This window comes from Furipterus horrens, unplaced genomic scaffold (genome assembly GCF_987537825.1).
Source record: "Furipterus horrens unplaced genomic scaffold, mFurHor1.1.pri manual_scaffold_3, whole genome shotgun sequence".
Classification (NCBI taxonomy): domain Eukaryota; kingdom Metazoa; phylum Chordata; class Mammalia; order Chiroptera; family Furipteridae; genus Furipterus; species Furipterus horrens.
Genome location: NW_028327173.1, coordinates 42,382,426 through 42,490,854, shown reverse-complemented (window position 1 = coordinate 42,490,854; position 108,429 = coordinate 42,382,426). Strand labels below are relative to the sequence as shown.

At 36.8% G+C, this 108,429-nt stretch overlaps 2 protein-coding genes across 2 annotated transcripts; one reads left to right on the top strand and one right to left on the bottom strand.

Moving 5' to 3' along the window:
* The first annotated feature begins 17,801 nt into the window (after nt 1-17,801).
* CYP2J2 (cytochrome P450 family 2 subfamily J member 2) lies at nt 17,802-43,843 on the top strand. The gene is made up of 9 exons (XM_090269544.1): nt 17,802-18,097; nt 25,701-25,863; nt 28,954-29,103; nt 29,494-29,654; nt 31,245-31,421; nt 33,194-33,335; nt 36,038-36,225; nt 39,108-39,246; nt 43,414-43,843. Exons 1-9 carry the CDS (start codon nt 17,897-17,899, stop codon nt 43,590-43,592), a joined length of 1,500 nt encoding a protein of 499 aa, XP_090125670.1. The 5' UTR covers nt 17,802-17,896; the 3' UTR covers nt 43,593-43,843.
* A 3,601-nt stretch (nt 43,844-47,444) lies between these two features.
* Nucleotides 47,445-103,599, bottom strand: HOOK1 (hook microtubule tethering protein 1). The gene is made up of 22 exons (XM_090269543.1): nt 103,370-103,599; nt 94,166-94,251; nt 89,224-89,296; nt 86,584-86,634; nt 85,320-85,452; nt 81,555-81,622; nt 80,275-80,337; nt 79,171-79,254; nt 77,070-77,236; nt 72,233-72,373; nt 70,913-71,114; nt 70,224-70,334; nt 66,612-66,699; nt 66,469-66,529; nt 64,767-64,907; nt 62,367-62,460; nt 60,544-60,578; nt 59,924-60,006; nt 59,206-59,306; nt 57,155-57,256; nt 54,797-54,865; nt 47,445-51,061 (listed from the first exon to the last, which is right to left on the bottom strand). Exons 1-22 carry the CDS (start codon nt 103,430-103,432, stop codon nt 50,891-50,893), a joined length of 2,187 nt encoding a protein of 728 aa, XP_090125669.1. The 5' UTR covers nt 103,433-103,599; the 3' UTR covers nt 47,445-50,890.
* Nucleotides 103,600-108,429: the final 4,830 nt, after the last annotated feature.

Below are 108,429 nucleotides of genomic sequence, written 5' to 3'. Positions count from 1 at the left end.
TACTCTTCTTTATAACACAGCATTACTGAAATATAATTTACATGCCATGGAATTTACCCATTTAAAGTATACAATTCAGTGGGTTTTGATGTAGTTACAAAGTTGTGCATCATTTGCCATAATCTATACTTAGAACATTTCATCACCGCAGAAAAGAAACCCCTTGCTCATTAGAATCACTCCCTATTCTTCACCTCACCCCACCCCAATCTCTATGGATAACCCATTCTGGACACTATGCGGCCTTTTGTGTCTGGCTTCCTCCAGGGAGCAGAGAAATTTGGGGATATATCAATTTTGTAGCATGTGTCAGCATGCCATTTCCATTTTTTTGGTTATTACAAATAATGCCTATATGCATATTCATGTACAAGTTTTCATGTGAACATATGTTCTCATTTTTCATGGATAAACACCTAGTAGTGAAATGGCTGGATGGCAAGATAACTCTGTGTTTAAAATTTTGAGGAACTGCCAGACCATTTTCCACAATTGTTGCATCATTTTTAATTCCCACCAGCAATATATAGCATTTCATTTTGTCTACAATCTCACCAATACTTCAGTTTTATGTCTTTTTGATTATAGCCATTATAGTAGGTATGAAGTGGTATCTCATTGTGGTTTTGATTTACATTTCCCTAATAACTAATGGTGTTAAGTATCCTTTTGTGTGCTTATTGGCCATTCATATATCTTATTCAAAGAAATGATTATTTAAGTTCTTCGCTCATTTTTTATTGGATTATTTGCCTTTTTATTATTAAGCTGTAAAAGTTATTTAAGGATAGGAATCCATTATCAGGTATATGATCACAAATATCTTCGTCTTTCTGTAGGTTTTGTCACTTTCTTGATGGTTAAATTTGCAATGCAAAGTTTTTGAATGAAATCCCCTTGATCAAATTATTTTAGTATTGTTTGTACTTTAGGTGTTGTCTCTAAGAAATCATTGCTTAACCCAAGATCATGAAGATTTACTCCCATATTTTCCTTTAGTGGTTTTATAGCTTTAACACTGGATACGACCCTCTTTGAACTACTTTTTCCGAATGATGTCTGGTAAAGTTCCAAAATTCATCTTTCTGCCTACAGATATCCAATTGTTCCTGCCTCATTTGTTGAAAAGACTGTTATTTCCCCCATTGAACTGACTTGGCAGCTTTGTCAAATCTATTTTTCTTCTTAACTGGTAGTTTGGCTAGGTATTCATGCCAAAAATATTTATTGAGCCCTCGTTAATTTCCAGGCAGGTTCTAACCTCTGGATGAGCAGTGGTCAAAAGACTGAAGAAGTTCCTACCTATCAGACACAGTCAGTGTGTGGGACTTCTCGGAGTGCCCCAGAGCACTTCTCACTGCCGCTGTCTGCATCTGGAAAGTGCCAGGGAATCAACACCTTCTGGTAGTACCTTTTCCTCAACTGATGGCTGAGGGAAGCTGACTTGTGTAATTACGCCAGCTCCCTGGGACCTGCTGCACAAGTGGGCCCTCAACACATATTTGTTGAATGGAGGAATACGCAAATAAATGGTGGGTCCCGGCTTACATTTCCTGAATGTTGATTGTGTGCCTATATGCATAAGACACACTACTAGATAATGAGTACTCAGAAAAGAACTAGTCTCTATTCTGGAGTTGCTCCTGCATTCCATTGCCATTGTCTTCTCTGGCTCTGCCTGACTCCCTAAGCAGCAGCCTCCCCCTTCTGGGAAACTTTGTCCTGGTACCCCTCTCAGCTTTCCTCACTGCCTCCAAAACCAATTAGAAAATGCCTATTACTTCACCTGGCATTCTGCATGTTGGCATCTGGACTCCCCACCCCTAACAAGTCCCATGCCTCCTCTTGAATCTGCCATTGCTAAGCACCAGCTGATGATTGCCCAGACAGAAGCCATCTGCTGATTATTAAGGAAAGTTAAATTAGCAAAGGAGCTCCGGGGAAGTTCAGCAAAAAAGAGCACCATATGCATAGAGAATTGGCAACCAGTGGGCTCCTCTGACACGGGGTTCATTATGGCTTCACTGGAGATTACTCAGCTTATTGGCTCATGGGAAGCCGAACTTCTGATAAGACCTCCTGCTCCTTCTTAGAGCAAAGGCAGCCCCAGAGCACTCCATTACCTACCACTGTCATTCACTCTGTCTGAACCGCAGTCTCATTTGGGATGGAGGTGGGCCCGCCTAAGGGTACCAGTTAAATTCAATTCGTACAATACTTTTTGAACTTTGTATTGGGTAGCCAATGGTGAGCAGAACAGACACCATCCTTGTTCTCCTGGAGACTGGAGATTTATAATGGGTGATAAAAGCCGGGGTCAGGATGACAGATATAGGAAGCAAGGTAGTAGATCTGATTTATAGCGGTTCTCAGGGCAATAGGGTCAAAACCAAGAGTGTAAAAACTAACATTTAAAAATGGATCCAAAGCTATAATACTAAACCAGGGGCCAGACGTTATCTGGGCATGAAATGGAAAAAAGCTAAGTCAGGAGAGAAGCTAAGAGGGTCCTAAGTGACTAATAATGGGAAGGCTGAGGTTCTCAGAGCTCACTTTTAATGGCCACACATTTTCTGGTGCACGAAGAGGTCAAAATAATTTTTCAGAAACAAGGTGGGCTCATTCATATGTTCATTCATTCAGTATTTGTTAATTAACTATTATGCACTAGATCGTCTGCTATATGATCCAAGAGATGGAGTGATAAATAAGACCTAAACCAATAACAGGGTTCTTACAGACTTCTGTGAAAGATAAAGACCCCATACACTAACTTAAATATTAACACACTCAGAAAAGATTCTGAGTTAGGTATCTGAAATAGAGACAGGTTTGATTTTATTTTTTAAATGTGAAGGACTGTCAGGGAAATGCTATGAAAGGTTAAATTGGAAGGCTATTTATTTCAAGCTTAGTATTATAGTGAAGGTATCATTTTTTCCCCTGGGCCTCAAAAGCCATGTGGAAATTAGACATACAAACAAGTAGTCAGAAAAAGCTTTGGAGATAATTAAAATGGAAGTTGTAAGGCACTAGAGTATAGTGACAAGAACATGACCGTGGAAATCAATAACAGCAGTCCTAGGACAGAATGAAGGGTATGGAGCAGCACAAGCCCGGGTAACAGGGGCCATTGGGAAAAGCCCCTGGCAAGACATCTCCTATAAATGAAGAGTAAAAAAGGCTTCCAGTCACTGGAGATCAAGGTCTCCCACCACAGAGATTAGCACCTGTCCCTCTCATGATGGGGGGTGACTGGGGTTCATTCATAATGGAATTGTTTGAAGACATACACAGTCTATAGACTTAATGGTAGGTATTAACACTTATTTATTCACAACACAAACATTTTTGAACTCCTTCCATGAACTGGAAAGGTTGTCCAAGATAAACAGGTTTTTTCCTCAGAAAATGTGACAATAGATTAAAAATCTAAAATACATTTAGATAGATAGATATAGATATAGATGTAAATAGATATAGACATAGATATAGATATAGTTGGGGACCAAATGAGGAAGCAATTAATTCTAGGGGCCTGGGGTGGGATTTCTAAAAGCTCAAAGACAAATAGCTTCTATATACATACTTTTAAAAAATGACTACAAATTCATAGCTGACAAAGAAGATAAAAGACATTCCATTCACATGCAAAGGCACAAACATGTGAAAGCATATGGTGCAGCCATAAACCCATAAGTTGTCCAGTAGGTCTGAGGTCAAGTGTGTCAGGTGTAGAGGAGACAATGCTCAGAGACCAGGTAGAAAGGTAAATTTGGTCAGTCTTTAAATATATCAAATGCAATTTTGTAGAGTTTGGATCCTGTTCTAATAGTTTCCAAAGTGGATTTCATTTGCACCAAGGGTTGCACAAGACTTTGTTAGCATGCTGAGAAATTTTTTAGCTTCTATTATTGCTACAACAATCATTAAAATGAAATATCCAAATAGACTGCAACACTGTCAAACAGACTTTCAAAAATAACCAAGTACATCCAATCCCATTACTCTCACCACAGAATATGATTTAGTGCAAAAAGACTTTTCACATTGGTAATAAAAATATTGTAAATGTTCTCATTTTTAATTTTTTAATTTTTAATTTTGTGTTCTATAACATCCACAATTTATGACTGTAGTGAAACATGTATATTATTTATAAACACCTAAATAAATCTATGCTGTGGGTGCATGCTAAAAAGTATTTACTAACAGATGTGCATAATCAGAATATTTGAAGGCCGCTCCACAAGTAAGGGAAAGCGATCACTTATTTCATATAAAATAGTGGCTTATTAATGCCTGACTTTGAACATATCACTCTGGCAACTGTTTGGAGAGTGATTTAAAGACAAAAATAATTGAGTCAGGGTAACCAGTTAAGAGGATGTTTCAGTAGTCATGGTTGGATATAAGTGTGCCTGAACTAGTTGTTTTCTGTTGTTTGAAACTCCTGGGATAAAATGCATTTAAGAACATGTATTTAATCCCTGCCTGGTATGGCTTTGCTGGTTGGTCGTGGTCCTGCAAAGTGAAAGGTCACCAGTTAAATCCCATGTAAAGGCACAAGCCTAAGTTGTGGGTTCAGTGCCAGGTCAGGGACAAAAACAAGAGGCAACTGATTGATATTTCTCTCTCACATCAATGTTTCTCTCCCTCTCTTTCTCCCACCCTTCTCCTCTCTCTTAAAAAAAAAAAATAAAAGGAAAGCAAAGGGGACCAGGTCATCAGTGGGTTGCACAGTGCAAGAGTCTGAGGATGTAAGGCCAAAAGAAGCTCTCCTTTTCTCCCCAAAGTAACTCATGCTTTTAGTGACAGGGACAGAGGTCAACACAAAATTTTAACTGGGAACAAAATTTTTAACTACGTTTGCAAAGATTATGGCGATTCCTTCTGGAAGAAAGGGAGGTGGGGGCATTCCAGGCCATGCGATCATACCCGCAAAAGCCCAGAGTAAGGAGTGTGCCTGGCATGGGCACGGAAGAGATGGAAAAGTAAGCTGGCCCCGTATCACAAAGAGCTAAGAATACCATACTCCATAGGAATTTTTATCTTGCGATCAGTTTAAGCAATGGATGCTCTCTAGAGAAATACTGGCATAGCAAGTCTTATCAGTGGCCTTCGGTCGGGGGATATAGTGGTTGGAGGGAAAAAATGATACAGCCGAGTTCAGGCAACGAAGAGCGGGCTTGCTACCGTCATTTTACCTTGTGACCACTTGGGGGCGGTCTCAACCCATCACATCCCAAAGCTCTCTTAACTTCAATTAAAAAAAAGTTTTCAACTGAGCATTTCAAATAATTGCATGCTTAAGTTGCTTGTCTTTGGGAAAATGCACTTTTTAGAAATTAATAGTGTTTTATGGGTTGTCTCTGAATAGTATTTGGGATTCCTCAGGTCAAATTCTAATCTGTTCTTTTAGTTTTCAAACGACATCAGCAGTATTCCATAGGACCTGGCAATACAGTCCAAGCCAGATATTGTAAACATCAGTTACTTTACAAAATCCAGTACACCATGTAACCTAACTCTAACCCCTCCATTTTATAGGTTATAAAAATAAGTCTCAAGGAGGGGCATCACCAGAGGAAACAAAGTGCAATTGGGAAATTAAAATAGCGAGAGCACTAACAGGAGTGGTGAGAAGTACAGATCACCTGGATCCAAATCCTGCCTTCACCACTTAACAGAAGAATAACTTCAGGCAAGGGCCTTCACCTCTGTGCCTCAGTTTCTCATATCACCATCCTCAGGTTAAATTAGAGTCTAAAAATGTTTTTTAAATGTTCCAAATGTTGCCAATACTTAACAAGTACCACGTGCATTAAGGTGTTATGATTATAATTTCAAAGATTATATTTTTCATTTTTAGAAGTTCTATTGCACTAATGTAAATATTAACAGTTATTTTTTTCTGTGATCCTATTTTACCTTACAAAATACAATCTTTTCATTATCTTTTTGAATATATGATCTACTTCTTTTAATATCTCTTTCAGATTGCCTTATTTTCTGTACATCTTAGAATATGAATTCTTCTTCTCCTCTTCCTCCTCCTCCTCCCCCTCCAACTCCTCCTCCTCATCCTCCTTCTTCTTCAACTTCATCTCATCTGCTGACACAGTGAACAAATATTAACTGAGTATCTGTTATGTGCTAGTCATTGTTGATATCACATTGAACAAAACAAATTTTTAAAAAATCTCTTCCCTTGCAGAACCTACATTCTAGAGTGGGAGAAAGGTAGAGAAAATAAACAAAAATCAGAGCATGTATTGTGCTAAATGAGAATGTGTGCTATAAAGACAAATTAAGCGGGAAGGTGAGGAGTTCCAGTTAGACATAGTGTGGTCAGAGAACTCCTTCTTGAGGAGATCATTTCTGAGCAAACACAGAAGGTTAGGGAGAGAACTGCACAGGTATCCTGGTTGAGAGTTAGGGATGTGCCTGGCATGGCCAAGGATAGCAGCATGACTATAGGGGACTGACAGAGGGAGAGTCACAGATAAACTCACAAAGGTTATCAGAGCCAAAACATAAAGGAATTTAAAGAAACTGTGGGCAAATGATATTATTGCAGTAGGGATGGTTTTTCTAAGCATGATATGAAGCCATGTAGGCCTGGAAAAAAGATTAATAATTCTGACTATGTTAAAAACAAACATTTATATATGGCAAAAATGTTATAATCAAAGTCAGAAGGCCAGGAAAAAATGTGAGAATATCAGTGACCCAAATAATAGATAAAAGTCTAGTTCCATTAATATTTTATGGCACAAGTGAATCAATAAGGAAAGGACAGACTAACCAATAGGAAAAAACTGGGTGAAGGTAATGAATTCAGAAAAATTAAATGCAAATGGCTTTTACAAAAATATGCACAACATCACATTGAGCTTTAAAAATGATATAATTAAAAATAATAAATGATAATATCTAAATCAAATGCAATCATTTTTCATTAATTCAATTGGCAAATAATCACCAGCTCTGAGTTGATAAGCAAGTGGGAAAATCGGTACACTTGTAGATAGGCAGTAGACACTCTGTGTACAAAATTTGGTCATATTTATTAGTATTTAAATAAACATACCCTTTGTCCCATAGACATACTCACACAAGAATTTAAAATGCAAGTACAAACTCCCTTCCTGAAGCATTGTTTATAATATTAATATATGAAATCACTTTTTTAAACTGCACTGATCTATGTATACTTAAAATGATTGTTGAGACCTTTAATTAAGTGAAAATTGCAAAGTTTAGGATCATATTTATAGTAAGCAACAGTTTGTACATTAAAAGGATGACTAGGAATACAAATACATGTGCCCACGCAGCTACTTCCTGAATGCTGTCTCCGGTCCTTTCAGCACACCACGATCAAGCTTCTTTCCCACCACTCGGCGGGGATACTCTGAGATCAGTGATTTCCACACTGACAACTCTGAGCATCACGCTGCTGTTCTCATTCTACTCTATCGTCACAAATCCAGCACAATGACCATTTCCCCCTTCCTAAAAATCCTTTCTCTATCTTACGTCCTCTGAGATGCCAGATTCTCCTTCATCTCCTCCTACCTCTGTACAGGCTTATAATCCTTCTTGCAACACTTCTTCAAGCTCTTCCGAGCTTCTCTTGCTGAACCGGAAATTGTGGCATGTACTTGTGCAGACTTGCTGAAATTCTGTTTCCTTGCCAGACGTCAAGTTCTGACTGTACTTTCCTGGACTTGTTTATCCTTAGATCATCTACTGAGAAGTACCGGCTGATCTCTGCGTTGTTCCAACCTCATGTTTCTCGTCCTCCATACCTGTTTTCTTCTGACCAACCTATGTGCTTGTATAACACCTACTAACCACTGCTGCACTTTCAGACCCTCAGCCCTGCTGGCAGTTACCAAAGACTTTCTCTCTGTTTCTCCACTTGTCTGGTCTTTACTTAAGGACTCTTGTTGGCTTCTTTTCCCTTCTGCTCCTACATACTGGCATCTTTAATCTCTTCTGGGACCTGTTTCCGTCGTCGGCAGCCGTCCGTCTCGAGAGACGATGGTGTAGCTTCTTAAGAGTCTATCTGCACCGCCGAGAATGGCTGTGCAGTCCGACTCGGGAGTGACACGGTATCAGTCTCCTCCCCTGTTGAATCGACATCTTGCGATGACGCTGGAGTGTCCTCTCCAGTGAAGCTGAAGCTACAGAGCCTGGGCAGGGTGATATGGAGGGTCTGCTGTTGCCCATGCAGCAGACCCCCCCCCTCTCTTCGCAGCTGAAAGATCCAAGGGAAAGACGGAGTCAATACAGCTTGGCTTCAGGTGCGCCGCAGGAGTTGTCGGTGTTGACTACAACGTCAAACTGCCTTAGGGACTCCGGCTCTGGATTTTCTGTCGGGGTTTACTCCCTTAGCCTTTCCCCTGAAGAGGTATGCCGCAAGGCAGCGGAGGTTTTTTGGAGTCAGAGTTTTCCTTCTCTGATGTGCCCTGACTGGAAGATCGAACCAGCGACACTTAGCTCGCAGGCCGACGCTCAATCCACTGAGCCAAACCAGCCAGGGTTTGGGACCTGTTTACTCCTCCATATATAACTCTTCCTAATTGATATCATCCAATCCCATGATTTAAAAATACTTTTTTTCAGAACAGCACACAAGAAAATTCAGCTGTCTACCTGATATATCCACTTGGATATCTAATAAATGCATCAAATTTAACATGGCCAAAAGAGTCATATTTTCCTACTCAAACCTGTTCTTCCTTCTGTTTCCCACATCTCAGCACTGCTACCCACAATCAAAATATTGACATAGTTTTACTTAATTGTTAAAAATTAGATATTTTACCTTTCTTCATTTGTAAAACGGGGTTCATAACAGTATCTACTTTAGAGTGTGGCAATGAGGATTGAGCAAAAACCCCCAGAATATCATCATCACCATCATCATCATCATCATCATCATTTTCGTGACTCTCTTTCCATCAACAAGCTCATCTTATCAACTCAGCTGCCAAAAACACATCCTGAATTCCACATGATTTGCTCCATCTCCTCTACTGTCACCATTATTAGCCCTTATCCACCAACTTGTTCACTACTGTGCCCAGTATAACTCTTTAACCTATTTCCCTGCTTCTGCTGTTATAACTATAATACATTTTCTTCAAGAAATACGGGGTCATTTCACAGGAGAGAAATCAGATCCCATCACTTTTTGGTTAAAAAAAATAAAAAAAAACTGCAATGGCTTGTAATCAAACTTAAAATCTTAACTCCTTACCCTAGCTAACCGACCCCTTGCCCTGCACGATTTCCATCCTTCTACCTCTCAAACATTGCCCTACACTTCCCTCTCCGGCAGCCACTCTGCCCTAGCCACATGACTATACTGACATTTTCCCCACCATAGGGCCTTAAACTATGTATGTTTTATTTGCTCTACAGACTTTTTAGGTAGATGTACTCCTACTATTACATTTTTCTTGCTTTTGTAATCTGTGCTTTTGGTGTCATATCCAAGAAATCATTGCTAAGATCAATGTTATAAAGTTTATCCTTTTTGTTTTCTTCCAGAGTTTTATAGATTCCAGTCTTATGTTTAACTCTTTAACCCACTGTGAGTTGATTGTTGTATATAGTATAAGATAAGGTTACAATTTTGTTCTTTTGTATGCAAACATTTATTTATCCAAGCACCTTTTGTTGATCCCCATTTTTTAATGTCGGCACCCTTGTTGAAGATCATTTGACCATATAATGCATGGTCTTATTTCTGGACTCAATTCTGTTCCATCAGTCTGTATGTCTGTTTTTATGCCAGTACCATACTGGTTCAATTACTGTAGCTTTGTAATATGTTTTGAAGGTAGGAAGTGGGAGCCTTCCAGTTTTGCCCTTCTTTCTCAAGATTGTTTTGGTTATTCAGGATCTTTTCTGGTTCCATGAGAATTTTAGTATTATATTTTCTATTTCTGTAAAAAATGCCAATTGAATCTTGATAGAGATTATGTTGAATCATTTCAAGTACTATGTATGGTCACTTTAACAATATTAACTTTAAGTCCTCTAGTCCATGAACAGAAATTGTCTTTCCATTTATTTGTGTCTTTTTTAATTTCTTTCAACAATAGTTCATAGTTTTCAGTATATATTTCTTTTGCTTCCTTGGGTAAATTTATTCCTGAGTAATTTATTCTTTTTGATACTAAACTAAAATAATTTATTTTCACAGATGACATTATCTCATATGTAGAGAACTCTAAAGCTTTTACACACGCACAAACTGTTAGAACTAGTAAATGAATTCAGCAGAGTTTTAGGAAGACTATAAAGATCAACATAACAAAAATTAGTTGTATTTTTATACACTAACAATGAACAAACTGAAAGAGATCTTTGTATTCTTTTGTTGTTTGTTTTGTTTTTGTTTTGTACTTTTTTATCCATTCTGACAGACTTTGTATTTTATTTAGTATATTTAGACCATTGGTATTTAAAATAATTATTTGTACAGATTAATATCATATTCATTACTGTTTTATATTCATTTCTCTTGGTTTTTGTGTCTTTTTTCTTTCCCTTTTTCTACCTTGATTGAGCATTTTATATCATTTTATTTTCTCTTTTGATTTAGCATATAAATTATATTTCTTTTTATAAACTTGTTAACTGGTTGCCTTAGGGTTTACAATATATATTTTCAACTTAGTCAAATCTACTTTCAAATAACACTGCACTGTTTCCCCAGAAATGTCAGTAACCTGTAAATTTCCTAATTTCTCGGTCCCTTATAACATTGCATCAGTCCTATCACATATCTATAATTATAATCACTGGATAAATTGTTACTATTTTTATTTTGGACAAACTGCTATCTATCACATCAATTAAGAAAAGGAAAATAAAAGATTTATTTTTTTTTCTTCATTTATTTGTTCTCTAATGACCTTCCTTTCATTATAGATGTAAATTTCTTACCTATATCCTTTTTCTTCTTTCTGAAGAATTTCTATTAACATTTCTTGGCGTCGTCGTCGGCAGCCGTCCGTCTCGAGAGACAATGGTGTAGCTTCTTAAGAGTCTATCTTACATTTCTTGTAAGGCAGTATTATTGACAACAATTTCCCTCAATTTTTGTTTAAGAAAATCTTTACTCCTCCTTAACATTTTTAAAGCTTAGTAATTTAGGATTTACTTCTCTTTTCCCTCTAAATTCTGTTGTATTTGTCTATCATTTAACCTCTTATTCCTGCCTCATCCCCACCCCACTATCACCAACTTGTTATCCCTGTCCATGAGCCTTTTTTCCTTTTTCCTCAATTCCTCTCCTCCTAACCTCCCCCTAATACTGTCATCTGCTCTCCATCTATGAATCTGTCTCTATTTTCCTTGTTAGTTCAGTTTGTTTGTTAGATTCCGCATATGAGTAAAATCATATGGTATTTGTCTTTCTCTGACGGGCTTATTTCCCCTTAGCATAATGTTCTCTAGATGCATCCATGCTGCAACAAAGGGTAAAATTCTCTTCTTTTTTATGACAGAGTAGTATTCCATTGTTTAAATGTGCCATAGTTGTTTTATCCACTCTTCTACTGATGGACACTTGGGCTGCTTCCATATCTTGGCAATTGTAAATAATGCTGCAATGAGTATAGGGGTGCTTATGTTCTTTCAAATGAGTATTTTGGGTTCCTTTGGATATATTCCAAGAAGTGGTATCACTGGATCAAAGAGAAGATCCATTTTTAATTTTTTGAAGATCTTCATATTGCTGTCTGCAGTGGCTGCATCAGTCTACATTTCCACCAACAGTGTAAAAGGATTCCCCTTTCTCCACATTCTTACCAGCACTTATTTGTTGATTTGTTGATGATAGCCATTCTGATTATCATCATTGACATGATATCTCATTGTGGTTTTAATTTTATTTTCTCTGATGATTAGTGATTCTGAGCACCTTTTCATATGTGTATTGGCCAACTGAATGTCTTCTTTGGAGAAGTGTCTATTCAGGTCCTTTGCCCATTTTTTAATAGGTCTGTTTGTTTTTTTGGTGTTGAGTTTTATAAATTTTGGATATTAACTCCTTATCAGATGTATCAGCAAACATGTTCTCCCATTCCATGGGTCACCTTTTTATTTTGATGATTTTCTTTTGCTGTGAAAAAAATTTTTAATTTGATGTAGATGTAGAAAAAGTATTTGATGTAATTCCACACCCCCTTATGGTAAATCTCTCAGCAAAGTGGGAATAGAAGGAACATACCTAAACATAATAAAGGCCATGTATGACAAACGCACTGCCAGCATAATTAATACTCAACAGGCAAAATATCAGGAACATGACAGGGTGTCTGCTTTTACCTCTCTTATTCAACATAGTACTGGAAGTTCTAGCCACAGAAATCAGACAACAAGAAGAAATAAAAGGCATCCCAATTGGAAAGGAAGAAGTAAAACTGTCTTTTTTCATAGATGATATGATAGTGTACATAGTGAACCCCAAAGATTCCATTAAGAAACTACTAGAACTGATAAATGAATTCAGCAAAGTAGCAGGATACAAAATTAATACCCAGAAATCAGTTGTATTTTTGTATGCCAATAATGAACTATTAGAAAGGAAAATTAAGAAAACGTCCTGATTTATGATTTCTTCAAAAAGAATAAAGTACCTAGGAATAAATCTAACCAAGGATATAAAATAGCTCTACTTGGAAATTTATAAGATACTGAAGAAAGAAATTGAAGAAGATACAAATAAGTGGAAGTGCATACCATGTTCATGGATAGGAAGAATTAACATCATTAAAATGTCCATACTACCCAAAGTTAACCCTGGCTGGTTTAGCTCAGTGGATCGAGCGTCGGCCTGCGAGCTAAGTGTCGCTGGTTCGATCTTCCAGTCAGGGTACATCAGAGAAGGAAAACTCTGACTCCAAAAAACCTCCGCTGCCTTGCGGCATACCTCTTCTGGGGAAAGGCTAAGGGAGTAAACCCCGACAGAAAATCCGGAGCCGGAGTCCCTAAGGCGGTTTGACGTTGTAGTCAATACCGGCAACTCCTGCGGCGCACCTGAAGCCAAGCTGTATCGACTCCGTCTTTCCCTTGGACCCTTCAGCTGCGAAGAGAGGGGGGGTCTGCTGCATGGGCAACAGCGGACCCTCCATATCACCCTGCCCAGGCTCTGTAGCTTCAGCTCCACTGGAGAGGACACTCCAGCGTCATCGCAAGATGTCGATTCAACACGGGAGGAGACAGATGCCGTGTCACTCCCGAGTCGGACTGCACAGCCATTCTCGGCGGTGCAGATAGACACTTAAGAAGCTATACCATCGTCTCTCGAGACGGACGGCTGCCGACGACGACTACCCAAAGTAATCTATAGATTCGATGCAATTCCTATCAAGATTCTAATGATGTATTTCACAGAACTAGAACAAATATTTCAAAAAATTATATGGAACCACCCCTGCATAGCAACAGCAATCCTGAGAAATAAGAACAGAGTTGGAGGAATTATGCTACCTAATATCAAGCTATAGTATAGGGCCATAGTAATCAAAATAGCATAATACTGGCATAGAAACAGACACATAGATCTTGGAACAGAATAAAGAGCCCAGAAATAAACCCACACCTTTGTAGTCAATTAATATTTGACAAAGGAAGCAAGCACATATAATGGGCTAAAGATAGTTTATTCAATAAATGGTGTTGGGAAAACTGGAAAGATATGTGCAGAACAATGAAACTAGACCACTTTCTTATACCACACACAAAAACAAATTCAAAATGGATCAAAGACTTAAATGTTAGACCTGAAGCCATAAAAATCTTAGAAGGAAACATAGGAGACAAAATTTCAGACATTGCTCGTAACAATTTTTCAATGGATATATCTCCCCAGGCAAGAGAAAGAAAAGAAAAAAACAAAAAAACAAATGAACTACATCAAACTAAAAAGGGTTTGCACAGCAAAGGAAATCATCAGCAAAATAAAAAGACAACCCACAGAATGGGAGAACATATTATGCTGATAAATCTGATAAGGGGTTAATATCCAAAATATATAAAACACTTACAAAAGTCAATACCAAAAAAGCTAACAGACCAATTAAAAATGAGCTAAGGACCCAAATAGACACTTCTCCAAAGAGGACATACCAATGGCCAATAGACATATGACACGATGCTCAACATCACTAATCATCAGAGAAGTGCAAATTAAAACCGCAATGAAATATCATCTTACATCTGTCAGAATGGCCATCATCAATAAATCAACAAACTGCAAGTGCTGGTGAGAATGCAGACTGGTGCAGCCACTATGGAAAGCCATGTGGAGAAACCTCAAAAACTTAAAAATGGATCTTCCTTATGATCCAGTGATCTACTTCTGGGAATATATCTGAAGGAACCCAAAACACTAATATGAAAAAACATAAGCACCCCTATATTATTGCAGCATTATTTACAATCACCAAGATATGAAAGTAGCCCAAGTGTCCATCAATAGATGAGTGGATAAAACAACTATGGGACGTTTACACAATGCAATACTACTCTGTTATAAAAAAGAAGAAAGTTTTACCCATTGTTACAGTATAGATGGCCCTGGAGAACATTATGCTAAGGGGAAATAAGCCCGTCAGAGAAAGACAAATACCATATGATTTTACTCATGTGTGAAATCTAATGAACAAACTGAACTAACAAGCAAAATAGAGACAGACTCATAGATGGAGAGCAGATAACAACTAGTGCAGTTGAGTTTAGGGGGTGGAGGATTTGAACAAAAAGGAAAGAGGACTTATGGACATGGACAACAGCGTGGTGATTGCTGGGGGAGGAAGGCATAAGGGGACTAAAGGATAATGGAAAAAATACAATAAAGATTAAATTTAAAAAAGAAAAGAAAGAAAAAATGAACTAATGAGAATGAACATTGGAAGATGAGGCTTCATCTTTGTTTTCAAATAAGTGATTTTTCTTCTTATGGATGTTTTAATCAGTTTGTTACAAATCTACCCAAACAGTTCATTCTTGCAGCTTTCAGTTAAAGTCGTCGTCGTCGGCAGCCGTCCGTCTCGAGAGACGATGGTGTAGCTTCTTAAGAGTCTATCTGCACCGCCGAGAATGGCTGTGCAGTCCGACTCGGGAGTGACACGGTATCTGTCTCCTCCCGTGTTGAATCGACATCTTGCGATGACGCTGGAGTGTCCTCTCCAGTGAAGCTGAAGCTACAGAGCCTGGGCAGGGTGATATGGAGGGTCTGCTGTTGCCCATGCAGCAGACCCCCCCTCTCTTCGCAGCTGAAGGGTCCAAGGGAAAGACGGAGTCAATACAGCTTGGCTTCAGGTGCGCCGCAGGAGTTGCCGGTGTTGACTACAACGTCAAACCGCCTTAGGGACTCCGGCTCCGGATTTTCTGTCGGGGTTTACTCCCTTAGCCTTTCCCCTGAAGAGGTATGCCGCAAGGCAGCGGAGGTTTTTTGGAGTCAGAGTTTTCCTTCTCTGATGTGCCCTGACTGGAAGATCGAACCAGCGACACTTAGCTCGCAGGCCGACACTCAATCCACTGAGCCAAACCAGCCAGGGGGTCAGTTAAAGTACAGCACTTCATTTATACAAAGTCTATGAGAAGAAGTTAATAGGGAAAACCTAATCTTAAATGTGACATCATCCACTTAAGTTCTTGTCACAATCTCTCACCTGCAGTACTGTTTTAATTCTGTACTATTTTTTGAAAATTACAAAGGGAAGGAGGGAAATAAGTAACAAATTTTCATTGATATAGAAATTGGTAAAGAAATTATGGTGTGAAAAAGGAACTACCATATAATCCAGCAATTCCACTTCTGGGTATTTATCTGAAGAAAACAAAACACTAACTTGAAAAGACATATGCACTCCCTTGTTCTTCGCAGCATTATTTGCAATAGCCGAGATTTAGAATGATGGGTGAATGAATAAAGAACTATATCGTCGTCGTCGTCGTCGTCGGCAGCCGTCCATCTCGAGAGACGATGGTGTAGCTTCTTAAGAGTCTATCTGCACCGCCGAGAATGGCTGTGCAGTCCAACTCGGGAGTGACACGGTATCTGTCTCCTCCCGTGTTGAATCGACATCTTGTGATGACGCTGGAGTGTCCTCTCCAGTGAAGCTGAAGCTACAGAGCCTGGGCAGGGTGATATGGAGGGTCTGCTGTTGCCCATGCAGCAGACCCCCCCCCTCTCTTCGCAGCTGAAGGGTCCAAGGGAAAGACGGAGTCAATACAGCTTGGCTTCAGGTGCGCGGCAGGAGTTGCCGGTGTTGACTACAACTATATATATAATGGAATATTATATAAAGAACTATATATATAATGGAATATTATTCAGCCATTAAAAAAGAAATGAGATGTTGCCATTTGTGACAAATGGGTGTACCTCAAGGGCATTATGCTAAGTGAAATAAGTCAGACAAAAGAAGACAAATAACAAGATCTCACTTAAATGTGAAATCTTTAAACAAAACAAACAAACAAAAAAAAAACAAGCACATGGATACAAGGCAAAGATTGTTGGGTCCCAGAGGCAGGGGGTGGGAGGTTGGCAAAATGAGTAAAGGAAGTCAAAAGGCACAAACTTGCAGTTTTAAAATAAGTCCTAGGGGTGTAAAGCACAGCACAGTGACTGTAATTAATAATGCTGTATTTGCATATTTGAAAGCTGCTAAGAGAGTATATTTAAAAGTTCTCAACACAAGAAAAATTTTTGTAATTATGTATGGTGACAGATATTAGCTAGACTTACTGTGGCGGTCATTTTCCAAATGTATACAAATATCGAATTATTATGATGTGTACCTGAAACTATTATAATGTTATATGTCAATTACACCTCAATTTACAAAACTGTGGTATAAGGACAAAATACTACAGAGCTGTTAAAGTGATTGAACCAAAGTGACATGTATCAACCTGAAATGATCTCAAACACTTAATACTGAGGTTCTTTTTAAAAGCAGTTCTATAATAATTCTTTTAAAATAGTTATATTAATATTCACAACATAGTCTGGATGGGTAAGAACTGTAGTAAACAGGAAGATGTAGACTGGAGGGATAAAAGCAAAGCTCTGACCTGCATCTTCCTCTGGACATTGGAAAGACACTGCCCTTCAGTGTTAATCACCTATTAAGGACTAGGGTCAGTGCTAGGAGTTTGATGTAAGGCTCTTTAATCTTCAAAATAGTTAGAAATATAGAACCTCATTTAGATGTTTTGCAAACCAGTGGATTCATTTATTCAGCGGGGTTTTGGTACTTAACCTCTCTGTGTGCTCAATGCAAGAAGAGCATCACCTAATTTTGTGAGAATGAAATAATTTATATAAAGAGGCAGCTGCGCTGTCTGGCATATAATATGTGCCCAAGAAACGTCAGGCGCTTGTGTTGGCTAGACTGTTTACCAGGCATGGTTCAGATCCTTGAACCTTGTGTGAGACCAGGATTGAAAAACACGGAGCTCAAACGTCTGTGTCGCTCTCTGAGATGCATTGAAACCAGAAGCCCAAGAGCCACGACAGTCCCAGAGTAAGACTTCGAGACCAGCGCGCATTCTCCCTGGAACTCAGCGCCCGGCCTGCATCTGGCCTGCGGCAAGGGTGGCTGTGGGGAGGACGAGGGGCGGAGAGGGAATGAGGACGTTAGGGAGGGGTTCACCCCCGCCGCTGCGGCAGGGGCGGGGCCGGGCCAAGTTCAGGGACAAAGTTCGGTGGGGCGGGGCCTGGCGTGCCAGGGTAGGGCTGTGGGGAGAGGGCGTCAGGGAGGGGCGGTGCTGACGGGTTTGCACTGACAGCCAGGCGGGACGTCACCTGCTCAGACCGCAGAGAAGCAAGAAGTCCGAGCCACGTTCGGGGGAGATGGGCTCCCTACTGGCAGCCGTCTGGAGAGTGCTTCATCCCAGCACTCTCCTGCTCAGTGTCGTCATCTTTCTGGTCCTTGCTAATTTCTTCAAAAGACGGCGGCTCCCAAAGAACTACCCTCCAGGGCCCTGGAGTGTACCCTTCTTTGGGAACTTCTTCCTGATGGATTTTAAGCAGCCGCATCTGTCCATTCAGAAGGTAGGAGCAGGCTAAGGTGCTGGAACGAGTCCTGACTACCACCTGCAGGTCAAAAATCATCCCGGGGACCGAGGGCGGGAGCATGGGCGACTCTGATGCTAATGCCGGTCCGCCGGTAAACCCCACTTTGAGCTCCATTTTCCTCAGCTGGCATTATTCCCCTGCCCTTTCTAGGGGGTGAAATATTGTTAACTGTTTACCATTAAAGTATGCTGGGCACGTTACATTCTTCAACTCATTTAACTGTGTCTTGTTAAATATCATCAGAATATCTTACTGTAATATGATCACCTTGTCCTCTTTAATATTGTTATCCTTGGGGGGCGGGGTTGTACTTTCCCTCTTAGACGTTCCATTTCCTGTGTGTAAAATAAGACGACTACCGAAATCCTCACTTTTCAACTTAATTGCTCCGGCTACCATAGTGACTGAGCCCCTCATGTTCTGCAATCACCTTGTCTCAAAGTAATTATGCTAAAATGTCGTTCCTCAGCTCACATTTTCTTAGTGCTTCAGCGTGTTGTCTCCTTAGCAAGTTCAAACTCCATTGGGAGCCACTTGGAACCCATATGACCTTTTCCACTTCTTTATAATAATTTCCTATCAGGGTTCCCTAACTGGGGCCCCTCTGAAATCCTTAAAATTTTCTCCATCATCCAACACTTTCTCAACAATCCTCAACTGGTTGCCTGCTTCTCAGCACAGGTTCTTTGCTGAATAACAACACCAGGATAGGTGATTTTTGAAGATTAAATAGAACAGTGAATGGTCAATAGTAACATGATTCATAGTAGCTGTGCAAAAAGATTAGTTCTCCTAGAAACGCCTGGAGCACTTTAAACATATGCCTGTATACTCAAGTTCAGATGGAGAAGGTTTTATAACTTTCTGGAAGAACAACCACTTGGTAACACTAATAGGATTAGCCACAGAATTTTAAAACCAGGCTCCTAAATCTGTACCCTTGTTTAAGAAATGTATTGTTTAATTTCCAAGAATTGGGACGTTTTCCAGTTTTCTTTTGGTTAATGATTTCCATTTTGATTCCATTATGGTCAGAGGACATACTTTGTATAATTTCAAGCTAAAGAATATGTTAAGGTTGGCTTTGTGACCCAAGATATAGTCTCATGCATGCTTGAAAAAAAAAATGTGTGTTAGTTATATGTGGGTTTTCAACTGTGCAGTATGTCCAAGCGCCTAATCCTGGCATTGATCAAGGTCATCTGTATTCTGCTGTTGTTGGGCAGAGTGTTTTAATATGTCAGTTAGGTTTTTATTGCTTAGCCATGTTGTTTAATTCCTCTATACCCTTTCTGACATCTTATGTATTGGTTCTATCAATTAATAGGAGAGTCATGTTGAAATCTCCAACTATAATTACAGGTTTGTCTATTTCTCTATTCAATACTATTTTTTTTTTCTTTTATGAATTTGGCAGCTCTTTTACTTGGTGACTACAGGTTATCACTGTCACGCTATCTTGGTGAATTAACTCATAAATTATTATGTAACGTCTTTCTTCATCCCTGGTGCTTTTCTTTGCCTGGACTTTACTTTATCTGATATAATATAGTCATGCCAGCTCTTTTTTTTAATCAGTATTTGCATGGTATATGCTTCTCCATTTTTTCACTTTTCTCCTACTTATATCATTACATTTGAAATGAGTTTCTTATAGACAGTCTATATGTGGGTCATCTTTTTATTCTGCTAATCTCATTCAATTGCTAAATTTAGATCATTTATATTTAATGTAATTATTGCTATGTTAAAATGTAAGTCTGCCATTTTATTATTTTTCCTCTATTTTTCCTCTGCTTTTTATTCCTGCTTCTTCTTTCCTGTCTTCGTATGGGTCACTTGAACATTTTTTAAAGAATTTTCTTTTAATTTTGTGTTTTGAGTATATCTCTTTGTATTTTGTTTTAGGTGGTTGCTCTAAAGATTGCAGCTTGCATACTTAGCTTATTGCAGTGCCCTAGTCTCAACATTTTACTCCTTCAAGTGGAATATATATAACTTATGGCAGTTTAGGTGCCCTTAGCCTCCGTGTTTTATAATATGTCTTAAATATTACCTCTATAGACATTGAGAATCACATCAGACAATATTATAATTTTGCTTTTAACGGTGAAACACAATTTTTTTAATTCAAGAGGAAAAGAAGAGTTTATTATGTTTAGCCATTTATTTACCCTTTCTGTTACTCTTTCTCCATTCCCAGTGTTCAAAGTTTTCTACCATTACTATTCCTTATATCTAAAGAACTTTCTTTAATCAGTCTTTTACAGCTGGTCTGCTAGAAAAACATTTTCTTTCCTTTCACTCATCTAATAATGTCTTTATTTCAGCTTCATTTCTGCAGGACATTTTCAATGGATATAGAATTCTAGGTGACAGTTTCTTTCATTCAACATTTTTAAATGTTATACTACTTATTTCCAGGCTTCCATGTTTTCTGATGAGAAAACTGCTGTCATTTAAATTGCTGTATTCCATAAGCAATGAGTTGTTCTTCTCTGTCTGCTTTTAAGAATTTTTTTTTCTACTTTTACTTTTCAGAGATTTGATTGATATATCTTGGTGTTAAGTTCTTTGTGTTTATTGGGTTCATTGAGGTTCTTGAATCTGTAGGTTTGTTTATTATCAAAGATGAGAATTTTCAGCTATTATTTCTTCAAATATTTTGTTCACCTCCACATGCATTTTTCTCTATTTCTTGGACAGTGGTGGCATAAATGTTACATATTTTGTAATTCTAACATAGTTCCCTGAGTCTCAGTTTTCTTTTCTGTTTTTCCAAACTTTCTGTTGACCTGTGTTCAATTTTACTGATTCATCTGCCATCATCCCTAGGCAATTGAGTTATTCTATTGAGGTTTTTTGTCTTTTAATTTTTTAGATCATTGTATTTTTCACTTCTAAAATTTCTCTTTGGCTCTTATGTATATTTCCTATTTCTTTGTTAAGAATTTTTATTTAAAAAATTTTGAGGGTGTACATATTTGTTTATGAAAACATTTATAATAGCTGTTCTAAAATCTTTGTCCTATAATTCCAACATCTGTATCACCTTAGTATTAGTGTCCACCCACTAAAGTTGAGATTTTCTTTATTCTTGGGAAACTGAATAATTTTGGACTATATCCAGGACATTTTGTGTATTATGTTATATGACTCTGGATACTATGTAAATTTTTATTCTGGCAAGTAATCAATGGGTTTATGTTCAGAATTCTCACTTTTGTGGATTGTGGCTCAAATGTCAGTTTACCTTCTAAAGCCCCTGCATTGCTATTCTGGTCTCCCCCCAACACAGACACACAATGTGTTGCTTATAAAAACCCCCACAGAACTCCATCTTCCATTCTCATCAGTGAAGGCTAGAAAGAATGAGGATGGGGACAATGAGGATGGGTAAGGTAGCTTCTTCCTTACTGTGGGAGAAATCGAAATCAGAGATCTATCCATATCTGCTCCATGGAGAAGAGGTGCCTCCTTATTTCTGTAGCAGAAGAGTAGAAATCTCATGGACCCAGGGGACTGGTGAACACCTGAATCTGTACGCATCACTATTCATGCATACTTTACTGGAGAGCAAATCCACTACATACACTAAATTATCAAAGGATTCTATGATGAAAAAGTTAAGAAACACTAAGTTTTATTTCTTATTTAATTAAGTTTATTTCTTTTTATTTTGCTTTATTGGATAAGAATACTTTTTTATAAAAACAATAGACAGCTCTGGCTGATGTGGCTCAGTGGATTGAGTTCTGGTCTGCAACCAAAGGGTCACTGGTTCAATTCCCAGTCCGGGTACATGCTTGTGTTGTGGGCCAGGTCCCCCATTGAGGGCGTGTGAGAGGCAACCAAACATCAATGCTTCTCTCTTTCTCTTTCTCCCCCCCTCTCTAAAAATAAATAAATATTTTTTAAAAGAATGTTTACAACTCAACAAAACAAACAAACTACCTAACTAAAAAAAAAAAGCAATAGACATACTTTGAGACATTTTAAAATACAGTTTAGTGAGTGAGAAAGAATCTTACCCCTTCTTCACCCACAACTCCAACACACACACACTCACACATACGCACACGTACTCATGCTCTCGGCAATACCTACACAGGACTTTGGTCTATATCTTCTTATACTCCTCTGTAATAAAAATAAAATGATACCTGTTTGTAACATTTTGAGCTGCTACATATTAATAAATAAGAAAACTGAACTTTATTGATACAAAAATATTTAGAAAACACAAACAGAAAAGTGAAAAAATCCAACATATATATTGGTGGGAAGGTGTTAAATCTTAGTAAAATACATAAAAGACATGCTTTTTTCTTTTGCCTATTGTAATGATAGACACATGTGTGTGCATGTGTACACACATGCACACACACACTCACAGTGCTCAGTGCTAGTGAGATTCCAGAGGAACAGATCTTCCCACCTACAGCTGGTGGGATTAAGAATTAGTACACTCTCTTCCTTTTTTTCTTTCATTTCTTTGCATGTTTGTTCTGATGATTTAAGTACTTAGAGCAAGTGGAATCTCGCTCAACTCTTTTATCAATAACCCTCCACTTTTAATTGTTCTTTATTCTAAATATTTGTTTTTCTCTACATAATTATTTAATTCTACATTTGAAATTTTTATCCCTCATTTGAATTTCCTACCTCTTACTATGTTTGTTTGCCCCTTCTATAGCTCCTGTGTTAATGCTTTTCTCTTCATTTTTCTATTTTCTTTTCTGAATGTAAGCCCGTGTTAGCCTTCTGAACCATCTTATTTATAGCCACATTCATTTTTGTACTGTCTGTTTTTTCAATGACTTGTTTAATGTTGTACATTAAAAAGTATGGCCTCTCTTACAAAATCTTCTGAAATTCCCTATGAGTCATACATTTATTTCTGTGTACAGCAATTAAGACAGTGACTGGTACGGTGCATTTAACAATTGTTGGGTGTCACCATGGTTTCAGGAGGTACTTTGACCTATCCATGTTTACACAGTTCATCATACCATGAAAGTTCTTGATCCAGTAATCTTGGACTATTAATATGCATGGGCATAGAGCTTATAGAGATGGAACTCTGAAGAAATTCACTTCAGTAAATACTAATGGAGTGCTGAGTCCCTTCCAAGAATCTAGGTTGTCATTTAGCAATCATTTAGCTTAATCTGAGATTTTCAGCTATTCTAAAAATATCCTTATTGAATATTCTAAACTAGTCAAGAAATCCTTTCTGTAAAGCCTAAGAAGTTTATCCCAGCATTCAACAAGATACCCCTGTAGTTTCTTAGAAGCAAAGACCTTTACTTTAGAAGCACACCATCTTGAGATGGAATCTTGGTTCTGCTCTTTCTAGCAAGCAAAGTATACTGTCTAGATATGAACAAAGATTGATGGAAGACTCTGGGCCAAAAGAACAACGGAAAGGTTGAATCCAGGCTTGATTTTTTTTAATTTATTTTTTATTACATTTTTCCATTTCTATTTATCCTCCTTATGCCCTCTTCCACCTCCACGCATCCTCTCCCACCCCGCAATCACCACACTGTTGTTTATGTCCATGCATCCTTTTTCCTTTTTGCTCGATCCCTCCACCCCTTACCAACCCCCCCCCACAAAGCTGTCAGCCTGCTCTCTATCTATGAGTCTGTCTCTATTTTGCTTATTAATTCAGTTTGTTCATTAGATTCCCCATATGAGTGAAATCATATGGTACTTTTCTTTTTCTAATTAAGTTATTTCACTTAGATCCATCCATGCTATTGCAAAGGGTAAAGTTTTCCTTTTTTATGGCCAAGTAGTATTCCATTTTTTTTAATGTATTGTGGGAGAAGGGTGGTGGAATGTGACTGAATCCATTGTATTTGCTCCTGTGGGAGTGATGGGGTCCAGGGAAACAAGGGGCACATGGGGGAGCATAAGTGCATGGAGATCATGAAGGAGGGGCTCCAGACACCTGGAAGAAATGGAGCCCTTTTATTAGATCCACTGCCTGGAGCCAGACATGCCCAGCAGACCACAGGCAGGGGCAGGCTTCACCAAGAGTCCTCTCTTGAATAGCCAGGTCAGGAAAGCCTTTGACTGGTGACCATTCCCTGTCATTTAACCAGTTTTGCACCTCTGTGCGTACTTATGACACACCCACACAGTCTCCCATTCTCTCCCCACCCTCACCCCTCCCATTCTCACTTCCACTCTCTTGCTCCCACTAAACCCTAAGGTCCTGATGCCACCTCAGACTCATGTTCTTGTCCTTGACTCTTACACAACGCCTGGAAAATTCCTTCCACCACTCAATAGCTTTTTCACCTTGGCTACATCACTTTAGCTATGACTTCCTTTTCTGAAAGACAAGGGAAATCATTACTACCATAGAGTACTTGTGAGATTAAGATCGATAAAATGTGAAAGATGCTTAACATGGTACCCAGTGAGTGGGTCTGTCTGTGACAGGGAGTGCCTTCTTCCCACGCATCCCTAGGCTCTGTTTTCTCTGTCACCACAGAGCTCATTCAGTCCTCAAGAGACTCTAGTGCAGTGGTTCTCAACCTTCCTAATGCCATGACCCTTTAACACAGTTCCTCATGGTGTGGTGATCCCCAGCCATAACATTATTTTCGTTGCTACTTCATAACTCTAATTTTGCTACTGTTATGAATCGTAATGTAAATATCTGATATGCAGGATGTATTTTCATTGCTACAGATTGAACATAATTAAAGCATAGTGATTAATCACAAAAACAATATGTAATTATATGTGTGTTTTCTGATGGTCTTAGGTGACCCTTGTGAAAGGGTCATTCGACCCCAAAGGGGTCACGATCCACAGGTTGAGAACCACTGCTCTAGTGGCTGTGCACCACGTACCAGAAAACAAAGCACCTTCCACATCGCTGCTCTCATTCTTCCCCAAAGAACCATTTGAGGGAAGAATCATTTCCTGCCTTTTATAGCTGGGGAGCTGAGGCTCAAAAAAGTGAGGCAGTTTTCTCAAGAGCCCACAGCTAATGAACTGTAGAGCTAAGATTCACACAAGGCTTCAGAGCTAGAGTGCTTTTCTTCACACCCGGCCCCAGCCCTACAATGAATTTTCTGTCTTCTAACACACGTTGAGAAAGGGGACTTCTCTTTTGTTTAAACAGATATCATTTAGTAAGAAAACCACGCTTGCTATTCGAGACTTACACTACCCAGATGTCAGCCTTCTTTGGTGACTCACATGTGCTGAATTCTCCCTGTTCACCAGACTCTAAGATGCTTGATGTTAGAGACCTTGTTCATTTTATTATAGTTATACCTTCATAACTAATTTTCAAGACAATGGAAGATGCTCACTCAATTCATAAAGGTTGACTATATGAATAAATGTTGTATAAGGTATGTACATGTCCTATAGTGAATTAAATCCAAGTGTAATTGAGAAGAGGGGGAAAAAATAACGGAGAGAAACACTCCCATCAAAGTGAGCACACACTCATGCTCTCAATTCAAGACCTCCAGCTATACACACACACACACTTCTTTCTTGTACACACAGAGATGTTCATATTCAATTGTGACACTTTATTTTTCAGTATGTGAAGAAATATGGGAACATTTTAAGCATGGAATTTGGTATCTGGACTACAGTTTTGGTAACCGGATTTCCCTTAATCAAAGAAGCTCTTATCCACCAGGGCCACAACTTTGTGGACCGCCCCATAACCCCTATTCGAGAACGGATCTTTAAGAAAAATGGTAAGTTTCTTGACCAATGTCAGATATGTATATTTAATAATACTAAGGTCTGTTAAAGGTGCTTCTATGACTATACTTCTCCAGCACATCCCAGAGACCATGCCCATCATAAAATTCCTGCCTTTAATGGAAGCTTGATGCTGACATTTCCCTACAAAAGCTCCCTGTCAGAGTATTGGGCTAGGTCAGCCCTAATGTCAGAGATTTAGGATAAACTGCCATCTTCTGCGTGAACTCACTCTGCATGCTTTGATAAAAAGAAGTGACCGATCATTCCATGATGCATAGAAAGAGGCAATCCAGTCTCTCTTTCTGGTTTCCCACTGCAGATCGCTTCCCCTAGGAAAGTGGATGGGGGTCTGCTTCTTTCTGCTGTTTTTGCCATTTCTTCTTCCTGCCTCTAGGTCCTTATGCTCTATCACTAAGGCTGTGTTCACAGGGTATCTCAAGCCTCCCAGTCTGTGTTAGGACAGCTGGGCATGAATAGTTTAAGCTATCATTAAATAAACTTAAACCTTTAAAAGTCTAAATGAAAAACTCAAATTCATTACTCTACCAAAATGCCATTTTTTCAGGTGCTTCTCCATTCCTCTTTGTAATATTTTATCTATTAACTCTACATTCACTTAGTCTATTTATTATCTGCAATGCAAAGCACAATGCTAAGCACCAGTGACATAACAATGAGTAGAACAGATAAAATCCATGTTCTTAGGTAAGTCAAATTCTATTCGAAGAGAAAGACTGCCAACTAACTGTAATAATTTAAAGCCTTTTTGTATATAAGTGCAGGGTGCACTTACTAGGAATATCTAATCTAGTACTGGGATTCAGGAAAAACTAACGTAAGTAAATGACAATTAATTTAATAAAGCGAAGAAGCAATTAAGCAGAAGGAATAGAATATAAAAAGTCCCTGAGGTGAGAAGAAGAACAATGAACTTGAGGAAATGAAAAAGTGGCCAATGTGGCAAGCACTGAGAGAAAATGGAATAATTAAATGGCAATGAAGCGGCAGAGCTTAGCCAGGAATAGTTTATGCAAGTTCTTGATAAGGATCTTAGGTTTCATTCTAATAACAATGATACTCTTAAATGGTTTTCAGGAGGAATCATGACATTTACAATGTACGTTTTAAAAACTTATTTTGGTTGCAATGTAGGGACTGAAATAAAGGAAGCAAGGAAAGCAAGCAGCATTTCAGGTTAGAGAAGGTGGTAGCTTGGACTGGGAAAGTAGCAAGAAAGGACAGTACAGTGGGTTAAACTGGGACAGTGGCAGTGAAGATACATGGATTTACAATATTCAGGAGGCAAATCCAGTAAGACATGGTAACCTGGAAGAGGAGAATGGAGGGAGAATGCAGTGCTTAGGTAGACATCCAAATGGGCATACTGATGGAAGGCAAGGCAGGTCTGGCCTGGCTGGGGAGTTGTGGGGAGAACAACATCAACTTCCTCGTGGATATGCTGAGTTTGAAATGCCTTTGAAGTTGGCAAAGTCAGGCAGACAGCTGTATATCTGTGTCTGGAGCTCAGAGATAGAGTTGAAGGTCACTATCAATAGATGTTATTTAAGTTTTTAGGTGTTATGAAATTTTCCAGAAATGGGGTATAAAGTAAGAAGAAAAGACTTTATCTCAAACAACTCCATCATTTCTGAATTGGGTAGAAGAAGAAGAACTAGCCAGAAAGATTGAAGTTCTCTGCTTTCAAAGAATTAGGGAAAAAATCTGGAAACTGTTGTGTCCTGAGCACCTTTGGAAAAGAGTGTCTCCAGAAAAAAAGTGTCTCATGATGCTGAAAGGCCAAGTAGGATGAGGTTGGAAAGTAACCCTGGATCTGACAGCAAGGAGGGCCATTTCATTGGGATGGTAGAGCCACAGTGAGATACTAAAAGGAGTGGAAGAGTGCTCTGGAAGTGAAGGAAAGAAAGGAGTGTGGCTCCCCTGTGTTATAAAAGAAGTGATGATCTGTTGAACACACCAAGATGTTGTCTTTTCCTTTGTCTGCGTGGCTTATTCACTCCTCTTTCTTCAGTCGTTGTCTTCATCTCTGAAGATCCAGCTTAGATGGGACCTGTCCCATAAGGCTCATTAAAGCCTTGCCTCTTTACAAAGATGGATTTTCTTACCTATGGGTGCATTCTTAGTATGTCGTCGGCGGCGGCAGCCGTCCGTCTCGAGAGACGATGGTGTAGCTTCTTAAGAGTCTATCTGCACCGCCGAGAATGGTTGTGCAGTCCGACTCGGGAGTGACACGGTATCTGTCTCCTCCCGTGTTGAATCGACATCTTGCGATGACGCTGGAGTGTCCTCTCCAGTGAAGCTGAAGCTACAGAGCCTGGGCAGGGTGATATGGAGGGTCTGCTGCTGCCCATGCAGCAGACCCCCCCTCTCTTCGCAGCTGAAGGGTCCAAGGGAAAGACGGAGTCAATACAGCTTGGCTTCAGGTGCGCCGCAGGAGTTGCCGGTGTTGACTACAACGTCAAACCGCCTTAGGGACTCCGGCTCCGGATTTTCTGTCGGGGTTTACTCCCTTAGCCTTTCCCCTGAAGAGGTATGCTGCAAGGCAGCGGAGGTTTTTTGGAGTCAGAGTTTTCCTTCTCTGATGTGCCCTGACTGGAAGATCAAACCAGCGACACTTAGCTCGCAGGCCGACGCTCAATCCACTGAGCCAAACCAGCCAGGGACTCTTAGTATGTAGCACAACATAAATACTTAAATACAGCTATGTGACTAGCAATCAAAGCATGGGCTTTGCAGTCAGGTACACGTGAACTTGAATGCCTGTTCAGCTGCTTACTAACCATGCCTTGCAAACTTTATCCCTTGTGCCTCAGTTGTTTCATCAGCAAAGTTGGAAAGGGGGTGATAATGGTATTTACCTCATAGAGTTTCTGTGAGTACTAAATTACATAATGCATAAAAATACTAATGTGCATGTTATTGCCAACAATCAACACATGCTAGCAATTATATTCATTGCTCTGGGATGATTTCTTTGAATCGTTTTCAACTGCCTAATGACCTTATCCTTTCTACCATCTCATATAAATCCCCATGCCATTTGTTGGCTTTCTTTTCTTCAGGATTGGTCCTGTCCAATGGCCAGGTATGGAAGGAGCAAAGAAGGTTCACCCTGACAACACTAAGGAACTTTGGTTTAGGGAAGAGGAGCTTAGAGGAACGCATTCAGGAGGAGGTCTATCACCTCGTCCAGGCGATGGTGGAGGAGAACGGTGAGTGCGTCCTGGGGCAGGTGCAGGAGACTGTGGCTCTTTCATTCATTGAACAGATACTTAACTGCTTACTGACACACCTGCCCTGTGCCCAGCACTGTGCTGCGCACTGCGGATATAACTGAACAACTAACCATGGCCCTGCTTCCATGGAGCTCTAGAATTATGCACAAGAAGACGGGCATTGTAGATATTACTGATTTTAAACCCTGGTCATCAGTTTGACTTCCTAGCCATTGAGTGAGTACTTGCTTTATGTCTGACCCAGTCTAGGGAGCTGTGGTCAGAGCCTCAGATGTGTTTCTGTACTTGGTATATCATGTCATGTAGGCTCTCATTAAAAAACAAACCAACCAATCTGAAGGATCTACATTTTTCTTCCACTTCCAGGACAGCCTTTTAATCCCCACTTCAAGATCAACAAGGCAGTTTCCAATATTATTTGCTCCATCACCTTTGGGGAGCGTTTTGAGTACCATGATGATCGGTTTCAGGAAATGCTGAAGTTGCTGGATGAAGTCGTCTGCCTAGAGGTGTCGGTCTGGGCCCACGTAAGGGTTTCTCTTTTCATATCTTGGTTAGTTTTAGATAATATTATTAAATATTTACTGTATGCAAAGAAAATTTCTCACATTCATGCAAAGCAGTGAAATTTACATGCCCTACACCTGTGCACTTACATTGTTTTATTTAAAAAGAATAACAGTGCCATTACCTTTGAGTCCCCCCACCCATGTCCCTCCCTCTCTAACCCAGACACCTGGAAGTTACACCCTAGTGGGGACAAACAAATACATACATATATATTATATATATAGCTCACAAAATAACATTAATAGCCATGAAGAAAAATAAAACAAGATAAGGGAATGGAAAGAGGGTGACAGGGTTGCTGCAACTTATAGGATCATTAGGGGAGGCTACTCCAAGTAGATGACATTTGAGCAGCACTTTAATGAAGTGAGGGGTTGGAGTTCTAGGGAGTTCAGAGAAGAGCCTTCTAGCTGGAAGGAATAGCAAAGGCCTAGACAGGCCATCCCTGATGTCCTTACAGAGACCAATGAGGCTGGACTAGAGAAGGCAGGGTGGCAGGGAGCAATAGGTGTGTGCTCATGTAGAGTTTTGTTGCACAGAGAATGATGTGGAATCTTACATGCATGTCTTGGGAAGTCATTGAAGAATTGGTAAACAAAAAGTGAAATGATCCAATTAAACCAGCAGTTTTCAACATTTCCCATTTCATGGCACACGTAAACTAATTACTAAATTCTGACGTACACCAAAATATATATATTTGTTGCTGACCTGACAAAAAATAGGTATAATTTTGATTCATTCACACCAGGCAGCTAATGTGTTGGTTGTTGCCATTTTTTTATTTGATAATCTAAAGAAAAAGTGTTCATACCTCTGACTAAATAGTCAGGTATTACATGTTTTAAAAATTCTTGCAGGACACTGGTTGAAAATTGCTGGATTAAACTCTTAAATGATCACTCTGGCAGTTCTGTGGAAAAGACACTGGGAATAGGGTTAAAAATAGAATCAGAAAAACTACTAGAGCAGTGATTCTCAACCTTCCTAATGCCACGACCCTTTAATACAGTTTCTCATGTAGTGGTGACCCCCAACCATAAAATTATTTTCGTTGCTACTTCATAACTCTAATTTTGCTACTGTTATGAATTGTAATGTAAATGTCTGATATGCAGGATGTATTTTCATTGTTACAGATTGAACATAAATAAAGCAGAGTAATCACCAAAACAATATGTAATTATATATGTGTTTTCCGATGGTCTTAGGCGACCCCTGTGACAGGGTCGTTCGACCCCCAAAGGGTCATGACCCACAGGCTGAGAACTGCTGTAGTAGAGGCTGTTCCAGCACCCGGGTAAGAAATGGCAGTTTGTAGGAGGAGACAAAGCCGGTGGGGTGGCGAGAAGGCCTCTGAAACCACAGATTTGGATGGAGCCCTGAAATGCTTTGCTGGAGGAATAAGGGGAGGGGTGAGAGAGGTAAGAACAGTCCAGGTTTAAGCGTAAGCAACCAAGAGCTAGAAAGAGAACGTTTCTGTTGTCTTAAAAAGTGGGAACCTGGGGCCATGAGGTCTCTGTCCTTGTTCTGCTTTTCTCAATTAGCTCTATACCACCTTCCCACGGATAATGACATTCGTTCCTGGGCCCCACCAAGCCCTCTTCAGGAAATGGGAGAAATTGAAATTGTTTGTTGCTCGTGTGGTTGAAAAGCACAAGAGAGACTGGAATCCTGATGAAACAAGAGATTTTATTGATGCATACCTCAAGGAGGTGGAAAAGGTGAGGAAACCGCACTTGTTTCCTGTGCTTTGTTTTCGAAGAACAAATGGAGATGTACTGGTTTCCTATTGATGCTGTAACAGATTAACTTAGTGGCTTACAACAGCACAAGTTTACTCTCTTACAGCTCATAAGTCTGAAACCAACTGGACGGGGCTCAAGTCCAGGTGTTGGCAAGGCTGGCTCCTTTGAAGGTTCTAGGGGAGAATCCGTTTCCTTCACCCATCCAGCTTCTAGAGGTGGCCTGTATTGGTTAGCTCATGGCCCTGTCCTTTATCTTCAAAGCTGTCTGTGTAGCATCTTCTCTGCTACCATCTTTACATATATCTTCTCCTTAAAACACTCTTGCTTCTTGTGATTATATTGGGCCCACTGGGATTCTCCAGATTATCTTTCCATATCAAGACCCTTAACTTAATCATATCTATAAAGTCCCTTTTTTCACATAACATCCACATGTTCTAGAGATTAGACATGGGCACCTTTGTGAGTCATGATTGAATTTACCACAGGGGAGTAAAAATAGAGGCAGGATTTCCTAGAGTGTAAGAGTAGCATTAACTCTGGATGGATGAGGCAATGAGAAATAAAGATAGGGGTTCAATAATATTTGGCTTGAGGCCTTGATAATGCCCAAATCCTGCCTTTTCATCTTCTAGTCTCTACTCTCTACTCATATCTGATGGAGCTATATGAAAAAAGAAAAATAAAACTTGAGCTTCAAAGCTTTGTTTTATTATTACTTGGGCTTGTGCCTGGTTACCTAGTATGAAACACAAGGAAAGCTGAGTTGGATTCCAGAGTTTCTCCTCTAGGCTTGAATGCGTCCCCATATTGCCCACTTTCCAACATTATAGGAAAGAAATGGGAGGGGGGACAAATTGGATGTGTAGCATTTAATGCAGTACTCCTTCTGATTAATATACTTCACTGCATCAGTTTCGTAATTTTTGACTATCACACGATTTGTTCCTCCTGTGAAGCTGGCAAAATGGTGGCTTCCCCATCCCCTTTCTTATTTCACCTTATTGGCATCATATTAATAGAAACATTGGTTTCTGCTCAGAGGAGGAGACTTCACTTGCTCTATGGCGTGCAAGTATAGGACTTAACATTAAGAGGAGTGTTGACTAATTGCGGCTTTCAGAGGAAGGTGGTAATGATGATGAAATGCCCTAAGGAGTGATTGAGAGATTCAGAGTTTTCATCTACAAGAAGAAGATTAACTAAGAGATATAAAATTTGTTGTATCCAAAGGAATTAAATTATTCTTTCTAGTATCAATATAAATATTTGTTGAGTATTTGCTATGTACCTTTTGCCTCTCACAGGATTCATAATGTCATCTTCAGAGGTGTGTTTTGTTATTTCTTTTTTTATAAAACAGGAAACTAACTGAAGCACAGGCAGGTGAAGAAACTTGCCGTGTGTCATAGAAGTAGTGAATGCTGTGGCTAATACTGGAACGCAAGTCCATCTCTCCACTGTACTAATAGCTTCTCTTTCCACTATACTAATTGCTTCTCCCAAATTATAGGCATTAAAAATAGTTTTGATTTTCATTCACCCAGATTAACCAAAGCTTCCGGCGCTTGGGGAGAACTATGCTAACGATTTTGCTGTGATATGACTCTGCCTCCTGAGGAAACCAAAGGGGAAAGCCCCGTCCCCTAGGGCTTCCTCCTCCCACACGCTCTCCCTAGGATGAAGCCATTCTATATTGTGGCAACCAAGGGCCCTTTAAATCAACTAATAAACATGGTGCTTTCTAGCATATGGGCGATGCTACTTCCAGTTTCCACGAGGAAAACCTCGTCTTCACCACCCTGGACCTCTTTTTGGCTGGAACCGAGACAACCGCGACGACGCTGCGCTGGGCTCTGCTTTATATGGCCGTCTACCCAGAAATCCAAGGTAAGCATGTCAGTGAGTGTGCCTGGGCTGGGGCACAGCGGTGCCTCCTGGAACGCACTGCCCCAAAGGTGGTGGGCGGGGGGCAGAAGATAGCATGGGCGGCTGGAAAGATGAATAGGATGGTCACGGGGCCATGTGGACTTGAGAATGGGCATATTCTGCAATTTCTCTGTCATGATTATGATGGATCCATGTAATACAAATACAACAGAGTCCCTTCCCTCAAGAAACGCAAAATCTAGTGGGGAAAACAGTGATGTTAATTGACATTGTGGTAAGTTCCTGGAAAGAGTTCATTCTCACATGAAATCTGGTTCTAGGAGAGGTTAGATATCAGACAATACAAAAGAAAAAATAGGAAGGAAGGGAGGGAGGGAGGGAGGAAGGGAAGAAGGAAGAGAAAAGAAACCTGGTTCTAGCCTTCCCTCCTTTTATGTTATGTCTTCCATTGCCCAGTAGATAATGTTCAGACTTCTTAGTTTGAGACAGCATACCCTCTGAGGTGCTTCTTACTTCCTGTCCGGCCTCAACTCCATCCACCCTGCATGTGGCCTCATTAAGTCACATGTCATTTTCTTTGCACTGTCATTATTTATGCCTGTCGTCGCACCTGCTCTTCCCTGTGTAAGAAATATGTTTCCTTCATTTTCTGCATGGTAAACCACTAGATCTGCTTGAAGAATCAGCTAAACACTACCTATCATAGGATGACTTTCCAATCATATTGAGAATGACTAGCATCTTTTTCTCTACAGATGGTCCAATGCATCTCCATTACTGCGCTTCTTGCACATTATTTATGTATCTTCTCTACAAACTGTAGTTCATTCAATGACAGTGACTGTTACAATAACTTTTCTTTCTCCAGGTTCCAGAAGAGAGATCATATTTGTTACTATACAGGTTTTTAAACTGTGGGTAACAGTTTATTAAAGGGATATAACATGAATATAGTGGGTCAAAACCAATATTTTCCTAAAATAAAAATAAAATAGGAAAGATCAGAGTGCTTCCCATGTACTAAGGATAAGTTTGTTTATGCAAATATATAGATATATTTATATATCTATATCGTCGTCGGCAGCCGTCCGTCTCGAGAGACGATGGTGTAGCTTCCTAAGTGTCTATCTGCACCGCCGAGAATGGCTGTGCAGTCCAACTCGGGAGTGACACGGTATCTGTCTCCTCCCGTGTTGAATCGACATCTTGTGATGACGCTGGAGTGTCCTCTCCAGTGAAGCTGAAGCTACAGAGCCTGGGCAGGGTGATATGGAGGGTCTGCTGTTGCCCATGCAGCAGACCCCCCCTCTCTTCGCAGCTGAAGGGTCCAAGGGAAAGACGGAGTCAATACAGCTTGGCTTCAGGTGCGCCGCAGGAGTTGCCGGTGTTGACTACAACGTCAAACCGCCTTAGGGACTCCGGCTCCGGATTTTCTGTCGGGGTTTACTCCCTTAGCCTTTCCCCTGAAGAGGTATGCCGCAAGGCAGCGGAGGTTTTTTGGAGTCAGAGTTTTCCTTCTCTGAATATATCTATATATCTATATATTTATATATCTATATATCCTGAGTCATGATGCAAAATGTGGAGCATAATGGAATATCATTCAGCCTTATAAAGGAAGGGAACTCTGACACATGCTAAAACATGGGTAAACCTTGAGGACATTATGCCAAATAATCCAGTCACAAAAAGACAAATACTGTGTGATTCCACTTACATAAGGTATCAAAAGTAGTCAAATTCATAGGAACAGAAAGTAGAATGGTACTTGCCAGAGGCTGGGGAATTGGGGAAGAGGGGGTGTTGTTGTTTAAGGAACAAAGAATTTCAGTTCTGCATGTTAAATAAGTTCTGAAGATTGGTTGCATAATAATATGACTATACTTAACACTATGAGACTATACACTTAAAAAAGGTTAAAATGATAAATTTTATGTTATTTGTATTTTACCATTAAAATGTTTTTAAATGGACAGTAGAAGTATTAACAAAAATAGAAGTTTGTTGCTCTCGGGTATAAAATCTGAACAGCGCTCTGCAGAGCCCTTTGGTTCCAAGCTTTCCAGTGTGCTGTTGTTGTGCTGTGTCTGAAGTCACGCCTTCGCTGGCACTGTCAAAAATGGCTCCCCGCCAAGGCTGCTTTTCCACCATTAAAAAGGGAAAAAGAGGAACAGCATGTTCCAACTATTAAAATTCTTCCCACACACACTCTATTAGCCAGAACCTAGTCAGAAGATAACTCTTAGTCAAAAGGGAATCTGGGAAATGTAGTCTTTGCCCTGATAACCGGGTATCCTGCTAAAATCTCTATTATTGTAGAAAAAGAGAGAGAGAGGGAAAAAAAAGCATATTGGAGGACAATTAGCAGTTTCTATTATTTTTTGAGTTCTCACCTAAATCAGGTAATATAAATTTCAAAATATCGCTAAATGGAGGTAGATTTAGTCTCACTTAATAAGAAGAGGAAACTGAGGCTCAAAGAGTCTAAGCAACTTGCAGCAATAATTGGGTAGAGCAAAAATTTACAACCAGAATTGTTTTATACCATGGCCGGCTTTCCACGCTTTACCTACCACCTTGAGAAACAAGAGTCTATAGAGCCTACTATAGTGTTAGGCATTTTGATCCTAGTTATTCCATTCCTTAGCTTAACCAGGCTCAACAAAAGTTATAGAGTAATAGAACTTTCTTTTCTTTTCAAGAGAAAGTACAAGCTGAGATCGACAGAGTGATTGGCCGGTCACAGCAGCCCAGCACGGCTTCTCGGGAGTTCATGCCCTACACCAATGCTGTGATCCATGAGGTGCAGAGAATGGGAAATATCATCCCCCTGAATGTTCCCAGAGAAGTGACATTTGATACCACCCTGGCTGGATACCACCTACCCAAGGTAATTATGGACTCTTGCCTCAGATCTTCCAGCTCATCTTTTTAAATGATAGGAATCTGAACTTAAAAAGTGACATGGATTCTTGTCCTAGGAAATCACTTAAATGGAGAGAGAGATATATCATGTTTCAATACTAATTTGTTTCTTCTTGTATGGCCTGTAGAACATTAATTCAACTAGATATTAACAGTTATTATGGAGGGGAAGGTGGATTCCTAGGTCAAATATGTTTAGGCAAAGACTGGGTTTTATTTGCTGTGGGATTCCTCGGTGTTTTTACTATAAAATGTGCATTGTGAATCTTTGTGGAGATATAGCAGGCAGCCATTCCGAGTCAGATTTGGCCATCGAATTTTCTTCTTTGCCCTGGTAGAGCATTGTTGAGGACTAGGGACCCGCCATACTTACTATGGGAAATTCTGCTTCACAATCCTGGGGTTCTAGAATATGAAAATATGAAGGGACAGCTGAGACCACCTGGGCCAACATCTAACATAATATCACCACAGGTGTTATTTCAGCTTTTAGTTGCAGCCCCATGAAGGGTCTGTCCCATAAGAGAAACGAACACAAGTGTGTGCAATATTAAGTATTATAAACGGAGAGTAAGGAGCTAACTCTTATTAGTCAGTAATTATGTGCCATGGGCGATAGAGGTTCTTTCAGAATGCCTTAATCACTTTTCAGATTAAGTCTGTTATTTTTGTTACATAAACTGGGAACTCAGCGCTCATAGTGATTCAGGTTGTGTAAGATCGCTCAACCACAAAGCAACAAGAGTTGGGTTCAAGAACCAGATCGCTTCTGATTCCCAGGCTCATCTTTTTTATACGACATCATGTTCTCTACACAGGAGTTGTTTTACTTTGACCTTAAAGGAGTCTGCTTAGGATTACCCTCAGTTCCTCCCTGTTCAATTCTGTGTCCTCACAAAGGAAATTCTGATCTCACTCTGCCCACCAGGCTTCTGATCTCAGCAGACAGCTCTTCTGTGCCCCCTAGCATCCTCTCTCCACACCGCACATTTACAGCTCCCTTGCTTTCTCACCACCTTGGTCAGCATCTGGGGTCCATTCCAGCTGTCTCTGTCCCTCTGCATGTGTCCTACTTGGAGACAAGCTTAAGAGGCATACCCAGTGGGTGCTTACCCATTGTACACGTTCTGGTCATTGTCCCTGCAGGCTCAGGAAAAGCAGCTACACCTGCAGCTACTGCATTCACTGTTTCTTGCTGATTGACCATGTTGCAGGTGAAGGCTGAGGTCTAAATTACATCACAGGTGCTGCTTGCATTGTTATAGCAATTCATTTAAACTCCAGGGAACCATCCCAGACCTACCACTGATTTTTAATGCCAACTTTAATAACCATCCTGAGAAATGAGAGATCTAAGTTACTATGTTGTAGAGGCTAGGAGCGGCTTTGACGTCAGATAAACCTAGTTCAAATCATGGCTCTACCTCCTTTCATTATGTGACTCTGGGCACATAACTTCTCAGAGCTTCAATTTCTTTATTTGTAAAATGCATTAAAACCTTCCTCACAGGTCGAAGTAAAATGAGACCATGCATGTAGAACATTAAATCTAGTGCTTAGTATAGAAAGTACTTAAAATAGCAGTTATTCTTTGTTAAATCAACAAATGCTCATTAAGCACCTAAAATGCTCAGGTCTGGGAAAACGGCCCTGAGGAAAATAACCACGCAGGTACTTACTTAGAAACTATGTTAACTGGCCCACTGAAAACACTCACAGCTTTCTATAAAGATGAAGGCTGGCTGGAAAGGAGAGTGGAAGCAGGAGAGGTCAGAGGAGGCTCCCAAAGGAAGTGATGCTGGGCTGAGGATAGCAGAATGCTTAAATTAAGGGTTAGCTCTGTGACAAAGTAAGGAGGAACGACATCCAGACACTGCAAACAACATTTAAAAAGGTATAGAAATGAGTGGGAACAGAGCTGTTTGAGAAGCTGAAAGAGGCCAATACAATGGGAGTGCAGGCAGAGAGAGGCCCTGACAGTGGCCAGACAATGGATCTGTCACCTAAGGGCAACGGGAAGCTAACGAAGGATTCTCTCAAGTTCAGAGTATGGGTGGGTGGGTAGATGGGTATGACACAATTAGATCATATTCCACGCTCGCTCTGTTTCAGAGTGTGGAGCAGACTGAAAGGGGAGAGGACATGGGGAACAGTTAGCCAGCTATTACAGCTAACCAGCAAGATGGTCGCCTGGACTAAGACAGCAGACACAGAATGGAAGGGATAGAATCAAGAGGAATTTAGAATAAAATCAATCAGCCTCACTGAAGAATGACATACAGGCACAGTGAGGGAAAGGAAGGTATTAAGGAGGGCTCTTGGGTTCCTTGCCATGTACTTGCATGCAGAGTGGTTCCTTTTCCTGGGTGCCCTGTTGCTGTTATTAAACCTCCTGTGCAGTGTGGTAGACATCGGAAGGAAGAGAATGGGAGAAATAGGGATGAAGGAGACATCTTTTATCTTGCCGGCACTGCCATTGGTATCACTTTAGTGAGCAGCTGGGTTGATTTTGGTTCAGTACTGACTGGCAAAGCTCTTACTTTGCATATCCTCTCTCATGTCCTACTCTACTTTGTTCCTGTGGAGAAGATCCATACCCAGTCAAGGGTAGCCACACTTGCCTAGTAAATTCCCAGAAGGCATTTACTGTCCATCATTGCAAGCTGTACCATGGCACAGACTAGGGCTCTGGGTGGGTTGGAGAGGGTTGGTTGGGCTCAAAAGATGGTGGGATCGGGAGGGTGCGGATATGGTCAGGCCCTGGCTTGGGAGCAGGGAACTTCCACCTCGCTGCATAGGTGTGTTGCACAGGTCAAGACTGTCCTGAGTCTTTGCTGCCTTTTCTAGGGGACCATGCTCATGACAAATTTGACTGCACTGCACCGGGATCCCACCGAGTGGACTACCCCTGACACATTCAACCCAGAGCATTTTCTGGAGAATGGAAAGTTTAAGAAAAGGGAATCCTTTCTGCCCTTCTCAATAGGTGAGTTTGAAAAAAATAAGTGCGTAAATCTAGAGTTCCTCTATCAGCCCTCTCCTGCTTTAATACCCCTCATCCTTTGCTCTAGTAGGAATGTCTCCACATAACCCTGTCCAGTGTGACTCCCGGTTACTGTTGTTATACTCCAGCATTCCCAGAGCTGGCATTGCTCCAGGCTGCCCTCACTTCCTGAGCCCTGGTTTGCCTCTGACAGAGACTTCAGCTTCACTTTGTTCTGTCCCTCAGTCCTCCCCTCTTGCTCAAAAATAAGGTTGGACACTTACCATCTTATAGAGTTTTTAAATGTCTCAAGTTCTTTTTAAGGACTACTCACTCACATGGAACTAGAGCCAATTTATAATATAATAAGGGGATGGGGAGGGACAAGGAAAGGAGCTACTTCCTTATCATTATGGGCATCAGGATTGACTCTGAATGCAATGACTTGACTAGTTGGGATTCTACTATATAAGCACTCCCCTTTTGCCTCTTTAAATTGTAATTATTCTGTATAAATCTAGTTAATACATTTGCATGATAAACAACTTGAATGATGCAAAAAAGGGTGCTGTGTCAACTCGCTCATGTTTCTAAGCCAGCCAGTTCCAAAAAGGGTGTAACAACATTGTAAAATGGATGACAAAAATTCTTAAGTATATTTCTTAGTGTTGAGTTAGGTATGTTCCATGGATTATCTCAAATAATTTCCCAATTCCTTAGTTCCAAAAACACTTGCTGAGCTATCATGTACCAACAAGTTAGCCCTGAGGATATGACAATGGAGCGTATGTTCTAGTGTCACCTTACAAGGTTCAAGGTTCATGTTACCATCACCACTTTAGAGATAATAAAACTGAGGCTCAGAGGGGTGAATTATGGCATCTTTTTACACTTTTCTTTTCACACTTTCTTTTTCCTTTTTGCATTGACTATATATTACTTAGGAAAAAAAATAAATTATTACAAACACAAGAGAGATGGTGATAATGACTTCTGTGGGATGCTGTAGCCCCAGTAGGGTGAGGAGGGCATTTGCAAAAGGGAGGGAACAGCAGAATCCTGGATTGGGTGTCAGAACACGAGCAAGCTGAGATGGGGTCTGCACAGAATGGCTAAGGCAGTGATGGAAGATAAGTTATATACACAGGAAGGTAAGTTATATACAATATGAGTAAACATATTGAGGATAATGGGAAGAAGTTACAAATAGGGGAAGATAATAGAATGAACGCTGTGGTGTTGGCCTGAAATCAGACATTATCAATATGAACTCAGATTTTTGATAAATAGGTAGGTAGATATAAAAGTAAATATAGACATAAACATAGATGTATATAGATATATATCTAAATATATACTCACACTATATATGTACACATATTTCCCAGCTCTACCCACTGAGATGCCCTGGTAACAAAGCCACCTTGATACCAATGAGCTTGTCTAATACCTAGATCTTTGTTTCTATATAATATTATCCACTGAAAGAAACAAGGACTTCTGGTAAAAATTGCTGATTCCAGGCTGGGAGAAGGAAGGCATGAGTTGAACCTGAAAAATATTTTGTGCCCCAAATTAAGAAAATATAAGCTCCAATGTTCATTTACTAGCCAAATCCTAAGTATCTTGAGATCAAAATGTTACCAAACAGTAAGTTGGGGTGCCACTGCCCGCTGCCTCCTGCCCCCTCTAGACAAAATTCCAGAGGCAAAGGTTTGGTGATAAAGGAATAAAGGAAAGGAATTTTTATTCAAAAGCAGTCACTTAAGCCTATCAAGTCCCAGCTTTAATCACTTAAACCTATCAATTACACCTAAACACTAACACCTGGGCTCTCCTATCCTTTCTCATTAGTTTCTATAGGGATAGTTTACAAAGTAAAATGACATAATACACAAAAGCTACACAATTCCAGAAGAATGGCAGGCTTCTGCCTCAGAGCCTGTTCCCTCTAGGACACCCAAAGAGTAAACTTGCTACCCTCTGCCAGGCCTGCCCGATTCTAGGCTGTGCCTAGAGTTCCTTCCTATACAAAATACTGTCTGTTGGGAAATGCAGGCCTCTGCAGGCCAAGCATCTAGGCATCCTCGAGGAAGAAGAGAGCCTGAGAGCTAGAGAGAGCCCGAGCCAGAGCCACAGCCTAAGAGACAGCCAGCTCAGGAGCCAGAAAAGCTCATGAGCCCAAGAGTCAGCCCTCTTTTTATTTCCATTGGCTCTGGAGGCATCCAGCTTCTCAGCCAGTCCTGTCCTAGACTGCTTTCCATTGTCTCTGCAAACTCCTACGGCCTCTCCTCCTTCTCCCCAGTGATCTTAATCAGATCTCTCTGTATCAGAAACACTAATGACAAATTTTACCTTTCTGAGTAAAAATAGGAATTTGTGAATTCATAATATATAAATAAATGGGAGAAATAAATAAAATAGGGAAGGAGGAGAGGAAGCATTTCCTTTAGTACAATGCTAATAACGTAGAAGGAATGATGGAATTTAATAATTCCCAATCGGGCAACCATTAGAATAATTAATAATTTGACCAAGAAATAGCAATGAAAACTAGTTCATTGGGGAATGGTTTACTAACCTAGTCTCCAAGTAGTATTTATTAGTAGCAAAGAGAAAAAGAATAATTTTACAGGGGAGAATTGGTAGACACCACCATAATGGTCACCAATAATGGGACAAATCAAAATTGTGTCCCACCTGATAGGGTGAAATGAGAAGAACACAGCCTCACTTGGGTGATCTGGCCACCAGAAGTGCATGACCTCATAACCTGAACCTGATCATGAGGCAACAGGAGAGACATTTACCAAATAATGGTCTGTAATTTTCCTAAGTTCCAAAGCCATGGAAGTTGAGAAGTCACTTCCTGATGCTAAGATGGATCCTTTATTAAATAAAGGATATTATTGGGAGAATGGCGAAACTTGATTAGGACCTGAGGAGGAGATAGATGGTGATAATTTTCTGATTTGGTGATTATGTTGGAACATGTCCTCGTTTGAGGGAATTCATACTGAAGATTCATGGGTAATGTAGGCAATTTACTCTCAACTAACCCAGGAGAAACAAATGTGTTGTATTATTCCTACAAGTTTTCCATGTATTTCAAATTACTTCAGAATAAAGGGCACAATGTAGAAAGTACCACAGGAAAGAGTTGTGATACACAGAAAGCTATATTAGTAATGCTACCAACCAAATGATTTACTTAAAAGTAGTCTTTTAAATTGTATTCTTCTGAATTTTTTAAAATAACCAGATGAAATTACAGATAAGCTATTTTACAGCCAGAATGTTTATTATTATCCAGCAGGTGTATTAAAATATTTTGTTTTGCTCTCTGTATTATTAAACTGTTTGGATTCAGTGTGTAGCTCACACAATATTTAAAGTACAGTTCCCACGGTAAACACGTATTTCCACTGATGCCTAGAGAATTTAATTTGCCTTGAATCACATGCTTAAAAAGTGGGAGGAGTTTAACTGGATCTCTGACTTCTGCCTCCAGTTCTGGACACACACAGCTGGGCCTGGCATATGGCCGGACAAGGCCAGGTGTGAGTGTGGAGTAAAGGATCTGGCATAGGGCCCATGTTTGGAGCCAAGGCACTATTGGGGGAAGGGCCGTCAGGCATCAGGATTGTTCAAGGAGGGAGGCTGAAGCAATTCCAATTTAGAGGCCATGCATGTCAGTGAGGTCCCTGGATCATTAAGGAGAAAAACGTGACCTAGGGAAAGATGCCTTATACTTTAGAAACCCTGCTCTGATATTACTGGCTTATACTTTTGAATAGTATTCTTCTAAGGACTGAAATATATTAACTTTTTGTTTTTTGCTTTTGTCACTGTTGCTTAACTGATTTTTTACAACCTGTAGGCCGGATCTCCACTTTCTAAGTCAACCCAGGCCTCCCACTTTTATCATCGCCTACAGCCTGCACCTTCACCTGCCTAACTCCTGAAGGCATTGCAATGAATCCAGACGTACTTTTCTGTGTTTTGCTTAGGCCCAGTGGTTGTGAGATTAAATAAGCCTCTGTACAGAAAGCCCCAGGGCCTAGCAGGCCCTCCCTCTGTTCACATTTTGTAAGATGTTGTAGATTTCCATCCCTGCTGGGCACTGACATCAGTTGGAAAGATAACTCGTCTTATGTTCTTATCTTTCAGGAAAGCGGGCGTGCCTTGGAGAACAGTTGGCCAGGTCTGAGCTGTTTATTTTCTTCACCTACCTTTTGCAAAAATTTACCTTTAAGCCCCCAGACAATGAGGAGCTGAGCCTGGAGTTCAGAATGGGCCTCACCATCTCCCCAGTCGACTATCGGATCTGTGCTGTTGCTCGGACATGAAGGTGGCAGGGAAGGAGCGGGGAGAGGAAAGCCGGAAGAATGGACGCGTCTTCCGAAGGCTTGGCTGCTGGCTCGGAACTGAGGGAGCAGAGGAAGGGTCTCTGAGTGAAGAGTGTAGGAACTGGAATCAGAGGAAACTGAATTCCCATCCAGTTTTATCTCCTCCAATGTAGTCCTGAGCAAATCATTTATGTCCAGAAACCACCCTCAATGATGTTCCCAGAATAAAATCAATCACATCAGGCCTTCAATTTGCTAAATATCTTGAATCTTGTCTTACATTTCTTTGTTTTTTCAATGAGATCTCCTGAGTAGGAGACTCAGAAATTGGGCAAAATACTTCACATAATATCATCAGTTTCCTCAACTATAAAATGAGGGACTTGTTGAAAGCATCTCTGAGTTCTGTTCCTGCTCTGCTGTACATTTGTACTGATTCCAGGTAGGCAGGCATTCACACACTCCTTGTGGAATAAACATAAAGCCACCAGGCACTCATCCCAACCTAACAGATGGACTGGGACCCACAGCTAAGAGAGGACGACCATAATTAATGTGAAACTTTGAGGGATAGATGGAATAACTGAAGTTTCTGGCAACATAAAATGACTCCTTTTTTTCCTCAAAGGTCATTAGAGAGATTCTGATACGAAGTTTCATCCTGCCCAAGCATTACATAAAGACTTTATCTGACTTTTGTAACTCTTATTTCTCGCCTAGTTTGAAAGCTCCAGGCCTGCTTACCCTCTTCCTTTGCCTCAGTGTCTGAAAAATAATGTGCACGCATATGACATTTTCTGTGGCATCCTGGCCAAAGCACAGATTTTACCCCAAAGCAATCCAGGCTGTGAATCTTTTCTCTGCCACTGTCCTACAGAGACACAGACACACACACTGCACTGTAAATATAACACTTGGACTAGAGTCGGAGAATTTACAAGCAGAAAAGGAGCAGGACACACAGGATGAGCTAAATTCATATGAAAATGTGCCCAGGTCAGGCACAGCTGACCTGCGTGCAATAGGGGGAGGTTCCAGCAAAGGGAGGCAGCGCTGGTGGTTGACTAATCAGGACAGCTTCCTGGGTGAGGAAGCTGCTTTGTTAGAACAGGGAATTCAGAGCTCTAACTCTTGTCAACAGGTGCTCCTTGGTGCCAAATTCAACGCCAACAGGAATTCACAATTTGAGGTGTGGCAAAGGAAACCACATTCATTGCAAAACAGCTCAACGGTGATACAGCAAGGCTGTGAAAACAGCAGGGCTGTGAGGTAGCCTGGGGGCCAGGTTTCTCTTCAGCTGGGAGCTCTGCTCTGCTCCAGTCCACTCTGCAACAGTCCGCTCCTCTCTGCTCCTGCACAGGTCTGTTTTCCTCTGCTCCGGTGAGATGGCTCCAGTGTTTCAGCTCTAGCCAGGGAAACAGTCTTGTGTTTGGTGGAAAGGGAAAGTGTGCTCCGCAAGCCAGAGGCGGGATGGCTTATATAGACAGAAGTCTCCGCCCTGATCCCTGATTGGTCCATCTTCAAGTAAATGAGGACTCCAAATTCTTGCATTTTGACTGGTCCAAAAAGCATGGCCTATTGGTCAGAATAAAGCTGCTCTGATGGTTGGTGAAGATGGATGTTGATGGGGATAAAGCTGTACTGCCTTCTTGGATGGGGCAGCCTTAGTCCTATTAGTTGACACAACATTCCAGGAACTACTCAAGAATGAGCTCAAATGGTAGCAACAGTGTGGAAAAGCAGTTCAGTGCAGAGGCAGGCAGTTTAGTGCAGGCTTCTCCCTGAAGCGGTTTGCATGAGAGGCCACTGTGTACAAGTGGCCGCTAGGCCCTGTTTTGGTTTATTTTTTAATTTAATCCCAGTTAGGACACCAGGAGCCCTTCTTAATAAGGATCTTCATTCTCAGGTTCACACTCTTATGTCACTTAGGCTAACTGAGTCAGCCTGTTGCTAGGCTACCAGGAGGGAAGGAGGTAGGCACGTGGGGAGGGGGTGAGGACATTCCAGGGACTTGGGAGTTTCTTCTCTTCTTACCCTTAACTGTGACTTTGAACACAACATTTAACCCAGCAAGCCTCCGTTTTCTTCCTCTAAAACATGGTTATGAAGGTAAAAACTTCATTCAGTAGTAGTAGTAGAGAATGAAATGTACATAGCATGGACTCAATAGGGTGCAACGAAAATGTAGTTTTATTCTCATGCACCCCACCCCCAAACTCTGAGAACCACTCCTTTCTGCCTCTGAATGAAATTTCTGCAGGGTCCATCACTGTTCTGATTGCTCTTACATAACAAACATTCTGCTTGCCACATTCATTCCCAAGAAGTCTAATTTTGGTCATTACAATTTGCAGCCTAATAAGTATGCAATTTACATAACTCTATACATTAGCTCAATTAGCGTTCAGTTCAACCCAGTTTTAAAACTGAAAGGTTTCCAGGTGAGGTAGGTGGGGGTGTAGCCAATACTTCTCTGAGCACCGCATGCTTCCTCCTTCAAGCATTTACCAGTTACTGAGATAAAGGTGCTGCAGCCCAGCTGAGCAAGGGGATGGAGCGCTTCACCACCAGAACCACAGCCAGCTGAAGAATCCAATTGCAGCTCTATCCCTGAGCATGTCCCTGTTTGCAGGGTGATGTCCAAAAGCTTCACTTCATGATCCCATATCACATGGAATTTCAGAGAAATACAAAACATATACATTCACCCTTGACATCTAGAACAGAGCTGTCCGGTAAAATTTTCTGTGATGATAGAAATATTCTCTATCTGTACTGTACAATATCGTAGGCACATGCCATGTGTGGCTGTAAGGAGAAAATAAAATTTAATCAAAATGCATGATTAAATATCTAATGTGGTTAGCAGCCACTGCATTGGCCAGTTCAGGTCTAGAACCTTGCGTCACTCTTAGTGAATGTGATGATGTTGGGCCAGCATTTACTGTACAGGTCAGAAAGTTAAATTTAGAGTCATGGTCTTTTGGGATCTTCACTATTGTCTCCAGTTTTGCAATCTGGCACATTAACTTTATTCATGGGATTAAACAAATATCTATTGAGCCTCCATTAATAACAACAAAATTAAACCTTTCTAAAACATAATCCACAAACATGGAGAACCTGCACTTTTCTTAATATTTCACAACTTATTTTGACAAGCCTGTATAGATAGGGAAATAAAATTAAGATGCCAGAAGAAAGAAACCCCAAAATAAAGTAGAAATAAAAAAATTGCTTAAGCAAGAGAAATCTGGACTGTAGGCCCACAGTTGATATGGCTAAGTGATGACTTCAAGGATGCAAGTTCTTTCTTCTCTGTTGGCCCACGGTCCTTGACAGTTACCTTCAGGTCCATGGCATTCTAGAAGGGGAAAGGGCTGGGAAAGCACGCCCATTCTTTTAATAGGCACAGGTCACTACTATTCACGTCTCTCTGGCCAGAACTTAGTGAAATGACCCCACCTAGTGGCAAGGGAGTCTGGGAAGTACTTATTTTTCTCCTTGGATGTAAGGTAAATGTAACAAGCTAAAATATGGGATTTACTAATGGACAAAGGAGGGAACGGAAATTAAGAGATGAGTAGCAGTCTCTGCCAAAGAAAACACAGAAATGTTTTGAATTCCAAAATAATGCAAAATGCCTTCATTCCGATGGTGAAACTGGATAACTGGGAAAACCAAAAATCATTTTTACACATCTTCTCATTCACCAAAAAAGATGAATTAAATTAATGCAATTATTTTTTTCTTTACTGATCTAAATATTCTAAGTCCTGTATTTAAAGCAGCAAATAAACATGTGCTTGTATCTGCTAAAAAGCCATCATACTCATCACACAAAATCAGAAAGTTTATTTACTTGAAACACTTCACAACTATTATACTGTTATTGGACAATCATTTATTTAAAATATCCTAAATACAAAAATAAATCAAACATTGCTTCTATTTTTCAAATGTCAAAAGTCTTTTCCATAGAAAATAGAAAAAGAACTTTTATAAACTAAATATTACAATTAAGCTACATCAAATAGATTTTTCTATTTTTTTATTCTCGCCCAAGGACATTTTCATTTGCTTTTTTAGAGAGGGGGAGGGGGAGAGAAACATCAACGCGAGAGAAGCATCGATTGGTTGCATTCATACGCACCCAGACCAGAGATCCATGCCGGGACTGGGGATTGTACGTCCAGACCTGGGATGAACCCACAATTTAGGTATGTGCCCTGACCGGCAGTTGAACCCACAACCTTGGGCCACACTGGCCAGGGCAAGCTACATCAAGTTTAATAACTGCACACTATTTTCTTCTGTGTTTGTGCTTTAGTGGCTTACAAATTTCCAGACTACTTCTTTATAATGTACAGCTTCACAATAAGAACAAATGCATACAACCGCATACACACATTTTACATAGGAATGGTGCTTGTTAAATATACATAGAAAGAACCTAACGTGGTTGTATTGTACACTAAAAGCCACCCCATAGAGCCAGATGTGCTACTACACAGAAATAGGTATAGAGGTATAAGTATTATCTAACATTCCAATTAACACTCACTCCAGTTATCCAAGATGACATCTTAATGAGGGATGCCCAGTTTAATGTTTCTAGATAACACATTAATTCTTAATCTATACCAAATCATTAGTTCAACAGCCTTATTCATTGAAAAAATACAGTGAACTTAAAAGTATTTTTCAACACATTAAGTTCATCTCAGGATAAACATTACTGTCATATGTACACACACATTTTTTGTTTTAAAAAGAGAAAGAAACGTTAATTTTACAGCAAATGCTCAAAATTAAAGATCATTTTGAAATTTGTCCGTGGTTTTACTTTATTATCACTGGAACATTTAACAACTTACCACATAGACAAATGCTAAATTTCTTTTCCCTGGTATATGCACTTAAACATCACTGACAACACAGACATGTATAATTCATGGTTTATGAGAAACAGTCATAATTCTTTACCACCCACAGGGTGTCAATCTCACTCTATTAGCCAGATGTGGAAAAGAATCTCACTTCTGGTCAGTTCCTGAATTTCCATATGATTAATCACAATAATACAGAACTTTAAATTACATTAGTCTTGTAGAAATACATCAAGCAATTTAAATTCTACTTACCAACTAGAAAAGTAGTAAATCACAAAAATTGCTTTTTCATTATTAAGAGAAAAGAATCTAGCTTTAGGTCATTATTCAGAAATTGCATGAATTATTTAGAAATTCCACATATAATAATCTAAAATTTATGAGCAATTGAACTGTGAAAATACTAATTTATTGAAACTGATGTTTTACAATAAATTCCTTTAAAAGGAAGCTTGAAGAGCTTTTAAAATCTCAATTATTAGCAAGTAGTAAATACCAAAGGAGCTCATGTCTTACATTAACCAAAATATACCAAACTGCCATAATATTTAGAAAATTTTAATAAGCATGCTAAAATATTTTCAAAGGCTTATTTCATTTTCACAGGCAAGCAGAGACTACAAGAATATATGAAAATACAAACAACAATATATTTGCACTGAAAAGAGACATCAAAATCTAAGAGGTAGTCAACAGAAGTAACCCTGATAAAACAAAATATCCTGGCGGATGCACCCTAATCTCAGAACCTTAAATACACTATGAAATTCTTGTACAGTGTTTTCAGTAATTAAAAAAAATTGCTGGTAAAGAATTTAAAAAGCAAGACTCTAAATGAGTAACACTGTAAATGGAAACAATATCTATATTTTCAAGGAAAAGTTAAGAATAAACTCTAGACCCAAGGTGGTCTACAGCCTGCAGGCCAAATCTGACCTACCACCAGTTTTTGTAAAATAAAGTTCTACTGAAATACAACCACACCTAACTGGTCTACATATTGTGTACGGCTGCTGCTTGCATACGTACTTAGTAGCAGAGCTGAGTGCTTGCTACTGATCATACAGCCAACAATGCCTAAAGTAACTACCACGGTATTCAACATTAAGGAATGCAAGGATGCTAGTTATGTCACAATTCAACTCCTTTTTATACTGAAATAGTCTTGACATTTTTCTGCTTTTTACTTTTGTGGTCTAACATCAAGGAGTATTTCAACGTTATTATAAAAAGATTTAGTATGGCACTGTCCAACAGAACTTTCTGCAACAATGGAAATATTTTATATCTGCACTGTCCAATACCATAGCCATTAGCCAATGTGGTTCCTGGACATTTGAACTGTGGCTGGTGCAACCAAGGAACTTAATTTTAATTAACTTAATTAAAATTGCCTCATGTGGCTTGTGGCTACAATATTGAACAGCATATATTTTACTCAACAAAATTAAAATTCCAAAGTGTAACTCTTCAAAAAATTAGAAAGTAACACCTTTGAAAATAAAGAGCTTTAGGCAGAAACAAACTGAATACTATAAACACAGCCTAACACAGATTGCTTAATTAGTAAACAATATCACATTGATTCCAAATTGTTTCATCACACCACCATCTCTTCCCAGTGAAGAGGCAAACTCATTAAAGTATTTTTAGCAGAAACCTTGATAATTTTATGCTTAAGAGGAAAATATTATAATCATTAACTATATTAAAGAGCACATGGATGTTTCACACAAAATATATTTTTAGCTTGTTTCCCATCAGAAAGTCACCTCTTATAAAAATCAGTTGATTTCCTCACCCATCACATTTCAGCCACACTGTACAGAAGCCCTTGTTGATAGTAGGTACACATAGGTTTAACCTCTTACTCTACTGTGGCAAAGTCACTTCAACAGTCAAAATTTCCAAATGTTGTATCTTCCACTACATGACCAAATATACCCATTCAATGCCAGAATTAGATGCTAGAGGGAAAACTTTGTATATATCAAATAAAAAATATAAATCTTTATAGTCCTACAGGAGCCTACCATAAAACTATTTTTATATGGACAAAAACAATAAAATGAATATAGATATATTTTTAAATTACTTATTACTGATTACACATTGCAAATTAACCAAATGAGAGCATTAAACTAAAATATACAAAGTCAACCTGAAATTATAACACTCTCAGAACACAAATGTTTGAGTTGTTTGCCTAATTACATCTTCTAATTATTCAAATGTTCTCCCTCAGAGAGATAGCTAATTCTATATTTTGTTTTCAAAGTTAGCCAGCGAAATTAATTTTGTGCCTTTTGAACAGCTGGTCCTGTATTAGAAACTTATTTTTCAGTCTGGTGGTTAGTTGAAAGATAGAAAATATTTAAGGGCACTTCTGTTTGTTTTCTTTAGAGTTTAATCAGATGTCGTAGCAGGAACTTTAACAGAGAGACTTCTTCTAGTGCTGGTGATGTGCCGTTGCTGCGCCAAGAAGGAGCGCGCAGGAGGACACGCACCGGGGTCTTTGCAAGCACCACTGCTGCTCAGAAGTCTTGATTCCATCCCCAGTTTCTGAAATGCTAGACTCTAAGCAAAAATAAACACATAAAAATGATTAAAGTTTAAAGTGCTTTTCGCATACATGAAGACATTTAATCCTCAAAACAATCCTACGAAACCGGTGTTTTCCTTTTTTTTTTTTTTTATAATAGAAAAGAATAAGGGATCAGAAGCTAATTAGTCTGCTCATGGTAATGCTAGTAAGAAGGAGAAAACAAGGGCATAAAACTCAAGTTTATCTATTTTAATCCAGCAAACATAAAATCATTAAAAACAGTGGCTTAAAGTAATGTTCTAGAATTAACTTCAATTAAAACAATAAAAACAAAAAAGATTCCATAGCAAATTTATGCGTTTGGGCCATCACTCCACCCACCATGAGCAGATATAACACATCAAAAAGCTTGGATCAACGGTTATCAAAGTGTGATCCCTGGTTAATATTAGCACCACTGGGAATTGGCTTAAAAATGCAAATTCTACCTGTAGATTCTACCCAGACCTACTGAATAGAAAACTCTGTGGGTGAGTCCAATAATCTGTATTTTAACAAGTGTTCTGATGCCTGCTAAAGTTTGAGAACCATAGTATAGTTCAAATTTACTATGATTTATCAACATATAGATACCTGACAAAATTACTGTAGCTGTGTCTGTTGGGTTTCTTAGTAAGAGAAATCATCCCTTCTCTCTCACTACACAGCATAACACAATTTTACTGAGCTCAGCAATATTAGTGATTAGTATAATACATAGAATCAAGTAGATACAATACATAGGATGAAAAATGAATAAATTATGCATTATTTGGTTTAATATATTTAATGATTTCTGTATCAAAAGGCAACAAGAGAACAAGAAAATACAGAGTCTCGATATTAACTAGGACGATTAATCCATGATGGAAGATTCTGGGAACACCTCACTAGTAATTTCCTTCAGAACCTTGCTAAATTAAGCCCGATTTTACCAAATAGAGAAGGGAAGGAAAGAAAAGAACACAGATGAAAAGTATGATGGCATGAAAGGAACAAAGCATGTTTGAGAAAAGACAGCCAGTTCTATACAGTGAAACACAGGGTTCACACTTAAGGGTCTATAAATTGGTAATCTCCCATACCAAATAAGCAACACCTAAGATAGACAGTGGCTACATTATTACCTATTCTAGCTGATTGGGATAACCCAAAAGAACCATATATATAATGAAATGCTACTTTTCTTAAAAATATCCTATAGATACTAACGGTAAAAAAGTAAAATACATTTCAAATTACTTTATATTATTTTTCTCCTAGTTAGGACAACTATTGAAGAGTATTCCCTAAATTAAAAAATAATAACACATTAAAGGACACAGTGAGAAACTTTAGGGGACTTTAAAATAAGTGTTGTTACTAGAAGCACTTTATTTTGCATTGTACAGATGTTCATATTTCTAAAGAAAACGTCTATGGAACGCAAAGTGTTTTAGCTCAAATAAAGCAATTTAAAAAGTGTTAATGGAGTGCTGTATGTGTGCTTCGTGTGTATCAATGAACGGATAATGAGTCACAGATTCAATTTACTGAGCCTGAAAAGGTTAAAATCAGCTTAATACATTAAACTAAAATACATACTCAGTTTACTTACCAACATTTTATGTTATTTATTTTTAAAATATATTTTGTTGATTATGTTCTTACAGCTGTCCCAAATTTCACCCCCTTTGCCACCTTCCACCTAGTACACCCTACTCCCTCTGGCAATCCACTCCCTTTAGTTCATGTCCATGGGTCATGTATGTTAAGTCCTTTGGCTACTCCATTTCTTAATATTGTTCTTAACATGCCCATGGCTATTCTGTACCTATCAATTTATACTTCTTAATCCTTGCATCATTTTCCCCATTCTTCCCCTTCCCCCTCCCAACTGATACCCCTCAAAATGATCTCCATACCTATAATTCAATTTCTGTTCTGCTTGTTTGCTTAGTTAGATTCAGTTGTTGATAGTTGTGAGTTTGTTGTCATTTTCATGTTCATAGCTTTTATCTTTTTTCCTTAAATAAGTCCCTTTAACATTTTATATAATAATGGCTTGGTGATGATGAACTCCTTCAGCTTTACCTTGTCTGGAAAGCACTTTATCTGCCCTTCCATTCTAAATGATATCTTCGCTGGATAGAGTAATCTAGATTGTAGGTCCTTGCTTTTCATCACTTTGAATATTTCTTGCCTGCAAAGTTTCTTTTGAGAAATCAGTAGGTAACTATCCGCTTTTCTCTTGCTGCTTTTAAGATGCTCTCTTTATCTTGAACCTTTGGCATTTTAATTATGATGTGTCTTGGTGTGGTCCTCTTTGTGTCTATCTTGTTTGGGACTCTGTGTTTCCTGGACTTGTAGGTCTATTTCATTCACCAAATTAGAAAGTTTTCTTTGATTATTTTTTCAAATAAGTTTTCAATCTCTTGGTCTTCCTCTTCTTCCAGCACTCCTATGATTCAAACATTAGTACTTATGAAGTTGTCCCAGAGACTCCTTAACCTATCCTCGTTTTTTTTTAAATTCCTTTTTGTTCATGCTGTTCTGATCCAAATTTTTTTCCTCGTGTTTAAAATCATTGATTTGATTCTTGGCTTCATCCACTCCACTGTTCGTTCCCTATAAATTTTTCTTTATTTCACTTAGTGTAACCTTCATTTCTGCCTGGGTCTTTTTTATTTTGTTGAAATACCCTATGAGTTCCTTGAGCATCCTAATAACCAGTGTTTTGAACTCTGCATCTGATAGACTGCTTATCTCCATTTTGTTTAGTTCTTTTTCTGGAACTTTGTTCTGTTCTTTCATTTGTGCCATATTTTTTTGTCTCTAATTTTGGCAGCCTCCTTGTATTTGTTTCTATGTAACAAGTAGAGCTGCTTTGATTCTGTTTTAGTAGCATAGGCTATTGTAGAAAAGCATACCCATAAGTTGGATGGGGTGGAGCCTTAAGTAATCGCCAGGGCCGGCAACCCACATGAACCAGCTTGATGGAGTCTCTGATATGATGTCACCGCTCTGTGGCTCTGTGTGAGGGAGGGCTCAGAAAGGGGACAGTGCCACTGCTTGGCCTCTGGAGTTTTGTCTGGAAGGAAGCTGTCCCCCAGCATTCTCCCTGATGCTAGACACTTCAATTTCTCCCAGTATGTCACTGGTGCCCTCCTAGCTGCTTCCCTAGTGCTGAAGCCCAGAGGGAATGAGTCTGCACAAGTCTTAAGACAGTTGCAGGCCCTTTCTAAGGAGACTCCTGAGAATCCTGCAGTTTCTTCTGCTGCCCCAACCCCCACTGGTTTTTACAGCCAGAAGTTTTGGGGACTTATCTTCATGGCACTGAAACCCTGGGCTGGGTGGTCTGGTGTGGGGCTAGGGTCCCTTGCTCCTGAGGTATCCCTCCTGATTTTTAACTACCACACATGGGTGTGGGATTGCCCATTCCATGTCTCTACATCTCCGAGTCTCTGCCCCTCCTATCCATCTGGATGAATATGGCTTCTTTAATTCCTTGGTTGTATGAGGAGGCAAACCGTGTTTATCTATGCCTCCATCTTGACCCTTGATAGTACCAACATTTAAAAAGGAAGAGAATATGACAGAAAATAACCTGAGTGCAATGAACACAGGGTAGTTTTTGTTTACATATATAACATGTATATACTGATTTGTCATATAAAATCTATTTCCTGGTCAAAATGTTTAATAAACACTATTCTAAACATCTAAATATTGACTGAATTTCAACTCACCTTATTATACCAGGCAGAAACAATGAGTTTTTCTTCATAATCACGGAATTTTGCTACTTTACATTCACTCTGGAAAAATATATGAACACTATTAAAATCCCCCCCCAAAACCCCAAATGACTAAAAATAGAATCATTTCTTCACATGTTCATTATTGAGAGAATTTGATGACTGCATTTTGAGGCACATAAAATCATAAAAATGTAAACTGAATCATGGAGAAATGCATGTACAACAGCTTCAAAGGGTAAGATTGTGACTAGTAAATTATTTCAGAAACTTTACTGTGAGAAAGAATAGATATTAAAAAACAACAAAAGAAAAAATAAGAAATTAGTGATTCTTATGCCACTGTCCTCTCTATCTAGAAAAAAGTAACAACTGGTTTAGGTAACAACAGAACTGCACCTATTGAAGAGTCAAAACTAAGGAGAAAGAGGATGTAATAAAAAATACCCCAGAAAATCCTTTACATCTCCTATAAAGCTTAGCATGACTTTTTATCTCTCAGTTCTTGATGACCTATATACTAGATTGCCTCTGACCATAGTTACATGCCACCTAGAGACTGACATCCATTTCTTAATTATCCTAACATAGCTGATTTTATAATTTTGTTGAGTACCAGATATAGTTGGAGCATATAAAAATTATACTTTTAAAACATATGAAAGTTCCCACAACAAAATGCTGATGATGGAAAGAGCATGCAGGAAATGAGGGAGTTAAAATGCCTTTCTTCTGGCTCACTCCATGCAAACACTCCCCAGGAAAGGTGGCAGATAGAACAAACTCTGTTACATTATTTTTCTCCTTTATACCCTTTCTCAGTGTATAGATAAATATACATAAATTAAAGGCCCACATGCTCTGAGCCCTAGAGTTAAAGGGCTGCATGTCAATCATCAACAGTGCTGTCCATTGTCATTGGCTTTTACTGGAAAGTGAATACTAAGAGCAACTTAGATTTCAGAGATTCAATCCAACTATCATTATGTGACAGATGAGGAAACTGAGGACCAGAGAGGGAAGGTGACCACTTTAATATAAGTTACCAAAAAAGCTGTAAACCTGGCCTCTGATTTATACAATATTTAATGGTGGGAAAACAGAGATACAAGATAGAGCCTCTGGCCTCAATTTATTCTGACACAATTAAAAATTAAAAACGATGCTACTGTGGGATGAAGTCATGAGTTTAAAGTACATGGATTCACTACAGACAGATAATTTTGCCTAAGGCATACAGGGAAAGCTTCATAGAGGAATAGAGATTTGAGTTGGATCCTCAAGAATGAATAGCATTTCTTCAGAGAGATATCCCTAACCAGTGCTTTTTATAATAACCAACATGGCCTGAACAAAAACGTACACAAAGTCACAGAAGGCTGTTGTGTATTCTCGATGTTAAAGTCTTTACATTTTTAAACGAAGTATTTTCACCACAGCCCATATCTATTGATACTGGCTCAGAAATAACGTGAAGAAAATGGTAAGTGAACATAATGTGTTTCTTTGAAATAAAACCAACTATCAATTATGAGACTTTCAAGGCAAGTATATAGAATTCAACAAGGCTCTGCAATTACCCACATGTCATTATGAGGAAGTATATACTGACTTCAAGAATAGCATCGAATCTCATCACAGTATTAAAACCAGTAGTTTTGTAAAACACTTTGCAAAGGAAATTAGAACACGCCCAATTATAAAACCTAAAAATATACAATTCTATGCTGACATATTTTATACTTCACCCAGCTCATAAAAATAATATAATCACTGACACCAAAATAACCTTAAAATGTAAAGACTCAGCTAACTAATGAAAACATGCAACTACCAACACAATTTTGCATGATTCATAACAGACTGTCACTTTACTCAAGGGCTTACTGGGACTTACTTAGAAGTACTTCCATTTCTCAGAAATTCCACCTAATAAGTTTGTTTGGGTTCAGTGAAGAGATAAGATAAATTTGGTTAACTGAGTACAGTTCCCTATTTAAAAGGTGAACTTGGTCTCTTTCATTTCTTTTTTTTTTTTTTTTTCCTGAATGAACTCTCATCGACATAATTGTAAGAGAAGCATGACAGTGGAGTCTAATAAAGAACTAAATGGTATCCACATGACAGGCTGTCACAGAGGGAGAGAGATGCATACAGCAGGATGCATAAACTGTGGAGAGACTGATCTCCTGGGCTAGTGGGTGCACTGCAACAAACATACACAGGACTAAAACAGAACACTTCTAACTTCTTGTGAAACTTAGTCACTGATGGCAATATATGTCAGTAGTTAATTACCAAGATTACCCAGCATAACTAAGAGGAGATGTGTAAGTATGGAAGTATTACCTCCAGAATCTCAATTCTTCTCTCTTTCTCTGCCAACTGCTTCCTAAGTAGCATTATTTCAGCTGATGCTGGATTTAATTTGGGATCTAAAGTTTTTATTACCTGTTGAAAGAAAAAAATTATACTCACTTTATCTTATCAAATGTTGAAATATAAGAACGAACATAGTCTATAAAATTAGTGTAAGTGAAAATTATCCAGCAGCTAACTATAGTGTCTCAAATTTAATTTGAATTGCAAAATAACTCATTCTATAGCTAAGAAATATTAAAATTCAGTACAAAAATGAAAAGATCCTCAACCCAAAATCAAATTTCCTTTGATTTTGGTTCAGTAATCAGGGATAGTTATTTGGCCTTATCAAATTTTGAGCACTGAGGTCTTGAAGTGACCCCTGCTACACTTTCTAACTTGAGCATACCTTTTTAAGTTAAAATAAATTCAGTAATTATAATGGAATTTGCTAATTATACAAACTAAGAGTGATACATACAAAAAATTCTTAGCAGCAATCTTTTTTACTATCACTAGTTAAATGTAGTAATTCAATATATAAGATCAATGTAATACATAGTGGTGATTTTGTCTGCAAACACTAGGGTGACAATCACATTTATGTAAATTACTAAATATTGATTAAAACCCAAATATTTGCATACAATAGTGTTCTGAGACTTAGCTGAACTATGTAGTCAGCAGTGTTAACAGAAAATCAACTTAGAAGCATCAGGAATAAATTACAAGGAAAAACAAGTTTCTAATAATAAGGTCATCTGTATGATGTAACTACAGACCCATTAAAAATATTTAAAATTATTTAATGAATTAGGAAAATGTCATGCACAGTGACAGAGATAGGAAAAAAAAAAAGAGTAGAAAGGTAATATGCTTAACAGTTCCTGAGATAATATGCATTGAAAAATATTCACTGTTAAGAGAAATATACCAAAAGGTTAATAGCAGTTGTCTCTGAGAACCTTTCTATGCTTTATATTTTTTACTAAAGGCATTTATACTTTTGTAACTGAGAAAACCTGAACTGTGGCACAGATTGCCTGGATGTGTACCAAACCCTGCCTCCCTGGAACTTGAGTGTGGCCATATGCCTGAGTTCTACCCACTGAAGTGAGAGTGGAAGTGGTTTACACTGTTTCCAGGCTTGACCCATTACATATCTCCCACACAATCTATGCTCTCTCTCTTATCTACTAGTTGGACAATGTCAATGAACTTGGGAACTATGTGTTGAAGAAGGCAGAACCTTTGCAACCTTAGGACTGTGAATGACTGTGTGGAGCAGAGTGCCTCCCCCACTGATGACTGGGTTTCATGTGACCAAGAACTAAATGTCTATCTTGCTATGCCTTAAAATCTTGGGGTTTCTCTGTTGCTGCAGGGACTATTTATGCCTTAATGAATATTATATAAAACTTAAACATAAGAAGGGCAGATATTGTCAGTATTTTAAAGCTTCATTGTAAAATTCTTTTTTTATTCAGTATATTGACATTTTCAGTACATTGACATTTTTCTGAGAGAACACTTACAGTTTATTCGGAAAATCTGTGGTTTCATTAAACAAAGTTTTTATGAGACCAGTGCTAACAGGCACTTAGAGTATAAAATTTTTAAAAAATGAATAATTAGTGTGGTGAACATTAGCATGCTGTTTAACTATCTAAGCTAGACTATATGCTAAAATAATTTCAAACAAGATTGAAATGGTAAATTTTCACAAAAGACAAATATACCTTCACTTTAACAGCCAAGAATGCCACATATTATAGTGGTCATTTTCTCTAATGAGGTCTCTACAGCGCATTTTTAAACTGTTCCTAGCAGCCATGCGTTCATTTCACCTGATGCTTAAGAGTGAGAGGGAGAGAACAGAGGGCTGACCTGAAAACACTCCCGAAGCCTGACCAGCAAGGCAGGGGAGTGGGAGGGAAATGACATGATACAGAAACAAGAAGAGCAGTACAATCAGGTGGAACAGGCCTAATAAGCACCTGAGTCACAGAGACTTGAGCCCTGCAAGATAAGTCACTCACATTTCTTGCTTTCTCTAAGTACATTTTATATCGTTCCTCCATTGCTTTCATGTCTTCATCTTTCTTCTGAAGAGCAGCTTCAAGTTCACTGATTTTTTGTGCTGTAATTGAAAATGAAATGAAACATGACCAATTACTCCCTATTTAAAATACTCCATCCTCATATACAAAAATATATTTATCACATTTATTTTCTAAGGAGTGATAAGAGAATTTAAACCTTGTGTATTTATTCTTTGTATTGCATTCTTAGTTAAAACTTGAACTACAACCAATACAACCTCAATCACTTCATATTATTTTTTTCTTAAAAAAATCTAGTCTGCTTTATCTAGTTATTTCTTTCTTTTCTATCAAGTATTGCAATGAAAAAATACACCTTACAATGTAAACACAACCGTTATAAAAGAAAATAAAGCATACATTTTATATAATGTTCAAAGTTCATTTTAATCTGATTTTAAGTCATTATTTATATTTTAATAGTATTAATTCTATTACATTTCAAAATGTTTGATACTCCTACATATCATTCAGTTCATTACTTACTTTTTCTGCATTAAGATGATATCATTTATTAATATTTAAATCACTAAAAATTATCACAGTACTTATTTGCAATGTATGTATCTATGCTTTGTCCAAAGTTATACACAATTCTTATATTTGTCAACTAGAAAGGGTAAGTCCTTAGATCCAGGTTTTTATAAATACCTACCATTTTGGTTTACATCTGGCTGAAGATCTTCAATGAGCTCTTGTTTCTTCTGTAATTCTTCATGGACCTCTGTTAGTTTTTCCCTAATCAATGGAAAGAACAAGGAGCTTTGGAGCCAAACAAACCTAAGAATGAAAACTGGTTTCTGCCACATAACATTTCTGGACTGTGGGCTAGTCACTTTCTGATCCTTACTTTCCTCACCTGTGAAATGGGAAGAATACCTGCCAAATATTACAGGAGTTATTGTGAGAATGTAAACTGGTTGGCATATGGTGGGTGCCAAAGATGTGAGATTTTTTCCTACCACCTTTGCTTCCTACAGAAGTTAAAAGAAATACTTTATAGGATAAACATTCCACATTTCTGCATAATCTAATTGTGATAGTTGCCGGCTTTGTAAATTCTTCAGTAACTGAAAGATGTAGAAGTTTGGGATCATTGGCAGGTAGGCTGAACCTTTTAGCATGTATTTCTTTTTGCTTTTTGGTCGCAGTGGTGAACATTCAATTGGCACCAGGGTATTTGCTTTTATAAACAAAATCAGAAAAGATACTACTTTAGAACTTTTAAAACCCTTCCCCTCTCATATTTTGAAATGAAATATCAGTTTTACTTACATATGAGCTTCCAACTTCTGTTTTAGTTTGCTGGACTATAAAAATTAAAAATAGTTGCTGTAAGGTAACTATCATGGCAAAGACAAGTTTTCCAGATATCAAAATCTCTTCACTTCCTTTTATTTTTTTTTTTTTTTTTTTTTTTTGTTTTTATTATTATTTTTATTACTATTTTTTTTTTTTTATTTTGGTTTTTCAATTACAGTTGTCCCCTTTTCCCCCAATTTCACTTCCTTTTAAAGGTGTATTATTTAAAATTATAAATGGGTTGAAAATTTGTAATTTTAATAATAAACTTTTAAGAACATGATTTAGGCATTTTTTTCACTTCAAATGGAAAGGAAAAGAAACAAAATAAGAGTACAATAGCAGAAAGAAAAATGTTTCTTATTTCTGAATACAATGCAAATAAAATTTCAACTTGAAGAAAAATAGAAAATGCAAGCTGAACATGATATATAGAGGAGTATCAAACACTTAAATGCCTGAAGACTCATTCACATAAAATTTTTAAGATTTTAGGCCATTAATAAAGAATGGACTTAAAAAACTAAATTATCTTCATAATAAACCTTTGTCTTAACATCAAAATGGTAAACACTTTAATCTTAACATCAAAATGAAGAAATCAGATTTTGTTAAAAAATATAATTCAAAACATAAAATTTCCTCCTTAAAAAAAACAGGAATTTAAATAGTAATGGTAATTCTGTATCTACTGAATAGCTACAGAGTTTAAAAATATAAAATTTGAAATACAATTTGGACACCAACACAATTTTTAAAAGGAAACTTAAAATCTTTAAAACACTGCAATCCAAAATGTACTCCTCCAAATAGATTCCATTTTTAAATTATTCCCTAAGGTGCCTTAAAAATATATTTGTATTAGAGAGGTTACAATACCGTATATATGCACATATGAGATGCCGCCATGCATGAGACGATTTCTATTTTCCAAGCCCCCAGGGAAAAAAGAAAAAATCATATAAAGGATAAAAAAGACAGAAAGGAAACATAAGCCTTTCAATCTTCCTTTTCATCTCTTTACTTATTCTCCTTAAGTTTTCTCCCCCACCAACACAAGTACAATCACCTAACATTCCACCCTGATCAATATGTGCCTAATACACAATTAACCCTATCTTTCTACTATTGTTTTAAATACACCCCTCCCTCAATTATCACTTCTTTTCTCCTCTTATACAGAGATCAAACTATAGGAACACTGCTAATTATATTTAGGCTGTTTGAGCTCCTTTAAGTCCTCTTATTTATTTCTGCCCTCAAAATATATGCCATCAAAATCCATTAGAAATGGCAAGGTCATGAATCAGTATGGAAGGAAGCAAGAAACAAGGGGCAATGTCTTCAAGACTGCATTAAGGTGCCTGTCCTTTGGAGACTGGTATAAAACACTTCTTGACTGCTCTTTTGGTCAAAATAATTTTCTCTTTCTTTCTTATTAGAAGTTTTTTTCAATTCTGACTGATGCTTATTCTCACAAGGGTTTTTCTCAATCTAGCCCTGTTGGATTCCCAGCAAAACTGTGAAGGCCTCAAATGAAGCATGTTCTCAATCAAGAATTACCATGAACTTACTAAGGTGTTGAAGCAGGACAGATAGAAATAATCTTCCAATACATATGAGTGATTTATAGGCTTCAAAATGGCAAAAATTGCTGCATCTGTTATGCAGATATATACGGTATATATATACTGTCAATGATGTGTAGCACTTTCAAACACAAGATTAATTTGAGCATCAGGACCTATTACAGAGAGTCCACACAGCAGAATTATTATAATTTTTAAGTTACTTACACTCTCCCCTTCAGACTTGGAGCCTTGTTCCTGTAAAGACTTCTGGAGATCCTCAATCTGCTGCTGCAATTCTTGGATACGCTCTTTGCTCAGCCTATTTTAAGATGAATCATATGTGTTTATTTGTACTGAAAGTCAAAGTAGTTAAGGATCTATAAAGATGCATTTATGCAATTTAACTCACAAAGTATGCATTTAATAGCAATAACAGATGCCGAAAAATTATCTGTGGCTAGGTGTAATAGATAGTATATATATATATATAGTATATAGGAAGCTATTTTCAAGGAAATATTTAATAAAAGAAGACATTTTTATTCTGAAAGCATATATATACCCATATTTAAAAATTTAAGGTACTTTATGTGTTAGTGGTGAAAATAAAACATTTCTACACTGTACTCACTAGAATAAAAATAAGAAAACCAGCTCAATTTCCTACAGTTGTATTTTTAATGAACAGCAACTAGGTATACTTGTCCTATTTCAAATTTCAGTGTATTAGGAGAAGAGGAAGGTCACCATTTTCCAACAATTTCTTCATGATTTGTTTTTTAAATTAAAGAGGATGGCACTAGCCACTAATGTAGATTTTTTCACTTGCTATAATCACATTCCTTAAAACCATGCTTAAGAGTCATCTTAGCTAGAAGTTACCAGCAAGAGAGAGTATCATATATGTATCTGTCCAGAAAAAGTCCAGCCACTTGCTATAGTGAGAATGGTTGGTGCAACGCCGATGTAGCCTGGCAGCCAAGAAGAGTGGACTGGAATGAGCATGTGTGAACAATGACAACTTCACTGTACTGGTCAGTGGGGGCAGTAATGCCATTGAGCAAACATGTTTACTGTGTGGCCATTGCATTCAAAATGACTGAGTGAGCAGAGCAATGAATCTGCAGCAAATTTTGCATTAAGCCTGACATTTCTCTGTGGAAACTACTCGGATGATTCAGAAGGCCACAGCTATAGGCAACTAGTGACTGTCAGCTTCATTACACAACACACTCATTCATGAATCATGTCTCGTGCAGAGTTTTTTAGTGAAACATCAAATCACCCAGGTGACTCAGCCCCCTACAGCCCAGATTTGGTGCCCTGTGACTTCTGGCTTTTTCAAAACTAAAATCACCTTTGAAAGGGAAGAGAATTCAGACCATCAATGACAATCAGGAAAATATGACGGGACAACTGATGGCAACTGGGAGAATTGTGTGAGGTCCAAAGGTGCCTACTTTGAAGGGGACCGAGGCATCATTGTCATATGTACAATTTTCTTGTATCTTCTTCAATAAATGTCTCTATTTTTCAGATTACATGGCTGGATACTTTCTGGACACACTTATTATATGTGTACGTATGTGCAATTATTACATAATAATATTTTCATATGTCTATTTTTCTATACTAAAGCAGAAACTTAGCATCTCCAGTGTCAATTGATATTAAACTGTAGCAGATAGTAATATTTAATAATCCCTTCAGGAAACTAAGTGTTATTCTTTGTTTAACCACAGCTGAGTAATGTGTGCATGCAGGTATGAGAGACAAGGTTCATGTGTCTGTTAGATTCCTGGTGGTCTCTAATACCCAATAAAGTTTGGTCAAGTATGTTGAAATACCTTTACTTCAAGTATGCTATTTATCAGGGAAGGTTGCATAGCAGTTAAGAGCAGAGACTCAGGAAACAGACTGACAGTCCAATGTAGGATCCAGAATTTACTAGCTGTGTAACTCTGCGCAAGATACTCAACCTAACCTCCTTGTACCTCAGCTTCTTTATCTATAAAAAAGTGATAATCATACTTATTACTTCATAGTTATTATGAGACTTTATTGAGTTAATACCAAAACGTGCTTAGAAAAGTGCCTGGCATATAGTAAGCATTATATAAATGTTATATTTTTTAATATTATATTTTTGAACACCTATCATTGGTATCAGATAACTATACCATTTGCTTTAAACATAGCTGTAATCTTCATAACCTACAAATAGGTATCACCTCAAATTTACAGCTGAGGACACTTAAGTGTAGATTTAAGTAACTTGCTCAGAAGCAGTTAAGTTTAAGAAGTGAGATTCAAATTTGACTCTGTAATCTATATCCCATCTACGCACCAAACTGCAGTAGAAAACTAGATTGTCATTTATTTATTTGTTAAATTTTCTGTCAATTGTGAAGACATACAAATAAAATTCAAGGATAAGCAACCTGTTTAACAAAGTCTGCTCAAAGTAATGGGTAGTGAAGGACTAACAACAACAACAACAATTAATCTTCTTCTAAAAATCCCAATTATTTTAACTACAATGATATTTTCCACTTCTGTAAATCAAGATTCTGTGGTTAGGTAACTGGAACATCATGACTTGTTCATTATGAAGTAGCATGTCACCTTTGCTCGGTTTCCAATTCATTCATCTTGCGATGCTTCTTATCTAGCTGCTCCTGAAGTTCTTCAATACGTTGGTTTTCCGTACCTTCCTGCTGTAAGCGAAGCATCTTATTTTCATGTTGCAGTCGAATAAACACCTCCCTGATATTGAAAAATGAAATTTGTTTTTAAATTTTTTTAATGTGAGATTTTTTACATTCTTAACTTTCGAAAAAAAGGAAATTTCTGTCCACTCAATAGCTGTGATTTAAAAATGTTGCCAAAGCTTCCGAAAGTTTTCAAGAAAAAAAAAAAACTATGTACATTGTAAGATTATGTCTCAAGAAAGAAATAATAAGTTTTTTAAGGTATAGTATAAGGTTATGCTATGTATTATTAAATGTTTATTATGCAAATTCCTAACAGGTGATATGAACTATTTTAATTTGATAATTTAGAAATTATTCACTAAAGCTAATACAGAGCATATTCTTAAAAATATATAAAGGAAAAACAATAGATTTAAGAAACTACAGTTTGGCTACACTTTTAAAATATATTTTTATGATAATGGCAGTCATATTACTATCTCCAGATTTTTTCTTGTTTTTAGAAAAACATTTTATTAAAGGTTTACATACACGTGTTTTTAATGCAAATGATAGAAATGTTATTAAATTAAAAAGTAATGCTTGTCTACCTGATGCCCTCTTAAATCTCATTGCCCAAAAGTAACTACTATCAATCTCAATTTTTACTTCTCTGAATGCTAGCACTATAACTTTAAAAAATAGGGTCATATGGTTATTTGTAAATGATACTAGTATAACAAGACAGAGCTCCAGCATGTAAGGAGCTCTATCTAACGTGAAATTCAAAAACTTTGTAAACATTATGCTTAGTGAAAGAAGTCAGTCCCAAAAGTCTACATATTATATGATTTCATGTTTATAAAATGTCCATAATAGGCAAATGTATGGAGTCACAGAGCAGATAACTGGTTGTCTGGGGGTGAACTTGGAGGAGAGGCAGGAATGAGAAATGACTGCTAATATGTACTGGGTGTCTTCTGGAAGAATGAAAATGTTCTGCAATTAGATAGCAATGATGGTTGCACAATTCATGACTATACTAAAAACCACCAATTCTACATTTTTAAATAGGTGAATTATAACTCAATAAAGCTATTTAAATAAAGTATAGAGTCTAACATATTGAATAAAGCTGTCACCACAGAAAGGAAAAGAAAACCATAAAAATATCAGATTAGTCAAATGTCTATAAATAAACATAGCAGTAAAATACCAAAATAAAAGATGGGTCAAGAGGAACATCTAAAATTTGTATTTTATTTAACCTCTTCTTAATGCTTCTGTTATTATTGACAGCTCCTCTCCTTTTCTTTTCACAACATGGATTTGAATACCAGGTATTAAAAACATTATCCATAGAGTTTAAGGATAGGAAAAGAAGTTCAACACAATAAAGATCATAATATTAAAAACTAGAATATGCCATTTCAGCTAGTTTGTAAAATTTTACTTTTGATAAATTTTAAAACTGCTATAGTAGCAATAACAATCTGACTTAGAAACTTCAAGGAGATGAGATCAAGTAATTTTGAGCACTGTGACTTATAAAAGTTTTAGAGGCTAAGAAATTTACAAAAAAAACGAAATCATATTTCTAATATCAAGTATGGATTATCAATAAAAAAATTTACCTATATTCCACTGGCATAATCTCAGCAGCAAGATTTTCATAACTTTTTGCAGGAGATGCATCTAAACAACAACAACAAAATAGATTTAACATTTCAGTATCTCTACCATTAAAAAAAACTTTTCTAAATCCAACAAAATTTACCTGTTTGGTTTAGGTGATCCTGTTGTACTTGTGAACACCGAAGCTCTTCATTTGTTTCTTTCAGAGTATCACGCTGTTCTATTAGTCTCTAAAAAAGAATTGTTTATATAAGCAACATTTTTAGTTCTCCCCACAGACAGTGTACTTTATACTTACAATAATTTATCTTAATGACTAAACTTGGTAATTGGCAATGTTTTAGTTTTAGTGCTAAGGGGGTCGGTAATTTTCTCTTGTATAAATCACAAAAATAATATCGTCTTTGTATAACACAACTCTTGTTATTTCCCCATTAGATAGCCTGTCTTTGAACCAAATGAATGTAATTATACAACAGAGTAAAAATATACAACTGTAGAGTAATATTTTAAAAAAGGCATGGACTTTGGAGGCAACTAGATCATGGCTTGAATTCCAGCTTTACTCCTTTCTAGCTATATAATCTAGGGCAAGTTATGTGACTCTTTGGCTTTAGTATCCATATCATCAAAATATAAATATTGACATATATAAACCCTTGCAAAAGTATTTTGAGTAAAAAGTTAGGGTTTGTCAAGTAAACACAATATAGTCTTATGTGTAAAGATGCTGGAGACTTATTTCTTTTTATTACTGGTGTGAAATTCTACTAAAAAAAGTGATAAGTAGCATCTTGAAAGTATATATTTGTGGTTTAATATCCAAAAATCAATGTAATAATTAACTACACTAATAAATAACCACATTAATACAATAAAAGACAAAACCACGTATCATTTCAATGACCCAGAAAAAGCATGTGAGAAACTCTAACATCCTTTTATGATAAGAACATGCAACAAACTAAGAATAAAAGAAATGTCCTCAACTTCATAAAAGGCATCTGAAAGAAATGGCAAAAGAATGAATGCTTTCTCCTTAATATGAGAGCCAAAAGAATGATATCCACTCTTGCCACTCCTATTCAATATAGCACTGGAGATTACAGCCAGGACAATTTGACAAAAAAAAGAAAAAGAAGGCATTTAAACTGCAAAGAAAGAAACAAAAGTATTTCCTTTTGCAGGTGTCCTGATCTCATATATAGAAAATCCTAGTAAACCCACTAAAAAGTATTAGAAATAGTAAGTGAATTCAACAAAGTTGCAAGATACAAGATCAATGTACAATAATAAATTGTATTTCTATACATCAGCATTAAAAATTTCAAAAAATTGAGAAAATAATTTCATTTATAATAGCAACAAAAAGAATAAAACTCAGAAATAAACCTTTAAAAAGTACATATCTTATATGATGAAAATTATAAAACATTCTTAAAAGAAGCTAAAAACCCAAATAAATGGTATGTTATCTCACTTCAAGGATTAGAAACTTAATACTATTAAGGTGGCAATGTTTCCAAATTGATCTATAGATTCAGGCAATCCCATCTTTTAAAAGAACAAAGTTGGAGAACTCATGCTGGCCAATTACAAAACTTAGTATAAAGCTAATTATCATTATAGTGTGGTACTAGCATAAAGCTAAATATACAATCAATGACAAAAAAACTGAATGTCCAGAAATAAACTCTTACATTTATGGTCAAAAATTTTTTTTTTTCATAAACAATTAATAGACCTTTTGTTGCAGTTTCATGTTTGCAGAAAAATTGAGGAGACAGTACAGAGTTCCCATATATTCCCTCATCTTCCCCCCATGTCCAGTTTCCCTTATTTTTAGTATCTGGTATTATTATAGTTATTTATAAGAACTGATGAGCCAATATTGATAAACTATTACTAATGGTCACAATTTACACTAATGTTCATTCTGCTTTACTTTTATGAGTTTTGACAAATGGATAATGTATCCATCATTACAGTTTCATGGCCAATTGATTTTTAACATGGGTACCAAGACAATTCAATGGAGGAAAGAAAAGTATTGTGAACAAATAGTGCTGGGACAACTGAATATCCATTCACACACCAATGAAGTTAGACCCCTATCTTACACCATATAAAAATCAATTCAAAATTGATCACAGACTAAATATAAAATGAAAAAGTATAAAACTACTAAAAGGGTGTGAATCTTTACATCCCTCAGTTACTCAATGGTTTCACAGAAACATTACCAAGAGAAGCATAAACAACAAAAGAAAAAAATAAATAACTATGACTTCATCAAATAAAAATTATTCTGTAAACAATACCATCAAGAAAGAGAGAAGACGATCCACAGAAGGGAAGAAAAACATTCGCAAATCATGTATCTGATGAGGAACACGCATCCAGAATATATAAAGAACTTTAAAAACCAATAATAAAAAGCAAGTAACCTAAATAAAAGATGAGCAACAAATATGAAGAGACATTTCTCCAAGGAAGATATACAAATGGCCAATAAGGACATGAAAAGATGCTCAACATCACTAGTCATTAGGGAAATACAAATCAAAACCACAATGACATACCACTTCATACCCATCAGGACAGTTGAAATTAAGTAGTAGGTATTTGAAAGAATGTATAGAAATTGGAACCTTCAAAAATTGCTCGTAAGAGTAAAAAATGGTTCATCCACTTTAGAAAACAGTTTAATAGTTCTTCAAAAGGTTAAACTTAGTTATCAAATGACCAAGCAAAGCAATACCATTCCTAGGTATATAGTCAAAAAATGAAAACATATGCAAATAAAAAACTTGTATATAAATGTTCATGGCCACATTATCTGTTTAATAATCAAAAAATATAAATAGCCCAAATGTCAATAAACTGATGAACAGATAAAGTGTGGTATATCTATACAATAGAGCATTATTCAGCAGTAAAAATGAAGCACTGACACATTCCACCGCATGGGTGCACCTTGAAAGCATTATGCTAAATTAAAGAATCTAGTCATAAAACTACCGTAAGTGTATGACTCCATATCCTGGGTAGACAAAGCAAATCTACAGAGACATCAGATTACTGGCTGCAAAGACTGGGAGAGAGGAACCAGAATGTGGAGTGGCCACTAATGGGTATGGAGGCTCCTTTTTTTTTTTTTTTTTTGTTGTTGTTGTTTTTTCAATTAGTTGTCCCCTTTTCTCCCAATTTCTCTCCCCCACCCAACCCACCCCTTCTCCTGCAATCATGTCCCTCCCCATTGTCCATGTCCATGAGTCATTTATATATGTTCTTTGACTAAACCCTTCCCTTACTTATCCCCCTTCTCTCCCTCCTGGAGGCTCCTTTTTGAGTGATGTTGGTGTTCTACAATTTGATTATCGTGGTGGTTGCACAGCTCTGTGAATATACTAAAAACCACTGAATTGTACACTTTATGTGGGCAAAATTTATGGTATATAAATTAAATCTTAATAAAATCGCTAAAAATCACATCTATGGTTCTCATTCTTAAGAAGTCCACAGTCCACAGCTGAAAAACATTGGACCAAGATGTATGACCTTGACTCTGTTACGTGATCTTCCAAGGAAACTACCAAAACTGCATGAAGAATTTTTACAAGACTTTCTTTTACACAAGCAATTTCAATTTGAAGAAAGAAGAACTGGTTGATATCATTTCTATTCTTAGAATAATAAGGACCATATTAAAATCTAAAAGCAGACAGACATTATCAATTATATTGATATTTACCTCTTTTTCCTTAAGTAAAGCTTCATGTTTTTCTTCAAGCCGCTTCATTTCAAATGCTAGTGTGTCTGCCCTTTTGGATTCAGAGGAAAGCTTACTGTGTAGATCCTGAACCTTTTGTCAGAAACAAAAGTAAAACACAAGAGTATATAATACTGATAGTTTGATTTCAGAGTTCAATAAATGAGACACTGTAAATAAAATTATGGTAAGACTATAGTCTAATTCTAAATATTTGTGGAAACAGCATGTAGATAAGAAGAATTAATATAAATTTTAAAACACCCAAGTAACAATTTAGGCAAAAAAAAACAAAAAAAAAACAATCAGCCTTCTACTGTTTCCACAGGTTGTTTGATAAATAATATAACAGAGTATTTTAGCTTAGAGTTCCATTATGTAGGCTTATATCACTGGTTACCAAAAATCTTGATACAAAAAAACAAACAAACAAAAAAAAAACGGTCCAAAAACATATAAGCTCAGAGCCAATAAAAATGTAAAACACCTAGATAACTCAAACTCACTTAACAACTCTTGAATTAAATATACATAGAAGAAATTTATCATAAGTTCACGGCTGACTATAGCCAATGTTTCATCATTTTTATGCCATTCTTAAAGCATGAAATGGAATAACAAAGTTGAGCTCTTTCAATTTTAATGATTAAAAAATTAAGATATTTTCTTACCTGTCTCTTGTATGTTTCTAATTGTGTACGTGCTGCATTTGCCTTCTTTAATTCTTCTTCTAAGCTGACTGTGTTATGCATATACATCATGTTTGTTTCCTGTAAAGTTTTCACCTGCTTGCGAAGGTCATTCAGATCTTGGAGCTTCTGACGATATATCTCAACAGTTGATTCCAGTTTATTTGCTTTATCAGAGGTAGCTCTAAAATAATAAAGACTAAATATTACTGTGTAAAAACTAATAAATGCACAAAATTTTCTTCTGGCTGTAAAATGAGTCTCCCAAATAAACTCTCTATTGGCAAAAAATAAAAATAAAAAATAGAGACAGAGAAATAATGAATTTAGCCAGAATTTTAGAGCCAGACTCAGGTTTAAAACTGCTTTTTTGCTACAAAGGCATTAAAAATAATGCTTAAAATTTGACACACTAAATGATCAAATTGTTTCAGGTATTAGCACAATGTAGTAAAAAAGAATGGTTATGTAAATATAACTGAACAATTCTGAGCTACTCTGTAGATTATGAGCTCATTTACTTTGTGCATAAATAACATTTAGTGTACTTGTTTCAGTTATCTGATATGCTTACGAGTTGATTTAACCTACATTTGTCTGGTAAAGCACCTCCTTTTAGAGTTGTGCTTACCTGACTAACCAGGCTAGAGTAAAAATAAATAATAAACAAATCAAATCACTTCAATCTCACATGCGGGTATAAATTAATGTCTACAAATATTTTGTTTCGAATGGGCATTAAAAACTATGCAACAAAATGGTTATTTAGAACATTTAACAGAAAATATAAAAAGCATGTGGACAGTCTACTTGTTTTAGCAACCATTTCACAAGCAAAAGCTAAATATAAATTTTATATTACTGTCAAACACAGTAAGAGAACCCTGATGTGACCTTGAAATAAATGTTAGCTTTGTTATCTATATTTATCAATATTTTTTCCAAATGCCAAAATATCGATTGCAAGAATGCATTTCTTACATAAAAATTTCACAGGATAAACTCATCAGTAGATGGAGGTCAAGCTAAATGCATCTAAAAGTAACTCAGCTTACAAAATTTTAAGAAAAAGTTATCATTTTAGGCTTATAGGTTCTAATATGAAACTGTCCTAAAAGGAATCTAATATTTCCCTTAAATTGCAATTATTATCAATAAGCATTAAAGAAGACTAGGAGCCTGGATAAAAATTGATCAATACTTGATACACAGAAATAACTCTTAGAATTGCTGATTAAATATGGAATACTGTAATCACAAAATAACTTAGAAGTGACATCATTATAGTTAGATATGCCATACTTAAGAACATCGATTTCATCTTTCAGGGCTCTTGATTGCTCAGCAAGACTAGTCAATTCATCATTCCTATGCTGAAATTCAATTAGTTGCTTTTCAAGTGCTTCACAGTGAACACGGTAATCATCTTTTGCAGCTTCGAGCCTTGCACAAAGAAAACAAATAAGAATACATAATATAATTTCCATCATGACTTTCTTATTGAGACATGAGCTTAGCAAGACTTACTTCTAAATTTTTTTAAAATCCCACATTCAAAGAGGAAAGACCAAAGAAATAAGATACTTTGGCATTCTTGCTTTTCAAATAGACTTGAAAAGTAAATAATATTCTGAATTTTCATTTTCACGTCTGAAACGTTGTGCTTGGTTATCTCTAGATCAAACAAAAAGTTAATTTTAAAAGATGAAGAGAAATACATAGATATACATTAAAATTATTCGAAAATATACATGGCATATAAAATTTTAAAATATTAACTCTTAGTAGACTGGGATAAAGTAAAGATGAATACTTCAAGCCCTATTGCAACAAAAACTAAAGGGACAATATAGTGATTAAAATCAAATTTTAAAAAATTCCTTGAACCACCCCCAAAAAATGCAGAAAAGGAATAAAAGGGAACAAAAGAATAGATATGACAAATGAAAAATAGCATATTGACAAATCTAAATACAACAATATCAAAAAATTAGAAGCAAAAGGACTAAATACATCCATTAAAAGGGCAAAGAGTATCAGACTGGATAAAAAAAGCAAGGCTCACATATATACTAATTACAAGAGACATTTTAAATATAAAGACACAGCTAGATTAAATGGAAAAAGATGAAAATACATAAACAAATTCAAACAGTAAAGCAGAGAAAGCTGGGGTGGTTATGTTAAGATAAAAAGAACAGAGTTTTAAAGTATATGAAGCAAACCTGATAAAATCAAAGGGAGAAGTCCACTAATCTATAATCATTGTTGAAAATTTTAACACCAGTCTTCCAATAAATGATAGAATTAAACAAAATATCAGTAAAAATATAGACGAGGTCTAAATAACACTTAATCAGCTTGATATAATTGACATTTATAGAACATGTCAATCAAAAGCTACCGAACACACATAAAACATATGATGAACAATTTTTTAAAAAAGAATAAAAAAATTAGAAAATTAAAAACTTATAGAATATGTTCCCTAACCACAGGAAAATTATAATAGAAATCAGCCACAATTAGAAACTTGGAAAACACTTAAATAATGGGAAATTAAACAACACATTTTTAAAGAACCTGAGTCAAGGAAGGAATCATAAGAAAAATTAGAAAATAAATCAGACTGATTAACAACAAAAATACGACTGATCAAATTTTGGGGTTACAGCTAAACCAGTGCTTAGAGGAAAATTTACAGTTTTAAAGGCTTATATTTGAAATAAAGAAAAACTTAAAATCAATTATCTACAATTCAACCTTAAGAGGCTAGGGAAAGAAGAACAAATTAAATTCAAAGTAAGTAAAAGGAAAGAAATAAAGAACAGAGACCTAAAACTGACAATATGGAAAGCAACTTTTCAGAATAATTTTTTAAGTTGTGTTTGTAATAGCATCAAAAATATAAAAGACTTGGGGATAAAGTTAAAAAACATATAAGATTTCTATTCTGGAAACAACACTGATAAAGGAAAAGGAAGACAAATAAATGAAGAGGCCATATTCACAGATAGAAATTCTTAATACAGTTATCAATTACATACAATCCAAACCACAATTATAAAAGGTTGTCTTTTTACAGAAATTGACTAGCTGATTCTCAATTTTATGTGAAAATGCAAAAGACCTGAGTAGCCAAAACAAGTTGGAATACTTACACTATCTGATTTTAAATGACTTACTCTTGTGCTACCATAATCAAGACTGTGTCTTATAGGCAAAGACAGACAAACTCATAAATGAAAAAGAACTTGAGAGCCCAGAAAATGACCCAAATTTTATGTTTAGATCATTTTTCACAAAGACGCCAAAGCAATTTGGTTAATAAATATTTTTCAACTGACAATACTAGAACAAGTAGATACTCATATGAACAATAAAAATAAAAATAAAGCTTGACCTCCACACCTCACACAATTTCAATAAAATCAATTCAATTCAAGATGGACCATAGACCTACATGTAAAAGATAAAACTATGAAGGTACTAGAAGAAAATACTAAATACTATCTTCATGACATGGGAGTAGACAAAGATTTCTTGGACAGTACATTAAAAAGCAGTAATTTTTAAAACGTTGATAAATCTGACTTATTCTAAGTTAAGACCCTTTAAAGATACCACTAAATAAAAAGGCAAGCCACAGAATGGTTGAGATATTACTACATATATATCCAACAAAGAATTTATATCCAGAATATATATTTTTAAAACTCCCCCAAATGATAAGACAAACAACCCAACTTAAAAATAGGCTTATAATATGAAGAGAAAATTCATAAAGTATAATATAGTGTCAATAGGCACATGAAAAGGGGCTTACCATATCATTAGTTATCAGGAAAATGCACATTAAAACCACAATTAGGCATCCCTAACACATTCCCTGGAATATCTAAAATTAAGACTTGTAAGACCAAATTATGTTATGTAGGCAGAGCAACTAGAGCAACTGGCAGCAACCACAGCCAGTGGAAATGTTAAATGGTATGACCACTTCGGAAAATGGTTTGCCAGTATCTTTTGAAAACAAACACAAACCTACGGTGCAACTCTCAGTATCACACTATGCATATACTAATAATAAATGAAAACATGTTTACAAAAAAATTTCTACTCCAATATTCATACAAGCTTTATTTATATTAGCCAAAAATCTGAAAACTCAAATGTCCATCTAAGGAAAAATGAACAAAATATGATACAATGTGGAATAATTTCATATAATGGAATAATACTCAGCAATAAAAAAAAAGATGACTTACTGATACATTTAACAAGATGGTAAATCTCACAAACACACTGAACAAAATAAATTAGTCACCGAAGAGTTCACACTAAATGATTCAATTTATATGGAGAGCTCTAGATGAGAGAAAAGAAATCTATGGTGAAAAATAATCAGAAGAGTAATTAGCCTCTGGGAGGTAGGGACTGACTGGGTAGAAGCATAAGGAAGCTTTCTGTAGTGACAGAAATGATCTAACCAATGATAAAAGTGTATTACACAAATGTCTGCATTTGTTAAAACATGCCAAATTGTACTCAATATTTATTCATTTCACAATATGTAAATGTTATTTGTAAAAAAATAAACAAACTGTAAACCTCTTGTTTTTACAGAGGTATGCATTAGCAATTCTTAATTACTTTCTGTGTGTTTTGAGGTTGAGTAAATATACTGAGGAAAATATAAGCCAGGTTTCTCATTGTTGGAGAAGGAAGTTACACATCAAAATGGGGATCAGAATGAATCCTGAAGTCACTGGACTAAAATAAAAGAGGTCAATATAAACTCACTTTTCATAACTGTAGACATAAAAATAAATGCAGATATGTGCATAAACAGGTGTGTGAACATGGGCAAGTATGAACCTGTGCAAGGGTATCTCCTAGCTTTGTACACCAGGGTGGCCTAGAAGCAGTGACAGGAAAATTCATCTGGAGCATAGATCTTTGTTTCCTAATAACATTCTCCACTAAAAGGAATCAGGGCTCCTTGGAGAAATGGCTGATTCCAGAGTTGGGAAAGGGAAGGGAGATGAGCCTGGAACATTCGTTGTGCCAGAAAGGAAGAAAGTGGTCAAAGGATAGTGACATATTGAAAAGACACAGGGTACAGGGTAGTCAAATCTTGGACAATCTGAGCATTTAAAATAAATGATGACAGAAATGGATTTATAGTATATTGACTAAGAATCCATACTAAATGCAACGCGTGATCCTAAATTAGACTTGGAATCAGGAAAAAAGCTTTAAAGCACATTGAAACAACTGACAGAATTTGAATATGATCTGTGAATTAGATAATAATAATATTGTATCATTGACAAATTTCCTAATTTTGATCACTATTCTGTCGTTTGTAAGAGAATGTCATCATTCCTAGGAAACACACACCAAAGCATATAGAAATAAAGGGGCATGTCTCTTAACTTGTTCTCAAATGGCTCAGAAAAAAAAAAAAGTTTACATAAACATGTAGAGACACTGCTAAATAAATGGAGAAAAAACTGTAAAATAACTGAATCTGAGTGAAAGGTATAAACAACTTCCTCATACTATTCTTGCAACATTGTTTTGAGTTTGCAATTATATCCAAACAAAGCAACAAAAAGAACACACAAGGGACAAGTAGAGTGCTTGCTCTCCAGGTGCCACAATGCAAGGCTCAGTGGTAAGCACACAAGATGTTTACCATCAATGTTTACTAAAAGTAAGATGTACACTTTTTTTAAAAGAAGAAGAACTATTAAAGTAAAAATGAAAAGCATCTCTTTAGTATCAGATTTACATTTTTTTCCCATTTATTATCAGGTTTCCTCTATGCGTTAGAAGCTCCCAATTCTCCCTAAACTTCAACAATTACTCCCATAAACTCCTAGCAGGCTTGCCTGTAACCTTCATTTGACGCTTATCTCGTGCTATTTTGAATTGTTTGTTTTTATATATGTACCCTACTTGCTTAACAGGATTATAAACCCTGCGAGGGCAGGAATCATTCACACCAGTTGTTATTTTCAGTAACTTAATTAGTGTCCTAAACATGCTTTATAATGCAATTAGTTGTTGATATTATAATTTTTTAGCTATCAGTTTAACAACTCTATAGAACGATTTCTACTAAAGATGCTACCTGAAGTTTTCTTCCTGTAATTGCTCTAGTTGTAACTGTGCATGAAAAAACTTCTTTGCAACCATTGTATTTGGATCATCAAAAGATCCATCCAACTGGTCAAGTTTTTCATTCATCATCTCATTCTCAGAAACTAATGAATTCTTTTCATCTTGAAGTGCAGTCACCTTAAAAAAAAAAAATACAAATGTAAACATTAATAGCAAAACAGCCTGGAGTCCAGAGTTCTGGATCTAATTGTGACTAACCCATTAAATTAGCTTGGTCATGATAATTTCTAAGGATCCTTCTAACTCTGGAATTCTGAGTTTAGAAGGTTCAAGTCAAACAGAAGAAATCAGATTAATTTGATTAATACTGAGGAAACAGTTTATATATATAAGAACAGTATCTCCAAAATGTTATGCTTGCCTTGATTCTGAAAAAAAAATGTTTCTAAGTCTCCGAAATGCGATGTGCCAATGAACTTCAAAAAATTAATTGTTCTCATTTTAGTTATAAATTTATTTGTAGGATGGTGTTATCCAGTAAATGAAATTACATACACAAATGCACAAAGGTATCACTTTAGTTTCATAATAGAAAATTATCAGTGCAGTCTTCAGCAGACAAATATATTATATAGCTAATCAATAACAAAAAGCTTAATTGAATTCATTTATACATTGAGACTGTTTCCTCATGATTTAAAATGGATAAAAACATGTAACTTCACAATCACATCAATATCAGTACCTGATATGTTTTTTATTTTACTTACATACCTATGTAACAAGCATGATTTGCTCTCTGGATTCTATTTCTTTTCCATTTAAAAACATCTTTAAAAATTCACACAAGGCTGTGACTTTTTATAAGACCATATGTTTACACATGATTTTATTAAGATCAGTTTAAAAACACTTGATATATCATGACTTCCAACATATTGTACAAAGTTTGGTGTTTATATTTTCAATAGGCATAATTAATTTAATCCACTATGTGAATGAGACTGTATACTGACACACTGAGCTAGTAATATGAAATTAAAATCCTTAATTTTGCCTTACATACACTATAGGAAAGTTACAAACATTGTCTTCCAGATGAGAAACACAAAAAAGTCTGGGAAACTGTCCACAAGCAGACTACAGAAGAAAATAATTATTTTCCGAAAATTCAATGTATTTATCTGTCCTTTTCATATACCAACTTAGTGACTATTACCTGTCACGTACAATCCTGAGTGAGAAACATTAAGGTATATACAGTAGAGTTATGAATAAAAAATTTCATGGTACATCATAATATGCTACATGTATTTTGAAGAATTATTGCATAAGTTCCATATAACAATAGCAACAATTATATGCATATACAAACACACACACACGGTGCTTACGAGTGCTATATGCCAGGCCTTGCTCTAAGTGCTTTTTGTCTATTAACTCATTTAAACCTCATAATCAGTCTGAGAGATATATACTATAGTTACATGGTTTTTCAAGAGATAACTGAAGTATAGAGAAGTAAAGTAATTTGCCTGAGAGGATATCACCAGCTAGTAACATGGCCAGGTTCTGATACAGGTGGCCTGGTTTAAAATTCCACCTCTTTAACCATTAACTATCGTTGCTCATGCCAAGTTTACTCTGCTAACATATATGTACAGATGAACACAAGAATTATATATACATGTATTCATATACACGTACATGTTAGCAAAACAAAATAGGCATCCAAATATATTGGGGGTCAAACATTTCCAAGTACTTCCATCAATCATCTCACTTAATATTCATATCCTATGAAGTAGATATTTTAATTTCCCCTTTTTACAAAAGAAAAAAACTAAGCCCTCATCTAAATACGGTAGTTGAAATTCTATAAGTAGAATGATCTTTTCAAAGAAGTAGTTAAGCCAGAAATTTTCAACCCTAAGAGAAAAATAATTATGAAATTTATGCTTGAATATTCAAACCTGTAATATGTTCTTTTAATGGGCCCTCTGTGAAATGAAACCCAACTTCCAAAACACTTTGCCAATTACTTAACTAAAATTAAAACCTTGTAAACATGAAAAGGGAATATTTTCTTAGATCAGATTTCTTTTCCGCACCTGCATATCTAGTTCTTGACATCTTTGCCTCAGTTCTTCTTTTTCTGCTAGTGCTTCCTGAAGTTCTTCCAGGGCCCTTTTCAGCTGAAATATAAAATGTCCTAATTCTTAGAAAATCATGTTTTAAACAAATTGAAAAATATACTTTTATCACAACACATATTGAAAAAGGTTTTTTAAATTTTACCTATTAACAAATAAGTCTTAATTCATTGTTTTTGTATGAATTATATTTAGAGTCTCATGAACATTTAAGGCTAAGGTCTCACAGAAATAAAATTTAATGTAAATCTTTGTGAACTGTTTAAACAAAAGAGTATTAGAGAATGCACTGCTCAATTTCATCAAGGGAAAAAATTTAGAAAACAAGTTTAAATCTAAATAAAGTGCTTCTAGAAAAAATTTTAATTTGAAATACTTCTATGATTATAGAATTGCACCCCTAAAACCTATATAATTAACCAATATTACCCCAATATATTCAATTTGAAAAAAAATACTTTTTCAGATGAGTGGTGACACTTATTTGTGAAAAACAGATTTCCAAAACTAAAAGGAAAAGTGCTTGATGCACTTGCCTCTCCGCTTACCCTTTCCTTTACAACTAAATTGGGTTAGATACAGGAGGAGAGGGCCTTTCCCCCATGTGTTAGTAGTCACGTTAACAGAACCAGAGAAAGGAGTACAGGGCCTTTGAGCTGTTTCTTCAATATTAGGAGAGAGGAGTACAGGATCATTGATCTGTCCTTCAATGTTGAGAGAGGAAAGCAACTGTGACAAAAATTATATTACCTTAGTAGATAAATTAGAATTTAGCAACATTTTAAAACCATCTATCATTTGTGTAACCATATAAAACAGGCCACATAAGTATTACATGTATCAGAAGGAAGTATGATACCTCTCAACTCTTCAAATATGATCATAAAAACTCTGCAGAGCTGGATTCATGAAGAAATGCATAATATTCCACTGAGATCTTTTAACAGCATAAATTTTCTAAACTTCATGAAAGAAAATAATCTTGAATATATTCTCTGTAACCTTTATGACAGTAACTGGCAAAGTACTGTATCACTTTACCTCACATACTGAAATACTCACCTGTTGCTCTAATTCACCAATGGCATCATTTGTAGGAGAGCTCAATACTTCTTTACTCATCAACTAGGAAATTAAAATAGTAAATTAAGAACAATAAAGTGATATTTATATAGTAAAAATGTTTGCTGAAAGGACAGTAAAATACTTTATAGTTTCTCCTTGTCTTAATTTGATAATCCTTAGATATTATTCAAATGAAAATTTTAGAGATTTAAGTTAAATAGCACAATGCTCAAAAGCATTACACTGGTGAGAACATTTAAGTATGCTTGAAATACATAAATATACTGAAAATACTTGTGTACTAAAAAATTATAATCCAAGTTCCAAAAGATAAATGTCTAAATAAAACTGAACATGTAGAAAAAGATTTGTCCATAACATAAATTAACATTTTTAAAAATCGTCCTTTAATTGAGATATAGAAAAATTACTAATTTAAGAAGATATTTTAAAAGGATTTATGTAAAAAAGATCTTGTAAAATTAACGATTTTGCATATGAAAGGCAGTTTTATTAATGTATAGTGACATTGTGAATTCAAACCAACAATGCGAACTCAGAGTATACATACAGATTTCTAAATCCTATAATGGTGTCTCCCTCTAAATCATGCCCCTTCCAAACTAAGTTTATCCTCACTAACCCTTCACTCTACTTTCCCTCATGTCTCCTCTGCACTCCATCAGCCTTTTTAGTCTGATCTTAAGAATCAACATGTACCACATGCATTCTGAATCTTTATGGTTAATTTAGATAACTAGATGGACTTGAATTCAGGCTGCCTGGCTCCAAAACCTAAATAAGCATCACCATGTTCGCTAACATTCTGAAATGCATATCATATATATATATATATATATATATATATCATGCATATATACACACACACAAATATACACGTATACATATATATGTACATACATACACACATATATACACTTCAAGATTCAGAAAAGATTGCTCTAAATGGTATAAAAATTAGAAGAAATATAAATTCCTAACTAGAGAGAGGTTATGCACCCTGTTAGTTGAAGCTATTTAGAGAACTTTGACAATATCAATTTATCTTTTAAAATGCAGAGGAACTAAAGTTGGACTTAACGTCATTTCAAGATAGTTGGGAGGGGAGGGAAGACACAATAGCTAAAGGTAAGCAAACCTGCTGCAAAGGGAAAATTTATACAAATAGAAAAATACACATCCATAAAATTTATGTGAAAAGTTTTATATAGTTTGGTTTAAGATTTTCATACATATGTAAATATGATATAACTTACCTCTTGAATAGCAGTCATGACTACATGTTGAACAGACTCTTCCAGTGTCATTATATTTTTAATATGCTCTATGATTTAAAACAGAAATCACATCTGAAAAAAAAATCTACTCTTTACCCATAGTAGTTAGCCATTCAATTAACTGTATAAAAATGCCTTTACTGTATAATTGTCTATTCAAGTAGATTATTTTTCCACAAAAAAACATGTCCATTTAAAACAAATAAGTAGAACTAAAAACATTCATATAAATATTTTTTAAATGGTTTAAAGAAGAAAACCTCTGATTTTGGTATAAGAAACTAAAAGAAGAAGTTGCAATCTTAAAACAATTATGACTTTCTCTTCCTTCTTGTTAAAATATTCAGTAATATGGGGTAAATTCATGTGTATTAAATGAACTAAAAATCTTAAGCCCAGAAAGTTTCATTTTATCACCTACTTAGTTCCCTTCAGGAAGGCTTTCAAAGCAGGAACTTAAATAGCCTCCTGTAAAAGCCTGTTAAATACTTATCAAGTCCCAAGAAGATAGTGTACTTACGCCTTACCATGAATACACATGCAATAAGTTAAGCTGATTCTATCCCAATAAGAAATAAAAACTCATGAGAAAAAGTCTTTCATATATTTGCAGATATAAATCCATTTCAACTCTGTTCTCAAGCTAAAAAAAAATTTCAAAAACTTTAAGGATTTCTTATTTTTCTAATAGTTTTATTGTTTTCATAACCCCTCTGAAAAACTTCTAGAAGTTCTTTAAATTTTTATTTTATTTCTGAAGCCAAGAACTGGATAAAGATTTTGACTGTGGTATGCACCTGACCAATAAGTGCAATGAGGGTGGAGAAAGGAGAAGAATTAAAAAGAGAATGCACAAGCAGTGGAATGGTTTCCTTTAACTGAATTTTTTGGATAACAGAGTGCTTCAAGTTTGCTAAAATTTTCATAAAAATGATCACTTTTCCCACCAAAATGTATAAAGCACTATTTACCAAACTAGTTCATTCTTTCAAGATTAGATTGTTGCAATACCTTGGAATCATTTTGAAAATCAATCCTGCAAAGCATGAAGGTGCAGAAGCTGCTTTATGTTCTGAATGCCTTTTGTTTTTAAAATTCAATTAAATTAAAAAGATTTTTCTCATTTTTTTCTGCTTATTCCTAAAAAGTGAGAACCCAAACACATATCTCCAAAAATAAATTCATATATTCCTAACTTTTAATAATAAAAATTAAACTATTTCTTTGTTTTTACTACTTGCTAAACTTTTATTTATATATCTAGGAATTTAATTTCCTTTTAAAAATACAAGGACCAAATTGCTAAGTAATACTTAGAAGTAAATTATGAAAATACTACATATTACATTAAACTTCATAAGAAGCAACAAAATCATAACTTAAGGGAAAGTTCGGGTTTAAAATGTCAATCACAGCTTGAAATAGAAAGATCTGATTTATTTACAGTAAAAGAAATGAGATAAAAGAACAGATATTAAATACATATCGTGGTTCACTTATCGTGGCCTGACTGTATCATGGGATTTTTAAGAATATTATATTTAATTATTTATCGCGGATTTTTCGCTATATCGCGGGATTTTGTGGTACAGTATACGTATATTGTTAAAGTTAGGTAGGGTTAAGAGTGTAGAATAAATGTAAGGTTCCTGCTTCGTGGGGGGATCTAGAATGTAATACCCACAATAAATGAGGGAATACTGTAGTACAAATAAAAAAAATCAAAGCCAAAGTTGTTTCTTTAAAAAAGAGTGTTAAAACTGACAAACATGCTAAAATTAAGCAAAAAGATATGTGAACCTTGACAAAGAAGACACCTACTAAGGACTCCTGGTGGCTAACTGGGCTCAAATTTCTTTAAAAACAGAGCCTAGCAGCCATTTCTACCCAGGAGCCTTCCACGTAAACTGCACTTCAAAGAGAGACTACACTGAACTGCCTGCCTGCACTGTCTTTCCGCCATCTGAGCCAGCTTTTATAAAGGAGGTCCTGGAATCCTATTTCAGCCAATAGAATTGAGGCTTCCCCATCCAGAGGTGTGCAGCTCCAACCAACCAAACTGTCTCTATTCTGACCAATCAGGACAGTGCCTTTTGGACCAATCAAACTGTGAGGATTTGAAGCCCTCATTTGCATCAGGACAGACCAATCAGGAAGCAGAAGTGGGCACTTCTTTCCATATTAGCCAGCTCCCCTCCTGCTCTGACAGTGCACTTTCCCCTTCCACCGAAGACTGAAGACTGGGTCTCCCTGGCTGAGCTGAAACACAGAAGATGTCTCACACAGAGAGGAGCAGACAGGCGCACACTGGCACAGAGCGAAGACCAGTGCAGTGCAAAGCAGGCCACTGAGGAGCAGAGCAGAGCTGTCTAGCTGGAGAGGAGCGCCCCAGGCCTGCCTCACAGCCGTGCTGCTTTCACAGCTGTGCTGTATCACAATTGAGCTGTTTTGCACTGAATAAAGTTTCCTTCTTCACTGCACCCCAAAATGGGGATTCCTATTGGCATTGAATTGGTGCCAAAGACCATTGATTGGCAGATGTTATACATAACCAGTGACTGAAATAGAAAAAAAAGCATCGATAAACTAAAAAAATTAAAAAGATCACAATAGCAGAAAATTGCTAATTTAAAAGTGAGTTACGACTTGTCAATTTGTAACTAAACATTTACATAAGTTTTAATTTTACATGAAGCAAACAGTCCTTACTTTTATGAAAAACCTGATAGACCTTTGCCATTATCTGTAAGAAATAAAAGCCTGTAGAGAAGTACCAATGTGCCCTAGAAAAAAATAGCTAGTTAATGATGTAGATGGATGGACTAATATCAAATTTTTCTGATATTCAATCCCTTCTTATTGATAAACTACAATTAATTGCATGTATTTTATTTTTCTTCTTTCTGAATTTGTTTTTACGGATTTATCCTGTCTCATATACTCTCTTCTTTAATTGGAAAACATTGAATGTGTTTTCTAAGGTCCTGGTTTAATGTATTCCACAAATTTAAGCACCCATCATTTTCTTTTAAAGATAATGTACTAAGGCCAAGTTTGGCCAAATCATGCAAAAAAAAAAAAAAAAAAAAAAAAAAAAATCAGCGTCAAAAATCTTACCACATAGACTTATGTAAGCCCTTAAGGGAAGAAGATCCTGGTCGGTTCAGTTCATCATTTTATTCACTCACCATATTCAACCAAAAATGCTCTTTTTGTACTCAGTAAAATATAGCTCACTGTGTTTGGATATATCAATATAATGCACCAAATCCATTAGACTGCATATTTGGAAGATACATTGGACAGGGCACTCTTCTGAAGAGCAGAGTATCAAATAAAGAAGCCTGGATTATAATTTAATACCTGCATATTTATTTATAAAAATCTGGATCAATCTAAGCATCTATATCTTACAAATGAAAAAGACATAATGTATCAAACGAATAAGTACTATTTTTACTGATTATCTACTAAGTCTTAAGCATTAAGTATACTGTATTAAGCTAATTAAATTAAAATACATTATATTTAGCTATTGAATATGAATCTCAGAATCCAGATATAATTATGATAGTCAAGATTTGTAGCTTTTTAGTGGCAGAGCTGCACTAGAATTCAGATCTCCTGGCTTACATTTCGGATGCTTTCAGTCAACCATTAATAGTATATTTCAGTGCTACTCTCTATAGCAATGTAGGTTGTTTCTAGAAAGTACATGTTCTCACATGACTGAAATTCACTTACCTTGCTTCTTTTCACAGTTGACCGCACAACCTAAAATAAGCTGCAGCAACCTCCCAAGCTCCACAGAATCTGAACATTCAGTTATTCGGTTTAAATCAGGAATAAGTTCTTCAGAAATCTGTTGCCCCAAAAACTGTGGTATTGAAACAATAAATAAGATCATTAATTTATGTTGTCTACAAAAACTTACTGCATTTAATATTACTAGGAAAATAAATTATAAACAGGTTCATGAAATGACTCAAATAAATTAACAAACGATAAACCCATAATTATTGACTAAAACCAATTAGCAAAGTTCTAGCCACCTCCTAAAATTATGAGTAACCAACCAAAAGCAACTTAAATGCTTTTATACCAAATATCCTTTGTTCCTACTGTCAAAAATGGATTGTTTAAGAAGCTCCTGGCCTGATCAATTATGACAAAATTTGGGCCTTTTCATTAAAAAAAAGATTTATGTTAAGCCAAAGAATATTCATAATATTTTGATGTATAATCGATTAAGAGAATGACAGATAAACCATCATATATAAACAATAATGGATTAATTTCCCTAGCCTTATCTTACTATTTTAACTTATTAAAAGATTCTGTAGCATTAGAAAAACCTTTGAAATGAGTTTTAGGCATAACTTTAGGTCTTAATATTATTTGGAAGAAATTACAAGTTTATCTGTAACAATTTTACAAAATAGAAATGAAATTTTTTCATGAAAATTGCCAATGATTCCAAACATTAAGCAAGAAACCTTTTTATATCAAATAATCCTACCAGAGAACTTATAATACTGAATAAGGAAAAAAAAACCCTACTTCAATAATGAACTAGTGAATGTAAGTTTAATACTACTTTCATTATTGCATATTTCCCCAATTCATTTGCACAAGAACAATTTCAAAGCATATTTTTGCTTTGTTTACATTGGAAACAACTGTCAAAATAGTGCTTTAATTAGAAAATAATTTCAATTTAATTATAAGGTATACTTTACAGCACTGTATAAAATCAAATCATATAAATGTAATTCTATTTCAATATACAATCAATTTAAAGAAGCAACATTATTTCACAAATCAATATATTAAGTTTAAGCCTGTTTTGTTCACAAAATTTGAATGTTCTAAAAATAGCAAAAAATAATATATTCTAGTTATGAATAATTTTCCAGTAAAAGTTTATAAACAAAAAGCCAAGTCATTTTTCAGTGTCATATTAATACACAGCATTTTTTATTAAAACAAAGTCAAATGTTTTTCATACCTCACTGTAATAACTCATAATTCCTTGAAGTACCTTCTTTAAATTACTAGCCTAATAGGAAAAAAGAAAAATCATTAATTTCATATTAAAAATGAAATAAAATATATGCCAAAGTGAAAAACAATAAAAACTGCCTCTGATAAAAGTTACAAAAATATTATATGTTAAGCGTTATACAAATATAAATACATAATAACTTCTAAATGTCTCAGAGTCAATGGGTTTGACTGTAAGAAAAAAATGTCTGCATGCTTACATAGTTTAACCAGGGTGATTCTATTTAAAGTGAGCCAACTTTAAAGACTGAGTATGTCTGTGTTCAGTCATGAACAAGTAACAGGTCTAGACTTACTCTCCTAACACAAACAACTAGAAAATGGGAGAAAATACAAGGACCAATTGTTTTCAAGTTTTAGCCAACAGGCAATAGAACTCTTCTGAGGAAAGAAAAACAAAAAAAAATTGAGCCCTACACTATCCAAGCCTGATGGTCTTTGAGTTCAGATAGACATCAGAAGTTTAGGAAGGTCAAGGTAGTTACAATTTGCAGGGCACACAAATAAGAAAAAGAACTCCAGAAAGCTATATAATAGTTAACTTTGATTTTGAATACTAGCTTGCATATGCATGGTTGAAAGTCAGTAAGATTAAACAAAAATAATTTCCAAGATAAAACAATCCAGGGAACCGTACTATGAACAATTCCCAATAATTATACAAGCCAGAAATTGTTGAAATTCCCAACAGCCAGGGTTAAAAGACTATGCTGTATAAACAAGGATTCACTAACAATACCAAAAGATGTCAACTTAGTAGTGGGTCTTACCTAGCCATAAAGGATCTGTTTTCCACACCCAGAACTTTCAAAGGATCGAACTGATTCACAAGTATCTTAACTGCTGACAAAAACAAAGCCCAACATTCTTTTAAAAACTACCAAAAAAAAAAAAAAAACCAAAAAACAAAAAAAAACCTTGGCACTGAACAATAAAATTCACACTATCTAGCATCCAATAAAAAATTACTACACAGTGAAACTCAGTCAATTACTACATTGCACAAAACTGTCAATAGAAATAGGCCCAGAAATGAGAAATAAAAGAATGAGAAGATAATGTTAAAACTGCTAGTTATAAAAAATGTTCAAGGATTTCAATTAAAACAGGGACTTAAAAAAATAAATGAAAAATTGTGTTTTTTTTTTTTCTTTTGAAGAACCAAGTAAAGAGCTGTTCACTGAATAAAAAAGCAAGACCTAACTATTAGGCATCTATGTGAAACACTTCTAACATAAAAACATAGAGATGTAAAAAAATAGACAAAATGTACTAAAGCAAAAGTAATCATAAAACTGAAGTGGCTGCATTAATATCAGACAAATTAGACTTCAGAACAAGGAATGTTATCAGGGATAAAGAAATGCATTTTCATAATGATAAGTAGATTTATTCATTAATAAGACATAAAAAATTAATGTACATAAGCTTAATGACAAAGATTCAAATTACATGATTTAAAAATTAGCAGAATTGAAAGGAGAAACTGAAAATTCCATAATCATGATCAGAGATTAAGAGTCCGCCCACCTTGATAAAAAAAAAAAAAATCAGACAAGAATCAATCAAGATATAAACAATGTAAACAGAATTATCAACAAATTTGATATAATCCTTACCTGCAGAACTGCAGAATACATGCTATTTTCAAGTGTACAAGAAATAAGTCTCAGTAAATTTAAAAGAATTTCTCAATATCAAAGTGGAATTAAATTAGGAATTAAGAAGGTACTTAAAAATCCTCAAGTATTTAGAATTTGAAATGCCTATTTCTAATGAACCCATAGATCAAAAGAAAAATCACAAGGGAAATTACCAAATATTTTGAACTGAATGAAAATAAGAACAGAGTATGTCAAATGTGTGGGATATAGCTAAGCTGATACTTAATATGAGGGGAGGAAAGGCCTAAAACTGATGATTTAAGCTTCCACCTTAAGAAGCAAGAGAAGAAAGTACAGATGTATGTAGAAGTAAAGAAATTAAAAAAAAAAATTAGAGAGAAAAATCAATGAAATAAAACAAAAGCTAGTTCTTTGAAAAAAGTCAGAAAAACTGGTATCAAGCTAGACTTACCAAAAACAAAAATACAGAACATAGAAATTACAGTATCAGGAAAGAGGAAACAGAAACAATTCAAACATCCATCAATAAGCAAATTGTGGTACAGCAATGTAATGAAATACTACTAAGCAAAAAGAAAAATCTATTGCTTATAGAACCAACATGGATGAGTCTCAAAAACTTATACACTGAGTAAAAGGATGCTAGAGGCAAAGAATACATAATGTTTGATTCCCTAGTCACATGGTGCTCTAGAAATAAAATCTTTAGTGACACGCAATCTGCGGCCATCTGGGGCCAAGTTAGAAATAAGGATTAACTGGGAAGGGGTATAAGCACATGTTTCTATTAATGAAAATTTTCTATAACTACGATGATAGTTATATAGGAACAAACATGTGTCAAAACTCAAACTGTATAGTACCCTTAAATTAATTTTTTGAAAAAGACTTAGCTGAGTTTAGTACTAATTTTAGAGCCAATGTTTGGATTAAGTGCTTCTTCCATTTGTTCTGCATACCTTTATTCTCCAGTTGTCACCGATATCCTCCTTAATTCGGCTTAACCAAGATTCATCGAACCAAGCTACATCACTACAACAAAAATACAAATGCTAAACATTAAAATGTTTTCACTATATGTAAAATACCAGATTCAATCAATATAGAAACGTATTTCATATATTTAAGCCTATCCTTAATAATAGTACATATTATCTAAAAGACCCACTAATTTTTTTTGTTATTCCTAAGGGTTTATGTTTGAATTCTCATAATAAACTACTTAAGTCATTACTATCTTCAAGTTAAAAAAGCATTTATTAAATATGTCATAACAGGTACCCGTATAACAGGAAGATGTAAAAGTCCCTATCTTAAAGAAGAAAATAAAAAGAGAATCTAGTTTTTAATGTCTACTATGTCTCAAGCACTGTGCCTTTCCACATCACTTCATTTAAACGTCATAGTACTTGGGCAAAGGCCCTATTACGTCCAGTCTTACTCATCAGGACACTGAGGATGAGAGAGCCTAAGTAATTTGCCCCAAGTAAAACTAGTACATGTTAAAGCCCCAAATAAATCTGATTGTAACTGAGTATAATGAGTGTAATGAGAAAGCTACAAGGACAAATTCAGTTTCAAACTTAAGAAGCTAAGTCCTATTGATATTTAAGGCCAGCACAAAAAATTGCTACATGAAATATTTATGTATTAAATAAAGTTTCATTGCAGGATGACATTTGACTGTAAGTAGTGAACTATATTAATAGATTAAAATTTAAACAAATATTTGGATGCCTGATCTAAGTAAGGTACTAAGCAAGATTAATTTGAAAATAAATAATTTATTGTTCTAACTCTTAAGAGAAATAATTGCTAATGGGGTTAAGAACACAAATAACTATACTCAAAGGAGAATGCGATAAATGCTTTAAGGGTTAAGCCAACCCTACAAAATCACAGAATATAGTGCTAGAAGAGGTCTTAAAAAGTCCCATCTAAATTTTTACTTTACAGATAAGCCAACTAAAGTGAGGGAAGCTATCAGTGGAATTCTTTTCCACACAGTATCTTAAACTTAAAAATGCAAAGCTGAAATTAAAAACACAGTGATTAGCTTTTCAGAAACTGTCTGCCTCAGATGTTCTAATACAGATGATATCACTTCTGACAAGAGTAACCAAAAATGGCTTCACCATTTTTAACTCCTTTCCTTTGAATTTTAACCATTTTCTTTTGAGCAAATTAATGTTAATTATGTTCAACTTTTCCCAGATGCTAAAGCTACAATTACCAAAATAATTTGGCCAAATGTATAGATGATGTATTTCTAACCAGTTCTTTACCTCAAAAGACTGAGTTAATTTAGTTAATGAATGAAAACTATCAAGTAAATTTACTTTCTTTTGATATCAGCTTAAATAAAAGCGGTACGCCAGGTGCAATGGTTAATTTTATGTGTCAACTTGGCAAGGCCACAGCACCCATATATTTGGCATATATTTGGTCACACAGCTTGGATATTGTAGTGAATGTATTTTTCAGATGAGATTAAAACTTAAAACTGTAGACTTTGAGTAAAGCAAATTGCCCTCCATTATATGGGTGGGCCCCATCTACCAGTTGAAGGCCTTAATAAAAAGACTGACCTTCCCTGAGAAAGTGCAAATTCTGCCTGTGCACTCTAGCTGTGACATCAATTGCTCCACAGATCTCCAAGCAATCAGATAAAACAATTTCTTAAATCTCTCTTTCCTTGTGTGTGTGTGTGTATCCTATTATATTTATATATACTTGTACATCTTATTAGTTCCACTTCTCTGGAGAACCTTGACTACTAGACCAGTCTTCTGACCTTAAAAAAAAAATCATAGATGATTCTATCATTAGAAAATGAATCTGGAAGTTAGCTCTTCTAATTTTTCATCCTTTCGTCTTGCATTTCTCCTTGTCTTCTTTTCCATCCCAAATCAACTTTAGCCCTATACTTAGCATGCTCATACTGCAGATAAATACTGCACATTGGTGGCTTAAACAACAGAAGCTTATTTCTCATAGTCCTGGAAGCTGAGAAGTCCAAGATTAAGATGGTGGCAAAATAGGCTTTATTCTTAAGTCTGTTCTCTTGGGTTGCAGGCAGCTGCCATCTTGCTGCACGTGATCACATGATCTCTTCTTTGATATTTGCAGAGACAGAGTTACCTCTGTGATGTCTCTTTTTATAAAAAACCAGATCCTAACAGATCAGGACCCCACTTTTATCACCTGGTTAACCTTAATGACTTCCTTAAAGGCCCCATCTCTAATACAGCTGCACAATGAAGCCCTACACAACTAGGTCTTCAGTACATGAATTCTGAAGGGGCACAAACATTCAGTCCTTAATACCCTGACTGAGAAATACTTTCTAATTTGTTCATAAATATATATTTCCTGCTTTCTTTCTTATAAACAAATCTATTCTTCTGAAACAATTATAATGACAGCCAATCTTTCACACTATTAAACTTGATATCCGACCTCAGAATTCTCTGGGCATATTGCATATATCCTCCTTCTTTTACTTTTTTGTACTACCACAACTTCAGGCCTTAACTAGACTCTTGGCCCAACAATTAGCTCCTTTTCCCATATTTCCCAGAACCTCCATGAAACTCAGCAGGCACCAAATAAGAAAGGGACATGACACTGAGGAAGCAAAATATGGTCCGATTGTTTTCTAATAAAACTAGGTGAAACTTACTACGTACTTATTTTTAACTCCAGCCATGATATTTGTCTTCCAACAATTTTATCAACTAAATACAGGTAGTAATGAATGCCTATGGGTTACTATATATAGCATAGTAGTGTTGCTTCAGTGGACACCAACACTATTCTACTTGAATAATCAAAAGGCCTTCTGTGCTTAACATATCAAATTGTGATCTGTAATTCTAGACATGTGCACCTGGCTTTCATTTATAACTATAAGGAGGGGATCAAGATAGTAAATTTCAATGATTATAGCTGACTGAGAACATTGGCTTTAGTCAGGCCAAAATTATGCAAATCTTGGCTTTGTTATTTACTCATTATTTGACTTTACAAGAGTCATTTCGCCTCTCTGAACCTGTTTCTTCATCTATAAAGTGAGGATAAAAATAATGTCTACCTCACGGAACAGTAAAAATTAAATGAAATAATATGTATAGGGTATAACAATGTCTCATATTTAGTAACTCCTCAGATATTGGCTATCATGATTTATCATTTTAAATGCTCAAATATCTGCTGACTGAACACATAAGTGCATGATACTTGAGGTCTCTGAATATTCTATATTCTGTATCCCATTCTTCTTCCACTTGCAAAAATGTCTAGTCAAAGATGATAGAAAAAAAGAGAAGTTCTCTACGTAGTTCTTAAAGTGACAAAGCTAAGCCTTCCTTTTAGGGGAAGTGGCATGTACTATTTATAGCTGTTTTGTGTTATGTCTCCCTAAAAAGTAATGTACAAGGCCTAACCTCTGGTACCTTTGCGTGAATATAACCTTTATGGAAATAGGGCCTTTGCAGATGTAATCAAATTAAGATGAGGTCATACTAAATTAGGGTGGGCCCTAATCCAATGACTGATGTTTTTCTAAGAGGAGAGGGCACACAAACTCAGAGAGAATACAGCCATGAGAAAATAAGAGACAAGAGATTAGATTTACGCTACCAACAAATCAAGAGATGCCTGAGGTGACCAGAAGCCTGACAAAGTGAAGAAGGATCCTGCCCTAGAGGCTGCAGAGGGAGCATAGCCCCATCAATAGATTGATTTAGAATTTCTAATCTCCACAACCAGGAGAGAACAAATTTGTTGTTGTTGTTGTAAACCAACAAGTACAGGGTACTTTGTTATGGCAACCTCAGAAACTAATACAGTTGAGGCTATAGTTTTACCCGATGTGTTTTTAAAATAGCAATAGCTTCTACATATATTTAAGACAGAGAGATACTACTATGTGTTATAATGAAACATAATTAAGAAACTATAGGACCCTAGCCATAATTCCATGATCATTTTGAATATTCTGAGTAATCAGAATTTTGATACTGTTTTAAGCTGTTTTCTAAGAGCAGTAAAGAATTTCTTCTAACCTATTTATGGGGGGTTTCGATCACAACAAACCTTTACAAAATGATAGCAACAATTAAATAAAAAATTTCCATAAAACAATGTAGCAGAGATAGGATTCTAGTCTCATTGAAGACGCATTATCATGAAAATAAGCTAATATAAAATCAATGACTATTAATTAATAAATTATGACTACAGAATTGGCCATGTTTGTTCTAAGGGCACAAATGTTATTGTAGATGTCATAACCCTAATGCTTGCACAGTTTTTGGCAAAATTCAGGAAATTAAGAACTTTTGATATTATAAACTTAAATAAAATAGGCCTAATCCAAAGAGAATCACTTCATTAGTTAAGTTCTCCAGCATTTGTCACTTCAAATTTCATTTATACAACATTTCTTTATTAGTGGATTCATACAATTCTTATTAGTTCAAATATAGATCTTAAAATTTAATATTTTTCAAAATCCAGTATTTTATGTCTCAGTTATCTCTAAAATAATAACTGCTGTGCACTGATACCTTCAACTGACAACAGTATAACCAAACATTACATTTAACCTCTTCCTTTCAGTTACTGTAACTTGTGAACATATCAGAACAAGTTTAAAATTAACATCTCTGGAATAGATAAGAATCCTGATAGATCATTTAATTAAGATATATCTTTATGCACAAGGAATAATCAGGTGATACACTTTTTTTGTTCCCTAGATGCAAGAATGCCTTGTACCATATGTCTGTCATCACTGAACAGGATAAAGTTTCAATAACCTTTAGAATACAATCTAAGTTTTTTTTCCTTGGTATTGGGTTTACAATCCTTTCAGGAAGAGCCTGGACTACCACTTACATCTGATGAAGAACTTGTGCCATGGCAACTCCATTAGTCAGCTGTTTCACATCTTGACAAGGTGCAGGGGTATTGAATGTCTGCAGCTAAAACAATATAAACCAAATGACTTTACTGTCTCTTTATATCTACAGGGTAGTATTACCACCCCACCCCCCAATATATATACGTATAAATACTAGAGAGAAAAATAACTAAAAACCTGTCCTGTTTTGTTTAAATTCAGAACCTGCCAAACAAGTTAAACTATACTAACAAGTTTCTGTGGCTATGAAATATTTTTATAAAAATAAAGACTTAACATTTCATAAAATCATTAAAAAATGCCTAGAAGTCAAATGTATTGATGTCATGTATGAAATACCTCAGAATTTCTGAAAGCTCTATATAAAACACTTAAGTATAGTCAGTGTTTTATCTATTTTTAGAGAATACCATCAGAAAAAGAATTTTAAGATAACCTAACATTTGCAAGTTAAAACTTCACTCATATCATTTGGTAGGAAAACAAAGGCTAGAAATATCAGGTCTAAAACTACTTAATTTATTGATGGGCTCTATAATGAGGCAGGACTTCTGCTGCCATCCAACAATTAGCCTTCAGGCATGAGCAGTCCAGAGCCTATCTACCACGTCAGGTTGTTTCTATCTAGTTTGGCTTCATATATTACAACTTTTGAAATCTCTATTTGTTAAACATTCATACATATTAAAAAGAAAAGTAAAATATTGGCATCTTTTCCTAATAAACACAAGATAGAAAAAATTTTTAAATCAAATTATAAGAGCTAAAATTGATCATACACATTCTTGAAATCTAATCTCAACCTATAATGATCTTAAATTAAATACACTACGATTCTTTTTTCCCACACATATTCATCCTCCTTTACTATTCAATTATTTCTTTTTTTCTTAGTATTTATTATATTTTATAGATTATATTGTCACAATAGTTCCATTTTCCCCCTTTGCTGCCCCCGGCCCAGCACCGTCCTCCCCCAGCAATCCCTCCCTTCCCCAGTTCATGCCCATGGGTCATGCATGCAATCTCTTCAGTTTCTTCCTTTCCTATATTATTATTATTTTAGAATTAATTCATTAATTACTTTTTATAACAATAAAAAAGTAACATTCCACATCCCTCAGACTTTAGACCCTTTATAATCTTATAGAGGACAGTGGTCGACAGTCTCATGCTCTTCTAGCTGCTTCAAGCTGGGCGTGGTCATCGTCCTACCTACCCTTGGGTCCAGTATCCCCTAATAAAAGTGGGGGTGTAAGGGGGAGGGTGGCTTTCCCATATGGGGAAGGTTCTTGCAGACCCCAGGTCAGTTGGCTGTCCCCAGACAACGGTGTGCTTGGTTTAACAGGCTGGCATCCTTGTTGTATTCTGGGGGCAACAGATTCGGCAAAAGGGTTAGAAGGCATCATTCAATCCATAACCACTAGATGACAAAAGGCAGGGATTAATTTTTCAATGTCCCCAATTAGGGAAAAAAGAAGGGCTTCTTTGGAGGAAGGTGTGCCAGGCACATCCTATCTGTCCAGAACCCTTTTGTCCACTATACTTAGTTTGGGCTGAGGGAAATATTTTAGGTTTCCCCATCTTAGACCTCTGGGTCTTTTCTGTCCAAGGCATTAGAATAGAAAAGAGAAACCTATTTTAAGGTGAAGCCCACAGATCATCCCATTCTTCACCAACCCAGCCACTTGTTTCAGCCAAACTGTTCAGTCTCAGGAGGCAGCGATGCAGACAGGATTAAGTGAGGCCTATATGTACAATCACTCAGGTAGTGAGATCCTAGGCTTACGCTCTTTGAAAACAGAAAACACAGGTTAATTCATGTAATATAACCCACAAACCATTCTCTAAATCTGTAAGCCTGTCTTAATGGGAAGACATCCAGTTGCAAGGCATTTGACATTCTTCTTGCCTGTAAATTAAGCATCTTTGATGATGTCACAGATCTAGTTTAACTTACAAATGAAAGGTAACTTTAAATGAAAAGAGACTTTAATGACGGTTAGCTGTATTGCTTTATAGTCTACCAATGGGCATTGTGATTTTCCTTGGGTCACAATATTCAATTATTTCTTAATTTACCACTTAACTTAATCCAATAAATTCTCTCCCACCACAATTCACCTTTAGTGGTTTTGTATATTTTGATATTCTACCAATCCTTCTCGCTTTTCCTAATACAACATGGAAGAACGGCATTGACAAACTAAATCTAGGCACAGTTACTTTCAAAGTACACAAATATATTTTACTGAGCTCCTACTCTATGTAGGGCGCTATAGTATAGGATAGAAATACAAAGGAAAATCACCATGTTTCTACCCTCAAGTAGCTTCAATCAAGAGATAAGGAGGGGATCAGAGTTTGGCTTTCTGAAGAAATAAGAAATGACATAAGGTTCTTTGCATAAAACTAGTAAGACCAGTTGTTAATAAAGGTTTTGTTGATCAAAACTTTGACAGGAATGTCATACCTAAAGGAGGCATGCATGGGCTCTGGTTGTTACCAAAAAGTCCTAGGGAACTGGAATTGACTTTTGAAGGTAATAAAAGCCCATGAGAAAGAAGTCCCAGTACCTTGGTTGGTTGTGCGGTCCATGGCAATCTATCCAGGAATGAAGATTGCTTTCCTGAAAGATGGCTAGAAGGGACTTTAAGGCACAATGGAAAACCCGAAGGACTTGGAAAAGACAGGTGTTGACAGGCAAGGCTGAATGGTAGGTATGTGGCTCAGCTTCAGTGCCCTGAAGGGCAGACTGAAGGTCACCCTAAATGTTCCTTGGGTAAGTCCCAGCAAAGCAGAACTAAAGATCATAAGTGATCATTTCCTGCTCTTGTTGTGTTTATGCAAATGAACAGGATAAATTAAAAATGAACTTAATGCAGTCCCTTTAATGACAAGGAGGGTAATCTTAAGGAGAAAAATTGGGATTCAAGGAAAACGACAATGCTCAGTGGTAGACTATAAAGTAGTGCAAATAACTGTCTAAAAAAGTTTATTTTCATCTAAAGTTTGTTTTCATTTAAAAGTTAAACTAGGTCTGTGATATCATCAAAGATACTTAATTTATAGGCAAGAAGAATGTCAAATGCCTTGCAACTGGATGTCTTTCCAATAAGACACTCTTGCAGATTTAGAGACTGGTTTGTGGGTTATGTTGTGTAAATTAATATGTGTGTTCTGTTTTCATAGGGCATAAGCCTAGGATCTCATAACTGAGTGATTGTCTGCACGTATAGGCCTCACTTAATCCTGTCTGCATTGCTGCCTCCTGAGACTCAACGGTTTGGCTGAACTAAGTGGCTGGGTTGGTGAAGTATGGGGTGGTCTGTGGGCTTCACTTTAAAACTGGTTTCTCTTTTCTATCCTAATGGCTTGGACAGAAAGGGCCCAGAGGCCTGAGAGGAGGGAAACCTAAAATATTTCCCTCAGCCCAAACTAAGTATAGCGGGCAAAAGGGCTTTGGACAGGTGTGACGTGACTTGCACACCTTCCTCCAAAGAAGCCTTTTTTTTTCTTCTTAATATGGGACATTGAAAAATTAATCTCTGCCTTTTGTCATCTAGTTGTTATGGGTTGAATGATGCCTTTTAACCCTGTTGCCAAATCTGTTGCCCCACAATACAAGGATGCCAGCCTGTTAAACCAAGCATGCCTTTGTCCGAGGACAGCCAACTGACCTGGAGTGTGCACGATCCTTCCCCATGTGGGAAGGCCACCCTCCCCTCCACAGCTCCACTCTTATTAGGGATTTCCGGACCCAAGGGTAGGTAAGATGATGACTGTGTCCAGCTTGAAGCAGCTAGAGGAGCATGAGACCTTTGCCCATTGTTCTTTATAAGATTACAAAGGGTCTTAAGTCTGAGAGGGGGAGATTGTTACAGAGCAGGGGTCCCTCCAAAAATAAATTAATTAAAATTTAAAAAAAGAAATAAGGAGGGGAGAAAAAGGCACACATTATTTCTAGAAAATGCCATTTGTATTCCCATGATTGTAGTATGCACAAAATGTTCTGGAATATACTAGTCAACTAATCTAATTAGGACTTGTATTTAGGAACAACTTCTTAGAGATGATTCCTGGACTAAATGTCTTGAGTAAAGAAATGGTCACGGTAAGGAAAACTTCAGGAAATAGGAAAAGATAAGAGCACAAGTAAATGATAAGAGATGGCATTTTTAAGCAACAAGAAGTTCAGTATTACTGGATTTCTACTGCAAAAAGGGATGGGGAAGGGGTGGCAACCAGACGGGTTAAAAAAAAACAAAAAACAGTCATGGGTCAAGACCCTGAAAAGCCATGACAAAAAGCTTGGATTTATCCTTAACGGTACCATCTATATAACGAGAAACAGAATAGTTTTTACTTCACAAGATGGTTGCAAGAATTAAATAAATTAGCAAACAGTGTACTTAGATAAGCGCCTGGCACATGGTATAAGCTCAATAGCTGTGAGCCAAGGTTTCTCAAAGTATGGGGTCTAAGAACAGTATGTATCACAATCTCTAGATATTAAATCAGAAAACCCCCAAGTGATTCTCAGGCACATCAGTTTTTTAGAAACATTGCTCTGGGTGATGAAGAATCACTGAAGAGTAATAAGGAAAAGAGACATCTTTAGTAAGATTTAGATAGTATCACAGTGACACAGAGAATGGAAGACAGCATGGTAGTATGCACAAAATGGTTGATAGAATGGACAGCTAAGAGATAATCAGGGTAATGCTGACTGCAAGGACAGAATGAATTCATAAAATATTTAAAATATAAAATAAAAAGGATTTTGCCATTGGGTAGATGTACAGGGAAGAGAAACACGAGGGTTGAGGGAAGCTTTAAAAGAAAAATAAAGTGTGGCTCCCACTTTTCAACCTTTCCTACTTATATATTACATCATTAACTATTTTAAAAATGAATATGATCCGTGATTTTAAAATAACAATTTCAGAGGCACAGAATATTAGGCATAATAATAAAGAAATATGTAAAAGGAGAATATATATTAAGTAGTTGCCTAGTTGCCCACCATACCCAGATTAAGATCAATTTCTCCTTCTTACTGCCATGGAAAATTGTAGTGTCTCTTGGAAGTTGTTACACTAGATGCAAAATAAATTAGATCACAGAGAATGTAATTTCATTTGGCTAAACTGAAAGGATTTATAACCAAAAAAAGTTAATAAATTAAAAAAGCTCAGAGGAGGGAGTGAGGCCAAAGCACAAGGAGGAAAGAAAATTTATTAGTTCATACTACTCTTCACAGGGGTGAAGGGACAAAAGTCTTTTTAATGAGTGACCCAAAAAGGACAGACAGGGCTCCCATCATTAAACACAGTGTTCTGGGAAACGACCTTCTTACTTTCTTCTTTATTTTCAAATAAAGCAAATAAACAGCAAAGTGCAAATGCTCTTCCTGAACTACTTCAATGTAAACATTACAGAAGTCAAGGAAGAAAAGGGGGTTTTCACAACTCAACCTGGGAAAACTCTTATTCTCATATTCTCCCCCTCTAGCTGCTCATTTCAAAAAGATAATTGTTTTGAGTTTTAAGATCTTTATAGGAATGTTTCAGCCTTTAATATTCTTTGTTAGTTTGGGCATTGGTATTAGTCTTTCCTTCACCTCCCTGTCAAAGTCAAAGGCTGTAAAAACTAGGGGAACCATTTTTGAAACCCTGTTCCAGTCCTCCTACTTCATCAGTGAAAGTACATTTCAAAGATTTAAATTTCCAATTCACAGAGTCAACAGGCAGAATTAAATTTATCTTTGTACAATTACTTAAAACTCTCATACACTCCCTCTACCATGTAAATGATGCCCAAATTTTTCTTTCAGCCCTGAATTTTTTGCTAAGCAGCAATATAACATTTATCAGAAGTAATTATTTCATGATGAGTTCCAACTCATAAAATATAACTTCTTAAAAACTGCCACAGAGGTATCTCTTTACCTAACCAACTTTTGATGACTTCTCTAATTCTGTTAATGGCAGTTCTATTGTCCTAAAATAATGTCTAGTGGTGAAAAACAATTTATCACCAACTGTCTTCTAACCTCCATGATTTGGCTCCATCATAACTTTTTTATATTATATCTCCTAGTACTTTCCCTCAACATGTAACATTACTTAGCATGTTAGGAAACACATTAAGAGAGCAGGAATATCATGACAAACATGTCTTCTAATACCTCTTTTCAATCTATCGCCAAAGGAGACTATTTACATTACAACTAGAGGTTCTCCCCTCTATCTGGAAAACTCCCTTCCCTGATTTCTACTTGCTGAAATCCAGCAATCCTCTACAATAATGATAAAAAGTCAGCCCAGGTGTCTATAAAAACCTACATACTTAACACTGAGATACTGAATGGTGAAATACTGGTCTCTGAGGTCAGGACCAACACAGGGATATTTATTATCACCACTTTGATTCAATGTTGAACTGCAGACCCTAGGCAGTTCTTGATCCTGGGGACAGCAGAAAATCGTCAGACAAGGGCTCTGACCCAAGGAGCAAACAAAATGACTTCACAAAGTATTAAGTGATATAGACACAACAGAAAGGAGTTAATAGATTACACTGGAACAGGAGTGGGGACAACTATTGAGAAGCCACTCACTGTCATAGAATCTCTCTGAAAGATGACAACAGACATAAGAACTGAATGGTATGATGAAGCCAGTCACTGGAAGGGCTAGGAAATTATTCTAGGTAGAGGGAAGTTAAAAAGCCTGATATATATATATAAAAGCTTTACTTCCTTAAGAAATATAAAGTCAATGGACTTTGCCATAGTCATCATGGAGGAGTATGGCATCTGGGAATTTGGAGATATTTAGAGAGGTGCTGTAACATCAACAATGCACTAGTTGGCAAAGGAAAAACAGGAGGAAAGGGTCCCTGGGAATCATTCAGAGAGGTAAAGGAAAGCCAAGAGACACCCAAGAAACTAAGGTGGAAGATAATTTTACAAAGGAACCATTAAGTAAGATAAGGATAATAGTTACCATTTGTCAAATCAAGTAAGTAGAGGCCTCAGAGAAAAGACACTTTAGTACAGTGCATTGAGGAGTGAATGAAAGTTCAAAAAATATAAAGGATAAATATTTAAAAACTAAAGAAATTTGATAAGTCACTCAAGGGCAATACAGTATAAGATAGGGAAGATCTGAGCAAGTTTACATGTGGAGAGGAAGAAGCCCAGGAAGAGAAAAAAGTTGTAAAAATACAGAAAGGGGATAAGATAGAGCAAGGTTTTAGAAGAGGTAGAAGGGAGAGGATCTAGGACCAGAGCCAAAGATATGGAGGAAGTCATTTTCCTGAGGGGGAAAAGGCTGGGGACTCAAATGAGGTATTCAGGTTTGCAAAGAGACATGTGAGAAATAGAGTGTGGTTATTCATTAATCATAAAGCTGGGCAGTGTTATGGCAACAGGTGGATTTTGGCTATAGCAGCCTCTGTAGAGGCAACAGTCTGCACTGTAATTCCATTTTCTCCACAGTCTTTCAGCAGCCTGACAGAGGCCTGGAGAAGCAGACAACCAATTGTACTGTGACCTATGATTCCTTCTCATTTGCTTTATAACATTGCATAGCTTTTAAGAAATTGTGCTTTCCATTGTAAAAACACACAGCTCTGCCAACCACTCCAATTAAAATACGAAGTTCTGATTATTCTTGATATCTTTGTCAGTGCCTTACACAAAGTACGAAGTAAATAATGATTAAATGGACACAGTCACACAATACTTAAAAACACTGCAATATAATTTAAGAAAATCCTGTGCTTCTCCTCAGCTTCATATTTAAGTCAATGACATCATAAAGACTAGGTTTACTACTTAAGTCAGATGTTTAGTGCAACAATGTAACAGATTCGGATATACTCTTTAGTCATTTGTTTTAATAAAATATCATTAAAAGTACGGTTATCTTGGTTCACAACAGTCTTAACCACAGTACCTAAACCCTAATATTTACTTTAAATGAAAATACAGATGAACAGCTAACTTCTTTAACTCAGAAGCCCTAGATTTGCATTCTACTTAAAGCAAGCTATTTAGCTCTAAAGTGTAAAAGTTGCTTTATAGTTATTTCCAACATACTTTGCACACTGCCAAAAAACTTCCCTGATTTCTCATTCTTTTGAATTGCAAATATTAGGAGATCCCCTGGGAATGTCATCAACCAGTGACCACCTCCTGATCCAGTCTGTTTATATTCCATCCTGCACACACGACCCTACAACACAAAACTAAACCCCTGGTTTGGGCATGGGCATCATTAACATCATGAGGGTCATGGAGCACCCACCTTGCTCAATATGGGTTAGAAACCACAACATGCCAGCTCTCTGAGAGCTGAGCACCTCCAAAAGGTGAGACATCATTTTTCGGGACGGGAATACTGGGGACAGACCCTGCCAATCCAAACCCAACTCCAATTAACAGAAATACTAAGCATGGCTAAAGCACAAACACAAATGCCACGTCTTTTTCTCTAAAGAAAATGCTTGTCCGCTGGAGAGGGAGGCAGCGAGAATAAGGGGATATGAACCCCCACCCCCAGCATCTTCCTCCACATAAAAAAAAGTACGTCTAAGCATGTCTTGTAAGCGGCTTCTACAAAGATGGACGTCCTGGTGTGGTGGAGTAGCACTGATCCAGGAACTAAAACCACTTCTTGGCCACCAGTGTACATGTACAGCAAGGTGGTTGGGATGGAGGGGACGTTTTCGGAGGGGTCTTGACTCCTAAGTGGCACAAAGGTCCCTGTAGGAAGGCTGTACAGCAGACGGATGGTGAGCGAGTCTGTGATCCAGAAGTCTAGGGCTTGGACGAGGGGCAGGAGAAAATGGGACAGGGGTGGGCTCTGGGCTCCAGCCATAGCTGTCAGGAAGGAGCATAATAAGGGGCTTAAAACAAGCCTCCTCCGTCCCGCCCCCGGGCTCCCTTTCCCCTCCCCCGCCGCCACAGATACGAACGCACACACACCAGCATCGCGACCCGCAGGTGGCACTCTCTTGGTCAAAAGTAGGAGGCGCGGAGGGCAGTGCGCCGAGGCCGCCGAGGCCGCGGTGCAGGTTCCCCAGGTACTGCTCAGGCTCCCCTGGGGAAACCCGGGCGCCTGGGGCAGCACACCGCGGCCCTCCGGCCCCCGTCGCCCCCTCGAACTCACCCAGATGATGAGGCTGTCGCACAGCTGTAGCTCGGCCTGCGGCAGCGCCTGTGTCTCTTCCATGGCCGCGGCTGATTATGCCGCTGACCCCGACAGCTCCCCGCCCGCACTCCTTCAGGAGCCGGCGTCGACGACCTGCTCGCCCGCCAGGAAAGCTCAGTAGCCAGGCCCAGCGCCCAAGCCTCTCACGCGCGAAGCCTCGCGCTGCCGACGTAGCCGGCGTAACCCCCTCCTCGCCACCACCCCGGCCCCGCCCCTCCCGCTCCGACTTTCGCCCCCTCCCCTGCCTGGCCCCCGCCGCGCGGCTCCACACCTGAGCCCCGCCTCTTTTCACCCATCCCTTCCTTCCCCGGCTCTCCTCCCTTTTCCACCCTTCCTCCCTACGGCGCACCTCTCCCAGCCGCACTGAGTGACCTGGCCGCGTGCCAGTCACAAAGAAGGTAGGTGCCCGAAAAGGGCGGGAGGGGCGGGAGAGGCGGGAAGGGGGCGGGAAGAGCGGGAGTAGATTACGCAGGAGAGACGCGCCTCCTGGAGTTCTGACCAATCAACGTGAGACAAGACTGAGCCTTCTAGAGCTGACACTAGCGGATGTAAAGGACTTTATGACCTGGCAGGTGCAGTGGAGGCCGAGGTGAAGAGCGCGCGTGCGCGGCGGGACTGCAGAGACGCTGAAACTCGCGCCGCCCCGAGGGCAGAAGCGACAGCCGAGCCCCCGAGCGTCTGTAGGTCGGGCTCCTGCATCTTTTCGCCTCCTTCCTTGCGGAACGGCCGCACCTGGCCGCACCTGTGGATACCCACACTCTGCTTCCCTAACATCTACAGAATTAGGTCCTAGAACGAAACAGGTCGAGACAGGCAGAGCTGATTTTTTTCCTAGGGGCTCAATGGAAAAGGATATTTTAATTTACAGAAGTGGCACGGAAATGTGTTTCCTATGGGGAGGGGGATACCATAAAGCTGCTTAAATCAAATAAGCTCCCAAAGGATCACAAACCATGTGCAGTTTTATTTTAAATGGTGCAAAAGGGAAGACTATTTGAGGTAGGAAAATGAAAAATGAAATTATATTTTGGTTTACAAACAACATTTAGGATATCACTGTGCAATCCATCGTATTTACTTTGACGGTTGAAAGAAAGCCTCGGAAGAGAAGGTTCTTGGGGGAGGGTTGGTGCAAATTGGAAACCAGAGGTACTGATACAAGGCTTAGCTATTGAAATGGGCTAGAATATTTTTACTTTTACTGTTGATTTCCATCATTTCACTCATTCATAAACTCATCAATTCGTACCCTGTGTAAAAATATGCAGCTGTCTCATTTACATTACTGTGTCTTAATATTTAGACATTCAAAGTTTAAAACTGATGGATGACTGCAATTAAAAGCCCCTATATGTAAATCAATCTCATTCTAAAAATACAGTACATGCATTTGCTATCAAGTCCCTTAACATTATTCTAGAACTTTCTTACCCCGTGTGGTGTCATTTTATCTCTAGACACCAGCAGCATTGGTAATAAAACAATGAAAAGGAACTGAAAACCTGGTCTGATTCTTGACTTTACTCCCCACTGTCAACAGCTGTCTTCTGTGGAATCTAATCTCACATTCCTAAAATAATGCTAATGACAGTAACATACCCTGCCTATCTCACAGGTACACAAAAATTATCATGGATGTGGAAGAGTTTTATGAATTTAAAAATCCTTTGCAAATATGAGTTGCTACAGTTATATGCTTTGAAGCATATAAGGACTTTTACTGCTAAGAGCCACAGGTGATTGACTTACTCAAAATATTCAAAAAGAGTAACTGGGGGCAATTGAGTAATCTTGGGCTCAATACAGAGAACAGATCCTCAAGAAAGGATGCTCAATTCTCTTCACGATACTTGATCTAATGGAAAAATATGAAAAGGACAGGATCATGAATTCAAAGAAGAAATATTAAATATTTAAACAATTATTAAAAAGTTAGAAAAATGCAAAACACGAATCATTGAAATAGCAAAACAATAATGCCAAGAATAAAGTGCACTTTCATACATGTCTGGAACAAACATTTTAGAAAAAATTTTTTCTAATTTTTATCAATATCAAAAAACTTCAAAATATACATACTATTTAAACCTGTGATTCCATAATTCCACTTCTGGTCATAAATTCTACTGAAATGAAAAATTCAAAATTATAAACAATGATATGTACTGTCATTCTATATATACCGATTGCTATATGTCCAATAAGCAAGAAAGGTTAACTGCATTAAAGCAGGTTCATAAAATAGAATATTTTATGCTTTCAAGTGATGTTATCACTACCTGTTGGACTGCTCAAAAAGAGATTATTCTAGATTTCAATGGAGAAGTTCAAGTCAAATTCAAGTTCAAAGTAAAGGTGAAGACATCACTGTCACTGAGGAATGTACATTTATAGTGCAAGGGATCTTAAAATTACACTACATATAAGCAGGAAAAAATTGCAGGAGGTAAACTCTGAGATGGAGATTAGCATGCAAGAGGTTTATTAAGATGTGCCCTTGGCGATAGCAGCTGTGGAGGAGGGAAGGAAGGAAGTAGGTGTGGGCAGAGGGAGAAAGCAGACTGTGGTGTAGTCCTAATGAAAGTCAAAACCAACGCCTGCAGTGCTCTGAAGCTAGAATGGCCCTTCCAGGTTGTCTGAGTTCCAGTGAAGGGGCTTGGTCTTTATGCCTCCAGGCTGACAAGTCATTGGATGAGGGCTGCCCTGGAAAGGTGATGTGACAGCCAAGGCAGATCACAAAGGCTGATGGATGTCTGCCAACAGCTCTCCCAGATGCTGGGGATCTGAGTGTCACCTCACAGTATCCTCTGAACAGCAGTAATGCCTACAGTCATTTTGGGTTGAGGTAAGGTTGCCATCATTCAGAATGGTAAAGCATGGTGTCAGAAAAAGTATGGACGAGGAACCCTTACTGTGGCTATACTATTATGATATTACTTCAAAGTTAAAACCACAGAAGAATGTTGGTATCCTTGGTTCTTGCATTATTCTGAAGGCTCCAAAATGGAAAGGCTTGTAGCCACAGTTACCATTTCATGTACAGACTTAGTGTCAAATAACGGAACAAATGCTGCCTTGAAGGACTTAAGAATGAGGTGCCTGAGAAGCAAAAGTTACAAAAAGATAAATCACAATGCTAGGTAATGATATCTTTTTTATTTTAAACTGATGGGGAAGAATGTTTAGTTTTTTATTGAGTGAAATAAATATAATTATTCCATTTATTAAGCATATTTAAACTCACGCCAAAGTGCTAAGTTAAATTGGACATAAATTATTGGACATGATTATTTTATCTTGTTTCTACATAACTCAGATGAGAAAAATTAATAATAAAGTATATATACTATATTTCTGAAAAATTAAAAATATAGGTAACAAAAATAGACGTTTAACAAAATATATTGTTAGTAAAATATACTGATAATGTAATTGATCTAAAGTATCATTTAAACATATCAATTATGTCCTTTTTATATCAGTTTAAGTGAATTACAAGACATGTCATCATTTTACAGTTAGAAGAGATGATCCATGGTTCTCACTCCACTGGTAACCTGTTTTTTTTTAATGTACAAAATTCCTTTTAATCCATGTGTGCATATTTTAAATATAAAAACCAAACACTGACACATAGTGGCTAGTCATTTTATTCACAGATGTTTGTCTCTTAAAAGCAAGCACAATCTAACTTTACAATACAACTCCTTAAGGTATACTTCCTGTTGTTTGCAAAGGTATTGAAAAATGAATATTTTAAAACAAGAAGTTCTTTAACTTACACTGTATAAATGGAAAGTGGATAATATCATGTTCATGAGACAGGATTCATAGAAATATTGATAAGGACGTGATTTCTACAGTAGATAGGGATCACTGTGTTAGAAATCCTGCTTATATTTTATTATATACAGAGAAAATTGTATGGTATTCTTAAACCTCCACATGTATATCAACTGAAAATACATTAAAGTGATGTTTTGCCTGAGGAGATAAAATATCTTGCTCACTCTCTATATTTTAGATACATAACTTATATAGAATATAATACACCTTAAAATAACAAATTCTAGAAGAAAGGGATTTATTCAATCATTGAAGAACAGAAGAAGAGGGGGAGGGTCCCTAACCACGAGGAATACCAAGTTGGGTTGTAAGACAAAAAATAAAATGCCAGCTAAGATACATGAAGGGTTTGTTAATGTTAACAGGTGTAGGAAATATCTAGAAATTAAGTTATGGTGAAATTTTGAAATTATTTAACCAAATAAACAAATACTTTCTAATGTAATTTGGAAATATTTTTCAGAGATCCTAAAAACAAAACAAAACAAACATAAATTAAAAAAAAAATACTGATCAGGGATTAGCCTTAAACAGAAAAGAGAGAAGCTGCACACTTCATTAAAGTAGGGGACTTCACAACTTCACACTGTAGCGATGCTTTGTATGAACGTGATTGGTAACCAAGAAGATAGCCAATCCAAAGACTATAAATGACACTAATAATAGCAGCTAAAATGTATGGAGTCGTCGGCAGCCGTCCGTCTCCAGAGACGATGGTGTAGCTTCTTAAGAGTCTATCTGCACCGCCAAGAATGGCTGTGCCGTCCGACTCGGGAGTGACACGGTATCTGTCTCCTCCCGTGTTGAATCGACATCTTGCGATGACGCTGGAGTGTCCTCTCCAGTGAAGCTGAAGCTACAGAGCCTGGGCAGGGTGATATGGAGGGTCTGCTGTTGCCCATGCAGCAGACCCCACCTCTCTTCACAGCTGAAGGGTCCAAGGGAAAGACGGAGTCAATACAGCTTGGCTTCAGGTGCGCCGCAGGAGTTGCCGGTGTTGACTACAACGTCAAACCGCCTTAGGGACTCCGGCTCCGGATTTTCTGTCGGGGTTTACTCCCTTAGCCTTTCCCCTGAAGAGGTATGCCGCAAGGCAGCGGAGGTTTTTTGGAGTCAGAGTTTTCCTTCTCTGATGTGCCCTGACTGGAAGATCGAACCAGCAACACTTAGCT

What these genes read in the sequence shown, in the direction of transcription:
- CYP2J2 (XM_090269544.1), top strand. Translation starts at nt 17,897, where the DNA reads ATGGGCTCCCTACTGGCAGCCGTCTGGAGAGTGCTTCATCCCAGCACT. An exon ending in GGCGATGGTGGAGGAGAACG is followed by an intron (nt 29,104 to 29,493) that starts GTGAGTGCGTCC and finishes TTCCACTTCCAG; the next exon opens with GACAGCCTTTTAATCCCCAC. An exon ending in ACCTCAAGGAGGTGGAAAAG is followed by an intron (nt 31,422 to 33,193) that starts GTGAGGAAACCG and finishes GGTGCTTTCTAG; the next exon opens with CATATGGGCGATGCTACTTC.
- HOOK1 (XM_090269543.1), bottom strand. Translation starts at nt 103,432, where the DNA reads ATGGAAGAGACACAGGCGCTGCCGCAGGCCGAGCTACAGCTGTGCGAC. An exon ending in GGATCACCTAAACCAAACAG is followed by an intron (nt 66,530 to 66,611) that starts GTAAATTTTGTT and finishes GTTGTTGTTTAG; the next exon opens with ATGCATCTCCTGCAAAAAGT. An exon ending in GCCAGATGTAAACCAAAATG is followed by an intron (nt 59,307 to 59,923) that starts GTAGGTATTTAT and finishes TTTCAATTACAG; the next exon opens with CACAAAAAATCAGTGAACTT.